Raw genomic sequence first — 128665 nt, 5'->3', positions numbered from 1 at the left:
CGACGAAGGACCAAGCCTCGTATCGATAATAGCGAATTACGGTCGGAAAATTAGGCAGATCGTCATCATTTTATTAAGATATTTATCAAATTAATTCACCACATGATTGCGATATATGAAAAGATAGGAGGGTTCCGAAACGATTTGGAGTAGCCTAGGCTAGTCTTTTAATCAGACACCCCCTTTCATGAAGTATATATGAAATAATCTGAAGGTACAAACAGGGTTGTAACCAGGGATCTAGAACTATAATAGCGGATTACATAGTCGGGAAATTAAACTTATAAAGTTACTGAAAGAGAAACATTTAACATAATTGACGAGCATATTGTACGGTTGTACTGTACAGTGTACAGTTGTACACACTCACCCCGACCTAACGGAAAATAACTAAGATAATCACGAATGGAAACATCAGCGGTTGAACGAAATTTACGGGTTTGAACCAGGGCTGTGGAGTCGGAGTCGGAGTCGGTGGAGTCGGAGTCGGAGTCGGGGTAATTTTCGCTTGATGGAGTCGGAGTCGGAGTCGGAGTCGTTAAAACTATAATAGCTGGAGTCGGAGTCGGAGTCGGAGTCGGTGGGAAAATACTGACTGGAGTCGGAGTCGGAGTTTGTGAGAATGACCCAGACTTCGACTCCGACTCCGACTCCAACTTCTCTATCATGAAAACATTTGCTTTCAAAGAATTTTCAATATAAATTTTATGTACCACCAATCACTGTTATTAATACCCATACAGATCAGGGGCGGCCAGCCCGTGGCACGCAGGCCAAATTTGACACAGGAGAAGGTTAGGTGTGGCCTGCGAGGTAATTCTCGAAATTATTTATGACATCAGGTACAATTGCAAGGTCAACCAAAATTTGATTAGCATGACCGCGAAATTTGATGATGACTAAAACAACAGTTCTGACGCATTGACGTATCCAGGGGCCAGCGACATTTATCCCAGATCTTCGTATATGACCATAAAGTAGAATATGTCATAGCACATTTATTTGACTTGTAATTTTTCTCGGTACTTCGCATGATTCATTCTCTAGATTTCTTGCATTCAGTATTTGAGCCCCCTTCTGAAAATTATAAATACATATTATTCACAGAATTGAGTCTAACTATTCGCAATTAGGAGATAACGTGTCGTCCAACATGCGGCTTCGCTTGTGCACTCGCAGCGAGATCGTCGACAAAACATTTGCAAAAATGATAGAGGCATTTTCACTGATACCGTCGATTTTGCTATGTCTAAACGTCGAATAATCCTTTCCTTGCCAAATGAGCCCAGTAGTATACAAATGCGACCCCCAATGTATGTTAGCGACATATTTATTGATATAGCCTAGTTCAGTCGTTATCTTGCAAAAAAATTTCGCGCTTTGCGCGACCATGTCCTGATTGCGCACTGCACAGTTGCATGACATATTGTTATCAATTTAGAGCGTATTATTATAAGTCCTGTTTGCAATGTAACCTAATTCGGTTCGATCCTATCGACGACAAAAAAAGGTTATCAACATTCCAGTTGCCCGCGCAATGGTTCGTAAATCTCAGGTGTCCCTTTCGCCGAAAAAGTTGCCCACCCCTGATATTGATAAAATTAGACATTACTTGCAAATTACAACTCAGTTGCAGAGGGGAAGAAAATCGCAAGATGAGTTTTCGCGATGCAGTCAGAATTGATGCAATTTTTGGAGTTATACCATGATACTGTGACGGAGCAAATGCATCGGCTGGTTTTGTAAAATTGTAAAAATGATGTAAATATGACCAAACGATGCTTCCCACTTGACAGAATTAAAAATATTTGTAGTGTAGCTTAGCTGTTCGGGTCGAACAAATGATTAAAAAAGACTACAAGTCCCAATCTTAGAATACTTGATTAACTACATGTAGACTAGACATAGGGAATGGTCTTTGACTACTTTGAGTAAATTCCATTTATGACCAATGTCTATTAGCAGTAAGAGTGTGTGTGCTTGTAATCAGGAGAGTGTGCAATGACAAAATTAGTAAGTTCAATCTCTTTATTAGTTGCTGACTCATACACAAGAGCTACACTTGGATTTTTTATCTACATTTTTATTATGCGGGATTGGATATCTGCCATATTTGAATGATTCATACCTTTCAGGATATTAGAGAGTCCTTGTTATAAAAACTTGAAAAAGGAAGGATATTTAGCAAAGCTTTCTTTTATGTTAATTGCATAGTGGATAATTCGAGCTGTGCCACAATGAAACAATTTAGCATACCACTGTTAATCATATGTTTGCATATGTTTAATGGTTGTATGATAGTCATTCAACCGACAATGTGGCATATAATTTTCGAAGTAAATTGGTAATAATGCTGGAGTCGGAGTCGGGAGTCGGAGTCGGAGTCGGTACGTTTAAAGACCCAGGAGTCGGAGTCGGAGTCGGTACGTGTAAAGACTCAGGAGTCGGAGTCGGAGTCGGTATATTGAAAATGTGTGGAGTCGGAGTCGGAGCCGGAGTCGGTGGTAAAATTTACCGACTCCACAGCCCTGGTTTGAACGAAATTTACTTGACTCGAGTCAAAACTATAAAAGTGAGATATAGACTTATTGTGACTCGGACCAATGATATATATCATTGGAACGCAGACAGAGCTAGACCTATATAGGATATAGGCCCTATATATACTTCGCTACTGACCATCTCTGCCTATTTGTCATCATTGATTGCCGAAAATGTGCGAACACTGTTAATATAATTATATACACCATTTAAGCGCATGAATATACACTACAGCCTGCGTTACTGCTTTCACAACTTCGCAACTCTCCAGGGTCACGGCTTGACACGAAGGTCCTACGGATCATATCGCCGGCACCCGTCTATACCGTTACTCAGTTACACCCCACACGTTAATATTCTCGTTTCGTGTTTTTTGTATTGAGCAGTTTTTTGCGTACTTATTCTATTATCCCGGTTGACGAAGAAATCTCTCTCTCTCTCTCTCTCTTAGAGGTACAGAACTTCAATATACAACTGAATAGTATATTCACATTGAAATGAACCCGAATATTTTCGGCTGACACTCGTCAGGGGTAATCTCTATTATTGCTGATGTCATAGCTGACTGACTTTGGTACTAACAATCTTTTGTAGTAACCACAGCAACCACGTCATGCACCGTTTGCTATGTATTGGTTTGGTCGGTCTGTATAGCAGCGACAACCACATCACATACTTTTATTTGCTAAGGGTGTTACGGAAAACGAGCGGAAAATAAATTATTATAATGATGAGATTAAGACGAAGAAATATTGCAAGTGTATGTATGGCACTCTGAACATCCGTCCATCATGTCCCGGTATGGAGATACTGCAGTTGCCGCACAGGATATGCCAGTGCCGACGATCGATGTCATAGAAAGAATGCCGGAAACTGGTTGTGATCTGGAAAGACTTAAGTCCTGCATTCTATATGATGCTGATCGCAATCGAGTACGATTTGAAGATATCATGGACGCGCAATATTCGTCAACTATATTCGTGTTTCTGAGGCATTTTTTAGACTATGTGACCAGAGATTACGCAGAGGATTTCGCGAAGATATTCAAACACGAACTGGAAAAATGCAGCTGCCGTATTGTCTTGATTGGCTGCTCGCCGGCAAGACATATCAAGCAATTCATTGAACACACCAATTGCCCTCACGATATTTATTGTGATTCAAGCAGAACAATTTATCGAGCTCTTGGATTACATCAGAGGACTACTGAATTTCCACAAGGTCCCAGTCCGCATGTGAAAACGAATTCGTTTATAGGATTCTGGCAGACAGTGTGGAGATCAATGAACACGACGCAACAAGGCGACCCGTTTCAAATGGGGGGACAGCTGATAGTGGATAACAAGGAAAACCTTCTGTTTTTTCATCGTGACACTCACCCTTATGATCACACGCCTATCAATGACCTTCTAAAAGTCGTTGGACTTCCGAGGGTTGATTTTAAGACAAAGTACAGAATTAAGGATGTTTGAAGCTAGTTCATCATTGGCTCGGTTCTTTCTTCCATAAATTTCGAATCCGGTATATGCAATTGACTGATCAAAATCGCTTTATAGGGGTAATCGAGACATTGTGTCAATTGATTATAATATTTATTATATTGATTCAGAAACATGCATTTTTATTCACTGTGGGTCTCGAGACGTGGTAAAATCACGGATTCTATGATTTTTTGTTGTAATGGATCATTTTTACGCCATTCGCCTGTAGCCTAACTAAAACATTTGATAGTCCTATTATGTTGGCATGCATATCATCACAAAATTTTCTTGTTATCTTAATACTATTGATGTGTTTTATATGCGCAACTAAAAGTCATGGAACTTTGTACATTTATCAATTATAACTACTAATGCCTAATATAGGTCTATGATTGGGTATCACGGTAGTAAACTGTTACATTCCAGCTTTAAGGGCACACATCAATTTTAAGTAGTATTGTGTTGCAAGAATTGGCATACATATTAGTTACAGTTCCATATTGTTATAGAAATGTTCAACCTGGTTGCAATTTTGTATGTTTTATCGAAGTAGACAGATAGCTTGGCACATTGGCATTAACAATCTAAACTACCCTATTGGGAAAATCTTGAAACTTTTATACATTCTCTTGTTAGATACTTTTGTCTAGTGAATAGAATCACTTTCCTTGCTTCCTTGTTATCCTATGAGACTAACTCTTCATTTAAATTTTACCCTGGTTATCTATATAAATTACACATTGTGATGGTGTTATGTTTAAAACAGACCTCCTAGACTGGCTAAATTGCTGCTTCTATTGCCAACAAATATTCATGTATGATTTGTTGTAAAACTTTGTCCAGATTCCGATACACTAACATATTTGGTAGTACCATACCAATCATTCCGTATATTTTTGTTTGCTACATTTGTAACTAACTTTTAATTCATTTCCAATATGTCTTTATAGATGACATTATGCTTGTGTTAATTGATCTTGCATCCACCGCCTACCTGAAATGTGGTTGAAGTATTACTGTACTGTCCACAATGGGCTGTGGATCTAGTAAACCGTCAGCTGTTACCAGTCATAATGCTGATGCCCTGAAAAATCAAAAAGAACGGGCAGCAATTACTAGTGTTGAAGATGGGCCTTCTAGAATTGGACAGAAGTTACCAGTGCATTTAAGTGATGATACTGTATCGGGAGATCACGCCTTACCTGTGCTGCATAGGTCTGATCAAGGTGGCATGCCAACAAATACTCATCAAGAGAGACCGTTCAATACAAAGAAGAGTGTGGAATCATTACAGCAAACGCAAAGCCATAGTTCAATTGGTGAAGATGGATATTCAACTGCTGACGATGCACACATTTTTGAATTGGAAAACAAACTCGCCACAGAGACGGTCATGGACACATTGCAAGCAGTCAAGAATTCTGTGGCCTCGTTGCCTGAAGAAGAAAGCACAGCCAACGACAGTAAAAGCGCTAAAATGTCAGTCAATCCGCCCCTTCCACCATCAACAACAGCCATCACTAAAGAGTCGCCTACAAAAGAAGAAGATTTCAACAGATACCTGAAACAAGCTTGCAAACTGTTCAGCAGTGAAAAATTGATTGACGAGGCTGCTCATGTGAACACTCTTAAATTAAATCGCTCATTTTACACCTTCACAAAAAGCGATACTCTATTCAAGGTGGTTTCTGTCATGCAACAGCTGCATACGTTAAACCTGAGCGGAAGCCAACTTGGTCCCGTTGTATTCCGATTCATCGTGATATCCTTGAGAAGCAACACCTCCATTAAACATTTGAACTTGTCAGATAATTTGGCGAGCCCGGAATGCTCGGCAGCCCTGGGAACTTTGATAGCTGCGAATTCAGCGATAGAGATATTGAACGTGTCTGGGAACAGACTCGGAAAAGATGCCTTGTCAAGATATCTTGGCGCAGCTCTGAAGGGAAACAACACTTTGAAATCTCTCGATGTTACCAACGTCGGGGCCACTGATCTTCACTGCCTTTGCGAGTCATTACAATATTCAAGTGTATCAACTCTTCTTGCTGCCGATAATTCGATAGAAGACGATAATCAATTCGTTGAGGACATCTCACTCAATTTGGGAAGCGACAACTGCATACTAGAAGAGATAGATATATCCAACACTTCTATCGGCTCTGACGCAATGAGCATACTACTTGATGCAATCACTAAAAATAGGTCAATCCGTTCATTGAAGATAGGCAAAAATACCACTACGAATATTGGGAAGTTGTGTGCAATGATCTTGAATGCATGTGCTCACCCGAAAATGGCATTATGTAGCATTGGTAAAACTAAGGTTGACGATACCACTGTGCGTGATTTTGTAATTGAAAGAGAATTTAAGAGTAGTCAAATGAAGCACTTAGATATCTCTGATTGCTCATTAGACGATGACCTCTTGAAAATGTTTGTAACACAAATCGACGGAAAACTTCCACTCCTAGAATTTCTCGATTTGTCAAAAAATGATATTGGTGCTAATGGAATAGAGATATTTGACAATTTGAGTAACAACAGTATAAGAAAATTGAAATTGGCAAACCTCTCCAAACCAGATGGCGTTATTGATGTCTTAACTTCTAAATTTCCAAACCTCGTACATGTTGATATAACCAGGACAAAATTTTCCAACGATGATATCAGAAAGGTAGTGGCTAATGCCATGCGCAAAGTTGGCTCATTAACTTTTGGCGGAATGAACTTGAACGGAATTGGAGCTATGTCTGCGTTTAATGATCAAACGTCACCGCTAAACCTTACAGAATTACATCTTTCTGTGTGTCAACTAGATGACGATGATATGACTCCTCTATGCGATGTTCTTGCCAATTCTTTACCTTTAGAAAAGATTGACGTGTCTGTAAACCGGTTGACTGCCAAGTTCATTTCTAATCTTGTCGAAGCACTTTTGAAACATTCGAAACACTGCCTTAAAAGTATTGATGCCTCAAACAATACGATTGACGGGGTTTCACTTGAAAGTTTGAGGAAACTCTTCACTTTGCCAACACATTCTTCCACTGTTAACAATGTCAATTTATCACGCAATGGCGTAACTGCTAGTTATGTAACGGATTTCGTATCCGCATTCAATGATCAGCGATTTCCACTGGAACATTTGGATTTGAGCAATCAGAACAATGGGTTTGTTGAAGCTGATATGGAAGACTTGGCCAAGGTTATCAAAGACATTCTACTCTCACCGACATGCGAATGGAAACACTCTAATTTTGTGATTGACTTACGCGGGAATGGCGGTTGCGAAATTCCTGAATTTAATCTTCTTGACTCGGCAGCAATAAAGACTGATTTTGAGATGAATAGAAGGACGGAACCGACATTGAAGGATCTTATTGAAATCAGGCAAGGCCTGGAATTACAAGCTCATAAAAACAGTACCCGAACTTATTCCATATCTGTGGATGAATGGAGAGAAATCATCCAAAAAGACGCTCCTGCGTGGGCACTCGTTACTTCAGAGCTGTCAAAAGCCGCTTTTCTATCCCATATGCCTAGTTCCGTAACATCTCAGCGTATTGAGGGAATGCTTGAAACAGACGCCAATTGTGACATCAAAGATATCTTCCTGATAAAAGATCCAATTATGCAGCAATCAACTGGTTCGGCGTGGGTACTATTTGAGAATGCCCAGTCTCTTACGCAAGCCATCGATTGGTTTTACTGCGGCTGTGCTCATATATTCGGGGGGCAGTTCAGCTTATGTGAGATTCCCTTGAAAGTTTCCGATGAAAGTCATGATGCTGCTGATGCAGCTAAGAGAGATCTGACTGTCAGAAATTTGGAGGCGGCAAAGCAACTTGAAAGCGACAGAAAGATGCTAGAGGACAGTAGCCGACTTGCTGCCGAAAGAGCGGAGTACAGGGAATTGCATCCGGCCTACCAGGGAGGAAGGATATCCTGAGTATACATCTCAACTTCTTGTATGAAATTGGAAGTTTCATATAATTTATTAAACTATGAGCATGAGGATTCACCTTGGATAGATATAGATACGTGTGTGTTCAACGATAATATTATTGCTTCCTAAGATGAGATTCCCGTCAAACATTTCACTGTGTTCAATTATTCTTCTCATACAACAAACGCAAAAAAGAGAATAAATAACGAAATCAAAAACCTATAAATTATATAGTCTAAACTGCCTTTTGTTGAATTGGAGAGTAGTCAGGAAAATTACATGAGGGGCCAAAAGTCTCTGGTATTTGTGCGACACATGTCTTGGAGTATTTGTGGATGAGGTTGTAAAGGACTGGTGAAATCATTAACTTGTTTCCAATCGATTTCATAGCAAGGCTTTCGGAGGAAAATATGAATCATTCAGATTTTTAAACTAGTAAAGATTAGTAAGGTCTAGCCAACAGGTACTGACTAAGGACTGCGAAACGTTTAGGCCGTCATGACAGCAATATTGACATATTTTTACTTACTCTATATAAGCAGACTTGGACAACTAGATAATTCTAACTATACATGAATTGCGCGCGATACCCGAGAACGCTTTCCAACGACTAATGAATCGATATTAGGGCTAAGGTTAGCCAGACCAGCTGAAAGACTATCTCATTCTAAAGATTGATCTTTTGGGGATGTCCTATCTTCTGTGTTGCAACACCAATGGGTGCGGGTTCGAGTCCGACCGAGGTCAACTTCCGAATTCCGATACCTAATTGTTGGAGGTTTACCTAGGCTCCTCCTCGCCACCTCATCCGCGTCAGCGGAGTCTTACAAAAGCCTAGAGGTGGGCCGTGCTGTAAGTCGGCAGTTACGGAAAATAAGAAGAATATCGGCCTGGTGTAAATGACCATAGTAGTCGAAAAACACCATGAATACCCCGAAACAAACAGGCAAACAAGCGTCTGTGTCTTGGCAGTGTCTTGACCATTGCACGTCAACATCGTCAAGCCAATATGCTTATGCTTATTGATATCAGCTGACTTTCCATCGATGGAATACTGTTGCCCTCGCCGAGGCCGTTTCAGCTGGTGTGGAATAGTGTTGTTGGGCACAGGCGAATACCTTATTCTGAAACAACAACAATAATATTTTGAAACTGAAATCTATTTTAGCATGCATGCATTGCAATGCATTATTTTACGTATTTCCACAATATCAAATCAGATCGCCTGCCGCGATTGCGGTGACCCCTGGTATAGTAAAAAACGAGCCAAGCTTGGTGTACAGACGTTAATAGCCATTCTCAAGGTTACGGGAATGCACTGTGATTTGATACGAGCTGATTTTAGCTGTAGCCTATTCATTTACCATTCACAATTTTTTTCAATTGCCAAGTTTTTGTGAATTCAGTAATTCTAATTCTAATCTAATTTGGAAAAAACTGTGAGGGCCTATAGCTCTATTTCTAATTCTAATCTAATTTGGAAACGACTGTGTAGCTCTAATTCTAATTCTAATCTAGTTTGGAAAAACGGTGTAGCTCTAATTCTAATTCTAATCTAGTTCAGAAAAACTGCAAATTTTCTAGTTGTCCAAGTCTGTTTAGTGTATATACAATGTGCATGTGCATTCGCAATGTATTTTCTATAGACCTGTTTGAACAGATGATGCCACAAATTTAAATTTGGTAGATTAACTGTTGAGACTCCTACAATGAAACAGCCCTCTCTTGAGATCATTTTAATACCGCACGACACACAATAACCTGGAGTCAAACTTCGTCAGAAACGATAAGTAAGCCTACTTCTACTTTCACGGATTACTTTCCAAATATGTAGCCTACTATTTACTGGATTGGTTATGTTTTGACACATTCTGGGCTTTACTCAATTTCTATTGAAATTAATTGTTAATACTCCGTGATAAACAGCCCCGAAATTCTTTAGGCTATCTTCCTGATTGGAGAATTGAACCTCTTCTACTTGGCAAACTGAAAATAGCGAAAAGTAAGTAAGTAGATATCAAAATATTACGAAGTAGAAGTAGAGAAAATTAGATCAACGTGAGTAAATACTAGAAGTAGAGGAAAGCTACTTGAATACTTTGAAAAAGTAGAAGTACTTCGTTACTGACCACCTCTGGTGATATCAACAACATGTAACGAATTAATTGTACCAACGGGCACGCCCGAATATGTTCAATTATTAATTACGCGGCCTTCATCAATACAACAGCTCACTCAGCGCTACTGGTAAATCTGATAATGTGGGCTGACAGAATAAAAAGTTTATGGCGGCATATATATGCAATTACCCCTATTCTTTCATGCATTACAGAAAGTTTTGGCGCCTGGGGTGACCAGGCCACATAAAGATTGCTGATCATCGAAATCACGCGACGGGGTTCTTGGGGGCGAACCCCTCAGAAGTTTGGTTTATCACGCTATGGGTGTGCAAGAAAATCGTTTTTTAGAGGGGGGCTGACGAAGTGCTGTTACGGCCCTCCCTCTTACCCATTGCCTATATTACAGTCCTTACAATATGAGGCGGGGTGCGCTGGAGCACGATAAATTTTGAAAGGTGGCGCTGGAGGAAAAAAGAACCACTGATATACAGGGTTGTAATGACTCGAGTCATGACTCGACTCGAGTCAGACTCGAGTCACGATTTTCAGATGACTCGACTCGACTCGAGTCAGTTGCTCAAAATACGGAAATGACTCGACTCGACTCGAGTCAATCTGTGTATTGACTCGACTTGGGACTCGATTCATTGCGCATGACTCGAAGCAAGTCATTGACTCGAGATTCAGACGGCCAAGACCGACATTTCATAGTAATTTCGAAGCCAACACACTACTGGGATTTCGTTTGTTGGTACTGGTGCTTGAAAATGCGACCAGAAACTGCTAAAAATTGATATATTATAAATGCGAACCATTCGTCAATATCACCAAACAGAGTTAAAAAAGTGGGTTTTGGAAGATTTTAACTGGAAACTGAGCAGTCAACACAATGACTTGGACTCGAGTCATAATACCATGACTCGGACTCGATCCTCTGTTCGCTGACTTGGACTCGGACTTGACTCGGTGGGAATTGAAAATGACTCGACTTGACTCGAGTCAAAAATATAAAAGTGAGATTGACTTGTGACAAGGAGCCTTGTGACTTGGTTACAACCCTGCTGATATACAAGATACAGTGATTTTGATCGACACCGATTACTTGATGTTTGAAATTGACTCGTGAATTTTGCCCCGAGTCACGAGTCAATCCACATTTCTGTTAGGCAGAGTCAAGTCAAGTCAAGTCATTTTAGCAAAGTGACTCGAGTCAAGTCAAGTCATACGAAAAAGCGGTGACTCGAGTCTGACTCGACTTCAACATGTAGGCTATGTTACCCAGACAAAAGAACTGATATAAATTAGAACTCAAAGTATATGATACCAGTGTTGGGATGACTCGAGTCATGACTCGAGTCATTCCAACACTGGTATCATATTGTCTGGGTGACATAGCCTACATGTTGAAGTATAAAAGCAAGTGTAGTAATGCCTCTAATTTCCGGAAATAAAGCTACACAATATGGCATTTTACGTCCACCATATTTTTATTAACGTTATTAATTGCGCAAAATGTTTGCACCGTATCCTATACAAATTCTTCTTCTATTAATCTTCGACTAAACTACGAGCCTTATAATATGGAGGAGGGCGCCATACCATGATATTTTCTGAAACGTGCTCTTCAAGAAACATCGCATTTCCATATCAATACTATCATTTTCATCCCATGATGCGGATGAATGCTTATGCTATCGAAAATTGGATACCTCCTGTTATGCATCAATATGAATCGAGCTCGGTACCTTTCGCATAGTCCAATTTGCACCTTTTGACAATTTATGTGAACGAATTAGGATCGTTTTCACAACTATACTTACTTACTTGAGTAGATTTAAAGTCGGTCAATTTTACGTCTACTTCAAGTAGTTTAGGTTGCTTATGGAAGAAGTACTTCTACTCGTACTTGAGTATATTTTTAGTCGCTACTTCTACTTCTACTTGAGTAGCTTTCTTGACTACTTTGTCCATCTCTGTCAAATTCTTTCATTTATTCAAAAAAGTTTTACGCTCCGCACGACTATAGGCACGAAATTCACACTGATTGTTCATCACTTTAATGTCAGCGAATTGGGTCGTCCGTGAAACTATAGATAACTAACCTACGGCGGTTAGTTATCTATAGTGAAACGATCGCCTAATACAAGCTATAGTTGGCAACTGGAAGCTTCCATATGTTATCTGTGTATGTGTGTGTGTGCATCTAAGAATCATATGTATAAAGGGTAGTGATGAAACTGCACATGGAAGGGTGTCAGGTTCTGGGAGATGTTCCCCGGTGGAGCTCCCCTAAACTCATAAAAAGTTTGCTCCTCCCACCAAGATTTTTTTTCTAGCGACGACCTTGCGTGTGAGCGCGATTTTTGAGTGGTGACAGCTTTCTCCGCAAGTACTGAAGTAACAGCAATAAATGACAACTGTCCCACCCGGAGAACACCCCTTTTTCCCGCGAAGTGGGAAAAATTTACCATTTTTCCAAAATTTACCTCCGTTATTTTAATTAGATACTGAAGTTAGAAAATTTTGAAAAAGTGTCCTCGATCCTTTCTCGATTCCAAAATATGGTAACCCTAGTTTAAAACAAAAATCAATTTAGAGCAAACATATTTAAAATAAGGCCCTATAGTAGTAGCAGAGTTTGATAAATTACAATAATTCAGTTTAATTACAATTACAATTTTAATTACAATTACAATTATTTTCTTGAATGTTTCAATTACATTACAATTACATTACAATTACAATTACTCAATGCTATAATTACAATTACTGTTAGACATGTAATAATTTAGAATTACAATTACTGTTAAACATGTAATTGATTCGGTAGAGAGGTGTTTTTAGACAGCCGTAGCGACGTAATGAGCAACAATCTCAAGCTATTCAGTATTCATGCATGTTTCATTCATGATACGTAGAATATCCTTTATTTAAAAAAAAAACTCATACGTATTCGAACTATTCCTAATCATGAGTACTGAAAACTACAAACACAGAAAAATGTTTCAAACGACTGTTGACAACCAAAAGTTCGAGCGACTAACAGCGAATAGGCTACATGACAGTCATGCAATGAAATGTAATCAAGCGATTAGGCTATTCAGAGCTGAGTGAGGATAATGAAATCTAAGGCGTCAGCGAAAAGGATGATACCGATAAGATGTGTAAAATTACAATCAATGCAAAAGGAAAGAACCTCCTGATAACCACGAATTACAATATTTTGGTTCGCACTTACATTTTCACTTGCTCGGAAACTGTTAGATTGCATTTGATGAACATTAGGGTGTGAAAATTTCTGGCCCCAGTAAATTTGGCCAAGATTGGAGGTAAGATTGGGATAACATCTCAAGAAATGCGAGATCAAATTTGATGAAGCCTTGGTTGGAAACTTGAATTTTTTTTGCAATTGTTGCAGCAAGCCTCGGTACTGGTTAGAGATTTAAAAATAAAACTCTAACCGAGGTGTAGGAAATGGTTCAGCACAGGTTTAGGAAGAGCTTATTTGCTGTTGATCTATTTTTGAAATATCAAGATTTAGTTTAGCCCACTATGGTTCTCTAACGTTTTTAGACACGCCCCCTTTATGACAGTGAAATATTTCGTGTCCCCTTATCGTCATATCACACAATGAAACCAGAATGTTAGCAGAATTAGCTACAGTTATAACGCGGCACGCGTAGAACGTCGATGCAAATAGGCTAATTATTACAGGTGGTGACTGTGTACTAAGGCCTTGCGGCCCCTCGTCGTCATCCTGGTCCGTACCGGATTTTCACTGGAGTGGCGAATAAATGATTGATTGATTATTTTATGTTGTGATTGTCAGGTTTCCATAACAATGTAATTGAAATTGAGCAAAATTTTTATCAAATTACAATTACACAAAACAGAAATTATGCTAGAATTACAATTACATGAAAAATGTAATAATTACATTCCGCTCAATTACAAATTACAATTGTTCCAACTCTGAGTAGTAGCATAGCCTTTATAAAGGCTATGGTAGTAGGCCTTGTCAAGCAAGCTACTAAAGTAAAAGTAGAAGTAACGACAGAAAAATCTACCTAAGTACGAGAAGAAGTATTACTTTAAAAAGCAACCTAAAGCTACTTAAAATAGAAGTAGAATTAGCTGGCTTTAAATCTACTCAAGCAAGTAAGAATAAGGTATGTAAGTATATAGTCGTGATAACCATAACCATAATAAAGGCTACGGTGAAAACACTCGAAATGGCATGGCCTCACTTGCTAGCTAGAGGTTTAGTATCAATGACCATCAGGTAACCTCTCAATACCGTCTTAGGGTTGTCCCAAATTTGGAAAATCTCAAATATGATGGGTATCAATGTCTCATTCTATAGATTATTGATAAAAAACAGCAATGAGCCTGGAATAAGCTCGCAGGAAAGTCGTTAAGATTTGTCGCAAAGCGTTTGAAAGTAGCTACCGACGAGTGGGCGTGTCAGCGACCATGGAACCGCAACAAGACTAGTAAACACGAAATCCCGGCTCTCGATTGGCTAATCGGCTATGCTTCAATGATCACGACGGTCCTGGCTTGCTGATTAGTTGTTAAAGGAGCCTGCTAACGGCGGTGATTCTGCAAGCGCATTGTCGGCCGGTTGGCAGATAATGATTTAAGATTAATTCAAGACAGATTGAGTTACTAAATACATGTTGATGAACAAACAACAGCTGCTTCACATAAACTTGAAGCATGACTGGCTTACTGTGGAGGAAACCGCAGTAGCCCACATGTCTGTTTTGGCCGCGGGAAAGCACACAACACGCGGATAAATATTGCAAAGGCGCTTACGCAAGTGGCAAACGAATTTCTTGTTTCAGAAGAGATGCATCATCATTGAATACAAATATAAAGCTGGACAATGACACTATTTTGTCTGATCTTATTAAGCTTCAGTCGTGCTATATAACTGAAGTCTTGAATGCTCTAAGGATTGGCTGAATCAGCCGTATATACTAGGGACTTATTAAACTCTTACAGCAAAATGAATTCACTCGAAAGTGCTGTCAAAGTCGTAGAAAGAGGTGTAAAGGTATAGGCACAGACTATGCTGGTATGAATAGCAGAAAGACAGCTTGCTGGTATATCTTAGTATGTCCTGAATGAATCTCGAATCATTACAGGCTGCAACACTGCAAATGCTGGAATCAAACCAGACATGGATATAAAACGAGCTTAAAATGTATTGAAGCGGTGCGATAGTTACATTTCTTCGGGGTTCCAATATATAAGCTATCTTGTCGGCCCATACAACATCTTCTGAACTGATAAGATTTTGTGCGGAATCCATCTCACATATGGTTTGCTGCACCAGCAGTTTGCGACGACTAATTTACTTTACTCACGCCAAGAAAAGTAGAAGCAATGACGTAATTGCAACCATAACTAGGTATTTTTAGTTCTAAAAGTGCACCTGCACAATCATTCGCCGTTTAACCTCTGTCATGCCTTCAATTTTCCAAGGATAAGCTAAACAAGAAAACTGTCTTTTTAATGGTCATACCAGCATAGTCTGTGCTTATACCTTTTCAACTCTTTGTCAAGCATCATTGACGACTTTGACAGCACTTACGAGTGAATTCATTTTGCTGTAAGAGTCTACTAACAACCCAACATATACGGCTGAATCAGCCAATGCTCAGGGCATTCAAGACTCCAATTATATACCACGACTGGAATCTAATAAGACGAAGTAGTGTCATTGTTAAGCTTTATATTTGCATTCAATGATGTTGTATCCCTTCTGAAACAAGGAATTCGTTCGCCACTTGCATAAGCGCCTTTGCAATCGGTCTCCGCATGTTCTGTGCTTTCCTTTGGTCAAAACAGACATGTCGGATACGTCGGTTTGTTTCAGGCAGCTGTTGTTTGCTCATCATCATGTATTTAGTAACTCAACATGTCCTGAATTAATCTTAAATCATTATCTGCCAACCAGCCTGCAATGCGCTTACAGAATCACCGCCGTTAGCAGACTCCTTCAACAACTAATCAGCAATTCACTACCGTTGTGATCATTGAAGCATAGCCGATTAGCCAATGGAGAGCCGTGATTTCGTGATTACTAGTCTTGTTGCCGTTCTATGGTCGCTGACACGCCCACTCGTCGGTAGCTACTTTCAAACGCTTTGCGACAAATCTTAACGACTTTCCTGTGAGTTTATTTCAGGCTCATTGTTGTTTTTTATCAATAATCTATAGAATGAGATATTGATACCCATCATTTTTGAGATTTTCCAAATTTTGGACAACCCTGGCCGTCATATATTTCTGAAAAACGAAGATGTTAAGTATAATCGCCTCTTATTTACTTCGCCTAGGCTAAGGTGGGTGTCTGATCTTAATGGCTACTCCAAGTTGTTTCGACACCTTCCTATCTTTTCATTGTATCGCAGTCTTGTGATGTTTTTGAAACGATGAAAATATTAATAAACCTGATTGATTGATTGATTCATGCGAAATTCATAATCTTGTTCCATCCGGACGAGTGATCCATGCGAGAAATTGCATATATTAGCATAAGTTTTACCGTAAGATTTCAAGGTTGCTCGTTGAGTCGTTGACATCGCCGCGTCGGCGGTAGGGCAGGACGTCTTTGCGCAAATCGCGATTATTGCTGCGTGAGATCGGTATATGCATTATCGCAAATATCGTACTATAATTAGGAATGTTATTACTTCCTACGAATACCTCAGCTGTAACTGTATTGATGTACCAAGTGGCAGCGTGTTGTTAACCTTATAGCACACCAATCGGAGTCCTGGGCTGAGTGTGGGCCCTGTGGATATACGCAGTTCACGCAGCTCACACAGTTCACGCAGTTCACGTATTTATTATCTGTCTGAAACGAGTTTTAGCTTCCTCTTTGAAAGTAACTCGCATCGAAGGTTGCCAATTATATTGGTGAACAGCAAATAAATTATATAGTAGCCAATTATTCCACTACATCAATAATGATATCAACTAATCTGAGAACAGCTGCGCAAACTCCATATTATCTGTCCGAAAATTCGCATCTTTGTGACGTACGTCCAAAGTAGACCATGAATTGACTATGACGACATTGAGGTGTTATTTCTTTAATTAATGGACATAAGCGTTCAACTTGATGTATTTGGGAAATGAGATACGAAATCCCGTTCATCACATTCGCTTCCTTTTCGCTCCTTCGTCTCGTCTCTCTCTCAAGGATCACAGATGAACTTTCGCCGCTTGGGATCTGCGTTCCAAATGTTGGAAGTAACCACTACCGGTAGCAGTATAGATTTTGCTTCCAAGGCCGCCTGTTCGATGCTAGTCCAGGTCGTCAGCTCACTCGAGCAAAGTGTCTCCTTCAGCCGCTTCAAACCATCGGGCAAAATGCAAATTCAACGAATTTAAAAATCGGCGACAAATATATACACAAGGCATGATAACTAGCGTGAACACACCGCAGACACACGGGTTCGAGTCCGGCCGAGGTCGACTTCAGAGTTCGATTCCTAAGTGCTGGAGGTTTACCTGCGAGATACCTGATTACTAAATAAACTTGAACACATCCCCAAAAACACTCCAGACTTGATACCTGAGCACCAGAACAACGTGGAAGAGTGATACCTACGTGATACCTGCGTGACCTGCGTGAGCTGCGTGAACTGCGTATATCCACAGGGCCCTGAGTGTGCTCCCACCCATACCGGTAATTTCTCATTCTCACAAGTGTCAGACTAACTGTCTGCCAGAGAATCATCACGGCTTCCATGATTGATTAATGAAAATGATTGAGATTCTATAACCGGGATGACTCCTTCTTGGTCTTGAATCTTTGTTTCTGTCAATATGTGAACACTGAACAATATAGGTCGGGTCGTCAAGCTGCTCCAAGTGCTCTGTGATGTCGGGACGAGCTATTATATGTGGTAATCATGAAATTCAAATGTAAATGCAAGGAAACATGAGTCATTGTGTGCTACTATTTAATTTTAGACTGGTTTATAGACTCAAACATACCTCAGCTCTCAGCACATGATTTATCCAATATATCATTGTCCAACCTGTGCAGATTAGAAGTCTGATACCGTAGACGCATATACTCTTGTCCTGAACGAATCTTCATCAAAATGAAGCTGACCAGCGTCAATAATGGAGCTGCCTTTGGAAAGATGGGAGCAAGAGTAAACAATCAAGTCCAATACACTCTTTCCGCATTCGAACAGAAACCATTCAAAGGATTTTTCTACAACGGTTTTTTCAACGTCATCAGACGCACAAGAGAGAAGTTTCTCTATTTCGCTGTTCCCGGCCTTGTCGCATATCAGATCTACCTTTGGGGCGAAGCAAATAACGCTGAGCTAAAGAGGAAGAATCCTAAAGACTATGAAAACGAACAATAAATTATATGGACATTGGAAAATTACTATAGACCTAAATTTCTTGTGTGTTTTCATCTGTTTATGGTGGGGAATTTTGCCGGCTTTTGGTTTATATGTTGTCATGTAAATTATTAACAATTTAATGTTGGTTATATACAAACTTGGACAGGTTTATTGGATTTAGCTCAGTGGCTGTATGGTTTTGCGAAATCTACTATCAACATGATGTATTTCTAATGTCGCCTGAAATATTTATATTTTTCCCAATCTAGCAACTTAGTTAATTTGATATAGAGTCGCTGTATGAAGCTATGGAGTGAAGCCAATGGTCAGCACAATGGGCTCGCAAACGGAACTTCCGTCATGCTTCGGGAGATACTGCGGATTTCAGCCAGATGAATCTGCCGCGGATCAGTGGGATTTAAGCAAATGTGGTGCATGCCCACGAGGTTTCCGAACAAACCAGACAAAGTATTGTGTTAAGTGTGAAGAACCTCTGGACGTTTACGAGTGGCAGTTTCTCTGTTTCATGGTGGCTCTGCCATGCATGATAAACTGGATATTTATACTGCGATACCGTACTGGCGGAAAGCTGCTGGCAACACAAATTCTGCTCTCTACGACTGAATGTGCATGCGCAACCATATTCGCGCTGTTATCTACAGAACCTATGGGTAGTTTATCAATGATATCTTGCGGAGTCCAACGACTGTCCGACTGGTATCCAATGTTTTACAACCCGCAATTGCAATATACAGAAACGGTGCATTGCACTCAAGAAGTTGTATATCCATTGCTGACCACTGTTTGCATCTACTATGCGTACTTGCTATCAGTTATGCTTTTGATAAGACCTATTGTGTTGAGCATGATTGGCCCATCCAAGCAGTGGCAAGATCCAATATATGCGGCTTTGTACTCTCTTCCGATATTAGTTGTGGCACAAGCGGTCTTTGGTGGCTTGATTTACTACGCGTTTCCTTACATTGCAATCATTGTATCTCTTATTGGCATGTCGATATATTTTGTCTGGACCGAAATATTTACTCTTAGTTCATTGAAGCAGAATATAGCTCGCAATATTTCAATAATTTTGTGGCACATTGCTGTGATTGGATTTGGTATTGTATCGCTTCAGAGTAATCTCTATTACCTTGTGCTTGTTGTAGTCCCTGTGCTGTTTTACTTCATGACAATCAAGTTCACAGATCCTTCAAGTATTGATAAGGAATTGACTTTTACTTAAATATAGTGTGATGCAATGCAAGGGTATTTTTTGTGTATCTACATCGTTGTGCTCCGCTATTGATTTCTCAATTGTTGGTAGGTCGAGCAATATTGTAACGGTGTTTGTCATGACAATGAGATTTCACCATTTAGCTGTAGTGAGTTCTGCTGTGAGCTAAATAGCGAGATAGTTGACTGTGACCTCTGGTCCAAAGAAAGATAATTTCGCATCCAAGATATTGCTATTTTATATCTATATTCTGCATACTAGGCTACTAAAGTACTAAATATAATTAATTGTAATTGATTGTCCTTTAATATTGTGGTGTGCTATTGGTTAAGATGAATAAGTGGTAATAAACAAATTTTCAGTAAACTTTTATGATACAGTATCCAGACTTTGGTAGGTTGTGGAATAGGTTTGTGCTTGGTGTGAGACTAGCTGCATCACTTTGAGAACACTGGCAGATTGTCAACTTCATCTCTAGAGATTACTGATTCAACCCATCATTTGAGCAGAATACGTTACGGTATTGCAGTAAAGTTGTTTGAAAAGTGTTAGCTTACAAAATTTAGTGATTCTGTCTTGGTAAATCCTAACACGATGCCTGAAATCATCCCCAATTTGCATTGCTTGTTTGCAACGCTGTTCTATGACTACAATGGTCAATGATTATCTTATAATCATTTCACTTTAAATGTATAAATTTCAGAGTGTGGAAGTTATTTGGAGATTTTTATATTTATCCTACATTTTTATTTGGTTTCCAGATCTATTATATATCTCTATATGAAATCTTGCAGTACGGTACGTGAGAGCCAGTCGCATCAATAGAGCATTATGGCCGATCTAGACGATGAGGACTCTTGGCTGTACGGAGATACAGACAAGAAATCTGAAACGGAAGAGCCTGCTGAAACACTGGATAGCATGGAACCAGAAAAGGAGACCGAACCAAAACAAGAGCCAGTAGAAGAGACTCCTAATGGCGAAACCAATGATGCCGATAGCAGTGAAAACAAAGAGAATGAGGAAACGGAGGTGAAAGAGGAGCCGAAAACAGCCGAAGATGATGAAGATTCAGACGATGATGTCCAGATCACGATAGGCGAAATCACAACCGGGTCCCAGCCCGCGTTTCCCCCTACAGGACTGCGAACATTTTACAGGAATCCGGTCCCTGTACCGCAAAAACCGGCTGTCGCAAAGGGTGTTGACATGGACGCGCCAGGCGACATCAACGGAAAGCCCGTTCTGGAAACGAACATAGATCTATTAGACGACAAACCGTGGCGGAAGCCAGGCGCCGACATATCAGATTACTTCAATTTTGGTTTCAACGAGGATAGTTGGAAGCAGTACTGTGACAAGCAGAAGAAGTTCCGCGGGCAAATGGATAGCATCACCATCGGTAACGTTACAGTCACAAAGCCCCTGCAAAATGGAATGGGCCTGTTCCCCACTCCGCCTTATGTGCCTATGCCTAAATTCGAGACCACGGTCAGGACCATAAGCACGCTACAGGTGAGTAGGCGTAAAGAGGAGGAGATGATGGGCCTGTTGAACAGTCAAAAGAGCGGGGCATCAACTTCAACACCGTCTGCTTCAATTTATCAAAGCCCAGCTGCATCGAAACCACCTCCAGTCGCAATGCCACGTCCTGGGGGTCAAATGTTCATCCCGAACATGAGACCACCTGTATCCGGGGCATTGCCGAGCGCCCCGCTTCCGTTTCCTCCCATAAACCCCAACCAGCCTCCGCCGGGGATGCCTATAGGTGTTCCACCCCCTGGATTTTTAATGCCAGGTGTACCACCCCCTGGCATTCCCCCACCTGGTATAGTTCCTCCGCCCGAGTACTTGCAATCCCCGATGGGGTATCCCCCAGGCGTACAACCCCCTAATCACACACTCTCTCCTTTTAATCAAGATGGAAACCCTCGATATAATGATGACAGAGACCGGCCCAGCCGTCCTTCGGATAACGAAGGCGAAAGGCAGAGTGAAGAGGACGGGAGATACAGGCGGGACAGAGGTGGCAGTTCAAGACGAGATTACGATCGGGACCGCTATCGGGACCGCCGAGACTACCGGGAAAGCCGAACGCGTGACAGAGACGAGAGCAGGACCAGGGATCGTGACCGGGACAGAGACAGGGAGAGAGAGAGAGACCGAGATCGGGACAGAGAGAGAGAGAGAGACAGGGACCATGATCGGGACCGTCGCGAGACCAGCAGCCATCGGAGATACAAAGACGAAGGGTCGCCGCGGCGGCGCTCAGTTCGCAGAAAACACGAAGACGAGGACAGGCACGCGTCCAAGCACAAGAAGGCGAAGAAACACAAGCACAAGGACCGTGAGTCGGACGCGGCCCCACCCGGCACTGACGAAGGTGGCGGCAGCGACGAGCAGAACAAGGGGTGAAATCAAGATGAGGGATATGTCCCGTTGTGTTCACCGGTTACTTGAGAGCGCGACCACAATCATACAGAGCGCCGAGTTGACGTGTGTCAGCTCTCAAGTCGATGCAAAGCTACTTTCATTCTAGCAGTGAGCTGTATGCTCGGGCCAAATGTTAATTTGTAAAGGAACAGCAAGCTCCGAGAAATATTGATAATTTGGTGTAATTGTCGCCTATGATGTTCAATAAACATTGTCCTTTGATATTTTGTGGTAAAAATCATTTTGGTTCATTCATCCATTCGTTTGTTAGCCTATTATATTCGTCATTTCCAAACATCACAAGATTGCGATAAAATGAAAAGATAGGAGGAAGTTGAAACGGCTGGGGTAAGTCTTTCGATCAAACGCCCATAAAGGCTGTGATGTTAGCGAAGGTACTTTATATTACCCAGTGGGCATCTGATATTCATTGGGGAATTATACAAACACTAGTGGCCCTGAACCTCAGCATAACTATGAATTCAATTCAATTTATTGCTAAAATCAGGGTTGTAACCAAGTCACAAGTCAACCTCACATTTTTGGTTTTGACTCATGTCAAGTAGAGTGATTTTCAATTCGCCACCGAGTCAAGTCCAAGTCAGCGAGAGAGAGTCGAGTCCAAGTCATTGTGTTGACTGCTCACAGTGCTCAGTCTTGTTATATCCACTTTTTGAAACTATCTTATTTGAAATCGAATGGGGTTCGCATTTATAATAGACTAAATTTCCTCACTTTTAGCAGTTTCTGGTGACACTTTCAAGTACCAATAGACGAAATCCCAATTGTGTGTTTACTTTACTGTTCTTCGAAATTACAATGAAATGTCGGTCTTGGCAGTCTGAGTCTCGAGTCATATGACTTGGTTCGAGTCTTGCGCAATGACTCGAGTCCAAGTAGATTGACTCGAGTCGAGTCATTTCCATATTTTGAGAAAATGACTCGGGTCGGGTAATTACAACCCTGCTAAAAATTTCATCATTTCAATACATTACAAGACTGTGATACAATGAAGGATATGGAGGTGTCGAAACGAATTGGAGTAGTCTTCGAAATCAAACACCCGCCTGGCCTAGGCGATGTAAAAAAAGGAGGTACAGGTGCACACTAAATGAAACGTAAAAGAAGATGATAAGGACAGACGTCATGTCTCGGATGGAGAGATCGATATGTCAGGTCGTGGTCCGGTAATCTAAAGGGCTAACTAGTATTGATTCAGTGGAAATTGTTTGTATTTCGACTTGACTCCACTGGACTGGACATGATCGATAACAGCCGGATAGCCGGCGAGATACTGTTTCGTCACTGAATGGTTATTTCAGCCGAGTTTATTGGCAATAGTTTTCATCCTTCCAAAAACACTACGACATTGCGATACAATGAATAGACAGAAGGTGCCGAGACGACGATTAAAATGAGGGGACATATTGTGTCGGAAAGCGAGGGCAATATATATGATCATGATCCAATAACTTCGAACTAACCTCGGACGAAGACTTATGCGCTTAAATCATTGAATTTTTCGGGGCAGACACCGTAATGGAACTGGTACATAAACCTGGCAATTTCTTGGCTAAATGCTTAGAAGTCACAGCGTACTTTTATAACACATTGAATAGCTCATCATGGGATTAATTTCGATATGCACACTAACTACACTTTCATTCTTTAGTACCAGTAACTATGACATTGTGCATGTGCTGTGCAACTTATTGGAGTATTTCATTGCGCAGGAATCCCGCAGGTTCCACGCCTGTGATTTGCAGTATGAGGAAGTGTGATTGCAGGGTTGTGATGACTCGCCGAGTCAGACTCGAGTCACGATTTTCTGATGACTCGACTTGACTCGAGTCATTTTCTCAAAGTACGGAAATGACTCGACTCGAGTCAATCTGTGTATTGACTCGACTTGAACTCGAGCCATTGCGCATGACTCGAGCCAAGTCATATGACTCGAGACGCAGACGGCAAAGACCGATATTTCATTGTAATTTCAAAGAATAGTAAAGTAACTACACTATTGGGATTTCTTCTATTGGTAGGCCTACTGGTACTTGAAAATGCGACCAGAAACTGCTAAAAGTGAGGAAAATTAGTATATAACAAATGCGAACCATTCGATATCACCAAACAGAGTTGTAAAAGTTGGGTTTAACAATACTTTAAAAAGATACTGAGCAGTCAACACAATGACTTGGACTCGAGTCGAGTCATAATACCATGACTCGGACTCGACCCTCTTTTCGCTGACTTGGACTCGGACTTGACTCGGTGGTGAATTGAAAATGACTCGACTTGACTCGAGCCAAAACTTAAAACTGAGATTGACTCGCTCGGTCGGACTTAGTCGGTGCCTTGTGACTTGGTTACAACCAGAGGTGGTCAAAGTAGTCAAGAAAGCTACTCAAGTAGAAGTAGAAGTAGCGACTAAAAAATCTACTCAAGTACGAGTAGAAATACTTCTTCCATGAGCAACTTAAAACTACTTGAAGTAGAAGTAGAATTGACTGACTTTAAAAGTACTCAAGTAAGTAAGTAGTTGTGAAAACGATCCTAATTCGTTCACATGGATTATAAAAAGGTACAAATTGAGCTATGCGAAAGGTAACGAGCTTGATACATATTGATGCATACCAGCAGGTATCCAATTTTCGATAGAAAAAGCATTCGTCCACATCATGGGATGAAAATGATAGTATTGATATGGAAATGCGATACTTATCCTCTGTTTACTCAAACAGCACGTTTTAGAAAATATCATGGTATTGCGCACTCCCCCATATTATAAGGCCTGTAGTTTAGTCCAAGAGCAACACGGAGATGTTGTGTTGGATGCGGTGTAAACACTTTGTGCGATTAGTAAACGTTAATAAAAAATATGGTGGACTGTAAAAATGTTATATTGTGTGGTTTTGTTTCTGGAAATTGCAGGCATTACTACACTTGTTTTTTACTTCAAGATGAACGTTATCCAGTCAAAAGAACTGATATTAATTAGAAATCAAAATATATGGTACTGGGAATTGCAAGAGAAATATAAATCTAAAAACGGAACATGTATTTAATGTCTATAGTCCAGAAAGTTTCGAAGGTTGGCATGCAAAAACAGCTTTAAAACTAAAAAAAAGTCAGAGTTCACTTTTCCAGATTAGGACACGCCATGGACAGCTAGATTACGGTATGATAAGTAAATGCTAGATTGCGAAACATCAGTTTCAAACGTTATGATAAGCCATATATACTGTGATGAAATATTTGATATCGCGAAGGGCGACAATGCGGTGTGAACAGAACCACGCCAACCCGCTACCTAAATTATATTCACCGATACTTTCGTGAAATCATACTGGATACTCCGCATTCACTGCGCGCGAGGCGCGACGAAAATTCTGGGCTTAACTCAACTTTTATGAAAATTAAATGTCGATACTCCGTGAAAACAGCCCCGAATTTTCTCAGGCTTTCTTATGATTGAAGGATTAAACTACTTCTACTTGACAAACTGAAAATAGCGAAAAGTAAGTAAGTAGATCACAAAATATTATGAAGTAGAAGTAGAAGTAGTGAAATTCAGATCTACTTGAGTAAGTACCAGAAGTAGAGAAAAACTACTTGAGTACTTCGAAAAAGTAGAAGTACTTCGTTACTGACCACCTCTGGTTACAACCCTGTGTGATTGTACAATGTACACGACTGCGGCAAACAATAGCATACTTTGCATGACATGCGGCGAAAAATGCCGTTGCTATTGTGGTGGAAGGTTAGCAGCCCCTACTGTACCAGATCTACGCACCGTCGCACAGCAAATGCATAGTATATTCTATAGAGAATTCCGATTTCTTGTAAATTAACCGAACCGAACCGAAAGAGTCTGCTTGACTTTACGCACGGGTTAAGTATAGCACAGCATGACCTACAATATGCAGGCTACGCTACTTCAGAACGCCTATCACCTAGATGTCATTCGCCGAACACTACAACAATGATTCCAAGACGCGTTTTCCCTGCACTTCAACAAAGTAATGTAGTGTACGAATATAAGTGCCACTGTGATTGTGGCCAGTACCGTAACTGCCGCACCCCAAACCCCCCAATCGGGGGGGGGGCGAGCTCGAAGGGGGCCCAAAATTATTTCGTGAATTAGCATAAATTAAAGTTTTTTTTATAATTTATGCAACTTTTTCAAAAATTTTTCGCGCTGCGCGCGATGTCAAGCTGCCAAACATCTTCAATATTTGTACTCTTCCTCCAAGAAAAAACACGCAAGATTTATAGAAATAGACATATCGGCGTTGGCCATTACCGCGCCACGACGCACCAAGACATATAACGATTTAGGACATATTACATGCGACTCCAAGAAGTGTACCAGAACGATCGGCAGCGCGAAAACTTTGGCGGAAAAGGACTGCCCTTACGCTGTCCGAAAACTTCGTTATATATACAAAATACATACAGGTTTAATTGTCAATAGGTGCCTCAATGACTGGCGCCAAATGTTTCAGTCTTGGCAATCTGAACCTCAGAAGACAAATACCATCCCGCAGGGAAAAATTATATGCCAGTGAAGAAATACCAATTTGAAATCGTCTGCGTCTTTTAGTTTAGTACGTTTGGGCTATTCGATATTTTTTGATATAGCAGACAGGAGGTCACGTCACGTCACATCATGTAACGAAGTCATACCAACGGGGCCGCCCGCCCGAAGATGTTTAATTATTATTTACGGGCCCTACAGTTTCCGGTAAATCTGATAACGTGAGCAGAGAGGACAAGAAATTGATAGCAATATATATGCAATTCCCGATCTTATTGGCCGCTTTTATCATGATTCATGAATTATCGAAAATTTTCGCGCTTAGCGCTGGCTCACTAGACAGTACGACTAATTTCGTGACAAAAGCTTACAACGTAATGGGGGAGGGGGCGGGTTATCACCCTATCGGAGCCAAAGACCCAATTTGGGGGGGGGGGCTGACGAAGTTCCTGCCAACGGGTGTACGCCCGATAATATTGATCGGTTCAATCATGAATTATATAAATTTTTCGCTCTTCGCGCGTCCAGGCGGGATTATCTGACTCACTAAACGGACAACCAATATAGATGACAAAGTAGCGGCAAAGATCGGATTGACAAAGGGGGTCTGGGGGGGCGAATCCCCCCAGAAGTTCGGTTTATCACCGTTTGGGGGGCCCAAGACCAACGTTTTTTTGGGGGGGAGGGGGGGCTGACGAAGTGCTGTTACGGCCCCGATTGTGGCTACGTGGGAAGAACGTCAAAACGTCTGCAGGAACGCATAAACCAACATGTCCCCAGATTTATCAGAACACGTGCATCACGCTCAGTGAAAAGCTCACGGGCAATTCCCTGCACAGACAACCGATGTTCCCACCACTACCTCTTCAAATCTCCTGAAATTTGGTACACGCACAGATGAGCTGATTCCAAACAGGATGAACTTTATTTCATGAAAATTGGACTTTGGGGTCAAAAGTTACGTCACTTTGAAAATTGACAATTTTCTGCTCATTTCGGATCTGCACTTTCAGGTTTTATCAATGCAGTATTCAAGAAGGTGTAGCTAGATGTTAGAGGACAGTTGAGATACGGCATTTGGATTTATTTGAAGCTTGTCTGATCGTCTATATTTTCAAGTGAAATTTAATGCCCTGTAGGTTAGGGTCAAAGGTTAAATTGAGGGGGAATTTGGTCAATGGTCTAAAATCAGTCAGGCGTTACACGATTTAGACTGCGGATTGCTCAAAAACATATTAAAATATTTTGGAAAATAGGATCTTAAATGAAAGTTTGCTTCAAGGAGACTTCGTTCATAGCTGTTTGATTTTGGTTTTTAGACCGTAAAGTGATGAAATTGCAGTTTCAAGAGCACACTTCATTTGCACATGGAAATGCAGTAGTAGAAGGGTGTGTTCGGACATCTATTCTGGGGTGCGTGTGGACATCATGTCTTGGGTGTGTTCCGACATCATGTCTTGGGTCTGTTAGGACTGTGTTGCCATTCGAACATCGTGTCTGGGGTGAGTTCGGACTGTTTTGTCCCTCGGACATCGTGTATGAGGGGGGTGTTCAGACACCATGCCTGGCGTGTGTTAGGACTGTGCTGTCACTCTGACATAGTATCTGGGATATGTTTGTGTTGCGCCAGACATGACTCAGACCTGATATCTGCGCACTAATTTTATCCGGACATGCTCCGGAGCTGATACCTGCCCACTAAATACCCCCAGGCATGGTCCGAACCGGATATATGCGCGCTTAATGGACACAGATATGCGTCAGACGTGATACCCACGTCCTAAACGACGCGTTTTTGCTGATATCTGCGATAGCTGGCTATATCCACAGTAGTGGTAGCTGAGTATATCCACATTCACAGTAGAGATAGCTGAGTACATCCTAAGCTATCACTACTGTGGTTATACTCAGTTATCACTGCTGTAGATATACCCAGCTAACGCAGATATCAGCAAAAACCGCAAATATAGAGGTCATATATAGGCCAAATGTCGTTTAGGACGTGGGTATCACGTCTGACGCATGTATGTGTCCATTAAGCCCGCAGATATCAGGTCCGGACTATGCCTGGGGGTATTTGGTGCGCAGGTATCAGCTACGACACATGTCCAGATTAAAATAGTGGGCAGATATCAGGTCTGAGGCATGTTTGGCGTATCACAAACATATCCCAGACACGATGTCCGAGTAGCAAACACAGTCCGGACGCACCCCAGGCATGATGTCCGAACACCTCCCAGACATGATGTCCGAATGACAACACAGTCCGAGCTCACCCCAGATATTATGTCTCGGGTCTGTTCTGACTGTTTTGCAACGCGGACATCGTATCTGGGGTGAGCTCGGACTGTGTTGTCATTCGGACATCGTGTCTGGAAGGTGTTTGGACATCATGCCTGGGGTGTGTCCGGACTTTGTTTGCTACTCGGACATCGTGTCTGGGATATGTTTGTGATACGCCAAACATGCCCCAGACCTGATATCTGCTCACTATTTTAATCTGGACATGCGTCGTAGCTGATACCTGCGCACCAAATACACCCAGGCATAGTCCGGACCTGATATCTGCGGGCTTAGTGGACACATACATGCGTCAGACGTGATACCCACGTACTAAACGACATTTGGCCTATATATGACCTCTATATTTGCGGTTTTGCTGATATCTGCGTTAGCTGGGTATATCTACAGCAGTGATAGCTGAGTATAACCACAGTAGTGATAGCTTAGGATGTACTCAGCTATCTCTACTGTGAATGTGGATATACTCAGCTACCACTACTGTGGATATAGCCAGCTATCGCAGATATCAGCAAAAACGCGTCGTTTAGGACGTGGGTATCACGTCTGACGCATATCTGTGTCCATTAAGCGCGCATATATCCGGTTCGGACCATGCCTGGGGGTATTTAGTGGGCAGGTATCAGCTCCGGAGCATGTCCGGATAAAATTAGTGCGCAGATATCAGGTCTGAGTCATGTCTGGCGCAACACAAACATATCCCAGATACTATGTCAGAGTGACAGCACAGCCCTAACACACGCCAGGCATGGTGTCTGAACACCCCCCTCATACACGATGTCCGAGGGACAAAACAGTCCGAACTCACCCCAGACACGATGTTCGAATGGCAACACAGTGCTAACAGACCCAAGACATGATGTCGGAACACACCCGAGACATGATGTCCACACGCACCCCAGAATAGATGTCCGAACACACCCTACTACTACTGCATTTCCATGTGCAAATGAAGTGTGCTCTTGAAACTGCAATTTCATCACTTTACGGTCAAAAAAACAAAATCAAACAGCTATGAACGAAGTCTCCTTGAAGCAAACTTTCATTTAAGATCCTATTTTCCAAAATATTTTAATATGTTTTTGAGCAATCCGCAGTCTAAATCGTGTAACGCCTGACTGATTTTAGACCATTGACCAAATTCCCCCTCAATTTAACCTTTGACCCTAACCTACAGGGCATTAAATTTCACTTGAAAATATAGACGATCAGACAAGCTTCAAATAAATCCAAATGCCGTATCTCAACTGTCGTCTAACATCTAGCTACACCTTCTTGAATATTGCATTGATAAAACCTGAAAGTGCAGACCCGAAATGAGCAGAAAATTGTCAATTTTCAAAGTGACCTAACTTTTGACCCCAAAGTCCAATTTTCATGAAATAAAGTTCATCTTGTTTGGAATTAGCTCATCTGTGCGTGTACCAAATTTCAAAAGATTTGAAGAGGTAGTGGTGGGAACATCGGTTGTCTGTGCAGGGAATTGCCCTCACCCTTAACTCATCCGCTTAAGATTGATGCTGATCGATCAAAGGCCATTAATTCTGCCATCGGAAAACATCTGTTAGATAATCCGATTTGTGCGAATAATTATCGAGACGACCGATTTCGAATCTTTGGGCGGGGCCGCTCACAATTCCATTTGTGTGCCTTGGAGTCGACTTTTATCAAAATACACAAACCAAAACTCTGTCAACAAAAGGAGTTCGTGTACCACCTAAAAATAGTACATTGAACGCTCTCTCATTCGAAATTTCATGCTGGTGACGTCATATTTTGTGATACGATTGTTGATATACGATGTTCTTTCCAATTCTCTACCAGCAGTTACTGACGATTACCACTGACGAGTCTGGTGACGTCATATTTTGTGATACGATTGTTGATATACAATGTTCTTTCCAATTCTCTACTAGTTGCTGACGATTACCCCTGACGAGTGTCAGCCGAAAATATTCGGGTTCATTTCAATATGAATTGAATATACTATTCGAACAATGATTCCATACATTTTTGATCAAAATAATGTCCGAATAAAAATGTACAATTAATACTGCATATTTAATACTGTATTACCATAGCCTTTAACAGTCACATTCGATAGTATTACAATAGCAATTCACAACGTAGCTACGTTGTAAATTGCTATGGTATTACTATAGAATGTAAACGTGGAATGGCAGCGACCGATTTTGCAGCTTCGTTCCGCTTCGCTGAAGCTTTACTCAGACTTATATTACGGCAGCTACTGTAGAATTTCCGGCAATCCAAAAGTTGTCTTCCAGGGCTCAGAATTTACTGAATTCGGTCTTGATCGAAAGCTACTGTCGCACTGATTTCGAAATTATCAATCAAAATATGGTGAAGCACCGTACTGAGATGAAAAACCACCCTCAACATCTAAAATCTGTATTGTTCAGAACAATCGGATGACCGCAAAACAATGACCATAACAATGACCCATTGCGGCTCTTCGATTGTTCGGACAATGCCGATAATTCAGACTTGGAGGGCGAATTCTAAGCGGTTCAGTGCCTGATCATATTTTTATTTACATTTTCGGAATCAGTGCGACAGTAGCTTTCGATCAAGATCAGATTTAGTAAATTCTGAGCTCTGGAAGACAACTTTTGGATTGCCAGAAATCCTGCAGTAGCTGCCGTAAAATAAGTCTGAGTAAAGCTTCAGCGAAGCGGAACGAAGCTGCAAAATCGGTCGCTGCCATTCCACGTTTACATTCTATAGTATTACTGTAATACTGCATTTTTACAATCCCGCTCGTGACATCTACAGCTAGAAATATTGCCGCAAGATGGGGATCTCGTTCGCACGTGACATTTTTATGTTCGACAAGAATTTCCGTTCATTGTGAAAATTGTTCCTATCGTACGAAATTCCTATCTCAAGCACTTGTAAATATTATTCATTATTCCCTATAGAGCAAATCGTTTGCTCGGTAAGCTCACCAATCACTGTAAAACCATTCAATATCACCGTTCGGTCTCTTTTTCTCTCACATACAAACTATTTTCGGCGGACCCGGACGTAATGCGAGCGCAACTGAACGTTCATGCTTTCGCGCGAACGCAAGCGCTGAATGGAATTATAGAGATAGTGGAATGTTCGTAATTGCCGAGTTCGTCGGGACTTGTTCAGAATGAATATCAGGATACGTGTGGCAAGTGCGACTCCTATTCGAAGCGACAAAGTGCACTGGCGATAAAGTCTTGATATTGAGAGCAACGATGCATCTACCGAAAGAGAATGAGCGAGAACCGCTGTCGCCTGTTGGCCCTCCTGTTCCTGACCTTGATCTTGATTTCCTTCTTGAAAGTATAGAAGAACCTACAGCGGCTATGAAAAAAGACAGAAGGGAATGTCCAGAATGTAGACTTAAAGGAAGAATATCTTACATTGATTTGTATCAAATGAATTTCCACGAAGCAATGTATTTGTGTCCAGATAAAAAATGCTCGTACCCAGCAATGGAAAATGGTTTAGTTGAAGATTTCATCATTAAACGAGGAGTCTCCGCGATGGTTCCTACCGAAGTGGAGCATGCTGATCATCGCGATAAACTCGACAGTTTCTCGGACATTTTGAATGACATTGAGAGAGGTCTCATGAGCAACCCCACAGATTACGACAGTGTCATCGATGACATTTTCAAATCGAATCTCATAGAAACACATGATCAAACTGCTGCCAGTATACCCGATGATCTTCTTGGACTATCTGAGATCAGCGTCATTTCCGAAGACAACTTGGGTAGAAGACAGAACACTGTTGATGAGACTGTTCCAGTTGACCCAAGCCTGTCATCTTTTGATATGAATGCAGATTTCGAGTCGGATATGCCGATGGATGTCTGCTCACCTGCCTTGTCAAATATTGGAGCAGATGGCATTCAGAACCAGCATGACATTGATTCTGCGGTTCAAGATATTCAAACTTGTGCTGATATCCCAGTGGAACCTCAACCAACCACGTTCCATTCTAAAGATGTAAATCTCGAAACTGAAACATTTAATGAGTCTTACCTGGTGTTACCAACCATTCGTTTATCGTCTTCAATGCTTCAATGGGTCAATGACAGAAACTCCTGCTGGCTCGACTCAATCCTACAAATAGCGGTATGTAGTAAGAACATACGATCTGCTATTAGAATATTCAACACTTCTCTGGACAATATGTGGGCCAAACTGATCAATACTTACGATGAGACTCAAAGCCGTGTCGTTGAACTTTCATCGCGTTCCTCATACTCTGCCAACCTCGATAGTTTAATGGCGAGACTTGGCGGTATAAGGCAAGCTTTTTTTACCAAACTGAAGGAAAAAAACACGCATCTAGGATACGGAAAATTTCAGTCCCTGGTCGAAATTCTTCCACTATCGCTGAAACTTGACTCAAAGTTGGAGAATGTTTTTAAAGCAAAGATTTTGTGGCATTTCCAGTGCGGCAGTTGCCTGTGTCATCGTGTGAGACGATCAGACAAGACCATCATTACCATGCCGAATACTATGGGTCATTTTCATCCTCTCAACGCGCAATTTAATAGACGTTGTTATCAATGCAAATCGGAATGTGCGTCGACTTCAATAAGGCTGGAAGAACTTCCCCCTTGTATTGTTTTTCATTTTCAAAAGGGTTTGCCGCACTCAAATCTCCGTCTTCTCGATTTCGCGTTTCGGGGACATTTATACTGCGTTGTCGCTGTGGTTCAGTACATCGTTACTGGTGCCAAACATTTTGTGACGTGGATACGCGATATAAAAAGTGATAGATGGTTAAAATGCGACGATCTTGGTGAACCCATTTGTGAATGGACTCTATACCAACCTGTAATCACCCCGTCACAAATTCATATGGTCTTCTGGGAAAGACAGTATCACTGTGACGTTGGAGATATGTCTGAGAATGACCTGGATACTATCACAAATATGGAAGTTGTGGAGTTATCGAAGAAAATACCCGATAAAGATATTTTTTCTCCCGAGGAAGACACCATTGTGATCGATGAAGAGGATGGTGGGTCTAATGTCTCGGCAGAAAAGGTAGGTTTCAAAAGCCTTGATTTTCATAATGACGTAAAGCATGATGTATCACAGCCGTGGACTAACACCGTGCATTCTCAGAGTCAAGTCTTTGAATCAAGCCGGAGAGAAGTAGATATGCAACATGCATGTGGACTTGACATGGGTGAAGGCTCCGATCAAATGTGCATGATGGGACAGAATATGAGAGTAGAAGCGACAATTGCACGTGACTATGGACGGACTGTGGACTTCATTAGAGACATATCAGTGGAAGAGTCTTCCAGTGGTGCCAACCATTATCAAATACATTCTTCGAATACTTTTCCTGTTTTGGTAGACAATGATCAATCTCGTAATTTGGCTAAGGTAGAAACCAATGGGTCAACACATACCCAAAATGTAAAGAGAAATGTTGCGACTCGCCGAATTCGTCGCCATTTCAAATTATCCGGCTATTCTAAGCGAACCCACTCATCTAATAGATACACGCCAATGCGAGCTTCTCGATCTTGTTCCAGCATAAAGATGCCGGACAGTGCATGTGACACTGCCTCCGAAATGTCATGCAACAGTAAAGGAGATTCATCTGAGACTCGGTCTGAGATCTCGGATGTGTCAGACATCCTGTCTGAGTCTGACCTGCATGGTTGCAGACGAAACCTTGCTTCGTCCATCATTCAAAGAGATTTATTTGGTGTTCTGCCGTGATGGTTTGGTGATTTGGTGTTCATTATGTTTGTCATCTATTATTTTTAATGTCAATTTTTCATTTCTGTATCATTATCACGAATGGTTGAGAGTTCTTGTCTTTTAAATTCTAAATACACTTGATAAAGCTGACCGACGGAAATTGCTTCCTAATGCCTGCAGGAACAAAGTGACTGATAATGTTCTGGTTTGCTTTATGTATATTTTTATCAGTTGAAAAGATCAGATCCACCTTGGTCTGTTATATGCAAATTAGAGTCGTGCACATTGCACAGTATGTGCTCTAAATGAGAAGTACAGAAGGTTATGATAAGGACAAGAGATGAAAATGAGGTGCTATGTGAGTGTGACGGGTAGACATAGTCGGATCGTGGCCCCAGAATCTCGAGTGTCATTCATTAGGTGTGAAAATTAGCGCGTGTACGGGGTCTGAGACATGGAGGAGCATATCAGGACGGTGGATTCGTCATCAGAGTGACTGGTATAGCAGCCAGCTCAGTTATACTGAGCAGGTGTGGTGCATTGTCAATTGTCATTAGCGTCTGCTGCTGGTGTAGGACTTGTCTCCAATTTGATTAGAATTACAGCGACAAAGTTTCCTCTGAATTAGGGTAGAATTAGAATTATAGCTACACAGTTATCTCCAAATTATATTAAAATTCGAATTATAGCTACCGGTACACAGTTTTTTCAAATTAGATTAGAATTAGAATTAGAATTACTGAATTCGCTAAAACTTGGACATTGAATCAAGTCCCGTTACTATCAAATCATTGGCCATTCTTAGATGAGTAATGAGTATGTCTGCACACCGTACAGCTAGCTTGGCTCGTTTTGCACTTATACAGTTTACATGCAGCATTTACGTACTGTTACCATGCGTCCTCCTTTTTCAAGAAATGTCCTCTCTTCGCCCAAATGTACTCCTTTTGAACAATATGTGTACTGATAATAGTAAAATTTATTGTAATGACAAGTAATCTGTAAACTATATCGACTGATCAATGCGACTTTCACGCTAGATGGCGCCCGTCAAGAGCACGAAAAATAAATTAAATTTCCTTTTCGTAGAATGTTGGACTTGGATTGCAGTTTGCAGGTTATTGACTATGTGGTGGTCCAGAGGCAGCTAGCTTCGTAGACATTGCTCCGCTGCGATTATTGGACTATTTTCAGATTTCCCTCAAGTAGAGTAGTCTTCTTGATCCGGGTAGTCAGTTGCGATCATCCGTTTCGTCTGCTGCAATTCTGAAGTTTGGTCGCCTCTCGCCTGACGCCTATACCCAATCGTTAGCTAAGCTTCCCCCTGAGGATTTATATGGTAGGCTATACTTCAATGGCATTATGTTTACCTCGACTCCTCGAGCTTCACTTACCCACACCCTAGGCTGTGACGTTCTTGGCAGACGTAAGCTATGATAGAGTAACCCTAAAAAGAGGGAAAGCAGCAATTTGCCAGACAGGAATCGGTGGTGGTTTTCGACAAGATGTTGTGCGTGACTCACGGATTTCTCACCTGATTGGAAAATTTCATCCGCGTGACCGTCGGAAACATTTTTCGCTGATTTGATACTGAATTACTTATTAAACGACACAATGTGCTAAAATAGACCTAACACCGGACTAGGGTTACGCCATATATTCGCTGTTGCGCAAATGCCACACTTTCTTGCGTTCATTGTAAAACGCAAGCGCCTTATTCTGGATCTGGACTCTGGTATGACTTTGTGACGTCAGAATAATTCATTAGTCGTCGTGATCCGATGTAAATGCTTGCTTGACGTTGCACGTGCCGTTGCCACCGATTCCACTCTGGGCAATTTGTAACATTACTTCTGACATTATGAGACTTGCTGTTGCCATTGGAAAGCAGCAACAAAATTGTTCTTTTTGTGTACTGGACTAGAGGCTCGAGGAGGGCTGAGCTGAATCAATGACTGACCAAGTGCATGACCAATCTTTTGAATATCCACTTTGTTGTCGTTGTCATTATTTGTATTTATATATATTTCTGTGCAACCGAATGTAAATTATCTCTCTTTCTCTCATGTGATATGATTGGAATCAGTTTGATCGAATCAAATTACTTCTTTAAAATACAATATCGAATGAATAGACTTGAATCAACAAGAATATTAATGTCAATAATGATGTGCAATCGAGAACTGAACTGTTTCTCCCTGCCATGGTAAATCTAGCACCTATATGGATCGTGTGTGGTGCAATAATGGGAAAGATGCAATTGTCATGAACCAACATATCTTTGCTTACGAGTTCTTTATCAGCCTGTATGGAATCGGTGTCCTGTGCTCACGCTATGTTCTATTTTTTATTATTTTTTATGAAATTAATTTAACTTGGAAAATCATCGCTGCTCACCTGGTATATCAGGCAAAACGGCCAGCGATTCCGGTCAGGTTTATCAGAAGCTACTATAGGCCTATATTTTACTCTAATATTGACTGAATTCAATTTATCTAGCTGAAATGCAAGGAGGTTTGATCGTCTTTCATTGTTATCATTCTGTGATCGTTCATGAAGATGAAGTCACTACGAGAAAACTATAAAATGAGTATCAAAGTATTATTTATTGTTCATGTTCAGCATCTCAAATGATAATTAGCATAAGGCCGGCGGTTGCTTATCATGGATGGACCACCACCACAAGAACTTTCATGCAAAGCCTGTTACTTTACGACGTCTCGTCTACTCGATTTTATGAATCACGTCAGAAAAGCGCATTACGAACGTCACGCTTCGAAAACAGATCATCGCCAAGAGAAAGATCTGTTGAACTCAAAATCTGAACCTGACGCGCATGAAAGTGGAACTATGGCGCAAGCAGCAGAGTTGAAAAGAACATTACCGTCGTTCGATGATACGCCTGTCGAAGACACTGTTGATATCAATAAAGCAGCTGGCATCTCTGGCATAGCATCATCCCACGATAATACACAGATGTCAAATTCCAATTCAGACACGCCCAGTATTGCAAAACGGGATAATGTTTTAAACCAGTCCTCGAAAGACGACTCTCGTCTTAAAAATCGGGGTCAGCATGCGATTAAACATGAAAAGGACGATGCAGATCGTGGATTTTATACAATCGATACCGACTCAGACAACAGAGATGAGTGTCGTAAAGCAAACCAGACAAACCACGAAGGGTCAGTTCCTCGTGATTTGCACGAAAAGTCTTTTGTCAAAATCGAAATGGACACAGCAGCCATTCCCGATCGAGTCTCTTTAAATCCTAATACGTCGACAGCTGCGCCACCTTTTCCCAGTAAAAAAGTCGATAATGCACCAAAAACTTTGAAAATTAGGTACGGTCTTGAACAAAATCCTGGCGTGTCGCTATTTCGTGCTCCAACCCCAAACCAAACTTTTTATCCAAACACCGACAGCGCTGCACACACTATACGATCGGACATTGATTCAGCACAAAGCCGATTTGTAACTCCGCCGCCGTTAACTCCCGAGCCTCCCGGGTATTTCCTGCACAATAAAACTAACGTCCCTCCTTTTTTAAATACGAGCGGCATCGGCGATAAACCGTACCCTATGTGCTATGACGACCGACCATTTCAGCCGTTCGCGCAAGGTGCTGAAAAACAGGTCTTTTCCAACGCCCCGCATAGATACCCGGCCGGTACCACCAACGCAGTCCCGCAGCAGAGTTACGCTTACGGCCGCGACATGACTTTCTCGAAGGGGGCATCGTTGTTTGATTCATCGGGCGGATTTTTACCGAGCTTCCACGCGTTGATGTGCGCAGGTTTCGTCACCATGCCGCAGACGCAAGTGCTGCAATCCGTCAAATGCGACAGGAACAAATGGGAGTACATACAGCAGACGCTGCATAACGCCTTCCGGAAATTTCCGTACCTGACCGCGCCAGAGGTTCAGATCCTTTCGAATCTGACGGAGCTCACCTGCCAGCAGGTCAAGACCTTGTTTGTCGTGGCGAGACTGCAACACGGCATCAGTTGGGACCAAGAGGAGATACAGAACGCCAGGAATTACTTGAGGATTCCGAGAAATCGCTTTTCCGGAGAGGGCTGATCGGGAAATGGAAACGGCGTCTGGATTTTTAACTCTCGTTACAAGGGCTGGGTACTCAGATCCGAATTGAGTATTAATTGTAATGACTTGGGTTGAGTCGCGAGAAATTACCTAGAGAAATATAGTTTCGATACTGTGAGCCTTGAAACCTCGATTGATTGTATCGCAGCACCCAAAATATGTAGTAAAAATCTATACGAAATGACATCTGTGCGATGTCCTGATCAACCCACGGATTGTCACTAAGTGCAACAGGACACAAGTGTGGTCGAAGAACACCAAGTCATCTTTATTGTGGTGTAGTTAGCAATATTTTGTTTGTGGTCATAGACAAGGTACATACCCTATATAAACTTAACACATATCCATAGATAATGAGTTTCACTCGTATGCTCGGCTCGATGCCTTATACTCAATTCGGATCAAACCACTCGGGTGCTCAGTTTTGCCCAGCTCAAGTAGTCAATACCAGTGTTGGGATGACTCGAGTCATGACTTGACTCGAGTCAGACTCGAGTCACCTTTTTCGTATGACTTGACTTGACTCGAGTCACTTTGCTAAAATGACTTGACTTGACTTGACTCGGCGTATCAAAAATGTGGATTGACTCGTGACTCGGAGCAAAATTCACGAGTCAATTTCAAGTCATCAGGTAATCGGTGTCGATAAAAATCCCTGTATCTTGCATATGGTCGGACTGTTCGCTAAATGCTGGTGTAACCCGTGAGAGTGACCAATCTTTCAGTGATTGTGCGCTTTACTGAACCTCCATTGTTCTCGCACACATAAATTGACTGCAAACGGAGTGATCGAAACTTACAGATTACGTTGTCGTAAACTAATACAGTAAAGTAATTTAATAGCAAAATGTCTATTTCTTTTCTCTGTTCTTTCCTGAACTAAAGCTCTTGTTTTATTGAAATTGAATTCAAATACAGAGTATAGGCTATATAGTCCTCAACCATTAGCGTAGGCTTGAATTGTATCATATCAATTTATAAATGGATAAGTATTGCATCTTGTCAATTCGTTTCTCTATTCTCTATTTTGGCTGGTAACTATAAACTGAGGCTGTTCAATCACTTACGTAGTTTAGCAGTTCTACGTATATGTGAGCGATACAGCGCCTTATTGCGCTTATATTTAACTTATATTCGCTCATTGGTTCAGAATCAATGACCGCTCAATCTGTATTTTAGACAGCTAGCAAAATGCAATGACGTAATCATGCCTCATACTTCAAAAAGGCAACTTGACTTGAATTGTGACTTGACTCGTGACTTGACTTGACTTGACTCGACTTGACTCGAGTCACCTCCAAAAATCGAGTGACTTGACTTGACTCGAGTCACTTTCGAAAATCGATTGACTTGACTTGACTCGAGTCAAAATGTGCAATGACTCGAGATGACTCGTGACTCGAAGGTAGTGACTTGATCCCAACACTGGTCTATACATCGGTGCAATATTGTCGTGTATTCAGTCTACGGCACCATCTAGTTTTATTAGTTTGATAAGGAAACCATCCTGCTCCGATATTTTCTTTGGTCCAGAAACCGATGTCCATCTATCGCAGTATTGTGATTTTAAAACTTTAAATCATGTGTTAAAGGATAATTGTGTCTATCATGTCCGCATTAGAGCTGTGTGGATTTGGTAGGGTTATCAAGGCTGGTCGACATTTCACAGAGTCCATCGTCTGAAATTGGAAATCCTTGTAAGCATCATTGCTCTTACTTTTCTCTTTGAAACACAGTTACTCTTGTAGTACCAATCGTTACATGATCATCAGATTAAAATATAAGAATCACCAAGATTGGGCTGGAATTTCGAAATTTTTAAAGTCGTATTAAGTGTCAGTGATGCGATGAGCTAGCACTTTCACTATTTATTATCCTTAATATCACTGATCTTGAAGTTTTATCATAGTATGTACTAGTTTTGCTGAATTTTTACGGAAACATAAGGTTTATTCAAGCATGTACTCAGGCATTCTCTGTTCTCAATGTTCGCCGCAACTCGGGCGTTTTTAATGATATTTAGCTTTTACATTGCCTCAACATTCGATGCCGAAATTTTATAAACTATTCCCTCTGAGATGTCCTCTGCTGTTCTGCAGTGATGTTGCATGGGAGTTGAAATTTGCTTACCGGAAAATCTTGGCTTTTTCTATCAAATTGGCTACCGCCGGTGCCCTGTGAACACATACTTCCATATGCATAATCACTGTGCTGCAAGGTATCTCACTTTCTCTCAGCAAAAATCTGCCTTGTGTATTGTGTAACACTCACTATGAGTAATAAGTATTCTTCCACATTCCGATTTGGAATTTTTCTGTTAACAAGTTGCATGATCTAAATCCAAATCGTTTTAATAATGCAGTACTGCTTCAAATATATTTTCTTCACAGTCATGATTAGCTAGAGACTCCATTGATCGACCCGATTTATTTTGTTGTACTATTCTGTATGCCTTATTATTATCGTCGGCTTTCAAAGTTCATAAAATGCATTACTCTTTCATCATTACTATTTTTAGTGTCTTAGGTACATAGAAATGGATAAAGTATTTGTCACCTGCAGGCGACTGTGTTGTAATCGTGCGTCAACGCGGTGGTGTGCTCATTTTAAACCTTTCACAAATGCAAATGTCGCCGTCAGAACTTCTACACACGAAGCTAGCAGCGTGCGTGCGAATCCCAGGAAAAGTATGATCGACTTTCCATCGATGCAATGTCATTATTCGACACAAATTTCTGTCGATTCAGCATTCTGATTATAGCCCTGATCATTTACCACAAGTCATATTGCCTAGCTATCAGCTTGACGGCTTAGATTCCAAACTGTAGCATCTCACTTATCACCAAAGCCAACTGGTTATCTTACCTCAACTGTAGATTATGCACATTATAGTTCTACTTAGGTAGGCTAATTTCATAGATTTTGGTATGGATAAGAAGTGGTCCTGTTGACATGGGCATATTCTGACCTGCCAGGTTTTGAATATTCGAAACTGTTTCGTCATTGGTTTCTGCTGCAAGAAAGGACTCCTAATCATCTCAAAGTGTATTTAGTCTATTTTTAATATTCAAACCTTTCTACGACAGGTCTTGATGAAGACACTTCCTGGGAGGCCGAAGTATTGAGACACGAAAAGTTGGTAAATAGTATGAAAGGTATGTTTCTAGCTATCTATAATTCCAACTCTGCTTGGTGATTCATTACACCTTTTGTCGGACCAGATAAAAACTCGGATCAAGTGCCTGTTTCGGAAGGAGAGCAGAAAGTCAACCAGTTGCCGCATACAGCGTTTCGTTCGAAAGAAGATTTTGAAAAACAAAACTCAATGTTGAGTAAGGACACTTGTGTTTTTATTAGGGACACCAGCATTGTTAATGTTGTGTGATTCCCGATCGATTTGAGAAGACATAAATGTGTAGTTGAAAAAAAATTGCTGATAATATAGTAAGATTGACCTATCTGCGATACATTGCCTCTGTTTGTCATCAGTTATAATGTATGATGACATTATAATCTTGTGCCAAGCCTCTGCTATGGTTACCTTGTTTCGTTTTATGTCATATTCATCTCTAATTCCGGTAGAAATCTTCTGTAGTAAAGTTATCTGCAGGGTTGTAAATGATAAGCGATGGAACGGTGATGGAATTGCTTTGAAGACCCCTGACGATCGCCATTATGGTGATTGACCCAGCCCTGAAAAATGATATGCTTTTATGATTCCCCAACTTTGACAAGGTATGCGGCCTGTGGAATTGGATATGATCAATAGGCCAAGGAAAATACCAAATTACACAAAAGTCACTAAAATATGCATATGTCGACTTTGCATGTGTGTGTTTTTGACAAAATATATTCGATAACATTTTTTTCTCGCTTTGCACGAATTTTCTTAATTTAATCTCGCTTTTTATATGTAGTCCGATATTGAACGTGAATGCCATCATCGTTAGCAATTATTAATGGGATGGTGGGCCTTATAACATCTACAAAGCCCAACTGCGGCCCGAGGTTTCACTGATATTCTGGAACTCTGACATGTTTTGGGCTATGTATTATTTATCGCTCTTCACATAACAGACCCATATTTCTAACGATGACTTTGAGCTCTTTTGGTACTCGATGACTATTCCAAACGATCGTCGCATAGCGAAACTAAAACCTAAAGGTTGGCGCATGTGACGTGAAGCTATGAATTTAGCGTATAATCACCACAAAGGGGCAGCCACTTTTTTCATAATCAGAAAAGGCATTTTGTTCTTTATCCTTTTTCTGTTTCCAGGCGAAACATCTCAGATGCTGCTTGGGAAAGTAATCGAACAAATAAGCGATGCATGTTTATCCAATCACACCAATTTAGACCAGGTATTCATGAGGTAGGCATGCTTTTTCCTTTTTGACATGATGGTTTGGCTGCTTTGGATCAATTCCGGTGTTCTCGTCAATAGTCCACACTGGCTAGCCGTATTTTCTTGTGGTCATATATGGAAAATATATGCTCACAAACTACGGCAGCACTGTACCTTTCAGAAAAGAAGTTCAGACGATCCTTCAGAGACTGCATTATTCAGGGGTGGATTTTGATAAAGCGTGCCGACTACAAATGCGCGAGAGGGAAGTGATGCCAAGCCTCCGGTATTTGACAGAAGAGCAATTGCAACAGGTATCGTTTTTACGAATCGACATTTGTTGTGAATTGCCGATTGTGTAATATGTTCGCCTGAGGTGGCCTCAAAGTGGTCAACGTTGCTACTCCAGTAGAAGTAATGCCGTAAATTTCTACTTGATTACTAGTTGAAGTAGCGATTTCCAAGACTTGTAGTAAAATGCAAGGTTTGACAAATGCTCGAGTAGCTAGTTTCTAAAATCAGATACATTTGTTCGAGATCGATACTGTCGGAATTGTAGTGTGTGTATTCGTGACTAATGCAAAACGACTTATGACAGTACAAATATATTGACGATTTTCATGACAAATTCATTTATCTAAGTGATGAAAAGTACTAAGGACTACTTTTGACTTTTCAAAATACAAATTTAAAACATAACCACTTGAGTGAGAGATGCAAGTAGGTGACACCTACTTGGGTACTATGAAAAAGTAGAAGTTTGAAAAGTATAGTTAGGTCGTGGTACAATGGTACTGGTACAGAATGAATCTCCCTTACCTTGCCGTTATGAAGGATAAGTAGGACGATTTTTTCGACATGTCAAAATAAGTCAAAATTGTAGCGTTAGGTCAAAAATTTGATCATGACTCATGAGGTCAAAATTGAGTTTTTTAAGGTAAAAAATGTCAAATTTTTGATTTTTAGGTCAAAATCTAATCCTAATGATGAGTGTTATAGAGCGGTGCGAATTCGATACTATATTTTTCTGTGATAGGCACGGAGAAAATATGGTTCTCAGTGACTGTCACTATTTTACCAATAAAGGTCCTTAGAATTCATGTGCTTGTCACGATTATATATAGCAAAACCGAGTCTTTCGAAAACAGTTGACGTTATCTAGAGCTAAAGCTAGTCATTCGATCTGATAACCGAGTTTAATACGTCAGACGTAAGCCTATGACAGTGCCAAATCAACAATCTCTCACTATATGGCATGTTCTATTACAGGAAATGAGTAACGCACGAGAGAAAATGCTGAAAAAGCTTGAAATGATTCCGGTTTTCATTGAGAGAAGTCCATGCGAAAGTGTTCTGTCCGAAGACACTATTTTGGACGGTCACGAACAGAGCAATGTCTCCTTTGTCGATATATCTGACGATTTGACTCCGAGGGTAAGCAAATACGGTGGCTTAGGTACATCTGCCTTTACAAAAACCATCTCAACACTCGAAATCTGGCTTGTGTAAGATGAAGGAATATGCCGTGATACACAGAGGTTGTCAGTAACGAGGTACTTCTACTTATTCGAAGTACTCAAGTAGTTTTTGTGTACTTGCGCTACAAGTGGTTATGTATTTAGAGTACCTGTATTTCTGCTTGAAGAATTCTTAGGCGAAACCACATTCAAGATATAAAGTAGTTTGGAGATAAGTTTGTATCACTTTTATATGTGGAATCGGGGGAAGCAGACATACACCACAGTAACTACCGAATATACTTTGGATCGTTCTATCTATTTGTAGTTGTATTTTATGTTAGTCGAGGAGATGCATCTCACAATTTCAAAGATACCCCGCACCGTTGCACTGCAAAAATTATGCGAACCCTTGAGTAAATTTAGTTTTCAAAATTTCTTGAGTGCTTTCTAAACCATTCATTTTTACTTCCACTTGTAGTAGTTTTGACGCTTCTTCAAAATCACTGCTTTTACTTTAGCAGCAATGTTGACTAATTTGTCCACCTCTGATGAGATCCATTTACCGTAGTATAGGTCAAAGTGCTTTCGCATGAGACACAATGTCTTAATTAGCGACCGTAACCTCACTGTGAAGATCCGTGTGTCGATATTTTCAATATGAAGGCGTTCATCCTTTCAGGAACGATTTGTGGTCATTCGGGAACCCAACGGTATTTTGAGAAAGGCAAATTGGAAAGAGCGTGACCGACTCATGCAAACCTACTATCCGAAACCTCACAGAAAGATAGTGCCGCCTTCGTTGCTTCGCTCTGAAAATTTAAAGGTACATACGGTGGTTCCGTCTCTATTGCGTGTTGTTTTGGGTCGAATGGCTGTAGAGCCCGCCATTTGCTTCTTTACGAGCTTTTGACAGTTTTCATTCTGAATTGTTTCGACCAGGGTTGTTTCGACGCGACACTCTGATGTCAATGAGTGCCGATTTAGCAGGCGTCAAACCCTGTCTGCTCAGCTGAATCTGCTCTTGGACTCGCTAACCTTGCGTATCAGTCTTGTATTCCAACAGAATCAAGCAACCCAAATCGAACATTAAACAATGTGAACTTCGGAATTGCTTTGAAGACACTAAGATGTTAATACAAGCAAGTGAGATTCGCAATAGTGCTCGCTCGTCCGTTGCTTGATGGAATGGAGAGCGAGACCACAGTTTCGAGAGCAATTTATAGTACTAGCGAAAAGATAATTAAACAGTAATCAAACAATCAAAATCACTTGAATCGTAAATCACTATGATTGGAAAAACCGAATACAAATAAGGACAGTTGCATTGGTGAACTGGTTCCTCTTTAAAAACGTTATCAAATAAAGGATCGAAAAAAAAACATGGGCAATCGCAAACAAGGGTTGTAACCAAGTCACAGGGTTCCAAGTCACAAGTCAATCTCACTTTTGTAATTTTGACTCGAGTCAAGTCGAGTCATTTTCAATTCATCACCGAGTCAAGTCCGAGTCCAAGTCAGCTAGTAGAGAGTCGAGTCCGAGTCCAAGTCATTATGTTCACTGTTCAGTTTTCAGTTTAAATCCGGTTCAAACCACTTTTTTAATTCTACTCGAGTGATATAGAATGGCTCGGACTAGTATTATAGTCACTTTCCTCAGTCTTACCAGATTCTGGCCCTATTTTCCAAGTATCAGGACTGATAGACGAAATACCGATAATGTGGTAAATTACTATTCTTAGAAGGTACAATGAAATGTCTGTCTTGGCCGTCCTAGTCTCGAGTCAATGACTTGGTTCGCGAGAATTTTGCCTAACTGTAACTCAGATCGCTGGTCCATTATGGATTGGAAACTTGATGACCTGACGATCGTATCATTGGCCGTCATTTCGTAAAAAAAATGTCTTGTCCAATGTTGAAGAAGAAGAAAAATGTTTCAAGTAATGATTTGTGCGACTCGACTATCTATAATATATGCCCACAATGATGTGAAGCACAATTACAACAAAATCTGATAGGCGGTATGCTGCCTGAACAATATATCAGGTCGTTCTGATTCCAAATCTTTGAATAGTTAAGAAGAAAATCAAGCCTTGCTGTGCTGTTGCAATATGTCTTGACCTCGCTGTTGTCTGACTTGTCCCATATACGATTCGGTCAGATCAATCTTCCAAGAAAAATATTGTTTGCAAGCATTTGTTTCATATGAGCATAAGAGCATGAAATAAAATGCTTCGGATGCATCGGATGCCTACTGGCTGTTAGTAGTCTTACTGAATATAATCGATATGACTGTTAAGGAAATCGCCTTGTCAAAAACGAGTTGCCGATGACTTATTTATGCTTGCCTATTTCCTCCTAGATGTAGTGGCCGGCGGCATGTGGAATTCACTTGTCGGCTAATGCAATTGACAATGCAATATCGTAACTCATAAACACCGGACCATGGATGAGCGTTACCTTAATTCGTTACAGAATGCTTTTTCGATGGATCTTCATGAAAACGTTCTCGATCAATGCGTTGTTCAATTCGATCCTGACTCTAAAGAATTTATCGAGATATTTTTGGCGGTGTATGAAGATATCGATAAAAAGGAGTTGTATGAAACGTTGGGGTATGCTGTTGCTGCTGAAATATTTTCTAGGGACTCTATCATTGTATAACTAATTGTAGTCGAAGGCTATAGGAAACACGTATATATGAGTATGAGTAATCTGTATGCTCATCATTTTTCCACTTTGAAATACTGATATCTCAATATTTTTGACGTTGGATGGTCTGCTAAATGTATAGTGCATATGTATGACTCTCAATATTAAATTATAAGCTTGTACATGGCAAGGGCATTAGACAGTTTCAGCCGACCGTGTAATGTATCAATAATAAGCTAGGTGTACAATGTATATTTCTGAATATTTCAGTGATGATGATATATGATTTTTTGAGAATGCGAATTTAGTTGGCGGTCTTTGATTTGGATAAACACTGAATTGTCAAATTTCGCAATCACTACTCGACAGTTTTTCAAGTAGCCTAACCAGTTATCTTTTGCAGGTCCACACGGTATTTTGGTGGCTTCGTTTATCATCTAGCAAAGACTGCCAACATTGACGGAATCCTTTTACATATGCTTCAGAATAATAGGTAGGCTGTGTAAGCAGATTTCTGTCGTTATCAAATTTTGTGTGTGGTGGAGCTTTGGACATTTCGTGGTAGGATTGTATTGGCGCTGAGCAGAAATGCTGGCAAATCTATTTTTATAACACCACCGCCATAATATATAAATGCAATATAAGGCGAGGCTCTTGGGAGTAACACTATAGGACATCAGGGATATATAGAGTTCTATGTATCGCTGTAGGACATATAGTCTAATTTCATCCTCATTCTGGTTATTGCGTTGCTATTAATTCAAATAAGTCTGATCATGTAGAACAGGGGTCACCAACCTTTTTGCAACCAATAGCTACTTCTTTGGTACTGATTAAAGCGACGGGCTACCATTAGGGTTTGATTATCCGGATAACGGTTAACCGGTTAACCGCAGGTATTTTCACTATCTGATATCCGGATATTTTTCTGCCGGTTAACCGGACAAAAAAGAATCGTTGCTAATGCATTTTACACGTCTTAGTAAGCTTCAATAAGTCGTATTCAGTGTTGGCGCGGCCGATTAACGAGAAGCGTGTTGCCAATTAGCGAGATGTACACATTGCACAAAGTAATGTGACGCGATCTCCTGCTGAGAAGATCGTTCAATTGGGTCATTGATTGCCGCGCGCTCGGCTATCGTCTCTGGCCTGATTTATCGCGTCTTCAACAAGCCGATAGTTCCACTGGATTGAAGAATCGCATCTGCAATAGGCCATTGTGCAGTGTACACACTATTCCATCGCTGGCCTGCACAATCGCATCTTCATTGGCTTGGTGCTCACGATATTATCGTTGGCCTACACAATCGCATCTGCAATAGACCTACGAACAATATAATCGCTGGCCTAACCATCTCGGACCCAGCATGCATTGGCTCCTATCTCTCCATGGCTTGTTGACGATATGCCGTTAAGTGTATTCTAATTAGTGATTCTGAGAGTGACACCGCGAAACTGAATGACATCGAATGTTCGCAAAAATGTGCGTGCGTGCAAGCGTAATTGATTACCGCTGATGATTAATTCGAATAAAAAGATCGAAACCCCCTGATTTTATTTCAATCCCTCTACATTTTCGGCTGGCTGCGTGTCGGATCACGTGAATTAGAGCGAGGTATCATGTCGGCATCAATTCCAGTATCAGCTAGTCGTCCTTCTAGTACTCCAAACCTCAACATAAGGATGATCAAAAGGATGTAAAGCCGTTGAAGTTTCCGGCGTACGACCTGCCAAAACCTTTTGACTCTCTACGAAGCGCTGCTTTCTATTCAGCCCACTTCTGTGGAAGCTGAGAAAGCATTCAATGAACGCGGACTCTTTGTTACAAAATTCCGGTCCCGGCTACAGGATCCCACAATTGATGCATCTGTGCTTTATAAAGAGGGCATTGCAGAAGCAGTGAACATTAAATTTGCGTGGTTTTTCTCGTATTCGCTCATACTACGCGCGTAGGTAGGTACTCTACAATAACACTGTGTAATGATTTTGCGATCCGTTTTACATGCAGACCTAATGAAATCGATTGTCTCACTTAGCAGTTATTATCCGGTTAACCGGTTAGATAAATTCCAAAATATCCGGATATATCCGTTATCCGGATAGTGAAAATTATTGATATCCGAACTAACCCTAGCTACCATTCACTCCCGCCGTTTACCCGTACTAGACTGAATTTCCACTTTTATATTCATAGCCCTGAGCAGGACTCGCATTGCAATAAGACTTCTAAGACAGTATTGCAAAATGACAACATCTCATTTCAACTAGCTAGCTGCTAACATTTGTTAAGAAATCATGAATTACTTCGCACCATATTTGTGTAAATTTTGCAACAAGAGTCAACTCAAATTTTTAAATAAATTATGACACACTTTGCACTGGACATCAAGTTATCTGTTTCCATAACAGTCGGTGGAAGCCTGGCATTGCATGCTGTCATAAAATTTGAAGTAACGGAGTCGTTTGTAACAACGATTAGTGGGTCTTTGAATTTGCACTCGTATTACAGATTAGAAGACGCTTGTGACTGCGTGAATCTATTTCTTTTAATTCATCCTGATCGTCGGAATAAAGAGACGACCGACGACTCCGTGTCGCTTGTTGAAGTGAGTATTTCGTTAGTGGTTATACATGCATCTCGATTTACAAAGTTTCACTGTGCAGGCGTACATCAAGTTATATTCGAAGAATTCACCTACACTTCTCAAAGCTTTAAAATCCTGCAAGTTGCCGAGTGATAACAAATCGGATTGATACGTGGATTGTGTAACGACGGTGTGAGGAATTCAGCACGTTCACAGGAGGGAGGCAAAATGGTCGTGTTGGGCAAACCCTTTTTTGAAATAAATCATCTTTTGAATTATTTGGGTTACTGCGTTACTTATTTGAACTGGGTCTTGGAATACTATGAAAGATAAGATCTTTTAAGGACTGCAATCGTTCGTCAGGTCAGCATGATACGCGATTTCTATGGCTACTAATTATTGTGAAGATAACAATTTGGTGTATTTCTTTACTGGGATTTACGGATCACGCAATAGAATGCAAATTCATTGTCAAGTATTCGAGGACTTGATCTATGTTGTGTGACACCTGCTTGTATTTGTTGTCAGTTCGAAACCACACCGGAAGATAGGGATACTGTTGTAAGATAGGAAGGTGTCTGAGCAGTGACTTTGTCGAGTATATTTATCAGACAACTGACGCTGCCTACATGTAGTAATGGAGGAAAATGAGAATGACAGAATGATGGTAAGAAAATTAACAAGCACGTGAATGAAGAGTCATGCGAACTACTCAGTGCTTTTGCCTTCGCCTAGGCCCTAGGCTAAGGTGGGTGTCTGATCTTAATGGCTACTCCAAGTTGTTTCGACACCTTCCTATCTTTTCATTGTATCGCAGTCTTTTGATGTTTTAATACGATGAAAATATTAATAAACCTGATTGATCTCGCTTCCCATGACATGCCGCCCTTTTTCTTGTCGCTTCCTTTTTCTATACTATCTTCTTTACTTTCATTCAGTGTGCATGCCTCCTCTTTACATCGCCTAGGCCAAGGTGGGTGTCCGATTCCATAGACAACTCCTAGTCGCTTCGACATCTTCCTTTCTTTTCATTGTATCGCATTTTTTGTGGTGTATTGAACTGATAAAATTGCTAATAAACCAATGATGATGATGATTGATTGCATAGATACGAAATAAGTTGCCAAATTAGAAATCAAATTTGTATCTCTGATGAGCGTCAGTACAGGAGCTTGGAGAAAATAACTTCCATCAAAATGACTGTATTGTTTAATTGAATTCTGATGACCTGTACCGCTAATGATAATTCTAATTCAAATGACAAATAACCCTATCATAGCCCTTAATTTTCTCGCGATGCCCGAGTCATACGATATCATAATATCACCACAAACAGCGCAGTTGCGCAGTTACGTCCCCATAGCAACAAATCCAATCACTTGGCGAGAACAGACGCTGAAAGTGCGACGTCCTTATTGTCTGATTATCGTGAAAATTGGCTTTGTAGGGGCTAATTATCTATATTCATACGGGGTAGGGTTCAGTTCATAAGCATGGCGTTACCTTGCTTACCAGGGAATGATTTCAATCATCGGGTAAGTCATAATCCTCTCTTTTGATGCTGTATAAACTGAATACCGGCCGTATACACATACGGTACGGTACGGGCATATACGGGTTTGATTACGATATAGCGCGATGTTGCAAGGCATTGAAAGTATTGTAGTCTGAAGTTACTCTGAATTTTTTTAAAACTTTATAGGCGATATTTTCGTCAACATGCAACTATTTGGTCATGTTGCCTGCTGATGTAAAACTTGATGAAATCTTGAATGGCTGTAAAGGTTCACTATGGCCTTGGCCTGATCCACGCCAGGTACCGGTAACTTGTGCAGCTTGTAAAGTTCTAGAGTACGTGGACCGTTTGCCGTTTGCCTAAAATATCAAGGGAATGTAATGAATGCATTAGCACCTTGTATCAAGTGTAGATATCGCATTATGTGGCACAATGTGAATTTCTTTTAAATTACAGCTTGGCCGGGAAAAGTTTCACAAATCTCACCACTTTGATATCAACAACGAGGTTGCAATGTTAGTAGGGGAAGAGAAGCCAGGAATAGGTGGCGAGCTTCTCTTAGGACAGAAACGAAAACCTAAAAACAGCGTCTACCCAAAAGGCGAAGGGAGCAGTGCGCCAACATGGGTCGCATTTGACAGACAGGTGAGATATTATGGTATCAGTGTTTTACTGTTACTGTTTTTAAAAACATGAATTGGACATGATAATATTATGTTGAAAATGTAGCAGTGCCTTTGAGCCAGATATACTTGCTGCAGTCGCTTTGCGTCTATTTTTTTACCTTTTTACTTCAAATAATTTCCAGTGGTACAAATTTGAATATTGTAACAAACAATACCTTCATATTGGTACATTCACTCACTCTGAGCTTTGCAACAGACTTTAGTCGGGAGCAACCATCAGTAATGAACATGTTCTTGTTCAATTGTCAATCTTAATTTGCATTTCACCGTACCCATGTCTCCAATAACCAGTGATTGTACAATGTACATACAATGATTACTGGTTGTAGTGATATAGAGACTGAGGAGATGGATCACAAGCTTAGTTGGTGACAAATTACATCTTTTGAGCTTTTCACTATCCATTATCCAATAGGTTGCCTATACTAAACCGATCGATGGTAATTTTAACGTGAAGCTTTACAGTGTTCATTATTGACTGTTTGTTGCCGTGATTGTTTCTCATTCTTGTAAGAACTGATTTACCAATTTACGAATGAGCCGGACAGACAGTTGCGAAGTACAGTATACATTCTCAGAGTAGTCCACAAGTTTTTGCCAACTTGTACCACTTACTTAATTGGTTTTGTGTTGAGTTTGCATCAGTTTATTAACAGCGTTGAATTGGGCCTATTTGTAGTGTCGTTAGCTATTTTGCATCAGCAACGGAGTTGAATCTTGCGATATCAAAAGCAGTCGTTACCAATTTGTGAGCTAAAAGTATGCTCCTTTGACCTCCTCTGCGGTACTTTGTTGTGCTATTCACTAAACAAACATCTCCTTTTTCACTTCCCACTCTAAATTCGTCTTTTCGTCAGGTCTTGTCGTTCGAAGCCTATTTCCAAGAAGCGGTTCACGAGAAGCGCGAAGAACAGTTCCGCGTACGCAAGTGCAAGATTTACTTCTACCTGGAAGACGATTCCATCCAGGTCATCGAGCCGCTGATTAAGAACTCAGGAATCCCGCAAGGGACGTTGATACGGCGACACAGAATCCCGCTGCCAGCTCCCAACGACGATGAGTTCTACACTGTTGAACATTTCAACATCGGCAACGAGATTGTGCTGTATGGGAGGTTGGCTGACACTTTGATTTCAGCAGTGGTGGTCTGTAACGAAGTGGCTCCAGTTTTCCAGAATACCGAAGCATCAGTTGCCTACTTGCACTGCTTATTCCAGTGACAATGTTTTTAGACTGCATCTGTTTCTACTTCACAGTTTTTAAGTTAACACTACTTACTTTTTACACTCAGCTTCCACTGATAACCAGTGCTGGCTACTTTGACCATCTCGGAATGCTGGGCTCTGTGATAAATTGCCGTAACGAACTATAACGCAAATTTACAGGAAATTCAAACTGACTGACTGCGATGTCTTCACCCGTAACTTTTTGCGCAAGCTCGGAGTTCGCGTCAATAAATCCGACAGGATTCCTTCCGACCCGTACACGTCTCTCCGAAAAAATGTGAGCTTGCCCGATTCCGTCGTCAATGTTATCGAATGTGTGTGAGATATTTGTTTTTAGATGGAGGAGAGCATGCAGCCATTGCGTCCGTATGAGAGAACTGACACGCTTCAACAGTTTCTCAGTCACGACAGACATGTATTGAGGTTAGCGATACCGTACAACCCTTATGTTATTACGTATCACTAACAGGAACACAAAAATATTTTCCTTGGATATTCGTATGCGGTTAATTTAGATGGGGTCGGTTATTGCTGTAATTATCTCAGTTCTAGACTTGATTGTAATTTCAACCACCTTGTGGACTAAACGCTATTAAATTCTGTGCTCAACATTGTTGTATGTCAATTGATAGATCCAATTTTAAGGTTTGTTGTATAGTTCTCGGCCTTATCAGAATCTCCGCAATACTATGTTTTACTGCAATTCGCAAACAGCGCTATTCCACTTCTCCTGACTATTAAATTCTGATAAACATCATCACTGGGAGTCATATAATCAGTGCTGTTTATTCAGGTTTTGGTGTTTCTGGGACGACACGGAATGCATGTTCGGCGATAACAGAGAAATGGTATGTTCTGAATTCATTCCTTCACATGCATGCACTTACTATGAGTTTTCGCACAGTTGCTGCATTACTTTTTGGCCGACGACACCATTGAAATCAGAGAGGTCATCCCCCCTAATTCCGGACGTGACGCGGTGCCGGTTTTCCTGAAGCGTGCTCGCATTCCGAAGGTACAAACTCTCAACTCGAGAGTCATAAAACTGAAATGATGAATATAAAATTATTGCAGAACGCTCCTCTGCCTCTGAGGCAACCCGGAGAAAAGACCGACCGTACAGTCCTGAACGTTTTCGGTCCTATGGGTCACGGAGGAAGATACATCCTGGACAGTTTGAAGGTAAATTATCGGACGCCACGTGTCAAGGGATGGCAAACAATATAAACTATGCACGATAAATACCTTTTAGCACATATGCGCAGTTAGTGAAAGTAGCCTATTCATCTTTGACACTCGAGTCGAAATAATAGTAATGCCTCAGTTACAATTAGAAGTAGCAATGTCCTAGACATTTCAACTACTTCGAGTGTAAGTAATAAACAAACACTTGGAAAGTACTCGGGTAAATAGTATATAAAAGAGACTTGGCTGATTGGTCACATACCTTTTGTGGTTATTCGAAATTGCAAGATGTATCTTCGTGGCTAACGCAAAATTACTAATGACACTAGGAAGAGGTGCAATTTTCGAAAATACATTCGGATGTGATACAGGGGTTATTTCACCTGTAAAAGTGCTGCAAACATATCCCCAAACTACTATCTACGTTACAAATTTCAAAGTGTAAAACGTAACTAGTTTTGCCTAAAACAATTGGAATGTAAAAGTGGATATAGTATGAAACCACTACTACTTGAGTAAGTGGTGTAGTGAATTTTCTGAAAAAGTAAAAGCACTCTGTTTTTGACGACCTGAGTGTAAATCTGATTGTCTTGTTAAAGGTGATATCGATTTCATGTTAATATCCTCTTCAGTCTGAAGCTCTTTCCTGCCTGTCTTAGCATGACATTGTTACGACTTGCGCACTGTCGTTTTAGACTGGTGCGGTGTACGAAGACTTCTACACTGATGCAGATCTTGTTGTCGGGGCCGTCCTCAATGTTTGGGGAAGAAAGCTTGTCCTCTGTGACTGCGACAACTTTACAAAGGAGTTCTACAGATCCAAATACGGCATCGGTAAAGGCCTTTTCCTTCTCATATCGTTGCTACATCCGTATCTGTTAATCTTGGACTGCTTTGTCCAAAACACCTCTCACATGATAGCCTCCACTTAAAATGGCATATAAATATTAGGAAATTGTGACAGATGATTTTATGACGACTGCAACGGCAGTGAGTGTTATGGACACAGGTCCAAGTCATTTGCTGATCACTCATTATTTAAAGCAAAGTTACTCTATGTTTTTTATTTGTTTATTCTACAGACGATTTCAAAACCATCAAATACAAGGCCGACCCGGCAGGTGCGGTACCAAGGCCAGTTCCGCCATACAATGGATTTGGCTCGGAAGAAGACTCGTTATGCTCCTGCATGGGCCTGATTCCCAAGCCCCCGCAGAGAGATTTCATCAAATTCATGGAAAAGGACAGGTAACCTAGTTTATTTTATTGATGCTCGTGTAAATCCCAAACAGTGTAACCTTGCTGAGTTCAATCCGGCGAGTTTTCTTCTCTTTATTGATTTGTTTGTATTCTTGTTTCTTGACAGACACGGGTTGGAAAGTAACGTTCTCCGTTTTGTTGCGTACATGGCCACTGACAATCCCATCGAAAAGGAAAGGAAGTTCATCATCTCTTACTTTTTGTCCGATGACACTGTAGCCGTCTTTGAACCACCGCAAAGAAATTCCGGTGAGGAAACGTTGGTTGCGCTGTGTGAAATGCCAATCGTTCTATTGATGTGTGTGTCTATTAACTGCCGCTGCATGGAGCTTATTTTCTTATATTTCTTGCCGCAATTTCGCACTTTCTTTGTAAATCCTTTGTTTGCATTTGAATCTTGCCTGTCTTTTTTCTATTTTGTTTCACCGCATATTATTTTAGATCGGCAGGTTGATATCCAATTCGTAACAAATCTTTTTTCCTTTGGAAAAATATAAGTGATAGATTACTAACTGTTAGCACCGGTAGTAAACATTACATTTCTGACTTTTAAAATTTCATTGAAGCCTGGGGGGATGTGTTCAATATGAATGCATCTTCAGTGAGTAGTACTGAATGATCTGATATCGACTGAAGCTCACGTGTCAGCGTCATACCGTCGCGGTAAATGATATATTGCCACAACCTTTTTCCACTTTGGTTTCTATGGCAACGCCTTAAGAAACACTAGTGCTCTACCTGTTGTTGCTTTCAGTTATTTGCAAATCATTTGCACCTTTCAGATATGGCTGAACACCCGGCAAGTTGCTACTTGCTAAATGTGTCTTATATCACATTGATTGCTATGTGATTCCATATATATCTCTTTTAACGTATCATTTCATATAGGCCTGTACAATGTACCTGTGCATTCTGCAATGTAGCGCTCAATTTGCACACATGCAGAGGTAGTCAGAAACTAAGTACTTCTACTTTTGAGACCACTAAAGCAGGTTTTGGCTACTTGCACCTCTTTGCTCTATCCGTATTGTTTTTAGAGTACTTCTACTTCTACTTGAGCAGATTTTTTGGGCAACCATCTCAACTTGTTTGAGTACTTGTCAAACCTTCCGTTTTCTTCTTCCACTTCCGGTATTTTGAAACACATGCAATTGTCCAATCCCAAAATGCAACATTTTCATATTTGTCTCGAACCCTCAAATTGTTGGACGTAAGCTCACCCGCTACCATCATTTTTCTGCCAGGTGTGATCGGTGGCAAGTTCTTGGAACGCGGCCGTATCAAGAAGCCGAACCAGCCTCTGCTGAAGAGCGAGATGTCAGAATATTTCTGCGCACAAGATTTCTTTGTCGGCGCCAATGTCACTATCAACGAATTCAACTTTACCATCGTCGATGCTGACGAGTATGCTTTCCGCTACATGGAGAAACACGAAAACGAGGTAATTTCCGTTACTCTACATTACCGCAATTGAGATCAATTTGTATGCCGTACGGTCTGAATACGTCGAATTGAAAAAAATTGACAAAATAGAAAGAACTACGTCATCTATATTTAGCTATTTACCATTGTATTGACAATTATTCACTATGAAAGGTAATCGAACATATTTTGAAGAAGGTAATCATTGTAACAAGTAGCCTACATATCGCAATACACATTTTATGAGGGTTTGTTTCCAAAAACTAAAGGAATTGCCATCTAATCAATCTCGATCGGATCTGGGTCACTTGGAAACAATATTCGATAAAATATTTGCATAGCAGTGTCTGAACAGTGCGTAAGTTCTCACTATTCCGAACATGATTCACTAACTATTTGAAACCTGCAGGGGGCTTTGTTTCTGATCATTTCTGTGTATACCGATAACCTGTGCTTTGCGGTGATTTAGCCAGGGCATCATCTATCCGCTTCATTTCTTCATCGTATCTATTTCGGTAATGAAACATCTGTACATCAATAAGTCGTGACGTTAGTGATATTATCACCGCTACTACGTATTTATAATTATATCATCATAATCAGCAGTTCTAGCATTTTCATCCACTCAAGACACACAATATACAATGCGATACACGTGACACGATGTGATGATATGAACATATGCGAGGATGGCGAAATGACCTACTACGGTGTATGAATGATGAATATAGCATCCACCTCAGTTTACTAGTATTACTGGAATTAACGCTTGATGTGACAGTGTTCAATCTTGATCTTTTCGGTTATCTTTCTGTTGACGCTTTCTAGCTCTTTACGAATTACTTGAGATGATAGTTGAAGTATGAAAATATAGAGATTCCTCAAAGTCTTTAAACACTGATCTTTGGCCAAAGTTGTGATCACAATAACCATATTAAATCGCTCTTTCAGTTCCCAGTAGCCGACATGTCCGTAATCATGGACAAATTGCGGTCGGCCGTGAAGGACAAAGCGAAGGAAGTGAAGGAATTCTTTGTGATGAACGACCCGAACCAGTCGCAGACCGTGCGCTACGAGAGCTTCCGCAACTTGCTCGCTCAGCTTAACACTTTCTCAGAACACGAAATCATGACGATCGGCAGGCATTACGCGCGGCGTGAACCGGAAGAAGTCGACGTGGGTCTGGTTTTGGCCGTGGCGCAGGAGAGATTGAAGAAGAAGAATTTTGAGGTGTGCTTTCGTGTTTACTATGTGAATTTTGGCAAATTTCTCTCACCGGGTACTGGTGCTGTCAGAGCCTCATGTCACTCAGAGGAACATGGTTTAGTCGCCTCATTTCTTATTTTAAGAACTCCAATTCATAGTACGTCCAGAATAAGAATTGGGCCGTCATGGATCTCATTATGGATCTATTGTCACGTCCCAGACATCCCGCGTCACAATGTCAAATAGATGAAAAAGAGCATCATCTGTCGACTTCTCCCAATATTACCATTACTCTATCACGCAAAGTTTGCGAATATTCAAAAGTTTTCGACCTTAACATTATGATGTCTTGTACTCTCAATATGTTGCGATGAATTAGTGACCGTCGTGATTTAAAAAACTTGGTTTTGGCAAAAACTCATCCACTAAGAAAGGAATCATCACTAAAATAATACCAGTTCTCCACCGCATTAAAGATAGTTTGGTAGTAACTCGACCATACTGATTTCATTACACATTGCGAAAACACTCTGGTATGATCGCGACTTCACAGAAACGTATTTCCACAAACGTACCTGACTTTATACAACATGTTTTGTATGCTGTATTGCGGCCAACTGTTTATAATATAACTGACAGTGGAGCTGGGCATATAATTTCAGTACACAAAAAAATCGTATCTCACTACTCGGGTTGAATTGTCACAATCAATACTGGATTTGGATCCTAGTACTCGTGACATTTTGCCAAGCTCGTGTTAAGGCATCCACGATCTGTAAAATTTAGTGGATATCGCTGTAATAGTTGCTGACCCGCTTAGGAGCAGAGTTTCAAACGTACAGGTACAAGTCGTTCATTCACACTCTCTAACACAATCCGCATTCATCCTTATTCAGGACTTCGCAAGATTGAAGGAAAGCTTGGCGTACGAAGACATGGCGCAGAAAGGAACCTTGCCCGCAAAGGCTCTACGCGTCGTGTGCCGTGCATTCAAACTCCCGCTTCCAGAAGACGTGCTTCAAGTGTTGTTGAAAAAGTATGAAATTTGTTAGCTCTGTGACTTTAACAAATCATTCAGTGGGCGACACAGATTTACGATAGGTTCTACCACGTGTAGATGTTTTAGATTGTTCGCAATACGCACAACCGCGTCCACACCTAAATGTACTGTGAGTCTGATGTAACAAACGTCAACGACGCCGTTATGGCCTAATCTCAAAATTTAAGCGAGGGTGTCTTTTTACAGTGTATTCCCAGGGGTGGTCAAAAGTAGTCATGTTAGTACTCAAGCAGAAATATCCTAGTAAATTGCTCCTCAAGTACAAGTGATTTCAAAGTAAGTAAAAAGTAAGTTTTCTAGTCGTAGCCTTGCTAAAAATTATGAAATATCCTGAATAGAAGTAGAAGTAGTTTGAAATCGTAACCTTGCAGTATTAGGTTATGTACTGCATCTTATAAGAAAGAGTTTTGTCAGTATCTGAACACGAGAAGGTGATAACGTCCCATTCATTCCCTTCAATTAGATTTCCAACTTGCATTTAGCGTAGAATGTTAGACATATTCGGAATCTAACCCCAGAACTGAATGAATTGATGTTATGATCCGTATGGTTTTCAAGCACACTATTCCAACCAAAATCCGATCAATGAAATGGAAACCATGGGCCTTGAACGTACAGTAGTACACGCAGACGCGAGGAAAACTTTGTAATAATTGGGAATATGCAATCACCCTGTTTCTCAATACAGGCTCTCCACCAACGACGAGATCAACTACAACGACTTCGTTTCCAAACTCAACTGGAGAGAAAATCCCGTGGCTGCTGTTCAATACCAGCAACTTCCTATTAAGGTCAGTACCTGTAGTTAACCCTACATGTAAATAAATTTTCTCCTTGATTTTGTTGTGTGGTGAAGTAATACGAGCGTGTCTGAATAGAATAGGATTGAGTTGAGTAATAGCCGCTTGATTAGTGGTTTTCTGGTTGTGTCAAGTTGTTGCATGGGACGCGGCATTTATATCTGCAAGTCGCATTTGTATACGTTCGGGCTCATTTGCAACAACAGTCCTGTTCGGCGCCGGCCTTTTTGGTGCATGATCTTATCAATCTTGAAGTTTCGGCCAACATACCGTCACCGTCGATCTTTTTGTGAGCGAAATTTGCGTAGTCGCATACTAGCCGTAACTGTTCCGGTCTTGGTGTGTCCTGGCGTGGAAATGGCCGGCGCGGAAATAACGGTGCTTAATAGCGCCGCAGCTGCAGGTTGCACGCGCAACAAACCGGCGACGACTCAAAATCGCGCGAAGAACAAAGAAAAAGTTCAAGTTGAATAAATCGGTCCAACAATACTGGCCATGATAACTTAATTCTTGTTCGCTCGTCAATACTGAAAATTTACAAAGCTACGCAAGATTTCGATAAAACTTTTTGTGAAGAATGTCAATAAAACGCTCGCCTTACCTTGCCCATATGCGGAAGTGGGGTCTTTCAATGGCCTAGCTAGAACGCAAGGAAACAATAAAGAATATCGGCCTGGTGTAATATGTCTCAAAACACCATGAGCAATTGAACATTGAAACCAATAGTGCCGTTTTCAAACCTGTGAGCTTGATACGAACGTTTGGATGGCTCGGCTCTGAAGACTCTGTCATTCCGAGCCTCCCGTCTACCTTGCATGTCGCATTCCACTGTGTTACATTTTTGTTGTGTGATGTTGATATGTAATGTGGACTGTCCGACTCTGAAGCCAAGCGCTTCATTCACCGAGCATCGCAATGTTATTCCAGCTCGACACGGCTTGGAAATCCGGTAACATCTCGCAAGTGACCGCTGTGCTGAACGTCGACTACAAGCGCATCGTCGAAGACGTGTTTGGATCTCAGGACTCTTGAATACACTTACTTTGACAATCGAACCATTCCTTTTTACTCCGTCTTATATTTAAAATATCCGTCTTACGAAGCAACTTGAAACAATGAAACTGAAAGCATCAAGGACGGCTGTTGATAGCGACCGTAAATGAAGTATTTGCACGGATGATACTGTAAATGAAATAAATGTATGTCATACCACAAGAACCTTGAACTGATAGTTTGACTTATGATGAACGCCAGTAGCCAGAATTTGTGCGATGACGCCGATAATTTGTGACGTAACAGTTGGGAAAAGCTTCACATAGTGTCCTATATGGTGTCGACACAAGCAAATCGCACGGTTCAATGAAATTGTATCACGTCACAGTTTCCATTTGGCTACAGGCAATTTGACGGTGATTTTTGTCCGACTTGCCGAGCATCAAATTTGATAAAACGGGTATCAATCGAAAGCTGCCGCCGTACTGATTACGAAAATATAAATTTTATTCCGCTCGCGGCCCTGGAACCCCCACAATCAGCCTCTAATTTTTCATTGTTATGGAGATTGGCATTGGGACGCAACAATGCTGTCTAGCGAAACGAGACAGGTGCTCGAGAAAAAGGGAGCCAGACAGTATTGTTGCGTCTGTCGTTTCGCCAGACAGCATTGTTGCGTCCCAATGCCAATCTCCATAACAATGAAAAATTAGAGGCTGATTGTGGGGGTTCCAGGGCCGCGAGCGGAATAAAATTTATATTTTCGTAATCAGTACGGCGGCGGCTTTCGATTGATACCCGTTTTATCAAATTTGATGCTCGGCAAGTCGATCAAAAATCACCGTCAAATTGCCTGTAGCCAAATGGAAACTGTGACGTGATACAATTTCATTGAACCGTGCGATTTGCTTGTGTCGACACCATATAGGACACTATGGTGTCACCAAGCAGCAAATTCACCAGGAAGCAAGGATGCTGTTGTTCCCGGGTGACATACCGTGTCCGCATGCATCAGGGGTGGCCAAGGTCAGTCAGGGCGCGTTTATTACTTTATTACCGTGAAGAGTCACATCATGAACGCGGGCATAGGGCAACGCTGGGTTCACTAAACATCATAGGCTACTGTCAGAGCTCTGAATATACCGTGACCACATAATCTTGACGATGCGATCCATTATCGCGTAACCAACACAGTTTACGAGCTTGTTAAGAAAAAGAATAAACTCTCCCATTCTGCTGTTGATATTGCTACTGTTATTGTTGTACTATTACTGGCCATGCCTGTATAGTCTGGTTCCTGTGCTGCCGACTTTCAGAACAGCAAGCTTTCGTTTTTGGCCAATGGAATTGTGAACGGCCTCGCCCAACGATTCGAAATCGGTCGTCTCGATTTGTGCGAATAATTATCGAGACGACCGATTTCGAATCGTTGGGCGAGGCCGTTCACAATTCCATTTGTGTGCCTTGGAGTCGACTTTTATCAAAATACACCAACCAAAACTCTGTCAACAACAGGAGTTCGTGTACCACCTAAAAATAGTACATGAACGCTAGGGCACTTCAAAAATGATTTTTTTCTCAAATCGTACTGGCTACTTGATAAAATTGTTAGGTTACCTAATTTAAGCCTACACACAAAATTTGGTTCAATTCCAGCCAGTAACCGCTTTGCTACAGGAGAAGAAAGTTTCCATTTATTATATAAAAATAAATCATAAAAAATTTGAAAATTTTCTGTTTACCCCATGAAAGTGTTAGGCTGTCTATAGAAACGATGCTCACCAAATTTGGTTCAATTCGAACTAGTGGAAGCGGAATTAAAATAGTATTTACGGTGACCGATTCTTTGTTTATTTATTATAGTTGTGCTCACCGTAAATACTATTTTATTCAAATCCGAATTTTTCGACGACAATAATTCCGCTTCCACTGGCTGGAATCGAACCAAATTTGGTGAGCATCGTTTCTCTATACAGCCTAGCACTTTCCTGGGGTAAACAGAAAATTTTCAAATTTTTTATTCTTTATTTTTCGATAATAAATGGAAACTTTCTTCTCCTGTAGCAAAGCGGTTACTGGCTGGAATTGAACCAAATTTTGTCTGTAGGCTTAAATTAGGTAACCTAACAATTTTATCAAGTAGCCAGTACGATTTGAGAAAAAAAGTCATTTTTGTAGAGCCCTAATGAACGCTCTCTCATTCACGAAATTTCATGCTGGTGACGTCATATTTTGTGATACGATTGTTGATGTACAATGTTCTTTCCAATTCTCTACTAGTTGCTGACAATTACCCCTGACGAGTGTCAGCCGAAAATATTCGGGTTCATTTCAATATGAAAATTGTAGATGTAGAGGTGTCAAATTTTTTGATTATTGGGTGACCTTTTCCAAAAAAAATGTGCAGTATTTAAGGAAAAGGGCATTTCGCCGTCGGCCATTACCGCGCCACGACGCACCAAGACATATCAAGTTTTAGGCCTGTCCTGTCCTGGCAATCTGAACCCCACAAGCCAAATTCCATCCGACAGAAAAAAAATTATTTTCCAGTCTAGAAATACCTATTAGAAATCGTGTGCGTCTCTTATTCCTGTACGCTTGGCGATTTCAATATCTTCTGACATAGCACACAGTAGGCCACGAATTAACATCATGCAACGAAGTAATTATACCAACGGGTCCGCCCGAAAATGTTTAATCATTACATTTTCCAAGACAACTCAGCTCTATTGGTAAATCTGAGGATAAAAAAATCGACAGCAATTTATATGTATTGTCTGATATATTGACCGATTCAATAATGAATTATATAATTTTTCGCGCGTGGCGCGGTTAGGCGATGCAAGCTCACGCACTAAAGAGAGCAATAAGTATCGTTGAAAATGGTTCTGAATACGTATAGGGTGGCGGGGACCTGCGGGGGCGAAGCCCCCCAAAAGTTTGGTTTATCACTCTATGGGGGCCCAATATCAACGTTATTTTTTTTTGGGGGGGGGGACTGACGAAGTGCTGTTTCGGTACTGTATACGGATATATACGACTGACGCGATGTTGCATTGCAGACAAACATTCGCGCTTTTCGTCGTCAATTCCCAAGCACGTAGAACTAATTAAGATGATAATGACACGATAGCGAGAGACAATTTTTTCGAGTATTGAAATTGTACAGTCCTTGCCACTATCACACTAATAGTTATGTTATCAAAGATTTCGTTTCAAGCTTTGAAACCTCGATTTGCCCTGTATGACTTGGATTTTTACTATAGCTATAATGTTAGATTGTTGTGACGCCATATTAGGATATTATTACGCCCAATTGACGATTATATCATTATATTTGTAAAACGGCTTCGATGAAAAATACGCAACATTGGCAATGGCGTTTATCACTCTCCGTAATACAGCAGCAAACATTGATTGTTTTGATTAGGCATTGTCATACCAACTTCTGAGCTTGTTGTTTCAACTGTCGAATCAGCGACGAATGCTGCGTGTGGCCATTTTTCGATAACACACATATATTGTAATTGATACATCTTGTATTCACACAAGGTATTACGAATGCAGTGTAAAATATCCAATCGCAGTCACACAACACCTTCAACCCTAAATTATCGCACTATTTCTCATGATTACACCGGTTAACGATTGAGTGCTAAGCACTAATATAATAACAATTACTCATTGTACTAAAAATTGACGCAATATCAACATTAAAATTAAATAAAGCGATAGATGATTCAATATCACAACTACATTGTAGCGAAGAAACGAAGAAAAAAAACTTGAAAAAAGAGAAATTGTTACCGAGCACAACAAACCTTGGATCGTCGTGCAAGACGATGATGAGCATAACAAGAATCCTTTTGAATTGAAGCGTTCACAAATAACAATAAACATGTGCATGAACACTGAACACGCATGTAGGCTTATGAACTAGAATAGTCCAACGAAGTACGAGCGGATACTGCGGAATTCATCATAGTAGCCTGTGATTATAGCGAACCACGATTTGACATAGATTTCGCTCATACAGATACGTCCCACTTCCCATCGATTTCTGGACTATTTTATGCTTTATATAAATATATTTTCCATGTCCCATATTTTACATTTAGATTTTACAATGACATTAGTCATTCTGCGGTGAACAGAGGTGTGTAGGTTTATATAGGTTTTCACCACCTGTATACCATGGTATTCTGATATGTGCAATGTGCATGTTCCCCAAAACTAACGCAATATAGGTTTGTAGTGACTTGATGCATGTTTAGTTTATGCAATTTAACTGTGAAGAACACCGCCGTACATGCAACGTGCAATTCAGCGACGGTAGGCTTTCTCACAGTAATGAATAATTGAAATACATCGTGAAGTGGTCAGCAACGCAGTATTTCTACTTTTTCAAAGTATACTCAATTGAGATTTTTTCACTTCCACTATTCACTTAGTGGTCACGTTATAAGACTACTTCCACTTCAATGGTTTTTGATGTCAAACAACCTGCTTTTTGCGTTTACATTCTGTCTAGTAGAAAGTTGTATACAGATAGATTAGCATCATTGTCATGAACGATATCGCCACGATAACTGGGCGATGTTGACACTGTATGATGGTAACAGATTATAATGAACATGAACACCTATATGTGGCTCCATTATATTTTCTCTGCGTTCATCACCAAGATGTATGGTATAATTTAAAAGAAGTCGCTCGCGAGTGAGTAAAAATAAGTCTGCATGGCGTCGTGCTAGTCTACTTCCTCAAACTACTAACTTGAGTAGGCTACTTCTCGGAGATATCGTGTTGGTCTTCTACTTGAATAAGTACGTTTGGATTACTTTGATAATAGCTACTTCCACCTGTAGATTAGTAGAAATTTACGTCATTGCTTTTAATTCTACCTAAGTACCAGCAATAGCTATACTTATATAACCTTTTTTTCACTAGCTCATTACCAGAGGAGCTCATTACTGAGGAATTTGAACATTCGTGATATCATCGGGCGGATCGCCTGAAAGGCATAGCTGCAATAGTCAGAGTGAATATATGGTGCGCGCCAGGATGAGTAATATCAGGATCATTACTAAAAATTAAGAAAAAGGAAGCCTAGTATACAAATGGATAACTTTTTTTGTACGAAACAATAAAAAAAACAAGTAATCGCGTATTTTGAGATCTAGGTTTTCGATTTTCATTACAAATGTGTTGCTGACAGGGTTCACAAATACAGATACTGAAATATATACAACGGCCCCACTTGCCATTCCTATAGACCAGGGGTGGGCAATTATTTTTCCCCGCGGGCCAAATGAGAAGCAGAAAATACGTTGGCGGGCCGAGTCTAAAAATTTAGCTGTGTTCTCCAGCGCATTAATTTTATTTTTTAATTGAAAGTAGTGAATTACACTGTTAATAAATGCTGCTCAGTCGATGTGTTGATAATATGTAATGAGAAAGTGACGGTTAATTACCAAAAATGAATATTTATTTGCCGTCATATTTCGAAACAACGTTAAACATTATACCTTTTGAACTCTTCTATCCGCGTTTTTCTATCACAACATTAAAATGTTTAAGGGATATTACACAGCTTATTGTCATGGTCCCTTCCTTCGGAGCACTATGTAGCTTGGCGAAATAGCGTGGTCGTGGAGTGAAGCTTACAGTTTTTCTGAAATTCGCCCTCCCTTGACCGATTGTATGTCTCGTGTTTTTGTCATCAGACCGACTTAAATTATGCTACTTAAACAAAGCGACCTGATCGGCACTAACTTCTAAAAAGACCAGTTTACCCTTGACTTCAGTAAACAAATATTTATTGCTCCAAACCTTCTTTGAATATCAGCTTTCGGCTTTCTTTTTTGACATGCCCGTTCATCCTATATGGGTGATGATGACTCATAGTAATCACGGGGACCGATTGACCACGAATGAGGGATTTTGAACCGCATCGCGTAACAATTTGAAACACAGACCGTGTAATGCAGTGAATCTCAAACTTTTTTAGACGCGCCCCGTTTATGACAGTGAAAAATTACGCAACCACCTTATCATCATATCGCAAATTGAAACCAGAATGCTGGCAATCCCAACGCATAGTTTGAGGGCATGGAAGGTTATGACTAGGGCAATTTTTTTTTGACCTAAAAAATCTAAATTTTGACTTTTTTTGACCTAAAAAACTGAAATTTGACCAAATTTTGACCTCACGTATGCAAATTAGGTGTTTTCGCATATAATGTTAAAATTGTACTACTTATCTTCATTTCTGGTTGGAACTGTCTGTCCTTACAAATTAGATTGGCCTGAAAAAACGTTTTTGGCACAAAAACTGACAGATTTTTACATGAAAAACTAGTATTTTAACGAAATCTGGCCCTATGAAGAATTCCAGTAGTTACATTACGTATTCTGGTGGAAATAATTAAAATTTGTTGTAGTACAACGAAAGATCCTTTCCTACATTCTCGAGTAGAAAGTGTCTGTCCTTACTACGTAGCTTGCCAAGAACGGAGAAAGAACGTTCAACAGCAGCATTTGTTGGCTGACAACACTCAAGTTGTGTGCACACTGCTGGTGACAAACCGTGTTGCTTCATTCTGACAATGTTGTCTATATCACAATTTTTCAGCTTGCGCTTCTTGATATAAGAACCATGCAATGTCCAAGCAGTCTTGCTTCAGCTAGGATATTGCGGTACGTTGACCATAAAACCATGTCACTATTTGTTTCATTTGACCATTTATGATTCACAATGAGCAGACGATGGTCCGTTTACAACGGTAGACCTATAAAGTAGGCTACAAGCTGTAAAATATCAAATGATAAGTTCACCGACAGCGCAAAATCTACGATACAAACGAAATGCAGAGGTCAAAAAATGTTTGACTTTGTAAACAATTTTGACCTAATTTTGACTTTTTTTGACATGTCAAAAAAAATTGCCCTAGTTATGACTGTTGATGAGAGAATTCTCCAATACGAAATTCTGACTACACACAGGGCAACAATTACGAATAGAAGATAAACCGCGCCGAGCGCGAATTTTTTTTTCAGTTGACCACACCTTCGCGCCCCCTTCAGATGCTTTCACGTCCCCCAAGGCGGTTGCGCGCCCCAGTTTGAGAATCACTGGTGTAATGCGTAATGTGACAATGCCAACAAAGGTTTGGTGAATTCTTGTGACTTTGATTGTTACGGCATAATTTGCCACATTGACTTTATTATGAATCTGGATTGCGAGTGCCAGGTAGGTAGGTTGCGTAATCGCGACATATTATTGGACAGGCTTGAAAGTAAACGAATTTTCAGTTCACTTTATCCAGCCTATGGTTTTAGTTTACGCAGCAACATCAAAAAGTAGGTTTTATATTTTGAATTCCGTGGAGCTATTCGCGGGCCGCACAGAATAGCTCGCGGGCCGCACTTTGCCCAGGTCTGCTATAGATAGAGGCTGATTGTGGTCACAAAACTTCGGGAAATAATCTCATTGAAAGGCGTACGACGTATTATACGGATACTGATGTAAAATGAATGTAAAGCATATGACAGGGTTTCAAATATAGGATCGATTATTGAATTATTATAGAAAAAATTTCCACCAATTATTAAACAAGAAAACACCTAGGTCAATGGTGGTCACTAGATTTCACAACGAAGCTACGTCAATCATATCTGTTTCACGCGGTGACAGGATCAAGAACTTGTAACGCTAAAAAGTTTAATAGACTGAGGATTGAGGAAATGTCAAATTTCACTGGTTTGACAAAAAGTGAAATCGACGGCTATTTCACTTGTAACGTGAAGAACATGGGGCGAATTCTGTACGTACAGGATTATATCCGATAAACTGCCGTCAGCTTAGAAAGGCCAAGCGCGGTGGAGCTCTTGGACATCTATCTATTAAACTCAAGTTAAAAAATAAGTAAGACAAGTACAAACGATACAACGAAACTAAAGTTACACTATATTGTGTCTCAACTAAAAATTCAATTCTGCTTTCGACGTGGACATGGGCCGGGAATGTTTACGGGCCAATGCTGCTCCAACATGGTGGAGGTCGAATGTCACTTTATCTGATGTCTTTGAATATGCTCACAAATCCTTGGGCGTAAACCGGCGTGTTCAGAATGCTGACGACAGTCCACGTATCGCTCAGTTGATCGTACACCTCTATGGTACCATTGATGTAATTGTTACCGTGAAGCCCACCTAAACAAGGATACGCCTACGGTAAGTGGACCGTGTTGAAGTCGGCAGTTCAGAAAACACGATAAAGAATAGCCTGATGTAAAAACGTTCAATGTAGTCAAAAAGTAATGAATCACTGTCGTTGACCTGAGCAAATTCGATTGCATATATGCAGATTTGGTTACCGGTCTGGTCAGTAACGAAGTACTACTAATTTATCGAGGCACTCAAGTTCACTTTTCTACTTCCAATACGTGCTCACGTGGTTCTGTTTTTGGACTATTTACACTTTTACTTCAACAGTTTTTGAGGTCGAACTATTCACATTTCGACAAGTGCAAAGTAGTATGCGGAAAGGTTTGCATCACTTTCGTGAGTGAAATAGCCATCACGACTGGGTGTGATGCAGGCCCTGTATGTGCAGATTAAGATTTCGAAAATTTTACTTATATTCAAATTCATCACTGATTTTACGTTATTTGCGAAGATACTTCATGCAATTGAAAACGGGCACAGGCGTTTGACCAACTAAACTATGTGCGACGCCTCGCCCCAATCTACTTTTTGAAATTACTTGAATACTTCTCGGAACCTTCCACTTTCTACTCCTACTTGACATTGTTGGGCTTTCCTTGAAAATCGCTACTTTTCTTGCACTTGAATACCAACAAAAACTACTCAGACCTGATGTTGAAGCGTGCGATGATATCCGTATGAAACAAGCATAATATGCAAACATTTAGTGTCGAAATCGGAAGCGACAAAAATCTAATATCACGCCTCTATAGGCAATCGTGTCGCGGTTACATTTGAAATAAGTGTGCATGGGTGACAGGGTCGAATATATTAATAATAACGCGGAACTGAAGTACTGATAAGTACACAATTGTTATGACAACATACCAGCAATGTAAAGCTTTCCTCTGTGTACTGTGGCTGCACCGTGCAAATGCCCTCCGTTCGTGTTATTCATTGCTTTCCACTGATTTAGATGTCTGTTTAATAAAATGTAGAGACAGTGTGAGGGCGATCGATAAACGACGGATTAAATGTTTGGTTTTTACAGTGCTGTGTAGTGTGAAACACGGGTGTAAAACTGTAAATACACACTTTTTTTCGCTAAGAGTGCAGTACTAGTACAAATAGTTAATGTAAGGAATTCGTACTTTCCAATGCCTAATATTTCAAATACACATATTAGTAAGCAGAGCCAAGTTGTTTGCGCGACAACATGAAAGTTTAGATAATGATCGTTTTCCAGCCACCTGAAAAATTATTGGCTATAGAAACAAGCCGTCCTACTTTCTTTATTCGTAGGATGAAAGGCAGAAAATACAAAGTTTAACAAGTCGTAAGCATAGGCAGAGACCAAATATATAGCATATTTGGATGTTCCAAAGCACCCCGTTCTATCACCAGAGGTGGTAGCGTAGTAGCGTCGTAATTTTCCACTTAGTAGGTATCTCAAAACATGTCAAAACTACTTGAGCACCTGACAAACACACAAGTAAGTAGTTTCAAAAAGTAGATAGAGTTATCGATGGGTCGCCTACTATTAGCAGTCTATCGAACGGTGGCTGCCTTCGGAATAGCAAGTTGTATCTTGAGTACTTTGTTACTGACCACGTCTACGTATCACACACTGTAGTCTATTTCTCTGACGCTTCAACTTTTCATACTCACTTGTTGTAAGCGTGCACTCGCCGATGCTGGCCCAGAACGTATATAATCCCGTTCAGATTCGCCGCGACGGCGCCGCGTTCCGGTTGAGGAAGCGGCTCCAACAACACCCAGCTGTCTGTTGACGGACCATAGCATTGCACTGAGGAAACTATTTCGTTTGGCGACGGACCTCCAGCACCGCCTGAAAGTATACATTTAATGGAACTATCACCATGACATGGCGTACCGGTTGGTGTGACAGCAAAAGTTTGTATCCAAAAGTGCCGTTTAACTGATTGCACCCTATAGGCTATGGTGGAAATCTTGTGAATACATCTGTTTTCCACCAATGTATTTGCAGTGTCGGGTCTCGGAAAAATTAAGTTATGCAATGCCTGATTTAAGTCATAGCGATTTTTCTCATACTATACTCTCCATTGTTATTCAATGCGCAGTTTTGCAAAGGCTTTGAGACCTCAAAGGCTATAGGCTACCGTAAATTTCAAGGATTTCGGCGGTATAGCTTGACGCCTTCCAACAAGAATGTTGGAACCTCTGATGTACGCATTGTGCAAAAACATTACGAAGGAAAAGTTCAAGTGATATCAATCACACCGAATAAATGAGATTCTGTGTTTCATAGAACTCTACAACCTATACCTACTACAACTCGTTGTTTGTGTCTTGTCTGTGCATGCCCGAAAAAGCGTAATAGCATGCAAATATTAGGAATGAATGTTTCGGTATGTGCGACTTGGATGGTAAGACGTACTTTAACATAATATGAATTCATAATATATAGAGGAAAACAATTCCTTCTAGACTTCTTATTCTTATTCTTCCTATAATGAGAACGAAATTTGCAAATACAAAACCAAGACTAATTGACGCAAAGATCAACGTATAGTTTCCCAATTCTCACACACTGTAAAATGTATATATTGTTGTCAAATTTTGACTTGAAACAGGTTGAAAAGTCTATCGAAGCCTACCTATTACATACAGGCATCCGTCGCAAGTCACAGCGGTAGGTGAACTCAGTGGCTGTAGCATGGGCCGCACCTTCACCCACGTATTGGAATCCGGATTATATCGTTCTACAGAGTCTAGTCTGTTTGTGCCGTTGTGTCCGCCGACTACGTAAAGATGGTTTCCCAAACCGATAGATGTGTGCAAATACCTTGCTTCGGAAAACGATGCTACCTGTGGTAAACGCATCTACGGGTTAAAACTAAAGCTATCGTTTTCATTATTTGGTGGAGTTGGAGCTAAATTTATTGCGCCTGTACCGCAACATGTTTTCAATCGATGTGAGAATTGTATAAAAAAGAGGAATTCGTTTGTGTAAATGTTTCATTTTTTACAAGACCTTTGGTGACTATGATGATCGAGTCCGCCAGGAACGGAAACGCGGTTGCCGGGATACATGCAGGTGCAGGTCCTATCTATGGTTGCCCGACATATAAGAATGAGACACGATGGAAAACGACAGTTGAGCATGGGACACTTTAGCGTGCGTCACTTCAGCATGTGACTTTATAACCCAAAAACTAACCCTAACCGAAACATAACCCTGAAATTAACCCCTATATATATCCCAACCCCAAGCCTTACCCTAACTCAACCCTATATCCAACCCGAATCCAACCCTAACCCGTAATTTAACCCACATGCTCATCAGTCGCATGTCCAATTGTCTTATGCCGAAGTGTCACATGCTATATGACGCATGCTCCTATGTCCACGGGTCCCCTATCTATACCGATCTAGTCCCAATATCACGGCTTGACGCTGCTGATTACACAGGACGAAATATATTTAACTTAATTGGCCAATAGGACGGTAAGCGGTACATCTCAATCACTCGACTAACTGGATGATGGAAATTATACGTATTTTAACTATGTGTTTTGTAATATAGGTTTTTGCGCGTCAATTATCTTGTGCGGGTCATATCCTGGACATATCCAGGAAGAGTCGCGACATTATCGGAATACCTAGAAAACTAAGTCTACGCTAGAAAACTAAGTCTACGGCCTACAATACTCGTCCTACTAGTTCCAGCATTTACATAAATTAACGTGACTATTTGACTAGTTGACAATTTCCGAAAAAAATTGTCTGATAATCACGTGAACTATATGGTTGCTGTTGGTATGTGTTGGAATTGTGAAGAATTAGGTTCAAATTCCTATTGTCCCGCAATGGACCACTTGACCAGCGATTGATTGATCAAATAGACAAAAGTTGACTAACTTGATTCGCGTTGTAGCACTTATCAATCGTTTCTATATAAGGTTCTTACATTGATATTCGTCGGCTACTCGTCGCAATGATCGAGAAAAATAGCTCGCCGGCGTTATTCAAACAATATGCCGTGAAGGGGATGTCAAGTACATGGGTATAGGCTGCTTGACGCCGGAAAAACCGCAAAAGTAATTTCTGTTAAGCGGTAGACGGCAAGAGGCTTCCGGCTTGAACCATCCGGTTTCCATACGTTAAGCATCCAAGTTTTTAACCTCTACAGGTCTGCTTTTCCACATCACAGGAATGGTTATAAAGATACATACAGTAGAATGAGGTATACATGTTTATTGAAGGGACAAAATGCCACGGAAAATATGAGATCATCGCTATATTGCAACGCAATGACGTTACCCGGAATTTCGGAAGGCCAAAATGGCGCCTAAAACAGATGATCGTGGGCTTGATTTCCTAATCCCCGTACAAATATTCGAATATAGTAGAAGATATAGAAGTGCCAGCATTTTAGCTTCACTCAAAAGCTGTTCTTCGGAAATTGTGCCAGCCAATAGATCAGCAGCAATTTTACCTGTTGCCAGACATCTAAACTAGGTACGTAGGCCCACACTTCGTTGCATGAACTTTTCGCAGCGCCTCCAGTGACGAATATGTTGTTATTAACAGTGGCGACGCTGTAGGCCGTTTGTGAAACTGAACAAAACACACAGAAAAAGTGATTTCGCGCAATTGTTATACATACAATTCAGTTCGTCGACTGTTACCTTTAAGTTTTGCTAGAGATCTTCCGCTGACATTTGGAAAGCTGTAGTAAAAGCAATCCGGTACCAATATCTTATCCTTGTTTAAACCGCCGACGACAACTAAAATTTCGCTGACCTGGAAAACATCATAGGCATACAGGTATTAAAAATCTTAACAATAGTAGTGGCCCATATAGCAGAATATTACTTTTTCGGAGTATTCAAATAATCTTTTCACCTACTTGCACTACATGCTCAAGTGCATACCTCTTATTCATTTCGCCTATGCCTAGGTGGGTGTCTTATTTCAAGGAATACTCCAAGTCGTTTCGACACCTTCCTATCTTTTCATTGATGAAAACAACTGATACTGATACTGATGATTGTACCTATAGGTAGTGTCATTAGTAGTTTTGCTTTAATGGCTAAGATGCCTTCTGTAATTTCCAGATTAGCCAACTCCGATTACTCTCGACCAAATCTAATTGCTGAAGCTACTTACTTGAGTAGTTTTCAAACCTATCAATTTCTACTTCCACTGGAAGTAATTTTGACATATCTTGGAAATTTCTACTTGTAATTGAGAAGAAATACGCGGCGTTACTTTTACGTGAACAGCAGCTCTGATTACTTCGGCGACCTCTGACAGCACAATAGGAATTATCGTATGTCTACAATGGACATATATTGAGGTTACATAGATCGATATTTGATAATATAGTCAATTCATGTCCATCAACATAATTCACATACTTGATCCCGATATGAAATTCTCGGCTGCGTTCGAGAGCTTTGCATGAGCGGTCGTTGATCCGCAAGTAGTTGGAATCTCCTCGCTTCGTCCAACAGAGGCTCGCATTCCTAAACGGTACAGGGAAGGTGAAATCGAATCCATATTATTGATTTCGCGCTGCTGGTAATGTTTTGAAGTTGCGTATCTGAGAAATCCCATAGTCCACTCCGGGCCTACCACAACTTATCCGTATCCGTTAACGTAGGCCCCGTCCACTCTAATTTCGCTTCTGCTAGAACTTAAGTCAGTGTTCCTGCTCAAAGAATTAGGTTTTGCTATTCAACGAGAACGTTTCTTACTGTATAGTCCATAATGGCAAATATAGATGCACCATACATGTGCAACTGCAACTTTACTGTGAATACAATGGCAAATATTTTGGATTCTTGAGAACGGGCAATATTTCGTCATAGACGCATATTTGCTTTCTATGATAAGATAACACGGCCGATTTTACATTGCATATCCGAGACCCTCTTACGACATAAACGATGCTTGCTGTTCCATTCTACCATTCTACCGATGTATAAATCTAAAAATTCGCATATGAATATCATCGACTGTGAAAGGGCCATTGATGGCGAAAATCGATAAAAGTGAGCATTGAGCAAGGGTCAAAACATCGATTCGAATACTAACATTGTGCTTTGTAAATAATTTATGACGTCATATATCACTGGAGAAATAATTACGAAATAATAGACATGTTGAAAATATAAAATGTAATAGTTGACAGCTTCCAATCTAAGAGATCAGCATACAAAACATAAGGCTCATTCCGATGGAATAAACTTGAGACCGTTCAATGTATTTGTTGAGCTTTCAAGCGGGTTGTTCTATCTCTATCAAATAGGTCATTCCACGAACAAGTTGTCGCAAACGAGATTATCCATGAATTATGAATACCAATACAGCTCGTGTGAACAAATATAGAAGACGATACTTTAGAATGTCTTGTCGTGCTGCCGACGTTAGCGTCATGTGTTTTGATAATTGACCTACATTTTCGCCCTACGACAGCGCCATATGGCTGTGAAAGATAACGTCCCCATAACAGATCTGATCCCTGGATCACGTATTTTCGTTATTGGGCAATGGGCATACATAATGACGTATATATAACATTCTCCGATCATTATGCAGAAAATGAATCCGTTTCTGTGAAGATAAAGCTGTCATTTTTCGCCGAACTGGCGAGTGGATATTGTAACGTTATAAAATTCTGGATGTTATGGTCAATTGGGATGGTCAAGTAAAGAATGTGTGTGTATATTTATGCAGAAATGAAGAATGAAAGTCAATGTGCGACGTGTAGAATACATGCCGCATTAAAGATCGGTTTAAAAAGTACTGGTATTTTGCAGGTATATAAACCAGAGACGGGTCAGCAAAGTATGTTCCTCGTGGTACAGAAAATGATTATTACAACGAACAATAAAATTTATAGTAAAACAATTATTTAGGGTTGAGGTTTTATTTTAATATGAATTTTATTAATTTAAGAAAGTACCTGAATTGGAATGCTGCACAGTGCACACACAATAAGAAACAGTCTATCATACAACGAAAAACAAGCAGGTCATAACGGGGAATGAAATTGCACGAGGTTCATATGAATCTAGGTCGGCCTAAGTCGCAATCTTATATATACGAAATTTATAGTTTACGCTTTGAAACGCCGTTGAGTGAGAGTCACGTTTCTTCATTATCTTGGGTTTTGATCTATATATGATTTAATCATGGACCGTCACCGGTTCACACAGATAAGCCGTACCTTCGAAGAACGAATGAGTTGGTCCTTCTGTACAACATCCAACAAATATTGAGGCTTTATCAACGGCAGGCGTACGTTTTTCAAGGCAATCGGCAACAAGGATTTTCTCTCTTCGGCGTTGTGTCGAACCCATGATATCACAGCTGAGTAAACCTGAAGTATGTACACGACTTGCAAGAAATCGACTCCGGCCAGACGACTTCAATATTGATATAATGATAGCACCTAATAGATAACATTTCAGTTATACACTGATTGAACCCGTTCAAATCGTAGACATTGCAAAACCTGAGGGATCAAAATCTTCGAAAAGTTGGCTATGACCTATGACCAATGGGTACTTGTCGTTTATAAGTTTGAAACCGGGTCGCATCATGTATATACGATTGAACCGGTCATTCACCATTCGTCATTTCTACGCAATTGTGCAGTACACGTCGTATTCTCGCTCAGAAATCGGGATACATCCCATGAATTTCAATCTGACCTAGGTACGGATCAAGCCGCGACATTTTACAAATAAATTACTCTGAAATGTTACCCATTGCATACCAATTCTTCGTGGAGCACGTTCAAGTGGTCGCTCGATATATACGACAGCAGATCTTCGAGAGAAATCTCACAAAATTCCTGCGTCTGCGCTACTTTAGTAAAATTCTTCAACGTGTAGGATTGAGCGAAGTCGATTAGTTCCGTGCATTTCTATGAGATCGCAACATGACGTGTGAACGTAGGACTGCAAGAGAAAGATGTTACCTGGGAAACGGCGAATTTCTTTAGCACGACGCAGTTCGACGGATTAATCTTTCTTTTGATGAAACACACGCAGGCTGATGTGACGGCGGACATTTTCAAGTACATCGACGCCGAGAGTATTTGTTGAATGTTGCTATCTGAAAATATTCGAAAATATGAAAATCAACGATAGTATGAATCAGGGCTCTTCAGTCGGTTCCCTTTGCCACTGACACCACTCCCACTTCGCCTCCAGACATTTTCAATACACCGACCCATAAGTACTCCGAATACATCAGCTAGAAATCCTAACATTTTCATCACAGAACTCCGACTACGGCTCCATCTAGTAACTAAGAAAATTAAATTATATTTTTGTATTACTATAGCTATTATTGTTACCAAGTGAATGAACGTACTGTGCTGAATTTGTGCACAAAAAATGAAGTTTAGTTTGTGAAGGTCCGTCCGGGACCTGCGATATTCAATATATGAATATCGTAGCTCGTAGGCCCGGTCCGTGTACGTACGTACGTACGTACGTACGTGAAAAACGTAATGACTTATGTAACTGGACCAGCGTCACGACACCAATGGCAGTGGTTTGAATCCCGGTTCGGACCAACTTCTATTTCTCAGAGGTTTATCTGGGCTCCTCATCGCTAACCTCGCTGTGATTGTAGTGTATGAAAAAGCCCAGAATGAAGGTGAGCCGAGCAAAAAAGTCGGCAGCGTGTTCTGTGTGAACGCGAACGCGAACCTCGTGACGTCACGTGTCGTCATATTGCTAATTTCAACCCTACATTTCAGTGAAGTTACATATTAATGTACGTACACGATACCTAGCGACGACTCGGGCCACATAATGCCACAATGCTGAAGTAGGCCTACATACTGACTTTTTATACGTCGCCAAATGTATCAACTGCGGGGCAACCAAATGATATATTAATCCCATTAAATCGATATCTTCCGTCGCTTTGCCAGCAATTTCGACGAGAACTTGCACTGGAATATAAGCTTACGCCTTAACGGTCTAGGCCAGACCGGACAATCTATTCGGCGTCTGATTGTTGCTGCGTTGATATTGAGCAGAGTGTGAAACGGGTTTCTATACTTGCTACCGATATTACCCCATTAACAATTATATAGGAGCCAACACCTCAATCGCACGGATTTGGTTTTTATGATAAAATAAACATATGAAATGAGATCGACCCCGTACGCTTGTTAGATTTTTTACAATATACAACGATATCAATGTCATTATTGATTGGTTGAATAAGCATCATTCGCGGACTACCTACATGCAGCGTATTTCGCTTTTGATGCTGTGTGATTGCGGGTCAAGCTCACAGCAGAAAGTCACTAAATATAAAACAAATGGAAAGCTGGATAAGTCGAGCGTAACAAAGCAAGTAAAATTTTTGAGATTGTCAAAGTGCTTGCTCGTTTAGTGTTGATTTTCTATGCTGCCAGCTCCATGCACAGAGTGGCCCGAAGTTGAAATGCAATATATTTCAACCAAAGATGTTATAATGACGTAAAAATTGTAACATGTGAAAAAGGTTAACAGTGCAGAACCTACCAAGGTTCGTTTGTGAACGTAAACCTCTAAATTTCTGATGTTAACACACAGAACGAGAACGTGAACCTCACGTTCACACCATCCCTACTTATTAGCACTTATCATGACATGACCGAGCCCGAGCGCACATACATGTCATACATGTGCCGAATGCAAGTATGCGTTCGCGGTAATGCCGCCGTGTTAATGCACACGGAAGTCCTATCCTGTCAATATCGATACCTATTTTGAAATAGAAAACAATACGGCTCGCACCAACAGGATGGAAACCATATGATATCATCCCAGTGGTTTATTATGATGAAGCATATGCCGCCAGTCCGTGCTTATTAGTAGACGAAAATAACACGGCATATGTGCAATATATCCGTTCATGCAAAGACAATAGTAGAACCAACAGGAAGACGAAAATAAGGTTGACATGACCGAGTCTCATTGAACGTTGTCCATATGGCATATTGAATGTTTCCCTAACATCGATACTATAGTTTCGGAGGCTGCATATTTTTTGAACGAAAACCCGATGGCGATATCAGACCAAATCAACTCCCAAAGAGACAAAATTTGTAAACTTGGGTGAAAGGACATAAATCGGGATTAGTTATCCAACAGAACCAATATAGGCTCCATTTCCCCATCTAAATTGACTTGATGTCATATCGACACCGAAATTTAGATGTTGTGACGTCACAATATAGTTATGAAGTACCAGTTTGACGGGAATGTTTCCACCCTACACATAATTTCTACATATGTCCACGACTATAAATATGACTGACTGACGATATGAGCGCGAATACTGTAGTTTGATATTGATGTATGCATGTACCAGTATATGCATTTGTCTTATTTCACGGATTCTGGTGAGATATGGCATAATCCCTGTAGACTACTTCGTCATGGCCTACGCGTCCTGATTTGTGATTGATACAGGTTTGTATATAAACAAGTAGCGTAGATGCTATCGCGCTATGATGGTCAAGTGGTAAAAATTGACGCTTTTTATACTTCAATATATGCCCCAATACTGTTTACTGCGACGCCTATACGTCATTAGATGCTCATGCTCATTCGCTCACCAGTAATAGTAATGCGCGAGGTGTAGGCAAATTTGATCAATTCCGACAGAATCTGAAATGTGATATCCACCACCGCATGATGCTGAATTTCGGGCAAAGCCAAGTCGATCATCTGCGCAAAGTACTGGCTCACCGCGCAAATAACAACCTGCGAAAAGGATATAACTGAAGTCACGTACAAGTCTACACACATTCGATTTTACTTGCATACGATATTAATTAGCGGATTCCTTAGCGGTATCAATTTATCAAGTATAGGTCCAAAATTACAAGTGGACATACTGTCTATATTGAGACGGGAGGGAAAACGTCTATCCAAGTACCAATATTATTGGACAAATTCGCGAAACTAGAAAACAAAAGCTCATTGATTCCTATAGCATTGGTATTCGCGATTTCACTGCGTAGTATGCCGATGCCGATAGACATAACAAATAAGAATTACGTTCACTGTCGCCTATATCATTTGGCTCGTCCATGAATCACCTAATCAAACTCCTGAATTTACAATAGGACACGATTCACAATTTCAAATGTGGCAAAACAATCTCAGCTATGTTATATTTTTATAATTATCGAAAAAGCAGTTTGAAACTCGTTCTACCTCATTTCGGCTAGTCAGAATGGCAATTAGTTGCATTCGAGTTGTGATTGTGCAGTAGAGTATTGTATGTGCTTTTATAGTGACATATTTCGTATTGATTTATGCAGGGCATTGTATGGAACGAGAGATTTCCATATTCCGTACGTGAATGTATCTTTCCATATCACTTGAAAATTTCCACACAATACCAACATTCTTCCATACCATATGCGATACATTTGCCACCCTTTCTAATACTTACAGTGTAATAAATATAATGCGTCTTCTAACACACGGAAGGAATTGGGTGTTAACATTTCGCACGCGATACTACTTGAAGCAACTCCGACAAGTAGAAAAATTTGGGTCGGTTGGGCCGACTATAATAAACAATATATATATTGCACTATAGTTTCCAGGTTTAAGTCGGGACCTAATTAGGCTGCAACAGTAACCGCCGAGTCCGGGCACGATGCATACGACCCGATTCCACCGCCCGCATACTGTTCGAGTAAATACGAAAAGACGCGACAAACGACCTTACTTTATGACAAGGTATCTCTTTATCCTCGGCGATCAGAATCAAATCCACAAATTTGCCGGTGATTCTCATCTCGTCCATGACTTTTAATATATGATCGGAATGCGTCACTTCATAATGTTTGTAGGGCGAGCGTTCCTTCGGACTCAGGGGTGCAGTGCCGTCGGTAGGAGTGCTGCGGCATGACGAGGAGTCGTTGACGGAGTTCTCGCTGAGCGTTTGGCTGTTTTGATACTTATTGCAGAGCGTTGTTGAGAGGTTGTCCAGAGAGGAATGCTGTGTTGGAAATGGTTTCGAAGATATAAATCTTACTATAGGACGTGAAGCGACAACAAAGATCGACACCGACACTGCGACAGTCATCATTGTAAATAGGTTAATCGGAGGAGCGTTTGTAGGCTACTTGATTCAATATAGTGCTAAATAGGGCTGGGCAAAACCGAGTATCTGGTTGATTCGATTTCGAATCGAATATATATAGCGACAAGTCTAATATTCGACTATACCACCTACTATGAGGTGATAGCAGCAATAATGACTTCCAAGGTCCAACTCTATGCGTTATTTTTACGGCCACAAGGAAATGCCGTCGGTCATACGTCCTCCCAAATAATTTTTGTATTTCCGGACCGTGACTATATTTCGTAACGATTTGTGTCCCTTGCGACTTGCAAGGATCGATCGCTGCTCGAGAGAGCCCTAGAGCTTAATCAAGAGGCGTCTCCCTTTCGAGCATATGTCTCAACACATATCATATAGGTACAATATTTTATTTCTCCGCAAGCGCGCCAATGAATCCACAACTCGCATCATTGCAACCGCAGCTGTACAGTATACACTATACAGAAGTGGTTCTCAAACTTTTTTCGATACACTCCCATTTATGACTGTGAAATATTTCGCGTGCCCCTTATCGTCATATCACAAAATGCAACAAGAATGCGAGCATCCCAACGGATAATTTGATGGCATGGAAGGTTATGACTGCTGATGAGAGAATTCACAAATAAGAAATTCGGACTATACACAGAGCAATGACCATGTATTGGAGGTAAATCGCGCGGAGCCCGCATTTTTTTTCCAGTTTATCGCAGCTTCGCGCCCCCTTCAGATGCTTTCACGCCCCTCAAGGGAGCGCGACCCCAGTTTGAGAACCCCTGCTATACATCGACACGCGCAAACCAGTTGCCAGGACATGATATATATATGGCTTGGTCATGATTGTTCCGACCATTCTATTGCATAAGTCGGATTGATGTCATAGTATAGGATTTGGCTGAAGTATGGTTTTTCCTAATGCTTGAGCTTGCGCGTAATAGCTGGGTATGGTAGAGGGGTGGGGCCGTAACTATACACGCTGACCCGCCGCTGGAGGGTAAACAAGATATAAGGAGGGGCAGAAATATAATTCTTTAATCAACACAAATTATAGAGTAATTCGGGCCAATTGTTGCATTATGTACAACTGGTTGTCTGCACCGTCTCTATTTTATACATTCCACGTACATACGCTTACGTAGCAGGTCGGCTATTATTAGAAGCGCATTTTTTCGATGCGAGTGACTTGGGTCGCGAGGTGTCAATAAAACTCAGATTCGGGTCGCGTTTGCAAATGCAAAATGCAAGAACCACTGCTAGAGAGGCTGAGTCTAAAAAGGCCTACTTGGACTATGCTTGGTACGGCAGATCATAATAGTCCAAATACATATATCAAACAAACATGAACATGAACAGTGAACACGTATCGATATCTGGTGTAACTTTGATGACAAAAAATGCATTTTCCACGCACTACATATTTCCGCACCGTCATGCTGGCGTGGAACCCGGATTACTACATGCTATGTTGCAGAGCTAGAGTATTCACAACAAAGCGCTATAAGTCAATTCTTACTACACTTCGAGAAGAAAAAATAACATAGTAAACGATAATCTCATTACTTACTGATAGCGTGCGCTTTTTATTCGGAGGACCACCCGTTTGATCGCGTGTGCTCGGTGATACATTCACGATTTCGCGGCCGAGCGACTCGTTTCCAGATGCGACAAACCTTCATAAAAACCGATCGGCGAGGGATAATTATCCGTGTGCATTGTGCAATGTGCATTGAATTGGTATAGCAAAAAAAGCAAGCGGTCATCCTTCAACTCAACTTGATCACAATTACATGAGCAAGTCATCAACTCATAGCAAAACTGGTACTGTCGGGATCGTTTGTTTTACAACGGAGATCGTTTCATATACCGAGGTTCCGAAGAACGTTTAAAAATTAAAGGGAAGTACAATGGGTCAAAATTTTGCTGACACTGACTTAATGAGATGAATACACATTGTGACATAATCAAAATGAACGATGTGACAACATCGAATCAAAAAATTGGAGAGAAGAGCGGTAATCGCCGTGGAAATTGCTAATGATTACATAGTTCTGATGTGAAATAACAGTAACAGCAGATTTCACACTTTATCTTGAATAAAATCACTGACTTTGTGTAGGAGAACCCCTATTAGTAAGATTTGGTGAAGTAGAGATTTAATTGCAATTACCTCATCGCATCTGTGCCGTAGTCTTCTTCATTCACAGGTTCCATTTTGATGCGTGTTGACGGCATCATCGTCAAACTCGTCATTCTACCTCGCCAACCTCCGCGCAGAAGGAATTTCGTCGCAAAGTATTTCGTAAGTGTACGATAAGAGAATATACCTGGCGACTAGACAAGTGCAATCGCAGTTTGATCAACGTAGTTATAATGAAATGGAAATCTTCAACGCGACACTCGCTACCACATTTCACGAGTTAGTGTATAAATGTAATATCGGCCAAATCCATGCTACAGCATCGTTGAATAGTATTCAAAATCGACTTAGACTATAGGTCGTTTGTTCTGGCACTATTCCCAAAACCTAGGACTACGTCAATTATCTGGCATGAATAAGAAGACAATCGACCTGCCAGCCAGCACTGGCCGGCTCTCAGCCAGTTGCTATTGGCACTCAGCCTATTTCAGTATCATTCATGTTGTAAAAATTCCACGTGGCTGGCGATAATCGCAATGCATATCTACTAATACAGTTACGTCGTGATCTACTTATCATTCCAATTATCTATATAGTGCAACTGTTCCGAAAGCAACGCTAAATAATACGATGCTTCGCCTAACAGGACGAAAAACAAACAGCGTTCACTCCAGGCGCAACTAGCGGAAACGATCGTCGACTTCATCTAAATTACCAACCACAGTAACAGCGCGTGCTGGCAATCGAAGCCGCCTCGAAGTGAGCTGTATGTGTCACTGTCTGTGTATACTGTATAATTTATATATAATGTACAACATGCGTACATACAACAATACCAAGCGACGTTGAACCTGTCGGACATACAGTATTCAGTTGCAGAACTTGAATACAATGTTGTCACAAGCATCGCAGTATCTCAGCTGTCCTTTTCCGAGTGATCGAATACCATACCGCGCGGCCAGCCCACAGTATTTGCTATGTAAGCTTTCATCGGCAAGCGTGCTCTCGAGGCGATTGGCATCGCGCCAATGCAAGTCCTTGTTGTAAAAACAAGCCTCAAAGAGAGGCAAGTGACGCAGTGTCTGGACCGCAACCAGCCGTTGTTGGCACAACTACTGTTGGCTTACTGTATTGTTGGAATTACTGCAAGTACAGCGAATCGAGCAAAAGGACATCGCGACGGCGCGTTGGGTACTTGACAAAGTTTTTGCTGGTAACTAGGGCTGGGGCAAATCGAGTAATCGAGGGCCACTTTATGACGCCATAACATTATTGGTTATTGGCGAAGTTCAAATGCGTAAATTTTATGCACCTCAAAGTAAAATAATGAAGTTTGGGCTGCATTGGGGATAACTTGGTATTTGTTGGTCATATCCAGGCTCTTTCACGCGCCTTTATTGTAATGCTGCGAGTGAATTCAATTCAATATATTGCTTAAGATTCCATCATTTCAATACACCACAAGACTGCGATACAATGAAAGATAGGAAGGTGTCGAAACGACTTGGAGTAGTCTTCGAAATCAGACACCCACCTGGCCTAGGCGATGTAAAAAAGGAGGCATGTACAGTGCACACTGCACACTGAATGAAAAGTAAAAAAAGATAATATAAAAGGACTGGTGACATAAAAGATGACATGTGCCGGAAGGCGAGATCGATATTTCAGGTAAACTAGACAACTAACTAGTATTTATTCAGTATAAATTGTTTGTATTTTGACTTGAATGTGGACAATGGACATGGACATGGACATGCTCAATGACGGTCGGATAGCCGGCGAGATACTGTTCCTCAAATCAGATCCGGTATATTTGATAGAGTGATGATATTTTTTGTCTATCATATGGTAGTTGGACGACGTGGACGCGCGTGTGTCGTACTTATGCGCTTTTGATACCGAGGTAAAGAAGTTATTGAAGTTACCGCAGTGGAACTGATACATAACTTGGCAATTTCTAGTTTCCGCATATCTTTTATGTTTAGGACACCGAATCTTCTGAGCAGCCAATCACTATTTCCAGTAATGACGCTTTCGCCTTGCTGTGCTATACATGTTTTGGATGCTGGTATGGCTCCACGGCGAGAAGAAAGTATCGGACATATAATTCTTGTTGATGAAATGAATCGCAGTGGTAAGAGGCGGCCAATTTCAGTACTCGAAGAAATCGTCGCTCACTCGATAAGCATCAATACCAGTAACGCTCGATTTTGAATCTAGTATTCAACTTGACCCAGCCGACCAATCTGTGAGAGCTACAAAATAACGCCCTGGCCCCTGGTTCAATTTCAACCAGTGGAAGCGGAGTTATTGCCGTCGAAAAATTTGGATTATGAATAAAATAGTATCTACGGTGACCATTTCTTTAATTAGTTATTATATTGGTGCCCACCGTAAATAATATTTTATTCAAATCCAAATTTTTCGACGGCATCAACTCCGCTTCTAGCCTTCTACTGGTTGAATTTGAGCCAAATTTGGTGAACATCGTTTCTATAGACATCGTAACACTTTCATTGGGTGAACATAAAATTTTCAAATTTTTTGTTATTTATTTTTATATAATAAATAGAAACTTTCTTCTCCTGTAGCAATGGCGGCTACTGGTTAGAATGGAACCAAATTTGGTGTGTGGGCTTAAATAAGGTAACTTAACAATTTTATGAAGTAGCCAGTACGATTTGAAAAAAAGTCATTTTTGAAGAGCCCTACCGTTACAGCTTAGGAAAGTGAGAGAGAGTCTTCATTACGAGAGCTGGGGATAACGTAACTTCTCCAAAGTGCGGATATATTCGAGATCGTTTCCATCGTTCGCGAAAGTTGGATGTTGTTGTTGTTGTTGCATTGTTGTTGTTAGTGGTATTCATGGCGTTTGTCGACTACGATATGGTCATTTACACCAGGTCAATTTTCTTCATTGTTATTCCGTAGCTGCCGTCTTGTAGCGCGGCCCCCTTCTGTGCTTTTTATGACACCGCTTTAAACGGATGATATGTCGAGGCGGAGCCTAGATAAACCTCCAACACTTAGGCAGGGATTCTGGAGTCGATCTCGGTCGGACTCGAACCCGCAACGCATTAGTGCTGCAGCTGTGGATTGCACCACTGCGCTATTTCGCCACTAAAGTTGGATGTTCGAAAATATGGATTTGGGACAGATCGAAATTATTACACTGGCCAACAAAATGAATTTTCTTTAGGCAGACCATCTGAGAGCCGTTTCTGGGGTCTTTGAGGTTGCTGATTACGAATATCACATTAGCTTTGTCAGATTGGCTCTTTGTCAGAAGATATTTATACCCCTAAAAAAGCCCAAAATTACTGTATTTACCCTTGAATATTTCACTTGGTTGGAAGAAAATCGTGGTTTTTTCTAATTTTATACTGCTCATAAACAGCTAATTGACTATGAAGAACCCTCATGTCATTCTCAGTTCCGCTATCAATATTAACATGACATGATGTGAAATATTTGTTTGTCAAAAAAGCAGTTTGTCAAGCCTAAAAATAGTACTTTTGCACAACGGAAATACAAATTCTCCTGTGTCAGTTGGTGATTCTACCAAGATTGCTGAGGAATATAAAGCTGTAAAATTTGTCCTTGAAAGGCTTAACTACAATACTCATATGCGTCTCATTTCTTTTGACTGGTAAATGGATAATTAACCGTCAACAAAGTGGGTATACCTATAGTAACCCTATCAAACGAGAAGCTTAAATCTGGTATCTGGTATATTCGAATACCGACGAAATATTCCAATTTCACATTAGCAAGGAGTTCACTGCATGAAATTCCCAGATCAGCGAAACAATTGGGGAGGGGATAACGTCAAAGGACTATTTCCCATGGGTAATATTACATTGTAGATCAGACCTGAGAAAACTGCGGCATGCGAAAAGTTGCTTGGAATTCAAAGCATAAAACCTACTTTAGAATGTTGATGCGTGGACTAAAACCACAGGCTGTATAAATGAAACCGTAAATTCGTTTGATTTAAAGTTTGTTCAATAATATGCCGCCATTACGCACCCTACCTACCTCGCATGCGTAATTCAGATTCAAAATAAAGTCAATGTAGCAATGTATGCCGTAAAAAATTAAAGTCACGAGAAGTCACTTTCCATACAGTCAAGCTCAAACGTTTTGTGTTGCCATTGTCACATTACGAGTTATACGGTCTGTGCTTCAAGTAGTTACGCATGACACGGTTCCAAATCCCTATTTCATAAAGCAAGTCAATCAGTGCTCGTGATTACCTTGCGTGCATGTAAAAAAAGCCGAAAGCTAAATGCAAAGAGGGTTTTGAGCATTGTATTTTTTTACTGGAGTCGGAGGTAAGCCCGTCATTTTAATTTGTCCAGGCCGTGTTTAAGGAGTATAATGTGAGTCGGTCTTATGACAAAAACACGAAGACAAACACTCGGCCAAGGGTGGGCGAATTTCAGACTAACTGCAAGCTTCGCTTAACAACAAGGCTATCTCACCGAGCTGCACACTGATCTGAAGGCAGCGACCAACACAATAAAAAGCTTAGTAGTATCCTAAATTCATTTTAATGTCCTAATAGAAAATGTGGATAGGGGTTTAAACTTTGAACAGAGTTTCAAATGTATCATGTTTAACATTGTTTTTAATTAAGACGGCAAATAAATATTATATTTTGTTAATTAACCGTCACTTTCTCATTACCTAATATTAACACATCAGCCACTGCGCGGCATTTACTAACAATGTAATTCACTGCTTTCAATATAGAAATATAATTGATACGCCACAGAATAAAGTTAAAATTCTTGACTCGACCCGCCAACATATTTCTGCTTCTCTTTTGACCCGCGGAGAAAGGTAATCGCCCACCCCGGGTGTAGATGATAGATGAAATCGTGGTCGCACGGAAAATAAAGAGTCCTTTCTCACCACAAAGTAAGGGCGAAGTCGGCGCCCCAAAAACTTCATCCTGCAATCTCAAATGCGGGCTAAATTAATGACGATCAAATAGAAGCAGATTGAATTTTGACTCGAATTTTAACCCAAGAACTTTCTAATTCCGCACATTCTCCCAAACAGTATCTCGCATTGCATATAAGACTAAGTACATGGTTGGGAGACAGTAACGAAGACGGACAGAAGTTTGACACCCGACCATGATTGCACTACAGTACACTGACAGAAAGTTATCGCGCAACATGTTGATATCGAATGATATTGTTCTAACCTGGCTTTGAAAACCTGTAATATATTGATATATGCGCGTGTAGTATGTCGGCAATGAGGTCAGAATAAGGATTTAACTAGAATTTCGCTATAATTATTATGAGTCAATCTTCATGATTGAGAAGGGGTTATTTTATCATAAGTGGGATCGACGATTTGCATAATGAGTACAAATATCAGTTAGCCACCAGTAACTTTGGTTTCTTATTTCAAAGGAAAATCGGAGGAAATTTGCATTATTCAACAAGACGCATACCCCTGCCGCCGCGGTTGCATACTAATGCTAGGGTAGGGGATATTCAATCAAACTGGCCTGAATAATTTATCAACGTCGGGCGGCGTTGTCGAACGACGGGATGAATCAGGCGGGAACACGTAGCTTGCGTTGTTGTTGTTTTCCCGATGGATAGCGTTTTCTAGAACTTCCAGAGACTCACTATGCGATCCCTGTTATTTCTCTGGAGCTTAATGCGTCAATGGCAAGTCGTCGGCCGACTGCAATGGTTGCGTTGATAGATATTAAATAGTATATTCATATTGAAATGAACCCGAATATTTTCGGCTGACACTCGTCAGGGGTAATCGTCAGCAACTAGTAGAGAATTGGAAAGAACATTGTATATCAACAATCGTATCACAAAATATGACGTCACCAGCATGAAATTTCGAATGAGCGAGCGTTCAATGTACTATTTTTAGGTGATACACGAACTCCTTTTGTTGACAGAGTTTCGGTTGGTGTATTTTGATAAAAGTTGATTCCAAGGCACACAAATGGAATTGTGAATTGTGTGCCTTGGAATCAACTTTTATCAAAATACACCAACCAAAACTCTGTCAACAAAAGGAGTTCGTGTATCACCTAAAAATAGTACATTGAACGCTCTCTCATTCGAAATTTCATGCTGGTGACGTCATATTTTGTGATACGATTGTTGATATACAATGTTCTTTCCAATTCTCTACTAGTTGCTGACGATTACCCCTGACGAGTGTCAGCCGAAAATATTCGGGTTCATTTCAATATGAATATACTATTTAATTGTATATTGAAGTTCTGTACCTCCAAGAAGCTCTTCAAATAGTTGATAGATATGAAAAATGGACACCCGTTTACAGTCTTTAATTGACGCAAAGCAAAGCTATATAGGCAGTCTGCGTTGTTTACTGAAACTTTTACTTTATTGATTTCGCATCAGCCAATAATTGCGGTGAGTGTCAACTATAACTCCCACGCTTGACGGCGGATTATGCATGATTAGACTCAAGTTTATCCTCTTAAATCTCAGAAAAGGGCAAAAAGCCTGTTCCAGTATCACTGACGAACATTTGGTATATTTGGTATGCGCGTGTGTTTAACCGCTAGTACAGTATAGTTACCGTCCTGACCACATATATATGCCTGACTCAACAACTCAGAATATTGACAAATATGAAAACATTGTGTAGCTCACTAGCTAGGTAGATGATTCTGACATTGTCACGTTATACATAGCTCCAATGGCAAAAAAGTGAGAGTATCCCGAGCCAAGACGCCAGAGGATTGATGTCGTAGTAAAATAGTTGAGAACGAGTTACGGAATCTTGATGAAAACTGTTAGACTGAAAAACGGGTATATAGGTTTTAGCCTGTGCATTACTACGACGGCGATAGCAGTCGGTTCGCAGTAGGGATGGGCTAGTACCTGACCTATTGATTGCTAATAAATCGAGTGCTACTCATTATGACGTTGTGTATAACTGTATATATAAACAAAACAGGTATGCGTTCAGATATGTCTTGGATTTATACTGCACCTAAAGTTTCATTTTCGTATTTTCAAGGATGGAATAACTTAAATATAGGATTTGTGGCAGTAAAGGTGAAGGTGTGGGTTAATCACTACTTGACAACGCTATTGTTTCTATGAACTGAACATTGCGATTTGCGACGTCCTGTGGTATTTTGGATGAGCACTGCAATACCGCCTACCGAGTTTTGGATGCTCCAACGACATGAATAAGCAGAGATTCCAAAACTTTCGTTGACAAATAATGCCTTCTGACCTATAATTTCAGTGCCCGTAAAAACACCTGATATTGGAGTACTCGAATCGTTGTGTGCAGCTCTATAGTAAGAAGTGAAGGTCTGGTTCAGTGCTCTTCAACCGGTGTGCACCGCAAACCCAAGGTTGGACCAAAATACGTACATGGAGTACACCAGTACGAATGGGAATACAAGGGTGCATGATAAACTTGTCACACTGAAGCAGTGGTCTATATCCTACGGGTAACGTTTGCGAAGGTGCTGACCTTATTTTAGTAATCTGCCCAAATAAGTCCTGATCAGGTCAGCGTGGAGTTGATGACTTTTACTGTTCAGTGTTCAGATATTATATACGAATATTTAGTGCTATTGAGTATATACAGGGTGCCTGATGTCGTCTCAACGACTATAGGGGTTCAACACACCAACAAAGGTTGAAGAGCAAAAACTATCAAGAACTGTTTACATGTAGAGCATCGGTGGCCACTAGGGATGGTGTGAACGTGAGGTTCACGTCCGCGTTCTGTGTGTGAACCTTGGAAATTTGGAGGTTCGCGTTCACAACAGAACCTTGGTAGGTTCTGCACTGTGAACCTTTTCAATAAATTGTAATTTGCACTTCATTATAAAATCTTTGGTTCAAATTTATTGCATTTCAACTGCGGGTCACTCTATGCATGGCGCTGGCAGCATAAAAAAATTAACGCTAAACGAGCATGCACCATGACAACCTTAAAAGTTTTACTTGCTTTTTTGTAGCAAAAAATTTCTCGAAATATCCAGCTTTCCGTTTGTGAATATTTAGTGACTCTCTGATGTGCGCTTGACCCGCAATCACACAACATCACGAGCGATATACGTAGCCAGCGAATGATGCTTATTCAATCAATCAATGACATTGATATCGTTTTCTGATGTAAAAAATCGAGCGAGCGTACGGGGTCAATCTTGACTTCATATCTTTACTGTATCATTAAAACCAAATCCGTGCGATTAAGGTGCTGGCTACTGCTATATAACTTGTGTTTATGGTATCAGTAGCGAGTATAGAAACCCGTTTTACACTCTGCTCAATATAAATGTCGCAATACTCAGACTCCGAACACATTGTCCGGTCTGGCTAAGACCGTAAAGGCGTAAGCTTCTATTCCCTCGTAAGTCCTCGTCGAAATTGTTGGCAAAGCGACGGAATGTATTGATTTTATGAGATTATTATATCCTTTGATAACCGCGGTTGATACATTTAGCGACGTTTAAAACGCCAATATGTACTTCAGCAATGTGACATTATGTAGCCCGAGTCTTCGCTGGGTATCGTGTACATTAATATAGGCTATTAATTCATTGAAAGATAGGGTTGGAATTAGCAATATGACGTCACGAGGTTCACGTTCGTGTTCACACAGAACCTTTCAAAAAGGTTCGCGTTCACACGAACCCGAACCTTTCAGAGGTTCACACCATCCCTAGTGGCCACCCTTTTTGCTATATTCACGGCCGCATTTCGATTACTCATGTGTAGCCTCCGGTCACATTAAAGGGCATAGTCGAAATGAACGAACTGGACGCAAATACCCATGCCCAATTGTCCATGTCCGTTTTAAGTGAACTCCGGACTAACCTATCGATTCATATTGGCTTACTATACGTAGCGAAATCGCGAGTGGTCATGTTATGAACAGTTACTGGGACTAGTTATGAACAGTTACCGGGACTAGTTATGGCGAAAAAATTTGTCAGGTTCACGAATGAATTTCGTCAATAATATTAGTAGTTTCACAGATTACTATCAAGCATTTATCCTTTCTCAGCCCATGTGATCAGATTCCCCTGTGGAGTTGATGGAAGGGGTGTTTTCGAAATATCAGGGCAAGTTATAAATGATGATGCATCTTCGGGTGGGTCAAATGTTACAAGTCCCTTTGTTACATGCTGTTTTTTCTTGACCTCCCATCGGGATTGTCGGTATAGTGGAAAGAAATTTGAATCGCCGAAACGTACCAGAAACAAATTTTTTCGTGATTAGCACACAATTCCAAGTTGATATTTCAGTGTGGTGCGCATCATTTTGCTATTTTGCGTTCATATTGCAAAGAGCGCCACTATATTAAATCCATAAAAAGAAGTCGCATTGAATCGCGGCTAGAGTGAAGAAAATTTCTGATTGATTAAAATCTCTCAAAAATTCAGGAGTCAATTCGTAAATCCAATTTTCATGTCTACGGCCGCCAAGACATACCAATTGAATTTCGTGTCGACGGCCGCAGGTTGGCCACCCCTGATGTCGAGCATTAGCCTGTATGGATAAATTTAATGGGTTGGAATGTTTTGGATTTGATTTTTATACTTGATCTAATTTCATATGCAAGTCCATAACTGTATTTTCACATTTTGTATCATGCATAAAGATATAGGCTATCGAGATATCATTACGCGCTCAGAGCTGACGCTGACCAGAAGTGGTATTTCCATGGTTCTGGATGTAATGGCGTCCACGCTAGCTCTATTAATTCGCTTCGCTCTGAAGGTAAGATTTTCTTTCTTATTATTTTTCAGGAGTTCTATGGTGCATCTATGTTTATTGTTTATGTTTATGCTAGTTGAGCATGTGGGTTAGTTGAGCAAGTGGGTCGCCTATAGTCATTCATGATCCATGTAATTTTACGGTACAGTGAGTCTGCTGAGTCGACTGCCGACAGTCGTTTACAGTCTTTCGCACTTAAGACCGTGGATTTAACCGACTACGTCAACTCGAATAATATTCTTCTCTTCGACAATATCGGAAGAAGAAGCGCTTCGGAATAGAACCAAGAACCTTGTCGTGCCAGCTTGCTCATTGCCCATACCACCAAACGTAGGCTATACTCTGGCGACTACAAATCAGACATGGGGTGATTACTTCATGAATGTAATCGATTGCGATTACGATTACTTCTGAATCACGCGATTACGATTACAGTAAAATCAGGAAGTAGTCGATTACGATTACGATTACGATTACATTGGAAAAGTAATCACGATTACTCACGATTACATTTATTTTGCTTCTTGGAACTAATCTAAGAAGATATATTGCAAGACAATATAGGGATTGCGTTGAAAAGGCCTAATGATACAACTTTCTTTATAAATGATGCGTCATGTGCTTGTTACGTCATAATGTACCCATTGCTCAACTTTATAGATAGGGGACGATTTATCGCACCCAACGATTTGCATTCTTGCCAGGTCCGTAACTGCCGCACCCAAACTTTCCAATAGGTGCGAGCTCGAAGGGGAATCAAAAGTATTACGCAAACCAACATAAATTATAGAGTATTTTCGAGAGATTTAATTAACTTGAAAATTTTCTTCGAGCTTCGCGATTTAAAAGTTTTTAAATAGCTTGATGTTGAAATGCATACCTCGCCCCTCCAAGAAAAAAACATGCATAATTTATGGAAATAATCATTTTGGTGCCGGTCATTACAGCGCCACGACACACTAAAAGACATATGCAGTTTCGACCAATATACGACTCCACGGAGTGAGCTACTAAAGAAAGACATTGGCCGAAACATAGGGTATTTGTCCATTGTCAATAGCCGCGCTGGGTGGGGGTCCTGTCCTTCCAATCTGAGCCCACAATGTAAATGCCACCCGTGGCACCCACAGAGGAATAAAGGCATGTCAATCTGTGTATGAGTCTCACGAAAGTTTATTTTTGGGCGATTTCAATATCTTTGATTATGTAATAGACCGGATGTTCCCAATTAACAACATACAATAAAGTAATTATAACAACATGCCAGATGTTTTAAATATGAATTACGTGCCCCAGCTCTACACGTAAATCTGACCATCGGGGGTTGGGGGAGGCTCAAAAATGAATAGTAATATGATGCACTCCATTATGATCACCATGTTGTAGTTTAGTTGCTGTATAAGTACGGTTACGGTACGGTTACGGTGCAACGATGTAGTGGTTCGCACCGTAGGGAAGCTTGGGCACTGATTCACTACGGATGCCTATACCGAAGTAGAAGTGTGCACTCGAGTGCAAGGGATTCCATCCTCAACCGTATACCGACCATATCGGTACGCAATTGATTGATATAATTCGATACCCTCGACGGATAGTATATCAAATTGCCGAATCCGCACGCATATATCTGGCACTCCAGAAATAAAATTGTCGAATATTTTGCAGACGAAAGATTTTACGGATTCCTTGAAGAAGCAGCGGCTAAACCAGACTTGTAGAAAGTTATCCGAAACGAACGTCCAGACTCACACAGAATTCCAGTCGATAAATACAAGCGCAACGGAAAGCCAATGCTATTACACCCATTCAATGTCATCATCATGGCCTTTTATACGCGACGGGTCTAGTAAAAGGCGCGTCACTCGCTGCAAGTCCCAAATCGAGCGGAGGCACAAAATGCAAGCAAAGGTATCACCCATTCAACACTCAAGTGACAGCGGGCATCACAGAGCCCCGATCGAAATATTTTACGTTGATACGGATGCAGCGATTAGAGACATCACGGTCGATGCTACCGTGCAGCGCAATAAGACTATTGTATCTTTCCCGCCTGTTCCAACGACATAGATACTATACGGATGTATAATTACTTGACCTCACGAATAATAATGTATTGCGACAGAGTCCGTCCGATCCGTACTGCAAGACTTCGTCGAGAATACAACTCATAAAGCGTGAAGCTGAAGGCTAATTTGTCAAACCGAAGTTCGTGGCCCAGGCGGTGGCACACCCAAACAACATAGTCTCGGTGCTAAATCTGCAACGATATTTGCCGTTTTAGGGGGTGAAATGTATCTATAAATCGTTATTGGGACCGGATCCGTATGATCGAAAAGATATCAGTATTTTCTCATATTATGGGCTATATAGGTTTAATACCAAACGACGCATCAACTAACTTCATTTATAACTGACTATAGAATATGCGGGTAAATACATGTTATGTAACGAAAATGCATGTGTATTGCGTTGCGCCTATTAAAATGAACATTTTGCATCATTATCGCAGCGAAGTTGATTGTAAACAATGATAATAAATATTGATTACTGATACTAAAACCAAATGCATATACCGAATGTACTGATGATACATTAATTCCAATCGCTATATTTATCGACAAAGAGTAAACCACAAAGTATAAAAGAATATATCACAGACACAATGAAGCGTACACTGTAAACGAAAATGGTGTGTTTTCGCAATTCACACCCTAGCGTAGGGTGTGTTTTGAGTAATCACACTCATTGGGTACTAAATTTGTCATTTACACCTAAGCTATTGGTGGAAATAAGCCAAATACACCCCTATACACACATACCATAAAATATACACCCGAAGCATTGGCATTTGGGGTGAATTGTTAGAGATCACACCTTTTGTCAGACAAATATGAAGTTTGGGATTCAATCCGCGCTAACCGCTTCCACAAGCTTCCACAAAACTGTTGAAGTTTTAAGTCTGTGTCGGTCAGAAGCCTGGTTAAGCCTATTGTGTCTAACTGTAGGTAGCGTAGGACATATTCTCTTTGGGTTTTAATTATCCACCGAAAATGCGTGTTTCGCCCACTCTATTGTTGTCCGTGTCTTTAAGGCTTCTTGGGTAGGCTTAGGCAATGTTGCATTGTTCAGTTTTTATGGATTTAACCCGGTTCGATCAAGTAAATTCGCCTACGCATGTAGCTTTAGCTTCAGTGACAAATAAGCATTCGTTGTATTAGTTCGTGGTGTGCTACATCGACATGAATGAAGAATAGCTAAGTCCACAATATCATATTGTAATTCACATTTATCGTGCACTGCGGTACCCGTACTTTGGCTGAAATTTCACCCTGGCTACTATAGTGTGACCGATGTATCTCAAGTGTGTGGCAAAAATACGACACATTATGAAGTTGCCACGATATTGGTTTATCATTTCTTTCATGCCAACGTCAAATGCACATTGCACAGTTGTACGAATGTACGTAGGCTATATCTATGTACAAAATATATCGGGCCTATGCCGCACGGCATTAGTGTATAACTACAGTATAATGCAGGTTACGGGTATTTAAAGCTGGGAATACTAGAAGGAGTCAAATTTTAGCCACAAACTTACGGGAGCAGTACGCAATATGGGCGTAGCAAGTATTCAAATTAAAATGGGACACGAGGTTACGTCACGGAACAATCGTGGAAGTGGGCGAAAGAGGGACTAAATTAGGGCAAAGTTTACTGGTTATTTTCATATCTATATTGTTGTGTTATTCACTATTTGGTAGCTTTATGAATTGCACACTAAGCCTAACCGACAACGACAATTCGCATACAGCTTTTGGATCGTATCAATGGTTCGATCTATGAAGATGAATCTAGTACTGCAAGACTTTTTTAAGCTTATTATAATGTAATCTGCAGCTTCACAGCTATCAAATCCACATTTCTGATAAATCAATTATAGTATACATACAAATATTCCGGAGATCCTTAACTTCAATATAGTTATTGCATCAGTTAGTCAATTGTGACATCATAATGGAACATACAAACCGTCGTCACCAGAACAGCTGCTGCTATGTTTCGCTACAGCTATGTAAAATGTTTCGTTATATGCCGTATTTCCGCGCTTACGAGACCAGACTGGCTATCGTCCTATCGACTGACCGTATTAGTTGTCGTGAATCCGTGAAGAAAGCCTCATTCGAGATTGAAAATATCTGAATGGTGAGTTACATTTCGTATCGGTACCGTACTATAGTAGTAGAGAACATTTGTTCCGTTGCGTTTCCGGTACAGATCCGATTCGTATTACTCAGTGTTGCAGCTGTACTGAACAGAATTATTTGTAGCAAGCTGGAATTTTAAACGTACCGGTAGTGACGATACATTGAATTCACATACATTGTTGTATCACCAGTACCGATACCAATATCCAAGACACAGTAGCTCAATGGCTCTAATGGAGATACTGTAGACAGGTACAGCATCAGCTTTGATTATAAACTACGGTAATTTGGGCTAGATCAACATCGTTTGTAAGTGCGTTGAAAAAAAAATCGATTGTCGTTATATAGGTAAGTATTATGATTACCAAAGCACATCACCGCCTGTTTAAGTGTAAAGGTAGCCACTGACTATGCAGAGTTATGTTATCAGCCTATCACCCTGTCATTATCACTGAGATATATACACATTATATGTTATGTTATGTTATGGCAGGAAGCTAAACATATTATCTATTCTACTTCAGACTTGCATGGGCATAGATCGCAAATTTGGGGCTCTTGAAGAATGAAATTATCGATTTCTGCTCATGAGAAAACAAGTGTAACATACAAACAGCAAAGGGCTGAAGAATATGAAGCAATGGTATCTGAGGTGAGCAATGGACATTTGATGATGAAAGCTTTCGGTCCCCGTAAATTGGGGCCAGTAAATGTTAATGATATTATGACATGGGTGAAAATATGACGATGCTATATTGCTATCACTATGAATATGAGAGACTTGACTAGGAACAGGCTTGCCTTAGTATTGAACATATTTTGCAGCGCCCCGCTCAGACTATCTGCTAAGAGTATGTGACCCATCAACTAGACTACTTCTTTTGAAACTACTTCTCTGAGTTCTGTTCATATATTTATTTTAATTTGAAGCAGCTTGACATGGATTTGACATAGTCTCTTCTATATGCTTGTCATTGAGTAGAAATTTACATCTATTGCTTGAGTAGCAATGCGCGCTACTGCGGTCAACTGGGTGTGCAACAATGCACGGATTAGCTGGGTCTTCAATGTTTTGACCAATATGAAGAGGCAAACATAGCCTTGCCAAAGTTGATCAAACTGTCCTTTTGGTCAATATAAACAAATAATAATATATGCACTTCTTGACTCATGATATGACATACACAAATGACATGACATGCACAAATCTGCTTTTTGTTAGATTCAAGGACTGATTGCTATTAGTAGCAGACTCTTACTCTGTGAATGTGAAATCAAATATGTTGTTGGTGAGTAATATACCATGCGTAGGAGAGTTGCAAAATTGTATTTTAACTTGCTTATTAACAAGCATTAAAGCAAGTCAAGGCTACAACATCAGTACACATTTTGGATGTCTTGGGCGTTTCGAATCCAACCCAAATTATCAACTGAATGTTTACCGTATGCCTCATGGTTATTTTTTCAATTTTAGGATGCTGCTATACAAGCAAAATATCGGGGAATTTCAACCAAATCGACGTCACATTTAACGGTAGAAGCGTATGATGCGAAACAGTAAAGGATCGTTATCAAACAGCTTATATTACAAGGTAATCATTATCATCCAGATAATTTGCTAATTTCGAAGTATAAGACAAGTCAACGTTTTCAAATCAAGACACAGTTAGACATCTATCTGTGGCGGGGTTGTAACCAAGTCACGAGGCTCCGAGTCAGAAGTCAATCTCACTAATATAGTTTTGACTCGAGTCAGGTCGAGTCATTTTTCTTTGACCACTGAGTCATGGTATTATGACTCGAATCCGAGTCCAAGTCATTGTGTTGACTGATCAGCTTCCAGTTGAAATCTTGTTCAATCCACTTTTTATAACTCTGTTTGGTGATATCGAAGGGTTCGCATTTATAAATATACAAATTTCCCTCACTGGTCGAAATTTTAAGTACCAGTACCAATAGGCGTAATCTAAATAGTGAGGTTACTTTACTATTCTCCGAAATTTCAAAGAAATGTAGGTTTTGGCCGTCTGAATCTTGAGTCATATGACTAGGTTCGAGTCATGCGCAATGACTCAAGTCCAAGTCGAGTCAATACACTGATTGACTCGAGTCGAGTCATTTCCATATTTTGAGAAAATGACTCGAGTCAAGTCGAGTCATCAGAAATTCGTGAGTCGAGTCAATTCATGACTCGAGCCAGTACAATCCTGATCTGTGGTCCCTTTGAATCCATTCTGAAAGTCAATATTGCCTGAGGAGGAAACGTTTCAAACGTGTTTTGAATCAATATTAAATTCATAGCAAAGTCCTATATCTAATCGAATTTATGAAATCTTTCTATGGTCTAATTTTAATTATAATCCAATGTCTGATTTTCCTTATAATGCTACAGTAGTACTGTATAGTGCGAAACGTGCCAAGCTTGCTGTACTGCAGGGGTGTTCAAAAATGACTTTTTATTCTCAAATTCTTGTGGCTACTTGATGAAATTGTTAGGTTACCTAGTTGAAGCTTGCACACTAAATTTGGTTCGGTTCCAACCAGCAGCCGCATTGCTACAGGAGACGAAAGGTTTTTTTTTATTTATTATGTAAAAATGAGTCAAAAAAATTCAAAATTTTCTGTGCACCCATGCAACCGTTAGGTTGTCTATGAACAATGCCCACCAAATTTGCCTCAATTCAAATCATCCGAAGCGGAGTTATTGATGTCGAAAACTTTGGATTTGAATAAAATAGTATTTACGGTGGGCACAACTGTAATAAATGATTTAAAAAATCGGTCACCGTAAATACTATTTTACTGAAATCCAAAATTTTTCGACGCCAATAACTCCGCTTCCACTGGTTGAAATTGAGCCAAATCAGTTGAGCATTGTTTCTATAGAAAACCTAACAATATAATGGGTGAACAGAAAATTTTAAATATTTTTTTACTCATTTTCATATAGGCCTGATAAGTAAAAAACTTTGTTCTCCTGTAGCAATGCGGCTACTGGTTGGAATCGAACCAAATTTGGTGTGCAGGCTTCAATTAGGTAACCTAACAATTTTATCAAGTAGCCAGTACGATTTGAGAGAAAAAGTCATTTTTGAAGACCCCTAGTGCACATATCAGATGACTTGGGAGTTTAGAATCCAATCCAAATTGTCAACTAAACGTTTATACTTCGTGGTTATTTTTTCAATTTTAGGATGTTATGATACACGATCATGTCAGGGCATATCAACCAAGTCGACGTCGCATTGAACCGTAAAACCGTATGCTTCGAAACAGTGATGGACCTTCATCAAACAGCACATATTGCAAGGTAATCATTAGCTTCCAGCTAATTTGCTAATTTCCATATATGAGGCAAGTCAAGGTTTGTATAATCAGACTAGTATCTGTGGTCGCTTTGAATCCACTCTGAAAGTTAATATTGCCCAATCAGGAAACGTTTCGTGTTTTGTATTAATACCAAGTAGTCAGATTTAAATCAAGTCCATGCATGTCTTTCTCTGATTTTCTTCAAATTTAGGATGCTGCTTAAAGACTGCATGCTGCAAGAGCAAGATTCTATCACAGGAACTAACGGAGTTTGAGGGTATGATGCGAAAACTGAAAGAATCGTTATCAAGCCAGCAGGTATGACAACTTTGTTAGCGACACCTGATGTCAACTTTCGTAGTCGCATATATGAGGTAAACCAAAGCAGAGATGGTCAAAGTTACCAGCGTTGCTACTCAAGTCGATGTAGAAATACCGTCGTCAATTTATACTCGATGACAAGTAGATGCACAGTCCCCAGTACAAGTCAAAGCTACGTCAAGTAGAAGTAGAATACGAAATGTCGGAAAAATAGACAAGTATGGTAAGCAGTTTTTCGGTGGTTTCTACTTTGAAAATTACCATATGAATGTTTGCGACTAATATAAAATTACTAATGGCATATGACACTTCTAACAGAAAGAATCTTCAAAATATATTCAGTTATTTCTGATACAAGCGGTGGGACAACTATAGATATTCTAGTTTTCTAATTATACTAAATGAAGCTATTCTAATTTGTGAAATGTTTCTAAGCTCTAATTCCAATTCTAATCGAATGTATGAAATCTTTCTATAGCCTGGTTTCATTTCTAATTTAATGTTTGGTTTTCTTGGAAATGCTACAGCAGAACTGTATAGTGCGAAACGGCCAAGCTTGCTGTACAATAAGGGTGTTAAAATGATTTTATTCTCAAATTTTACTGGCTACTTGATAAAATTATTAGATTAGCGAATCGAAGGCTACACACCAAATATGGTTCAATTCCAACCAGAAGCCGCATTGCTGCAGAAGGAAGTTTTTTATTTATTATTTAAAAATGAGTGAAAAAAATTCAAAACTTTCCGTCTACCCAGGAAACTGTTAGGTTGTCTATAGAAACGATGCCCACCAAATTTGGTTCAATACAAACCAGCCGAAGCGGAGTTATTGATGTTGAAAAAATTTAAATTGAATAAAATAGTATTTACGGTGGCCACAATTGTAATAAATGATTAAAGAATCAGTCCCCTTAAATGCTATAATATTCAAATCCAACCGCTTCCACTGGTTGGAATTGAGCCAAATCGGTTGAGCATTGTTTCTATAGACAACCTAACAATTTAATGGGGTGAACAGAAAATTTCAAGTCTTTTTTTATTCATTTTTATATAATAAACAAAAACTTTCTTCTCCTGTAGCAATGCGGCAATGCAATGTAGCAATAATTCAATGGGAATTATCAACGAAAAACTCATAGAGCTCTGCTTCTACTAGTTGAAATCCCCATTGGACTGGGGATTATCAACGAAAAACTCAAAATAGCTCTCCTTCTACTTTCAATTCAAGATTGCACTGCCTTTACTGGTCGGAATTGAGTCAAATTTGGTGTGCAGCGTTTTTGAAGACAACCCAACAATTTCATGAGGTTGACAGGAAAATTTGAAAATTTGAAAATTTTTTTCCTAATAAATTAAAAGTTTCAATTCAAGATTGCACGGCCTTTACTGGTTGGAATTGACTCAAATTTGGTGTGCATCGTCTTCTTAGACAACCTGATAATTTAAACACTAAGCGAGTGAGATTTGGAAAAGAAGGTTTTTATTGAACAACCCTACTGTACACTGTACAGCAGGGATGGGCAAACTTTTTAGCTCGCGGGCCGCATTCAACATTTGAATCCATTCGCGGGCCGCACTATATAAAATTGCGATACAAAGCCCAAATCCAATATTGTTATATGATTATATAGTGACCGACGACATGGAAATAATATGTTTTGTGAATTCAAACCAAACCAAACATTGATTTGATGATAACGTATACGCGTTAGAAACATTGACGAGAATTTATAAACTGGTTGTCTTCATGGTCAAAATTAGAGATGAAAGTCGGTTGTCCCGATTATGTATGGATGTAAAATTAAGTCTGTGAGCAGCGATCTCTTCATAGATATGCTATGCTGATTGTACTTTTGGTTCAACTCAAGCACACACAATGCAGACAGCATCATGACCATCATGTTACCTTTAATTACATTTCTACAATATATAAATATTATAAATATAAATAATTCTCCACATACAAAGAACCAATCTATCTAACACACTCGCGAATCGGCTTTTCCAAGTACATCACTAAAAGTACTAAACTTGCTCGTGTTGCCCATCTACAATCACACTCGTGGTCCGAATTAAGTCATTTACTTTCACTTTCTGTAAGCAATTGAAACCTTGCAATATACCTTGGCCTCGAGATCGGGCTATCGCACCATCAATGGAATAAAAAATACTATGGTAAGAATCAGAACCATAACAGGACTTCGTGAGGCCCCCAAAACGTTGGTCTTGGGCCCCCCATAAGGTGATGAACCGAACTTCTGCTATACGCTGCTTGACCCCTACTTATCATCAACATTTTGGGGTCCTTTTAGTATTTGTTCCGTCGTAACGCGCGAAATGCGAAAAATTTCTCTAATCCATCATTGAATCGGTAAAGATGATCGGGAATTGCATACATATTGCTATCACTGTTTATCCTCTATCTGCCCACGTAATCAGATTTACCGGTAGAGCTGTGTGCGGTGTGTTGGAAATAAGTAGGACCCTGAAATAACAAATAAACATTATCGGGCGTACCCGTTGATATATTGACTTCGTTACCTGATGCTATTTCGTGACCTCCTGCTATGTCAAAAGATATTGAAATCGCCTAAACGTACTAAGCTTAAAGACTACACGATTTCAAATTGGTATCTCTTTGCAGGCAAATAATGTTCCCTCGAGATGGCAATTGTCTTGTAAGGCTCAGATCGCCGGGACCGGAACATTCAGCGCCTGCCATTTATAAGTGTCTGTGGACAATTAAACATAATATGTATACATCTCGAAGTTTCTGGTCAGAACAAGGGCATAGTCCTTTTCGGCCAAGGTCTTCTCGCGGCGATCGTTCTGGCACACTTCTCGGCGTCGCATATTACATTGTTGCATGGCCTATCTATAACTTCATATGTCTTGGTGCGGCGTGGCGCGGTAATGGCCGACGCCGAAGTGCCCATTTCTATAAATCAGGCGTATTTTTTGTTGGGGGAAGGGTACCCAATAATCAAGTCATTCGACAACATTAAATCGCGCACTAAGCGACAACTTTTTGGAAAAGTTGCATAAATTAAAAAAAAAATGCTATATTATTTATGGTAATTCACGAAATACTTTTGGCCCCCCAATTGGGAGGTTTGGGGTGCGGCAGTTACGGTCCTGGTAAGATCATAACTTATCATTATCATGTATATTGAGAAAAAGTTTAATCAAGTACCCACAGTAATTCGATTTTTGTACGTATTTTCTCAATTTTTACATCGTTTCTTGAAGCTTTCGCGGGCCGCACAAAACGGTGTGGCGGGCCGCATGCGGCCCGCGGGCCGTAGTTTGCCCACCCCTGCTGTACAGTGTACAGACATTTGCTATTCTCATGCTCATAAGATGAACTATGATTTGATATTAACTGAGTTTGATTCAACTTTTCGCGATTCAGTCATGCTAATTCTAATCTAATTTGTTAGCTAGAATTATAATTTTAATCTAATTTCAAACTGTGTAGCTATAATTTTAATTCTACTTTAATTCGAAAAAAAAAATCTAATTTGGAAAAAGGGAACATTTTCTAGTTGTCCTGTCCAAGTCTGCCTGGTACATGCGGTTTATCCATAAATTTCCATCTTGTCGATGCCTAATTGCCCACACATCAGTGAACGTGTGTGAATATGTTTCCTATAGCGGTAAGTTCACAGTATCGGGCCACAGTCTGTACTGCAATGCCTTAGCGAGTGAAACATCTGATTTTTTGTAAGTACTCTGAAAATATATATACTTGGTAACGGCTTCTATTTTTGTGGACTTCGTTAAGTTATCATAGCATATGTGCCTGTTAATTGGGTTGTGAGTATGCATTTTGATTTCAGGATGATGCCACAAGTTCTTGCTGAAGATAGTGACTCAACCTTCGCTGTACAAAGAGTGTTTTGAGGAAACCTGGAGGAGGCGGCTTCCCAATATTACAGGGGCAATATTCTTCGAGCACTATTTTCAGTGAATTTTTTTCTCCGTCGCTGGGATCTCTGTTTTTGTTATTTCACGAACTATGTTTCCATTTTATGTTAACATGGTTCAATTGATATCGAATATATGCATTGCAATCAAGAATGTTTATTTGCAATAGTGTGTCATTTGGCAGAAGATACAGGATTTCAAGTAGGGTGTATATATTGAAATTCCGCCCCTATCAATTCTAATGGCTAGGGTGAGATATGCGATATACACCGCAAGGAATGGGGCGGATTCTGGTCATATACACCCGCAGGGTTACGTAAGTTCTGTTTTCGTGTACCACCTTTTGGGGTGAGTATACCCACTCTTTTCGCTAAGAGTGTAGTGGCCGCGTGCGCTCACCGCTCATGAGTGTTATATTATATACGTCTCTCCTCGCTATAGCCAACAGCTGAAGGGCAACTTCAGTCATATGTCCTTCCCCTGCAAGTGCGTTTCGGCAGTGTATACTTTCATGCTGTTTTACTTAAATTCCATTTTCTGTATAATAGTATATAGACAGAATATACGCCGGCATCCTGATTCGCATGTATATCATTACATCGATCGCCGTATCGCGTCCCCAAGAGATGTTGCAAGAGCTTTCGCGTGATGAAAGTCATCACAAGATGCAGCGTGACACTCAATTTCAATTAGTTCATCAACTTTGGTAGCGTAGAGCCAAGTGATGAGATGGGAGTGATTATTCTCAATGTACTCGGTGCCGCAGTAGACTATACGTTTCAGGTCGAAGTAATCAATTACAACATTCCCGCGCACCGGGGTCTTGGAGGTAGTCAGTGAATTAGCATCGATTCGTGCGTCAGCCACTGGGTGGCCGTATTTGCTAGAGCGGTGTCGCCGACCCATACACACAAATATATCCATGCACAGTCCGCTACGTCTATTTGAGGATCTCTTACTAAGCGTCGGAATATAGTCGTTATTTCCGGGTCGAAACACTTCAACGTCGACATCAGCTTCTCGCAAATTGATGACAGACTTTTTGTGAGCTTCCAAGACCTGCGATGTCCGAATACTTGGACTAGATTGTTTTCGCAGCAGCCTAGCATTAGAAGACTTTTTGGTCGCGGTTTTTTCAGGTGAGTTTCTTTTAACTTTCGAAAACGGTGGTTCGCGCGATGGATTCGCATTAATTTTAGATTTAATGCTTCCTTCCAGTACAAGCATCCCGTCCAGTATTCGAAATAAAGCGAAAAAGCTCTTTCCGCGTACTAAATCAGACGATTTCGCCGTTAGCTCAGCGACAGGTCCGGACAGGTCAATTGTGGCTGCTTCGGCTGGTGTCATAGACGTCTTTCCCAAATAGTGCAGTAATGCGTTTTTGGGCAATAGGTTTTTCCTCAAGTTTACGCTATGCGTGCTATCATCTTTTAACCCATCGCAACTATCGTCAGTAAAATCATGTGGGATGGAAATCATGTCGGTGTTGGCATAAAACAATACGCTATTCCTTCGTTCACCAAATAACTTATACGAAGGTGAGAACATATCACACGATTCCTCGTAGATTCCGTCCATCAATGGACACCTTTCAATCGCAGAAGTCTCCGGGATAGATGTCCGCTTGACACACTCACTGCTCGAAGCGTGTCTGACCAATGTGGTGCTTGTCCACGCCTCATCATAATCTCTGTCGATTTCGTTATTCTTGTTCCGACAAAACGTGGAGTTTAGCAAATCGTTATGTAATAGTTCTGGTGCGGTTTTCGGAGGCGACATCGACATCGCTGTGCATGTTTTATCAGGTGAATGGGAATCGGCTGCCAAGTCGTGAAGATGAATTTCGTTTGACGACCCCGATACTGGCGCGATACAAGAATCTTGTGCGCTCGATACTTCTGAAAATAAGATTAGCTTAAGTTTCGAATAATTGCTACAGCATGTATGTTTTGCAATTATAGGAGCTATATGCTGAATATGATTAGAAGTATCCTTACAAGATTATTTAAAATCATCTCTCCAAACGGTGGAATAATTGTTCAGTCGTTACACGGAGTCCGAAATTCTTATGCAGTGCGATAAGCTCTCATTCAATTCGTTAATGCCACAATGTTGTACTCAATTTATACCACGGTATAAGATTCTTGTTTCGCGTGCCGTCGGTGTATATTCACACCCGTAAATCAGGGGAGGTATACGGGTGGCAATGCACACTTTTCGCTAAGAGTTGTAGAAACCTGCATTACAGGGCTCAGTCCTAAAATTTCACCACAAAACATGTATCGTGGTCATTTACTGTGGAATTCTCATTCTAAGCAAGCTATTCGATTACAAGACATTCAGTAAAATAATGTTATATTGCAAACGTGGGAGTCGACAATATCTACAAAATGGTGAAAACCCAATTTTTCAAGTGTTTTTGCTTTCGATTTATTTTTTATACAGTGTATTGACGCTACGGCAAGTCATTTCAATGATGTCGCAACAATTTCTAAAAAATATTAATAGATGATCCGTTTATTAATCTATCTAATGAAAGTCCGTGTAATCATTTCACAGCAGATTCACAATGCACATGCGATAATTATTACCAGCGGACCCACCAACTAACGAAAGCTCATGCAGATTATATTTTTCAATATCATACTGTTTTGAGAAGAATCCCTATCTTCCAATAAGAGCTGCGACGCTTCAGTTGTAGCGTAAGCCTGTTCGAAGCACTTTTTGCATCTTTCAATCGAATTCATAGTAGATCCCTGTGAAAATGTCAATTTAACTTACTAAGCAGTTATATATTCTAAGCAATACACGCCAGTAACTTGTCATGGGTGCTATAAGTCATGAATCAAATTCATATGGTCTATGCGGAACTGTCAAACATGCCTCTCGAGGAATCTGAGATCTGACTGTTGACTGGTTATACACGCATTTCCATACATACGCTACTCGGGTCTTGTATGCATGGTTCGATACGAATACCAAAAGGATACGGCAATGCTTTTATATAATAACTCGGCGACCCTATACGTAATTAAGTATGATGGTACGTCAAGTGCTGTATGGGTGCAGATGTCCTAGTAAATATAGTCTAAAAAAACTAAACTATAAATTATATCTCCACTTCACCTCATCACCTCATGAGCCTAACTTCAAATGAAATTGTTTTTGTCAAGTCCAGGAATCTCTTCGCGGTCACATTTTGCGTATCAATTAGCATCCTCACTCGAAGTTCGTTATTTGTCGACAAAATAACTCAATTAGATACCATTCAAACAGATGTATAGGGGTTGAGATATGTTTTCAGACTGTATGAGTGCAGTCCATGTGTCCTTTGTACAATGTACTGTACAGTACAGCGACAAGCTTAAAATGAATTATTGTGGGAGGATAGAACTACGAGTGATTGGCAAGTCAAATTCGGTCAATATTGACCGAAAGGGGACCCTACTCTAAACAAATAGACTGATTTCGAAAATGTATTACTTGCGGATTTGTATTTGAGAACTGGTATGAAACAATGGGATATAGGCCTGTTTAACAACCAGGATTAATTTAACACAAAAACCAATCAAAACATGTTTGAAACATGTTTTTTATTTGTTTAGATATGATTTCATATACAAACGGTAAATGACATCCGATATTATAATAATCATCATCATCATCATTGGTTTATTAGCAATTTTATCAGTTCAATACACCACAAAAATGCGATACAATGAAAAGACAGGAAGATGTCGAAGCAACAAGGAGTAGTCTATGGAATCTGACACCCACCTTGGCCTAGGCGATGTAAAGAGGAGGCATGCACACTGAATGAAAGTAAAGAAGATAGTATAGAAGAAGAATGCGACAAGAAATAGGGCGGCATGTCATGGGAAGCGAGATCGATAGGTCAGTCGTGGACCGGTAATCTTGAGGATGGACTGTATTTATTTAGTAGTAATTGCTTGTATTTCGACTTGAATGTGGACATGCTCGTCGACTGTCGGATGGCCGGCGGGATACTGTTCTACATGTCAGGTCCGGCATATTTGATGGAGCGATGATCTTTTCGGTCGATCATATGATATTTGGACGACGTGGACGCGCGTGTGTTGTACTTGTGCGCTTTTGATTCAGAGGTAAAGAAGTCATTGAAATATTCGGGGCAACGACCGCAGTGAAACTGATACATAAACTTGGCGATTTCTAGTTTCCGCATATCTTCTATGTTTAGGACGCCGAATCGCGCGAATGAATCTGTGCACGGCGTGGAATGGTCGGGATAATAGCAGGTTATTATATTCAAGAAATATTTTGACGGGACAAACTCATTGAGAGTAGTCCATGGAGGACAGCGCGACTAGGACTACATCACAATGCAGCATTTTTACGGTCTACGGTCATTATCCTCAGAATATGCATTCGATTCAGGTGATATTGAACGGACGTGTTATAACTGCTAAACAGACGGCGATATCGAGGGTTTCAAACATCCAATATCGTATATCCGTCGACTATTTCTGGTGCAAGTCGTCCGACGATTCATACTATATGCTTTTAAAAAAGTTTTGAGACAATTTTGACATAATTATATAGCCCTAATTATAACGATTCTGTGAGCAAATTGAAAAGAAATATACATTTTATCAACTGCAAAAGGATTATTACGTTTTGTTATGCTTACAATCAAGTGAGCTGTGTTGGCAATTTGTATTGTTGTGACTATGGGATGAAAAAAAATCACGTTTGTTGTGTGAAAACATATAGTTCAATTTAGCAGCAAATCGACAAATTTAGAGTCCCTGAGAGCCCTTAAGAGGTTGGAGACTAAAGCTATCACTTAGAAGATATATGGTGATTGTTCGCAAAACTTAAACTCTTTGTTCAATGTTCAAGGATAGTTGCTATTAGCTGCCGTATAAACACTATTTATATGTGCAATCGCGCCGCTGGTGGTGAAAATCTTTATTGAATGTCAAGAGACCCTTGTACAAGCAATCACAGAGGTGCAAGTATGTTGAAGTGGGTGTAAACGGCGGGTAATCCTGGTTGGTGGTGAGCAATATAGTTATTCTGGATTGGACTATCCGTGTGAGATTCAGGAGGGACAGTCTAAGGATGATTTAGATTCAGGGGATCCCAAGTAGTCGAAATGGGGGATACTTTGACTAACAGACCGTCTGCACTAACAAGACTCCAAAAGATTGGAAACAGTAATCAAGCCATTACCAAACTTGTGAGTAAGCGATATGCTAGTATCGAGCTATAGGGTATAGAAGTGTCTGTTCGACTCCGCTCTGCGTGATTTGCGTCGATTGATTATTACTTTGATAGTTCAATACTGTGACTAACGGCTCGTCCTTTTGATCCTTGTCTGTGGCGTCTTTCTGGGGTACGCACATATTTCGGCCTATGTATGTATCTTCACGTCTTTTAAGGGATTGTATAAAAAGAGAGGGCGTCGCCCACAGTGTACCCGGCACTACACGTTGTACTCGCTTCGCCAATCACTCTAGCATCGCACGGGCTAATAAGTTTTCGTATTTTATGACTTTTGATCTAAATGTTTGAAGAGAGAGAAATTGCCCGCAGAGGATAGCCTGCCATACAGCATCTTTGTAGCACTTCTTTGCTGTCCACCGCTTGGGATTTGGTCCCTCTACAACTTATGGCAGGTGAGCGAAAAGCGGGGGATTTTGCATTATCATACATTTGGCGCATAATTTATTAACTTTACAGGTTAACAAGGAAAAAAAGAAATCAAACGAAATCAAAGTCAAAGTCCTTTTAGAAAAAGTCAAAATTTCAAACGTTTTCGGAGTGGTGATCGGACTATTCGTATGGATTATTCTCACAATTTGCCTGATTTCTCACTTGGTTTTCCTGCAACAAGCGACGGCGCATTTCACGGCGATGGCTCAAAACGAAGCTCAAGTATTCTACAGAGATTTCAGAAAGCCTGCAAATACTACAAATGTCTCTGTTACATAGATACGCCGTACAGGCCAAATATTTATAATGAGTGGATTATATCTGTTGGATCGAACATTCTGCGCATAGAGTCTGTACATGTGGCATAAATTGCAATTGTTATATATGGTGTAGTTTGCCTTTCCCGATCACTACTGATCCAAATCTAATTGCGAATCGGTACGCTCTATGTGGAAAGAGGAAATACACTAGATAGGTTTGATTTCCAAAATGCTTTCTCAAAGATATATAATAGGCTTGGTGTAGAAATGACCTCAATCCGACCTCCTGGGTAATAAACATGTTTTCACGTAGTGGCCTATAACTTTTGCAGCGGAGGTGAGATCCTCGTGAATTTGAAATAGACGGGATTTCAGGGATGCGACATTTGCATTGTCCTCGAAACCAAATTTATGTGTCTGGCGCAGTGGCTTATCTGGTAGAAGTGCTCAAAGTAGTCAACTTTGGTACAAGTAGCCAAAAAATATAGGTACCACGATATAAAATACTATAAATTACAAGTAGAAGTAGCGGAAGAGATGTAAAAGCTACTTCAAGCGGAAGTGATACCAGTGCTATGCCATGTTGTTATGACAATTTCACTCAAAAAAGGGGGTTCCAACATACTCCAAAACTACTTTGTCGACAAAAGAACTTTGGAAAATCCAATGAGTGTGAGAGAGAGAGAGAGAAAATTCTTTTATTCGCCAGACATGAAATATCGTGTAGGAATTAAAGCTTATTGTCTCTGATGATCTGTATAAAAGTATAGCTATCCAATCGTCTCGGTGCTCGGCTATACAATACTTATCTCGAGAAGCTGTTCCTTGGGTGAAGTTCTTCGTAACATATATATGCTCAATACAATTGGTTTATTCAAACGTTGATGCAGTAAGTAGCGTATAGAGTCTCAATCAATAATCCTCTAAAACACTTGTTACAGACACTTATATACGAGTCTCGACTCTCGAGTACTCACAACAAGAAGTAGTTTCTTATTCGAGACTTAGCGAAATATCATGGGCCAGTGATCACAGCTGGATAGCTGCAATAGTATAGGCAGGTGGTCAAAGTAGTCAAGATCGCTACTCAAGTAGAAGAAGTAGCGACGGAAAAATCTACTCAAGTACGAGTAGAAGTACTTCTCCCATAAGCAACCTAAAACTACTTGAAGTAGAATTGACGGACTTTAAATCTACACAAGTAAGTCAGTAGATGTGAAAACGATCGTAATTCGTTCGCATTGATTGTCAGAAGCTGCAAATTGAGCTATGCGAAAGGTGCAGGGATTGATTCATATAGATCAATGGTCGGGAGCCTTTCTCGACCAAAGAGCCATATTGGTCCAATATTTTGAAATTGTAACTCCGAAAGAGCCATACATGCCAATCAACTGTTACGTCACAATTGAACATCCTTGGCGTATTCATACTTGGTAGTGGGCTGGGCAAAATCGAGTACCCGAGTGATTCGATTCTGAATCAAGTAATGTGCTTCGAGTCAAGTCGAGTATTCGAGTATCATTCAATTATGTCATATCACAACAGAATGTACTATGTCAAAGTTCAAATATGTACCTTTTATGCCACCACGACGAATACAATGCCTGGTATCCGTCACATTAAATATACTTCCATCGTGTTGCACTTCTTGACAATGTTGTGGAATGATCATGACTTCGGAATTGTGGTATTTGCAGTAACGTTCGTAGGTTTTTTGTACTATGTCTCGTATGCCGCGACGCGGCCAATCAAGGTTTCAAGGGTTCCTCAGTGGAAAATAGTATCGAAACCATAATTCTCATTAGTAAATTAACTTTCAGTTGCGAGGATCGTATATTTTCAGTACTCGAAAAAAATCTTATTTTACCGCTCGACTCGAATCATTAAAATTATTGTTCGATTCAGATTCGAGTACTCAAAGCATTGTGCCCAACCCTAATTGGTAGCACTAATATATGGGATTCGTAGTGTGCGCTATATTTTTCTGCCCACATGGGTAGGTGGAGCCAAACATGGTCACTAGCAGTACATACCCAACGTGTGACAGCGACGTCGGGTTATGGGAGGCAAGTCAGGCAGTTCTCTAGATGTCCTTGGGGATGAGTGAAGGAAAATCGTGAACCCTTCAATGGTTATTGTTATCTTCTATCGATGTTTATTAATGACTAGTTCTTACATTTTTATTACCAAATTCACGGAATGTTCATATTTATTGTTCGAAAATAAAGCACGAAAGGAGAGGTAATGCTCAGATGAGGCACAGACGGGCCAAGCCTCACCTGTGACAGCGCATCACATCGTGAATAGCTTCGAATTTATAATCACTGATATTAATCACATGCATTTGTCGCGCTGATTCTGAAAATCTTAAGTATTGATCGCCTTCTAAATATATATGCCGCCTCGTAACGTTGCGTTACGTTACACACCTACATTTTTACGGCGTTGCTAGAAAGCTACTAACCAATCAAGAAAACGGATAGCGTTGCTTTTAATTTGAATTTGTAATTGCCAATGTCTCTTCCAAGGCAGTTTATTTATCGGTGTAGATCAGGAAGGCAATGTGTATTTCGAAATTGCATTGTCCTACAAGCGTCGCCATCTCTGCTATACTCTTTCGCCAATCAAGGTATCGTGCAATCCGCGATTTCTTGGCGCGCGATGGTGGGTAGATCGAATTTGCGAGTGGTCTTAGTCGCCGGCGCGGCAGCAACGTATATTTGGGGAGTTTGAAAAGCGGGCAGTCCTTCCCCTAACCGTGGATACCCCACTGCCTGGACATCTCAAACACATGTTCATGCTGTACGAGAATAATTATTCTCGCCGTCATGAAAATATACTGTCAAGTTGCTGCAATATTGATAAATTAGGTGCAAAATATAAATTTCTCAAAGAGCCATATCTTATACCCAAAAGAGCCATATATGGCTCGCGAGCCATAGGTTCCCGACCACTGATATAGATGCATACCAGGAGGTATCCAATTTTCAACAGCATATAAGCGTTCGACCGCATGATGGGATGAAAATGATAGTATTGATATGGAAATGCGATATTAATCCTCTGTTTATTCGAATAGCACGTTTTAGAAAACATCATCGTATGGCACCCTCCCCCATATTATGAGGCCCGTATAGTTTAGTCGAAGAGCAATACGGAGAAGTTGTATCGGATACGGTGTAAATACTTGGCGCGATTAGTAAACGTTAATAAAACATATGGGGGATCGTAAAAATGCCGTGTACCTTTATTTCCGGAAATTAAAGGCATTACTAAAAATAACTGATACTATCATTAGAACTCAAAGTATGATATATCTACTGGGAATTGATAGTGAAACATAAATAGGCCTACATTATGGCATCCTCTGTTGGGGGGCTGCCAGTAAAACTGCACTCAAGCCACTGCAGAAACTACAGCATAAAGTACTCCGAATCATAGCTAGGGCCCCAAAGGGGCCTGGCTGCCCATCCAATAAGTCGCTGCTGAAGAGATTCGGCGTCCTAAACATAGAAGATATGCGGAAACTAGAAATCGCCAAGTTTATGTATCAGTTTCACTGCGGTCGTTGCCCCGAATATTTCAATGACTTCTTTACCTCTGAATCAAAAGCGCACAAGTACAACACACGCGCGTCCACGTCGTCCAAATATCATATGATCGACCGAAAAGATCATCGCTCCATCAAATATGCCGGACCTGATGTGTGGAACAGTATCCCGCCGGCCATCCGACAGTCGACGAGCATGTCCACATTCAAGTCGAAATACAAGCAATTACTACTAAATAAATACAGTCCATCCTCAAGATTACCGGACCACGACTGACCTATCGATCTCGCTTCCCATGACATGCCGCCCTCTGTTTCTTGTCGCATTCTTTTTCTATACTATCTTCTTTACTTTCATTCAGTGTGCATGCCTCCTCTTTACATCGCCTAGGCCAAGGTGGGTGTCAGATTCCATAGACTACTCCTTGTCGCTTCGACATCTTCCTGTCTTTTCATTGTATCGCATTTTTGTGGTGTATTGAACTGATAAAATTGCTAATAAACCAATGATGAATGATGATGATATTACTTCTAAAAGCGCAAAATGTATTTCATGTCTTTAGTCCAGAAAGTTTCAGTGGTTGTAGGCTAAAACAGGTCTAAAGCTACAAAAAAGTCAGAGTCCACTGTTTCAGATTAGGACATGTCATGGACTGCCAGACTATACGATATGATAGGCTTACCATACGTCCTCTTTTAAGAGGATTTGTCCTCTTTTTTGACTTTTTTGAAAGTGTCCTCGGAGGACGCCCTTTTGTCCTCTTTTGCTGAAAATTTAGGTCAGATCTAGAAGAAATTGCGAGTGATATGCCGCAAATTAGCGCAGAAGTGAAGCTCCGGCGGGTATTTCGGAGGGAAAAGCGGTGATTTTAGGTCTGAGCGAAAAGAAGACCTTTTTTTTCCTAGTCATCCACCTAGCAATGTGGAGAGCAAAACGTTATTTTGAGCTCTTTGCGGTAGTGATGACCTTTTATTTTTAGTCAACCGATCACGAAGTGGGAAAAATTTACCGGTTTTTGAGAATTCTTCTCCAGATTTGCATGTCTGAAATTTCTGAAAAAGTGTCCTCTTTTTACATTTCCAAAATATGGTAAGCCTACGATATGACAAGTAAATGCTGGATTGCAAAACATCAGTTTCAAACGCTTTGATGGGCCATATATACCGTGAATAAATGTTTCATAGGGCGACAATGCGGTGTGAACAAAACCACGCAACCCGCTACCTAAATTATATTCACTGATACTTTCGTGAAATCATATTGGTCATTCCATATCCACCGTGCGCGAAGAGCGACGAAAATTCTGGGCTTTACCTAACTTTTCTGAAAATTAAATGTTGATACTCCGTGAATTTTGCCCTATATTTAACCAAAAATGTGATAAAAATAGAGGACATTTGAACTTCCTCCAAGGACACTTTCAAAAAAGTCAAAAAAGAAGACAAATCCTCTAAAAAGAGCACGTATGGTAACTCTAGTACACCACCTGTTCACCACAAGAGTAACAAATTTATTACGGATTTGAACAAGTGATTTGTGGTACAGAACTTCAGAATAACGCGAAACAATAACTTCATATTGTTAATTTATTCGCTAAAAGCTTTTCGACTAACTCTCATCAGTAGCGAACGTTAGTGATGGGGTGAATCAAATTCGAAATGTAAGAACTATTTTGTCTGTATGACGTAATAATAACAAAAACAAACAACTAGTAGACGGGCTAGATACGGTAGTAACGGTACAAAACAAACGTTAACGAGTACATATTCGGATTATTACGGATTGAACACGGCAACCAATGATGATCGAGACGGGCGTATCATCACAAATGAGCGCATTAAAATCATGATGACGTCATAATGCTGGACATCTATAACTGGTTGAAATCACTGAGCTGAAATCCTCACATTTTTACTAGCCATGCCACCGGTGCAGATGTAAATGTATTGTTTAAATCAACCAGTTTTTCATATTATAAATAATGGATACTGTGCATATTCCATCTTATCCACAACAAATAACAAGTATTCACTGAGTAAAGTCCGTGTCCGCAAATTAAATATTTTCAGCGCAACAATCCCAACGTGAATCCAGAACACGCTGTTGGATCCCGCCTATTAGCCTCCGGTAGAACGGATGCTAGTAAACTGAATTGTAGTTGTGCATTACGCCGCTTGGAAGCGTGTCATGGCAGGTTTCTTGATTTATTTGTTATCGTCGATGAGACACTCAGGCAAAAAGGAAACGATCGCAACGTACGTAAGCAAATCGACAGCAGGCAATTACGCATGCAGCAAAGTACCAAAGGCTTACTTGCGATCAACCACACGCATCTCAACGGAAGGGGTACATCGATTCATTCCACAATGCGCGAAAGAATGCAGAAATCGTAGTCACAACAAGGAAAGATCGTCCCGTGTTGGAACAGTTACATCCATCAGTGAGGAACATGGGGTGATCGATGATTTTATATATTTTGATGTATCAGCAGTTGGATCGTTTGCTCACGGAGGTCGTCCGCCAAAAGTAGGGGATCAGGTGAGTAGAGGTGGTCATTTGAGCATGTTCGTTAAATCACGGGTTAGGGGTGGATTTAGGGTTTGGTTAGGGTAAGGATTGGGGTTAGGATATATATTGGGGTAATTTCAGGGTCATGTTTTGGGTTCAAAAATCACATGCCTAAGTGACGCATGCTTACCGTCAACCGGGGTGACTTTGATAGTTTTTGGCACTTCTGATACGTTTTGAGTAGGTTAAAGGGGTTTTTCATTTCTTATTCTTTGAACTAGTAACAATGTGGCTCTTGGCTATCAATATACCAAATCATTTTTTTATCAGCTTTTGTCTTCATGCTTTTTTAAAAGGTCAAAAAAATATCAAAGTCACCCCGGCGTCGGGGTGACTTTGATACTCCATGAAAAAACAATTTGTTATCAAATTGAAATCCTTATTGGTGTCTCTTTGATAACCAATTGTTTAAAAAATAATACTAGACATAAAAGAAACATCCACCAACACAAATTACTCCACCAATAAGAAGTTTTCTGAGATGTTCAGACACCACCATAATTCTGAGAGTTGGAACTTGCAGTTGCACTGATTTTCCCTTCTCTCTCAAGACAGAGTTCATGTAACAGGTTATCACAATTGTCACACTGTTCCCAGAGGTAGGTTCATCTTATAACTTCCAAGTTTAGTGTAGGAGCCCGTCAGAATCGCGTCACGGGACGCATTTGGTTCGCCCAGATCTGAACTAATCCTAGCCCCAACTTGTTACAGAATTCCACACTATTAGATCGTATATTTCGCTGCTTTAAAACTTGCTATTGGAACTATGGTTTTCATACATCCTCCTCAGGAGGATTTGTCCTCCATTTTGAAGAAATGTCCTCCCTTTGCCCAAATATCCTCCGTTTTGTCAATTTGTTTTCCTTTTTAGCCCTAGATGCCCCAAAAGACCATAAATGACATTAAATTTTGGCCTAAAAGATAGATAACTGGGCACATGCGTGTATAAACTGGTTTTATTTAAGTCAACACTACAGAACTATAGGTAAAGAGTGGGTAATTCGGGACTCGAGCCGAGTGATGACCTTTTTTTCACAGTTATCAAAGTCACCCTGACTATCAAAGTCACCCCGGTTGACGGTAAGTGTCCCATGCTCAGCTGTCGTTTTCCATTGTGTCGCGTGCTCATATATCGGCCAACCAAATTGTCATACTAACTGTGCATGTGCAGTGTAGTCTTGGTACCACACTGAATTTATTTTTGAAAATCACACCTTATAGTTTTATTCATTTTGTATTCATAATGAAGTGTGTAACCCACTGACCAAGTCTACTTTCTAAAAGCGCTGACTTGAGTACTTTTCAGACGATCCCTTTTTTACTTAATCTAAATCGTTTTGACATGTTTTGGAAATAGTTTCTTCTACTTGAACAGATATTTAGGATTCCTCAACATCTACTTGGGTACCAACGATAATTACTTTGACCATCTCTGCAGGTGAACGTGGACATAGAGCGATTGCCTGACTGTGGATGGAGGGCGTTGAGTGTTTTCATTACTGATGTCGATGAAAGTCGGCAGTTTGAATCGCTGTACAACTCCTTACCTCAAGATTCGCACTCGGTGTGCTGCATTTCCCAAATCGATGACCTTGGGATCACCGTGGACCAAGGTCTCACATTTTCATCCGACAAAGTTCAAGAGGGTTACAAGCCTGCAATCGGAGACTGGATCAGGTTGGACTTAACTGCGACAGGCGAGGTTACCTGTCTGCGACCATTACGGGTGAAGGAATTGACAGGAAAAGTCGCATCATCACCTAGAATTAACTCTAATGGAGTTGAGACTGCTGAGGGTAGGGTGAACGACGATGTTTCGATATCTGTGAGTTCATGCGAGGACGGTTACATTCCTAAACGCGGAGACTTAGTTTCCGCTCGTGTGATGGAGATCAAACATAATTATTGCATATGGAGGGCCTTAACCACAAGATTGCTCAGCCGGGGATCCCGAAACAGCAACCAAAAATCACAGACCTTTGAATCTGGAAATTGGGTCCTGCGGGGAGGATTTCCAGAAAAAGCTTTTCCCAGACGCTCCACTCCATCCTTCCTGCCAAAGTACACTGTCCCGGAAAAGGTAAGGCGAAAGGTGGAGGACGGTGATGATATCCTTGCTATCCTACCCTCATTGAGCGAAAAACTGTCAATGGAAAATTACGCCGAACGATTCAGTGCCTTATTATATTTGGAAGAGATACACAACGAGATTGAGATGCGCAAATACGGAATTAGCGGTGCCCGATTGGAACGGAGAGGTCAGTACCTTTCTTTGCACGTGCCCGGAATGGCAGACGGCAAACCTGACCTCTCTGTCAGCGACCTCGTAGTCCTGCACACAAATAACAGATCCGACATAGAGTACCACGGCTTTATTCATCACTTACTTCCAGAAAGCGAGGAAATACTGTTAAAATTCCACGCTGAATTTCAGGAAAATTTCGATTCACTGGAAAACTATAATGTCGAGTTCAGACACGGACGGGTACCATTTCGAAGATGTCATTTCGCGGCACGGCTGGCTCAAAGACAGGGCTGGCACGGTCTTTTGTTTCCCAGCGAGTCCAAATATCATAACACGGGTGTAAATTCGTCATTAGCTAGCGATGGAGAGGACACTTATGAATTTTTCAACGCTAAATTGAACGCTCGACAGAAGCAAGCCGTCTGTAGAATCCTGGCGAAAAATGAGAGCTCCAGTCCATACATCATATTTGGCCCGCCTGGTACGGGGAAAACGATGACGCTTGTCGAAGTAATATTGCAATTGTACTTCTCTTCGCGAAGTAGCAGGATACTGGTGTGCGCACCATCAAACAGCGCAGTCGATGTGATCTGTGAGAGAATCGCAAGGTATGAAAAAATACAAAGCGGAGATATGGCTCGTTTCAATGCGATCAGGAGACTGGAAAACAGTATTCCTCCATCAATAGTTCAATACTGTCGTAGCGAAGAGGAAATCGAAGTGACAAGTCGCTACCGCATCATCCTGACAACTTGTACTAACGCGGGAGCTTTTTTCGGATTAAATCTGCCAGGGGATCATTTCACGCATGTCTGCATGGACGAAGCAGGCCAGGCAACTGAACCAGAAATATTAATTCCTATCGGATTACAGACTAACGCGCAACTAATTTTTGCAGGGGATCCGCAACAATTAGGTCCCGTAATCATGTCACCATTGGCAAGTGCCTATGGTTTGAGCGTGTCTCTTCTGGAGAGAGTAATGACGATGGATATCTACCAACACTCGGAACGATACCCAGATGGTTATGACCCAACCCTTATAACAAAGCTTGTGAATAACTACCGGAGTCATTGCAAGCTGATCGAAATTCCATCAAGTCTGTTTTACAGGAATGAATTAGTGGCATGTAAAGAGACAGCAGATTATTCAAACCTAAAAGACTGGGCCTACTTACCAAGAAAAGGGTTTCCTCTCATATTCCACGGCGTTGCCGGTCAGCATGTCAGAGAACGGGATTCTCCATCGCTCATGAACCCTGCAGAAATAGTTCAGATTGTTCGCTATGTAAAAATGTTGGTCCGCGATCAAATGATCGACGTGTCAGATATTGGTGTAGTGACGCCGTACAGAAAGCAAGTCGAGAAAATCAGGATGTTGCTAAAGGGACTTAGCACACATGGCGTCAAGGTGGGGTCAGTGGAAGAATTTCAGGGCCAAGAAAAATCTGTTATTGTTGTGTCGACCGTACGTTCCCAAGGCGAAAATAACGGTGCTGAGAACACGTCGTCGAGCAAATTATCACTGGGTTTTCTGTCCAATTTTCGTCGGTTTAATGTTGCCATTACCAGGGCAAGAGATCTACTGATTATCATCGGCAATCCCAACCTACTGAAGCTGGATCATAATTGGAACGCACTCCTGCAATTTGCTTGCAAACATGGTGGTTATACTGGCTGTGAGCTGAAGTAGAAGTGTCTGATATTGATTTGACCAATTCTTTTTTCTACTGGTGCTTCTGTCTTGAGACATTTCTTTACGCTCGTGATTACGGGTCACTTGATCCATTAATTTTTTTCATGGTCTTGCTCAAGAGTGCTCACAAAATGAGATGAGGCAAGCATCAGTTGTCATCCAGGCTGATCATGACGTGGAATACAATACTGATATCCATTCGCCGCCTGGGATTGATAACATAGGCTAGATCAGGGGTCACCAACACGCGGGCCGCATGCGGCCCGCCAGGTCATATTTTGCGGCCCGCCACGTAATTTGAGATTTCGGAGAAAGCTAAGAAAACATTTTGAAATGCTGAAATTGATGCGCAATGGCCCAAACACTGCCAAGACTGAGACGCTTAGAAAACGGTTTAGGGCAGTGGTTATGAAACTGGGATGCGCTCCCCCCTTGTGGGGATGTAAAACCATCTGAAGGCATCGCGGAGCTGCGGTCAACTGAAAATTTTTTCGCGCTGCGCGCGATTTACTTCGAATTCATAGTTTTAGGCATTGCGCTGTGTATAATCAGGAATTCATATTATTGAATTCTCTCATCAACATTCATAACCTTCCATGCCATCAAACTATCCGTTGGGTTGCTAGCATTATGGATGCATTTTGTGATATGACGATAAGGAGGAGTGCTAAATTTTTCAGTATTATAAAGGGGGCATATATCTAAAAAGGTTCGAGAACCACTAGCTTAGGGCTTCCCACAAGATCAAGCTCTATGTTGACATAGTCTTTCTGCTAGTACCGTATCTCGCTAGCCCCCAAAAGCGTTTCCTGGTATCATCCACAGCTCAGAGCTCAAAATAAAATGAAATTGATGACAGTGATCCTTTGTTGTATTTTTATTCCTTTATTGATAAAATATTACTTTTTTTGTGGTCACGATGCCATACCGGTCACCTCTGTTAGGCAGCACAGCGTTGCACTGACGAACAGTTTTAAAACATGGTTGCCTACTTTATATCGACTTTGAATTCATGCGGCCCGCGGCCGCTACGTAATTTGAAAAGTGGCCCGCGATCCGTTTTGAGTTGGCGACCCCTGGGCTAGATAATGTTTATCTACTGACATTTCCGTAGCAAGTGACTGTTGAAAAATACTTTATCAGTCTTGGAAAAGACAACCATTTTTAACGTGTAGAACTGTAGATGTCCACAGTCCAACGCAATTTGGCTAGGACGGAGAGAATTTTACTAAGGGGCAGGTGGGCGTAACAATAACATCACGATGCACAAGTATAATAAAATTGAGTGGGAGCGGAAAAGAGCACAGCATCTTTCGCCTGCTGGACACGCCACTGCTCGTCAATACCATATATATTCATTTATTCAACATATATTAAGCAATGTATCGATTGTCATGTTTCCACAACCCACATACATAATGCAATAACGCAGCTAGAAACCTACCATCAAGTTTCCAAGTTATTCAGGACCGAACATTAGGAGTACGGTATTCAAAAATGACATTTTTTCTCAATCGTACTACGTCTAGATAAAATTGTCTGGTTACCCAATTTAAGACTACACACCAAATTTGGCTCAATTCCAGCCAGTAGCTGCATTGCTACAGAAGAAATTTCGATTTATTATATAAAAATAGATCACGAAAAATTTGAAAATTTTCTGTTCACCGCATGAAAGTGTTGGGTTGTCTATAGAAACAATGTTCACCAAACTTGGTTCAATTCCAGCCAGTGTAAGCGGAGTTATTGCTGTCGAAAAATCTGGATTATGAATAAAATAGTATTTACGGTGACAAATTCTGCAATTAGTTATTATAGTGGGGCCCACCGTAAATACTATTTTATGCAAATCCAAATTTTTCATGGGGTGAACAACAAATTTTCAAATTTATTTTTATATAATAAATCGAAACTTTCATCTCCTGTAGCAATGCAGCTACTGGCTGGAATTGAACCAAATTTGGTGTGAAGGCTTAAATTAGGTAACCTTACAATTTTATCAATTAGCCAGTACGGTTTGAGAACAAGAAGCCATTTAGGCAGGGTGAAAAGGCAGTGACAACAAGAGGTAGTCAGCAACCGAGTGCTCAACTAGGTGTTCAAGTGCTACTTCCATCTTTCTCTGAGAGAGTACTTCCACTTTTACAGAAGCCTTTGTGGCAAAACCAACTTTTGACAATCTACCCTAGAATTCTGGATTTGACTAAGAATGGTAATAATAGATGAGACTATACTATGGCGCTTCCGTCCCCGTTTTGAGCACGCGAAACAAGGCCTTTTCGGGACCTAGAATTTGCACTGTAGAAAATGAATGTTTGGTAAGATTCATTAGTGACCCAGCATGAGCAATCAATTCGGCAGCGACCAATTCTCAAACAAGAATATTCAAATTTGGTGCGGTTGTGGTCATGCGACTGCGACTCATAAGGCAGTTGGAAAGCTGCACCCTGTAGTCTGTGATTTTGAATATTTGCTCGCAGAAATGAGATATATTCGTCATGTCATCATCTGAAATTTCGGAGCCATTTCTTTCACCTGTTCCTTGATGTCCTCAGGTAATATGTCGCTTAGTTCCAAATTGATAGTGTTAGCTGGAAACTTCATCTTCATCACGGTTTTGACGAAAGCGAAATTGTTGGTTCTGTGATCATTTCAATTTTTTGAGTGAAATTGTAACAACTGGGAGAAATAGACCTTGTGCCAACTTCCCAACAATGAATTTTCTTAATTTGCAAAGATGAAACTTGTAATTCGCCAAGTAGCCACCTATAATTAAACAGCTATAATATGGGACCAAATATATTTTTTAAACCTACATAAGTACTTTCCAGACCATCAACTTTTACTTCCACTTGAACTAGTTCAGGCTTGCAGTAGAAACGTAATTTCGAACTGTAATTGACTGGAAATTTTTTGCACTACTTTTACTTGACAAGCGCTGGCAACTTGAACCATCTCTGCAGCCAACAGACTGGGTCACTCGATTTAGGGCAGCCCGCCAATAGGGCTGGGCAAAATCGAGTACGGTACCTGAGTGATTCGATTCTGAATCACGTAAAATGCTTCGAGTCGAGTATGACTCATTATGACGTCGAAGCAGACTATTATTTGTCAAAGTTCAAATATGTACCTTTTAAGCGACCACAAATAATATAATGCCTGTTATCCATCATATTAAGGATACTTAGTTATTTTTTTCGACCATACCGATTTCATTGCACTTGGTGACAATATTGTGGGATGATCATGACTTCGGAAATGTGCTATTTCCAGTAACATTCGTAGCTTTGTACTTCATGTTTCGTATGCTACGATACGGCCGATCAAGGTTTCAAGGCTCCAACAGTGAAATTAGCATAAACTCGTTGATCCTTGATAAACTCCTCGTTGATAAATCAACTTTCAGTGGTGAGGAGCGTATAATTTCAGTACTCAAAAGAATCGTCTTTTACTATTCGACTCGATTTAAAATTAATACTCGATTCAGATTCGAGTACTCGAATCATTGTGCCCAGCCCTACCCGCCAAGGGCTCTAGCATAATGGGAAACTAGAAAATGATAAGAGGAATCTATAAGCATTGATGGAATTTTTGCGTCACTAAATGAATCACGAATTGGCCAGCCTGAGCAAGATGGCCATAAATCTAGTCATTTGACCATGAACATTTCCATGACCAAGCTACATTCCAATATAACTGATGGTCACATGGAGTTTACTGCTGGCTCCCACCAGTTCCATGTCCAACTGCTTTCCGTGACCAGCATAATTGATTGAATTCTGTCTTTTGTCTCAATGCTAACATTTAACCTTTACATCAAATGTGTCGCTCGCTGCTGCAATGTGCCTGGACAAGCTAGCCATCTAACTTTGTGATAAAGTCACAGTCAGTGTGCAATCAGTTGCAGGTTCAACTTTAAAAATTGTATTCTATAATCTTCACTGCTGGAGGAATATAACGCAGCGCAGCAGTAACTTATATACCGTAGTATGATCATATTGTAACATGTAACACTCACTTGGCGCTGGAACACCAAAGAACTCAGATCTTTGAAGTTATTAAAGCTAGTAACCATCTCTTGATGAACTTTTATTGTTCATTAAATTACAAACTGTGCAAAAATGGACATAAATATAAAATAAGAAAGGTCAGTCCCTCACAACAACGCGAAAATACGAAATATACAAAGAATGAATGTAACGTCATCCTGTGACCCAGCCATTATCTCTGAATGTTTCCAATTCCACACATGTATTATACTCTACGTGGGGCCTGCACCAACAGAATAATAATTTGACATGTTTGCAGTAGTCTGGATGATGTAATTGCAAGTATATTCATCACTAGCAAAATGTTGGATTATTAAACACATTGCGCCACTTGCGATGCTCGCACGGATTAAAAAACGAGGGAGCCAAAAACTTCCATCATCACACATAGCGATCTTATCATGGGTGTCACTTGATATGACATCTCTACAATAGATTGATTGGTACTAGATTTCAACTTTACTGATGATAAGAGAGATTTGAACACAACTCATTCCAGAATTATGATTGTTCAGCTAAAAATGCCTATGCCATGCATGCAGATGTGGTCCAAGCAGTTAAACAATTTAGCAAATATGATAGCACATAATAGGCCACACATGGAAATTAGTACATATGGCAGTAACATACTTGCAGGCCAAATCATATTGACTATCAGATGCTGTTTGAAAATACCACGTTGGAAATTTCAACAAAAAGTGGAATAACAGACAATTTGCAGCATGTAGCCAAATTCCATACAACAGTAAAGCATACAGACATCTAACACATCGTTGGTATATTACCGGCTTGCAGTGCATGTATTCACTACCAATGAATACATTCCAGATGTAACCATGTTATTTTTCGTTAAAATGTCGTGATGATAAATATTTAGACAACTAAATATCTTAAGGTTGTTCGAGAACCACACCAGCCCCGTGTCTGATACATTCATCTAGTTACAGACAGGTACTGAAAATAGGGGATCGGGATGGATGCAACGTACGAGAGAATACACATCTGCGAACACGACCACTGAAATAACCACTCGGCAATTCCTGTGCGACAGTTACAGTAGTAGACGGATACGCAATTCTATATCGCCAGGAGATAGGTGTCCTAAGCTTTAGCCTATTCTACAAACATTCGCATATCCATCGAGTCTGTACTGTTTTCATAAACTGGAGGTTTCACCGGCATATCAACACTGCCATAGGAAGCATTACTGTCGATTTGGCCTAATGGCCCTTTCGGGGTTTTAAAAACTTCAGGATCTTGACCGTCATCCTCAATCGAGCTTCCAAAGTTTACTTGGGGTGAGGACGGCATCATATTCTCCTCGTTGGAGCACTGCATGTTTTCTGAATCAGGTTTATCGTCCCAGTTTATTTTAAAACGAGTCACCCTTGGTTTGCTGTCAAGTATATTCCTAGTGAGTTTACCAAACTCTGGCTTCTCGGGAGGCTCTTCTCTCATTTCCATATCCTCGTATTCATTGTTCACAAAGTATCCGATTCGTACAAATTCTTTCGAATGGTAAGTGCAGGTGATTATTACAACCGTAACACCAACTGCATCCTGTAGAGGTATTTTTTCGGGGTTGGGTGGGTCAGCCTGAAACACAAACTTGTGCCTGCCGGCGGGAACAGGGCCGACCAAGACGGAGTCCAATTCTTGATCAAACTCGTCGTTTTCTGCTGATCCGACGTAGATAATTTTCCACTCCAGGTCATCACATAGCTTTTCGATACAGTCGAAAGTAATTTGGAATTGGAACGGATTATAAAATGGTGATGGATTATCCAATACTTCTACGTTAACAACCTGAACCTTAGCCATCGTTTCCTTTCGCGCCACAAGAAGAGTCAACGAAGAAGAACTGGAGTCGAATCGAAGATTACTGGCGGCAAGTCAGTCAACTCTCGATAGGAGTGACTTGTAACGGCTCAATGCGTGAGCCATAGTAATAATGGTCATCATCATTGGTTTATTAGCAATTTTTATCAGTTCAATACACCACAAAATGCGATACAATGAAAAGACAGGAAGATGTCGAAGCGACTTGGAGTGGTCTATGGAACCAGACACCCACCTAGGCCTAGGCGATGTAAAGAGGAGGCATGCACACTGAATAAAAGTAAAGAAGATAGTATAGAAAAAAGAAAAGCAACAAGAAATAGGGCGGCATGTCATGGAAAGCGAGATCGATAGGTCAGTCGTGGTCCGGTAATCTTGAGGATGGACTGTATTTATTTAAGAGTAATTGCTTGTATTTCGACTTGAATGTGGACAATGGACATGTTCGTCGACTGTCGGATGGCCGGCGGGATACTGTTCCACACATCGGGTCCGGCATATTTTATGGAGCGATGATCTTTTCGGTCGATCATATGATATTTGGACGACGTGGACGCGCGTGTGCTGTACTTGTGCGCTTTTGATTCCGAGGTAAAGAAAAGTCATTGAAATATTCGGGGCAACGACCGCAGTGGAACTGACACATAAACTTGGCGATTTCTAGTTTCGGCATAACATAACATGGTTGGGTTATATTTTTGATCTGAACAAGTCACACACAATGTACAATGCGATAAGACACAATGCGGTGTCATGAACAGATAGGAGGATGTAGCACGACACGCATCAGTAGCGATCCTTTACTCTAACATCCACCTCGGCCTAGAGTGCCCGACAAAGATGCCACTCCTGGGTTTTTCCACCCAGATCTGGGTTTTTTTAGCATCACCTGGGTTTCTGGGTTTTTATCCTTGAAATCTGGGTTTTTTTCAACATCCAGTACGCCAGGTCAGTTTTACGCTCGAAAACTAATTATTAGATTAGTATGGTCGCAATATCGTAAAATGCACGCACTTCAGTCCGCCATTGTCGATGGATTTTGCTGTTATTGTAACGACAGAGTCTTGAGAATCTATTTCACTACTAAAATGAGAGGCTTCGGCTTGATGCGATGGAGCTTCATTGAATGGTAACTTCCAGGTCGCAGAAAGTCATGTTCATATAGGACGATTGCCAGTACCGAACTCGGCACTTGGTGAACTTGGTGAACAATTCGGCATGTATCGATACATATCATGTAACTGTATGGTAGGCTATGCACAAGCACATGAACAGACCAGGTGATGATCCGACTAATATAATCCTATTGTTATCTGAGTATATTTATAGTTCCAACAGGGACACTCAGAGAGAGAGAGAGAGAGAGTTATAGAGTTAGTTGGACACCCTTAGCAAGTTAATCAGGGGCATTGGTTATCAGCACATTCTAACCCTAAGTCCCTAACTCTAACCCTGAATTTCATGATTTGGCAGTTATTTATTTCCACTATACATTGGTCTGTGATTATTCCAAATAAAAGTGATTGTCGTAGGCAGTGGCGTATCCGGGGGGTGGGGGGTG

General features: G+C 40.6%; 14 protein-coding genes and 1 long non-coding RNA gene across 19 annotated transcripts; 12 read left to right on the top strand and 3 right to left on the bottom strand.

The window, feature by feature from the left end:
* The first annotated feature begins 3154 nt into the window (after positions 1-3154).
* Positions 3155-4065, top strand: LOC145455504 (peroxiredoxin-like 2C). The gene has a single exon (XM_080333485.1). The coding sequence runs from the start codon at positions 3333-3335 to the stop codon at positions 4011-4013; it is 681 nt and encodes a 226-aa protein (XP_080189611.1). The 5' UTR covers positions 3155-3332; the 3' UTR covers positions 4014-4065.
* A 984-nt stretch (positions 4066-5049) lies between these two features.
* On the top strand, positions 5050-8200 carry LOC145455502 (uncharacterized). The gene has a single exon (XM_080333484.1). It carries the CDS (start codon positions 5053-5055, stop codon positions 7972-7974), a length of 2922 nt encoding a protein of 973 aa, XP_080189610.1. The 5' UTR covers positions 5050-5052; the 3' UTR covers positions 7975-8200.
* Positions 8201-17804: 9604 nt separating this feature from the next.
* On the top strand, positions 17805-20468 carry LOC145455511 (JNK1/MAPK8-associated membrane protein-like). The gene has a single exon (XM_080333491.1). The coding sequence runs from the start codon at positions 18795-18797 to the stop codon at positions 19713-19715; it is 921 nt and encodes a 306-aa protein (XP_080189617.1). The 5' UTR covers positions 17805-18794; the 3' UTR covers positions 19716-20468.
* Positions 20469-20537: 69 nt separating this feature from the next.
* On the top strand, positions 20538-22363 carry LOC145455509 (uncharacterized). Its single transcript, XM_080333490.1, has one exon. It carries the CDS (start codon positions 20538-20540, stop codon positions 22119-22121), a length of 1584 nt encoding a protein of 527 aa, XP_080189616.1. The 3' UTR covers positions 22122-22363.
* Positions 22364-32049: 9686 nt separating this feature from the next.
* On the top strand, positions 32050-34856 carry LOC145455881 (SUMO-specific isopeptidase USPL1-like). 2 transcript variants are annotated; one of them, XM_080333907.1, is made up of 2 exons: positions 32050-34034; positions 34116-34856. In XM_080333907.1, exons 1-2 carry the CDS (start codon positions 32223-32225, stop codon positions 34722-34724), a joined length of 2421 nt encoding a protein of 806 aa, XP_080190033.1. In that variant the 5' UTR covers positions 32050-32222; the 3' UTR covers positions 34725-34856. The 2 variants fall into 2 exon arrangements, with proteins under 2 accessions (XP_080190033.1, XP_080190034.1); XM_080333908.1 differs by having other exon boundaries at positions 34535-34704.
* Positions 34857-36825: 1969 nt separating this feature from the next.
* Positions 36826-39693, top strand: LOC145456469 (uncharacterized). Its single transcript, XM_080334585.1, has 2 exons — positions 36826-37012; positions 37154-39693. The coding sequence occupies exon 2, from the start codon at positions 37371-37373 to the stop codon at positions 38787-38789; it is 1419 nt and encodes a 472-aa protein (XP_080190711.1). The 5' UTR covers positions 36826-37012; positions 37154-37370; the 3' UTR covers positions 38790-39693.
* A 228-nt stretch (positions 39694-39921) lies between these two features.
* Positions 39922-50127, top strand: LOC145456470 (small ribosomal subunit protein mS22-like). Its single transcript, XM_080334586.1, has 11 exons — positions 39922-41497; positions 41897-41965; positions 42032-42142; positions 43090-43183; positions 43338-43470; positions 44426-44590; positions 45296-45439; positions 47088-47227; positions 47668-47757; positions 49774-49870; positions 49929-50127. Exons 1-11 carry the CDS (start codon positions 41347-41349, stop codon positions 50016-50018), a joined length of 1284 nt encoding a protein of 427 aa, XP_080190712.1. The 5' UTR covers positions 39922-41346; the 3' UTR covers positions 50019-50127.
* A 1084-nt stretch (positions 50128-51211) lies between these two features.
* LOC145455583 (EF-hand domain-containing family member C2-like) lies at positions 51212-61428 on the top strand. Of its 2 annotated transcripts, none has more exons than XM_080333565.1 (16): positions 51212-51384; positions 51822-52010; positions 52909-53165; positions 53437-53554; positions 53615-53700; positions 54071-54125; positions 54182-54292; positions 54352-54459; positions 55158-55296; positions 55545-55710; positions 55829-55971; positions 56967-57163; positions 58096-58374; positions 59247-59386; positions 60099-60201; positions 61138-61428. In XM_080333565.1, the coding sequence occupies exons 1-16, from the start codon at positions 51343-51345 to the stop codon at positions 61240-61242; spliced, it is 2238 nt and encodes a 745-aa protein (XP_080189691.1). In that variant the 5' UTR covers positions 51212-51342; the 3' UTR covers positions 61243-61428. The 2 variants fall into 2 exon arrangements, with proteins under 2 accessions (XP_080189691.1, XP_080189690.1); XM_080333564.1 differs by lacking the exon at positions 51212-51384 and adding an exon at positions 51528-51665.
* A 3296-nt stretch (positions 61429-64724) lies between these two features.
* LOC145456465 (kelch-like protein 24) lies at positions 64725-84728 on the bottom strand. Of its 2 annotated transcripts, none has more exons than XM_080334579.1 (14): positions 83705-84728; positions 83102-83207; positions 81160-81432; positions 80033-80180; positions 77387-77523; positions 77183-77332; positions 76631-76783; positions 74817-74924; positions 74085-74199; positions 73892-74013; positions 72051-72261; positions 71080-71260; positions 70300-70391; positions 64725-69417 (listed from the first exon to the last, which is right to left on the bottom strand). In XM_080334579.1, exons 1-14 carry the CDS (start codon positions 83785-83787, stop codon positions 69278-69280), a joined length of 2019 nt encoding a protein of 672 aa, XP_080190705.1. In that variant the 5' UTR covers positions 83788-84728; the 3' UTR covers positions 64725-69277. The 2 variants fall into 2 exon arrangements, with proteins under 2 accessions (XP_080190705.1, XP_080190706.1); XM_080334580.1 differs by having other exon boundaries at positions 81160-81331; positions 83705-84727.
* A 7672-nt stretch (positions 84729-92400) lies between these two features.
* On the top strand, positions 92401-95564 carry LOC145455589 (uncharacterized). Its single transcript, XM_080333570.1, has 2 exons — positions 92401-93441; positions 95104-95564. The coding sequence occupies exons 1-2, from the start codon at positions 93277-93279 to the stop codon at positions 95503-95505; spliced, it is 567 nt and encodes a 188-aa protein (XP_080189696.1). The 5' UTR covers positions 92401-93276; the 3' UTR covers positions 95506-95564.
* Positions 95565-97048: 1484 nt separating this feature from the next.
* Positions 97049-105353, top strand: LOC145455590 (uncharacterized). 2 transcript variants are annotated; one of them, XR_013920370.1, is made up of 6 exons: positions 97049-97641; positions 98168-98295; positions 99118-99235; positions 100837-100953; positions 101164-101270; positions 105113-105353. It is a non-coding gene; the product is annotated as an uncharacterized LOC145455590 (long non-coding RNA). The 2 variants fall into 2 exon arrangements; XR_013920371.1 differs by lacking the exon at positions 97049-97641 and adding an exon at positions 97659-97991.
* LOC145455587 (uncharacterized) lies at positions 105229-108008 on the bottom strand. The gene is made up of 2 exons (XM_080333569.1): positions 107848-108008; positions 105229-107098 (listed from the first exon to the last, which is right to left on the bottom strand). The coding sequence occupies exons 1-2, from the start codon at positions 107945-107947 to the stop codon at positions 105795-105797; spliced, it is 1404 nt and encodes a 467-aa protein (XP_080189695.1). The 5' UTR covers positions 107948-108008; the 3' UTR covers positions 105229-105794.
* Positions 108009-110194: 2186 nt separating this feature from the next.
* LOC145456235 (uncharacterized) lies at positions 110195-111469 on the top strand. The gene is made up of 3 exons (XM_080334313.1): positions 110195-110421; positions 110759-110860; positions 110925-111469. Exons 1-3 carry the CDS (start codon positions 110338-110340, stop codon positions 111174-111176), a joined length of 438 nt encoding a protein of 145 aa, XP_080190439.1. The 5' UTR covers positions 110195-110337; the 3' UTR covers positions 111177-111469.
* A 5129-nt stretch (positions 111470-116598) lies between these two features.
* Positions 116599-121414, top strand: LOC145455290 (RNA helicase Mov10l1-like). Its single transcript, XM_080333241.1, has 3 exons — positions 116599-116835; positions 116890-117246; positions 118715-121414. Exons 2-3 carry the CDS (start codon positions 116896-116898, stop codon positions 121211-121213), a joined length of 2850 nt encoding a protein of 949 aa, XP_080189367.1. The 5' UTR covers positions 116599-116835; positions 116890-116895; the 3' UTR covers positions 121214-121414.
* Positions 121415-125327: 3913 nt separating this feature from the next.
* Positions 125328-127179, bottom strand: LOC145455291 (histone chaperone ASF1B-like). The gene has a single exon (XM_080333243.1). It carries the CDS (start codon positions 127084-127086, stop codon positions 126379-126381), a length of 708 nt encoding a protein of 235 aa, XP_080189369.1. The 5' UTR covers positions 127087-127179; the 3' UTR covers positions 125328-126378.
* Between the last annotated feature and the right edge of the window lie 1486 nt (positions 127180-128665).

This window comes from Botryllus schlosseri, chromosome 14, assembly GCF_051294905.1.
Source record: "Botryllus schlosseri isolate E-star chromosome 14, Bs_hap1, whole genome shotgun sequence".
NCBI classification, from domain to species: Eukaryota; Metazoa; Chordata; class Ascidiacea; order Stolidobranchia; family Styelidae; genus Botryllus; species Botryllus schlosseri.
This window is presented reverse-complemented; position numbering and strand designations above follow the sequence as displayed.

Coding starts and splice junctions, on each gene's coding strand:
- LOC145456469 (XM_080334585.1), top strand. CDS start 37,371: ATGGATGGACCACCACCACAAGAACTTTCATGCAAAGCCTGTTACTTT.
- LOC145455587 (XM_080333569.1), bottom strand. CDS start 107,947: ATGAATTCGATTGAAAGATGCAAAAAGTGCTTCGAACAGGCTTACGCT. Junction 107,099..107,847: donor TAGGGATTCTTCTCAAAACA/GTATGATATTGA, acceptor TCTTATTTTCAG/AAGTATCGAGCGCACAAGAT.
- LOC145455291 (XM_080333243.1), bottom strand. CDS start 127,086: ATGGCTAAGGTTCAGGTTGTTAACGTAGAAGTATTGGATAATCCATCA.
- LOC145455509 (XM_080333490.1), top strand. CDS start 20,538: ATGGCCGATCTAGACGATGAGGACTCTTGGCTGTACGGAGATACAGAC.
- LOC145456470 (XM_080334586.1), top strand. CDS start 41,347: ATGGATAAAGTATTTGTCACCTGCAGGCGACTGTGTTGTAATCGTGCG. Junction 41,966..42,031: donor GTTGGTAAATAGTATGAAAG/GTATGTTTCTAG, acceptor TTGTCGGACCAG/ATAAAAACTCGGATCAAGTG. Junction 47,228..47,667: donor GAGTTGTATGAAACGTTGGG/GTATGCTGTTGC, acceptor TATCTTTTGCAG/GTCCACACGGTATTTTGGTG.
- LOC145455881 (XM_080333907.1), top strand. CDS start 32,223: ATGCATCTACCGAAAGAGAATGAGCGAGAACCGCTGTCGCCTGTTGGC. Junction 34,035..34,115: donor CTAATGTCTCGGCAGAAAAG/GTAGGTTTCAAA, acceptor GTGCATTCTCAG/AGTCAAGTCTTTGAATCAAG.
- LOC145456235 (XM_080334313.1), top strand. CDS start 110,338: ATGGGGGATACTTTGACTAACAGACCGTCTGCACTAACAAGACTCCAA. Junction 110,422..110,758: donor ATCAAGCCATTACCAAACTT/GTGAGTAAGCGA, acceptor AAATGTTTGAAG/AGAGAGAAATTGCCCGCAGA. Junction 110,861..110,924: donor CCCTCTACAACTTATGGCAG/GTGAGCGAAAAG, acceptor TTAACTTTACAG/GTTAACAAGGAAAAAAAGAA.
- LOC145455504 (XM_080333485.1), top strand. CDS start 3,333: ATGTCCCGGTATGGAGATACTGCAGTTGCCGCACAGGATATGCCAGTG.
- LOC145455589 (XM_080333570.1), top strand. CDS start 93,277: ATGCAAGTCCATAACTGTATTTTCACATTTTGTATCATGCATAAAGAT. Junction 93,442..95,103: donor TAATTCGCTTCGCTCTGAAG/GTAAGATTTTCT, acceptor AATATTTTGCAG/ACGAAAGATTTTACGGATTC.
- LOC145455583 (XM_080333564.1), top strand. CDS start 51,585: ATGTTGCCTGCTGATGTAAAACTTGATGAAATCTTGAATGGCTGTAAA. Junction 51,666..51,821: donor CTTGGCCTGATCCACGCCAG/GTACCGGTAACT, acceptor TTTAAATTACAG/CTTGGCCGGGAAAAGTTTCA. Junction 54,126..54,181: donor TCGGCGATAACAGAGAAATG/GTATGTTCTGAA, acceptor GTTTTCGCACAG/TTGCTGCATTACTTTTTGGC.
- LOC145456465 (XM_080334579.1), bottom strand. CDS start 83,787: ATGACGAGTTTGACGATGATGCCGTCAACACGCATCAAAATGGAACCT. Junction 81,433..83,101: donor ATAAAAAGCGCACGCTATCA/GTAAGTAATGAG, acceptor TTTCCAACACAG/CATTCCTCTCTGGACAACCT. Junction 74,925..76,630: donor AACTCATTCGTTCTTCGAAG/GTACGGCTTATC, acceptor TGTACCGTTTAG/GAATGCGAGCCTCTGTTGGA.
- LOC145455502 (XM_080333484.1), top strand. CDS start 5,053: ATGGGCTGTGGATCTAGTAAACCGTCAGCTGTTACCAGTCATAATGCT.
- LOC145455290 (XM_080333241.1), top strand. CDS start 116,896: ATGGCAGGTTTCTTGATTTATTTGTTATCGTCGATGAGACACTCAGGC. Junction 117,247..118,714: donor CGCCAAAAGTAGGGGATCAG/GTGAGTAGAGGT, acceptor CCATCTCTGCAG/GTGAACGTGGACATAGAGCG.
- LOC145455511 (XM_080333491.1), top strand. CDS start 18,795: ATGGTCAGCACAATGGGCTCGCAAACGGAACTTCCGTCATGCTTCGGG.